Consider the following 144,179-nt stretch of genomic DNA (forward strand, 5'->3'; position numbering starts at 1 on the left):
GTACAAAGCTACCCATTGAACTTAGTGGCCAAGTAGAGCTTAGAACCAAGGTATCTTGTGCTCTAAATTACATTGGTACCAAATTTACTTCTTAAAGGACCCTCCAATTCCTTGTCCAAATGGAGCCACAGGGGCTACACCTGATTTACACACCTTACAATCAGGCACTTGATTTAGCTCTATTTCTGAAGTTACACAAGCTGTGTCTGAAGAACAACAAGATTTACACTTGCACACACAAACACACACTCCCTTTGAAGGGAGGTCATATAGAAATGTAATAAAAACAAGAGCATCCAAGATTGTGGAACTGGATACTGAAAGGGGAAGAAACGAAACAGGAAAGGAACATGGGGGAGGTTAATGCTTAATTTCTATAACAGAGGAGGAAATCCAAGCCTTTGTATTCTGAACAGCAGGACAAGCCCAAAGAGTGGCGTTAAGTGGATTAAACGGATGCTTACCTCCTGGATAATCTCCATGAAATAAAAGTGCTTTTGCCAAAAAGCGAAAAGAATGAGAACTGAAACCCATTCCTTCCCTAGGTACAGTTTCGCCTAACCCCAGAAACATGGGAGTTGGTGGTTGCTACTTGAATGTACTCTGTACATGCTAAGATGCACTCACATTATGCCTTCATGCATTCCAGCTAAATAGTTTTGTAGGCAGAAGGTCTGAAGATGCAGATTTAGCCCTTTTCTAGTTAAAGTAAGCAAAAGATAACTTGCTGCTGAGACCCATGAATCACCAAATGAAGCAGAAGTCTATCCTGTTTACTCCACTTTTAAGCTTTTCATAAAGTTATTAGTGAAAAACTTGCTAGGTTGCAAACAAGTTATCTCAAACACGCTTGTACTTAGATGGTTATGTGTTTGTACATATATCTGTGACAAATCAATACAATTAAAAATTTAAAAAAAGTTGGGGGCTGGAAGGATCACTCTAAGCAAGCAGAAGCAGTCTTGAATATTAGGATTCAGTACTGGAGCATGCAAAGTACTGTAATCAGTACAGATGTGTACTCCTTCCTCAAGGGTATTTGCAAAGAACTTTGAAGACTAAATAAAGAGCACTATCCAATGTATGCTTCGCTGGAAGCAAATCCTATTAAAGTCAATGGGTAGTTAAATTCCAGAGGGGATCCATGTGTTGCTTTAGCAGCTGTAGACAGCAGCTGCACACCCATTTACCTGGGAGCAAGACAAAATGAAATTACTGGAACTTCTGAGATGTCTATAAACATGTACATAAGGATTGCACTGTCAGTGTTTTGTGGCAACTGAAGAGGAAAAAAAACCCTACTGCATGTTTTCTCATGAATCAATCCAGTTGTTTTCAGTGGGAAATTATCCACCAGGTAATCAAGCACAGAGATAAGTTGCCTTACTGTGGCATCAGCTTTCTTAGGCTAGTGTTCATAGGATGAGAATCTGAGACTGCAAACCCTTTGCACGCACACTTGCAAGGCAGGAAGTCGCACTGAGCACAGCGGAGTTTGCCTCCGAGTAAGATTGCTTAGGATCACACTCATGTATGCCTTGAAGATGCCGATAATACATAGGGTTGCCCCGCCCCCCGCACATCATAAAATGGTACATAAAATAAACCCTGCTAAAGATTGTCCCAAATTGCCCGCTACAATTTACAAAAGCCACCCAGCCCAATTTTTTTGTAACCAAGCAGAGGAAATAAAAGAAATAAGGAAGAAAAATGGGGAAATGCCTTGAATGTAAGAGATCGCAGTACTGCAAGGGGAAACGGGAGAGAGGGAAGGGAAGGAGCCTGCTGCTGCAACTTTCCTTCAGTACAAAGGGGTGGGGGAAAGTTAGGAAGGAGAACAGCTTCTGGGCGAGGGGAGGGGAGCAAAAGCCGCTGGCTTCTCCTTACCTTTGTGGAACCTGATGAAGAAGCGATGTAGACTTTGATCACCATCCTGAAGAAGGGCGCAGGCGCTTCTTTGCAATGGCAGAACGAGCGCAGGAGGCCGGGAACAGTGGGTCAGCCAAAACCGAGCGCAGAAGGATGGGGAGAGAGAGAGAAAGCGCGCAGGGGAAGGGGCGCAGCGCCGTGCAGTGTGGAAACACGGAATGCCCCGCCTCCTACGAGCTGCAGCTGCTGCTATTGCTACGCATGGGACTCGCCCACTGATCATCCAAACCCCGGAAGAAGCTGAGAGGGAGGAGAGCGTGTTTGTATCGCAGAATCGAAAGGAAGTGGGGGAAATTGCAGTGGAGATACAATCCGAAGCAGAAATCCGAAGGCTTCTGGGCTCGCTTATTAGCCGCGCAGGATCTGCTGGGCCTGGGTCATTCATGGGGGGGCGGGGAACGCGTTGCTCCTGATTTAGGGGTAAAGCTCTCTTTTCGGGAACGGGGAAGCTATTTTGCATAGCTGTCAAGTTCTCCCCCTTCTTAAAGGGAAATTCCCTTATGCTGAATAGGCTTCCTCGCGAGAAAAGGGAAAACTTGACGGCTATGATTTTGTTCACTTTCTGCCCATAGCTGCCAAGTTTTCCCTTTTCTCGCGAGGAAGCCTATTCAGCATAAGGGAAAATCCCTTAAAAAAAGGGATAACTTGGCAGCTATGTTTCTGCCACAATCCTAAAACCCCAGAACCTTCAAAACCGCTCCGAGGCATTTGTAAAATGAAATGGTTTGCGTTCAAAAACATCACTGATCAACGTGAAACCGACTTAACGCAAGAGATGCCCCTACTTACAATAGGGAAAGTTCGCATTATTAGGTCTAAGGCAGCCTTTTTCAGTCTTGGGTTCCCATATGACGTTAGACTACAACTCCCATCATCCCTAGCTAGCAGGACCATCAGTCAGAGATGATGGGAGTTGTAGTCCAACAACATCTGGGGACCAAGATTGAGAAAGTCTGGTCTAAAGTAATAATGCCTGGCTCTTGGTTTCAAATGCTTGGTTTAAATATAGTTTTTAAATGCCTGAATAAAGGGCACACCCACAATACAGTGTCCAAGAAATGTATAACAAAATATTCCAATTTATAAAATACTGTACAGTATTAAACCTCATTTTAAAAGAGCTGTATTATTATTATTATTAAATTTGTACAGCACTTTTCATCCAAAGAGCACAGGGCAGTGCTCTACATAAAAATACAAAATGAGAACGCAAAAAAAAAGACAGACAGTCAAAAAAACAAGCATTTTCTAGTTTGTATCAAAAAAAATAAAGGCTTAAGAGCATGGCTTAACTACAATGTGGTCATGTGCATTTCCTGTGGGAAGTAATTACACAAATATGGAGCCATCACCAAGAAGGCCCTGTTCCTGGTACCTTCTTTCTTCTTCTTTGGCGATCACTCGTAGCCAAGTTACAGGTAGGTAGCCATGTTGGTCTGCCGTAGTCAAAACAAAATAAAAAAATTCCTTCCAGTAGCACCTTAGAGACCAACTAAGTTTGTCATTGGTATGAGCTTTCGTGTGCATACACACTTCTTCAGATACCTGATTCACTTCTGCGGCACAGGAAATCACGTCGACATAGACACCGGAAATCGCAGGCGCGCACTCTCACGCACGCACGCAATCCGGCCCACGGAAGGGGCTCCGCAGCAGTGAACTGGCCCAGGCAAGATAAGCCTTGCTGACCCCTGTCAGCAAGCCCAAGAGGCTCAGTGGTTTAGACCACAGCGTGACCCACGTCCCTTATTACCTTACTCCATTTAGCTCAGTATTGCTTACAGCCTTACACAGGCAGCAACTTTCCAGGATTTGAGGCAGGGGTTTCTCCCAGCCCAACCTGGAGATGCTGGGCTTTGAACCTGGGATCTGGATGTATCAGCAGTGGGTCCTCCCCAGATACTGGGGCATAGCTGCCAAGTCTCTCGGTTTTCGCGGGAAACCCCCGTATTTTAAACCGTTTCCCGCTGGCAGCCCGGATTGGAAAAAAATCCCATAAATCCCCCAGATTTCCTACCTGCCAGGGAGGCTCCATTTTGGGTGCTGGCGCTGCCCAATTTCCAGTGCCCAGACATGGGTGGCATGGCACTGGAACAGCTGGAACATGCACATTTTGGAACAGCTGGTTCTGCCTTAAGGTCACTCTGCTCCAGATTTGCTAGTAATCAGAATCTTGCTGTGCAGCTGCTCTTCTGGCCTAGCATAATTAAAATTTCTATTTGGACAACCGCCCAAACCTCCTCCATAGAGGTCTTATCACCTCCCTAATCGGGATAACTTGCAGAGAGATTAAAGGATGGGCAATCCCTGAAGTTAAACATTTGGTACTTTTGAATCTGGGATAAAGTTTGTATTGAATAATGCGAGTAAAGGAGAAAATGAAAGGAGCAGAACAGAAACAAAACAAAAGGGAAAGGGCAGAAACCTCAAGCGTAATCCAAAACCTCTGGCCAACACCTACATTATGTGCTGCAAAACCTATATCAGTTTAGGAGAACAATTGTGTAATTAAAGATTTCAGTCTCCAAACAGGACACCAAAAAGACTCAAATTCCCAAAACTTTCCTGAAGCAAGGATTAGTTGTTAGTGGGTAGAACATCGTTTCTTCATGACGACCAAAGGAAGTTTCCATGCTGTTTAGTTGACAAAGTCTTACTCAGAGTTTACACAATAAATCACCATGTGTTATGTTTATAATGCTTGACCTCAAAAGTCACATTTTTTTGCCTTGGTTCCTTTTTTTAACATGGAAAAGCACACTAATGATGTAGCTGGCAGAGAGCCATGGATTCAGTTGCAGACTTTCTTAAGCTTATATTGCATCTTCAGGGCCGGCTCGTCGTAGACCCCCGGTGGCGCAGGGCACCATGGCGCCGTCCCGCCAGGAGGGCGCCGCGAGCTGCACCCGCCCGCTGGCCGGCTGGTCCGCCGGTCCGCTGCGCAGCTGCGCGCGGCGCCCACCTGCCCACCGCGCTGGGAAACGGGGCGGGAGGGCGCCGGAGAGATCGCGCTGTGCCTGCCCGCCCGCCGCACAGCAGCGCTGCGCCCACCCGCCCCGGGAAACGGGGCGGAAGGGCGCCGGAGAGATCTGGCGCACCATGGCGACAGGGGCGCTTAAGACGGCGCTGTGCATCTTTATGTGAATATAAGTTACATTTAATGGGGGGGCACTTAACATAGCTGTCAGCCCTCCCCTTTTTGCTGTAAACACCCTTATTCCAAGCACAGCTGTCAACCTTCCCTTTTTTTGCTGGAAATTCCCTTATTCCAGTGCTGTTTCCCACTGCTATCCTGGATTGTTAGATATACCGTAGACTGTCCCCAGGACAGGTGAGGCTGCTGATCCCTTATTTTCAAATCCAAAAGTTGACAGCTATGGCACTTAATATAACTGAAATTCCAAAACCCAATTCAAATTTAAAACTTCCAATTTATGTTGCTACTATTTTTTTTTTAGATAATTCAATTTTTAAAAACTAAGCCCAGCCTTGTTGAGCACAATGCATTCATTGCCCAGTGCCAAGCATTGCTGCCATTAACCTAAATATAATAAACTTTCAGGGTATTAATAGACCTGATGATATTTAGGATAGCCCTGGCTTGTCTAGCTCAGCATCCTGCTTCCCACAATGGACCAACCAGAAGAAGACTGAAAGTACATAAACATGATGTGATGCCATCTGCTCTAATCTCATCCTGCCTCTGATCCTTGATGGTACTTCTAATCCTTGATGCAGCAAATAAATAGCCACTAATGACTAGCAGATTTTTGACAGCCTTATCCTCTGTGAATCTGTCTAAACTCCTTTTAAATTCATTTTAAGTCAGTGGCCATCACACACCTCGCAGTAACAAATGGCAGAGTTTAACTTTGTGCTGTATGAAGTACTTCCTTTTGCCTGACCTGAATCTCCCACAATTCAACTTCATTGACGCGGGGTTCTAATATTATGAGAGAGGGAGGAAAATTTATCCTTTGCCTACTTTCTCTGCACCATGCATAGTTGTATCACCTCTGTCATGCCTCCCTGCTTATCACCCCCCTAAACTAGCCCCAAATAACCCCTTTCATAGCAGTTACTCCAGCCCTTTATAATTTTGGCTGTGCCCCCTTTTCCACCTTTCCCAGTTCTACAACATCTCTACAATATTGAGATGTGGTGCCCAATAAATGTACACAGTATTTCAAGTGTAGTTGTATGATCTGTTTGCATAAAAGTGCTATGATATTGGCAGTTTAATCCTTTCCCTAATTACCCCTCACATGCAATTCATCTTTTTCATGGATGACCTATTGCTAATAATTATGGCAATGCTGTGCCTTACTTTATTATTAGCATTTGCATGCTTCTTGTGATATATTCATTATATATAAAATATTCTTAAATGGAAAGTAAAGTTACTCATTGGAATAAATAAAAAAAAAGATGGAAACCAGTAATAAATATGTTGATTATAGCAAAGACTGAAATGGCTTCCAAGTTAAGGTTACCAGATGTCCCCGTTTCCTGGGGACAGTCCCCGGATTTACAAATCAGCCCCCATACAAAATCAATTGAAGTTGAAAAGTGTCCCCGGATTCATTGAAAAAAAAAATCTGGTAACCTTATTCCAAGTGTAAAGCAGATGCCTTATCTAGAGAGAAATTTTTAAAGAGGATTGAAGGGTGCTGCCAGATAGTTGCTATTTTTGAGTGGAATTCACTTTTATACTGGCAAATTCAGGTTGTACAATTACAGTTGATTGGAAAATATTGTGGAAAATAAGTCCTCCTCCCTGAAAGATCAGAAGCTTTGCAATAAGGAAAGTGGTAGGAAAATGCACTGAAAGGTATGAGACTTGCTTTGATAGAGCACTGCCTAATATGCACACAAATAAATCAGAATAAATTAAATGGCTAATGTCTAGACTCCTGCAAACATACCAGGTTATCTCGAAGTGTCCTTGAACACTTTAATTGATGAAGCGTACAAATCTAGCAAAGAATTAAGCATGTTTCACTACAATCAAATGGAAATTTTTATCTGCTGTTGAACTTGTAGAACAAATACCGGTAGCTAATGCCCAAGATGGAAGTTATGCATTGACATTAAGAAAACCAAGTATGCCTTCCACTTCTAATAAAAAGAGTACAAAACATCAGAAATACACAATGTTGCTATGCAGAGCATTGGATATGGATTTGGCCAGTGTGCCACAGCTGCCATCACCACTGCCGCCTTTATGGATGCTGGCTTGATCAATGAAGAAGACCAGAGACTTGCCGTTGATCACAATAAAGTCAAGAGGGCCCAATAAAAAGTTATGAAATCTCTGTATCAGGAATTTGATGGTCTTTTTCAGAAGGCTGATATTGACTGCATCTTCTTTGACGGCTGTGAAGATACAGCTAAAGTTATGCTGAAAGCAGACAATTCAGATAAGCAGCTCCGCATCACCATCACAGGAAAGCATTATTCTGTGTGCAGTGAGCCTGACAGAAGATACCTCTACCACTTCACTCCAGAAAAAGGCTCAAAGAAAGACAAACCAGCCAAAGTTATTGCTAATCAACTTGCAGATTTCCTGAAGAAGGACATTGATAAAAGCCTGCAGGCCATTGAAAGTGATTCTACAAATGCTAATGCTGGCTTGGAGGGTGATACCATGCATTGGGTACAGGTCAGGCTTGGTTGTAAGCTGATGTGGTTGGTTTGTGCCCTCCACACCAAAAAGTTCTTCAACATTTTAGTGCAATTTTTATTCTATTAAACACATTTTTGTATGCAGTTATGACTATTGTACATATTTTTGCAAGCAATTTGTCCTAATTTAATGCAGTTTTGTATGTTACTTTCACCAACGTGTTTATTTTTACACAAAATTTCTCCCAATCCATGCATTTTTGCATTTTTACAGACATTGTTTGGTTGGGCATCACAGAATTCAAAAAAGTGAGAATTTTCAAGGAAGACTATATTTTAGTTCTCATGTTTTGGAAAATGAGCATATGGTAGATTCATCCTCAAATGTGCACAGAATCTAATTTTTCCTCCGTTCCTAGCAACAACTAGCAGCAGTTTTTGTTGCAAGCAATGCTAAAGCAGTGTGCAGCATGAACACCTTATATACCACCTTATATACCACCTTTCCTTCAACGAGTTCAAGGTGGTATATATACAGGTCACCACCTTTCCATTTTATCCTCACAATTACCTTGTGAGGTGGGTTAGGCGAGGAGTTCGTAACTGGTTCATCACCCAGCGAGCTTCATGGCTCAGCAGGGATTTGAACCCTGATCTTCTGGGCCTTATAAGGTCCAACACAGGGCACTGGCTCTCCCACTTCCATTGCATACAGGACATCATATGTGATTCAGGCTATTTGAGCAATCTGTCTGCTGCAAAAATGGGATAGATTTCACAAATTGTACACTCACTGGAATTTACTGCATTCTGTTTGTTGGAAAAGCAGATAGAAGCCTTGTGTGTTCCTGTACATTACTTCACTGCCTTGTATACTGTGATGAAGCACCCCTTTAGCTTGTAAAGCCATTCAGGTCCTTTGGATAGGTAAGTTTTTCAGCTGACTTTCATTGCATGAATATTTGGGTGGTTTTTGTTGGAGCAGGGCCACGGGGTATCACTGCAGCTCATGTGCATGCAGTTGTAGACAAGAATTATCCTGTGATCCTGTTGATCAATAGTGTGTTGGCTATATAGATAGCTAAAGGGCTGGAAATTATGTTGCACAAGTATTTATTTAAAAAGAAAACACAGTATCAAATATCTGAAGGGGTTGAAAGGAACACGTTGAGACTTTGCATGTGGATGAAGCATTCATTACTCTGCAACTAAACAGAGACACCTGCTGGAGCAACTACATAACTTCAGTGATGTCTGTCCAAGGAAGAGAAATTTAATGGCTAATTATTAGTTTAAAAACAGAAAACTTCGTAGCAGCTTAGCAATTGGATAGTTTTTTGAATAAGGCACATTCTCTCTTTTGTCTCCTTCATCGTTCTCGAGCAGATCTTTGTCGCAGGGACACCCAGCTTCTATCCCCGCATGCACCCTTCACCACCACCACCACCCCGTCCCCGACCGCCACTCTTTGCAGAAAAAAGGAAGGTGCCTGGGCAGCCATGTTGCTGTTCTTCTGCTAACAGCCTCGCGAGTTCGCGCGCATACAGCCAGCCCGCTTTCGTTGTAACTTTCAGGGAACTTTTAGGGGCTGTTGCGAAGCTTTACCATTGCAAGGGAATAGTTTGCGGAGGAACCACTACCGCAGTGCCTTCTCCATTACGAACAGAAAAGAAAAGAATGCTATTCAGAAAGGTTTTTAAAGGCCGCTTGCCTGCACAGACGGCGTAAAAGTGCGTGCTTCTCCCCCGCCCCTGTACACACCATTTGTTCGCGCGAGTGTCTTTCCGTTAGCTCCGCCTTTCACCCGAGCCCTACAAAAGCCGGCTTCCCCGTTGGCCAATGAACGGATCAGTCACAGCCAGGACACACCTCGCGCTTCTCATTCATTCTGTTTGGTTGAGTGTTTGGTATACCAGGCATCCCCAAACTGCGGTCCTCCAGATTTTTGGCCTACAACTCCCATGATCCCTAGCTAACAGGACCAGTGGTCGGGGAAGATGGGAATTGTAGTACAAAAATCTGAACATCTGTGTTTGCAAATTAAACGGGGGTATATAGACATAGATATACTGTATAGATATATAGATATGCATATGTATTTCTTTTTTCTGGAGGGGGGTTGTTCTGCTTCTGCTGCAATTAACTCTTGGTCTCTCACAGTTTTGAAAACAACCAAGCAAACAAAAATGTTTAAAACCCAAACCCTTTCCAAAGAAGATATGTTTGTTTTGAGCGCGGTGCTTTTTTTCTTTGGAAACATTTGTTGGGAGGGGGGGCGGCTGCATTTTTATTTTACTTTTTAAAAGAGAGAGATACACGCACATATGCCTATGTCTCTTTCCCTCTTTTTTTTTGCAATCAGCTGTTAAAGTTCAACAACTATGCCCAAACGAAAGGTAAGCAATTGTGCGGGGTGCGGGGGAAATGGAATAGAGTGGTCTGAATACGCGGGCGCACGCGGGTGTATTTTAGGATTTGTATTATTTTGCTTATTGTGTCCTAAAATGTCTGTGCACGCCATAAAGCTGAAGCTGGATGAGAAATGTGATGGGGAAGAAGGCGGGAGGGGGAAAGACAAACTAGGTAAGCCCAGGACCAAACTCAGTTGAGTTTAGGGCTGCTTGTTTGGAAAACGAAGGCACTTCAGTGTCACGCCCCAACGGAGCTCGCAAGTAAGACGCAGAAAGCCCTCTGCTTGCCTTAACCCCGCCTTTCTAAAAATAATTTAGAAGCCAAATGCCTCCGATCTAAGCTTGCAAAATTATTAGTAAGGAGATGGGGCCCGGGACCTTGGCAACGCGGCTTTGAAATATTTGGAGTCTCTTGCGTTTGCCTTTTGTTCTTTTTATTTTCTATCCCTCACCTCCAGATCCTTCCTCCAACTTCTTGTCATATTGTACCAGATGGTTGTGCAATGGTGATTGGGAGCCATTAGGCGGCGCAGTTTCTATGCAGAAAGGCGCTTTAAAACACCAGTAGCAAGTTGTTAAGCCGCTTGTACAGTATTTTGATTCATTTGTGCAATTGGTATATAGATCTGTGAGCGGGGTGGCTTATAGTTCGCAGGGGAATTGTCACTCAGGCGATGCTTTGCCTGCATTTGTAAAACATAAGCGCCCGTTTTGCAAACACGTTTGTGCCTCTCTGGAGCTTGTCTGCTGCGTCAAGCGCGAGATAATGCTAAATGTGCCCTTGCAAAAAGCTCGCCAGGACCCTGTCGCAGGTAATTTGGCAGGAATTCTCCAATTTTAAAAAAAGAATAAAAAGCTGGGACGCATTTGACGTAATGACGTGCAGAAAAAAAATCTGCTTCCTGGTGTATTGTGGGAACTGTAGTCTAGGAGTTTGAGATGATCTGAGAACAGGGAAGACCTGACCTGCATCAGAAATGCAGTTGTGAGGGAAAGCAGCAGCAGACCTGTTTTATTGATTTGGTTCGTGCAATATCTAGTAGGGACTGGAATTGTTGTTGTTGCTTCCGCTGTCCACGCTCGCAGAAGGGATAGAGAAGTCTAGTCTGCCTAACTAAATGGCAGAATAAGTGGGGTGGGTTGTATCTGTGATCAGATTTGCCACAAGTCTGATTGATTCTGGACTTGTGTCTGCTTTCTTCTATGTTTTCATACTGTGTTGCAGACTAAATTGGAGCTGGCATGGCTTGTTACTTTTGGACTAAACACTCAAATGTCTAAGAGGTCATTATAGTTTGGAGAATATGACTAGTCCCCAAGTCTTCTGCCTTTTAATAAAATGAAATGAAAGCAAGTGTAATAGCTTGCTACTGAAGATGAGGCAATGCAGGTATGCTTTTTAACACCATATTCTTATAAAAATTTCACACCCTCTTATTTTGTAACTGAGCCTCTTCTCAGGGACCTCTTCCAAAAGCTTGACATTGTGACACAGATTTTCCTTTTTTTTGTTTTGCATAGGTGATACACAGGAGTGGGATTGATGTGGGACTAAGCTCTCACACCAATTTCCCCAGCAATATTTAGCAGCCATGGAGCCTGGAGTGTGAAAACCCACTGCTGTAGTTATTTGCTGCCTTTTCTCAGCCCTTTGCACTGCCCTTCAGCAAAATAGAAATAGAAGTGGAAAATTAGGCTAGAGCAGGGGTCACCAAACTTTTTTCAGCCGGTCCACTGTCCCTCAGACCTTGTGGGGGGCCGGATTATATTTTTAAAAATATAAATATTCTGCAAGCTGGTCCCACAGCTGCCCCTGGACCTGGAAGAGGAACGCACTCTGCACGCACTCAGGAGCACATCTCGGCGGTACCCGCTCACTGGCATTGTTGATGAGCAGCAGGCGCTCCATCGGCCTGTCCCCGCAGAGCTCCCAGGTGGCATGCACCACGTGCTGTGGCCCATTGTCCAAGGCCAGGTTGGCAGGCAGGCCACACACACGCGCAGCTGCCCAGCGCACCAGCACCAGCAGCGCCAAGCCAGGTGTGGGGCCAGCAGGCGCAACAAGCTCCGACTGAAGCCCCGCAACATGCCTGTCACGATAATCATGGTGCGGCCCAGACCCGCCGCTTGCCCACCAGCCTCTCCGTCCATGACTGCGCCAGGTTTACCTCAGTGCAAGAGCAGTGAGGTTTTAGATTGGCTGCAGGAGCTTCCTGCAGCCAGTCCAAAGCAGTGCAGCTTCGTGGAAGTCAGTCCCCTCTTGGTGAGTCACCCGCGGCTTCTTTTCAGGGAAATGCCACACCAGTTTAGCTCAGCAGGGACTGACTGAATGGGTGGCAGGGTCCGCGGGCTGGATTTACGAGCTTGCTGGGCTGCATCCGGCCCCCAGATTGTAGTTTACTGACCCCTGGGCTAGAGCGACACCTACCGTGCCATTGTGCAACACATGTGTAATTCTATGGTTATTGGGATATGTTGCAGAATGTAAAGTACAGGATAATTCATTCATTCCCAAACTATAGTTTAAACAATGAGTTCAGTTGTCACAAATAATTGTGGTTAGTTTTTAATAAAAATCAGTTACTACTCACAGATGTAGGGGACAGAAGAATGTCTATATGTGTAGGCCCGAAGCTTGCTGTAGCTCATTCTTATTCTGGGAAATCACTGTTTCCCATTACTTACATCTGAACCAGGTAAATTATTTATTTCTCATATAGCAGTCTCAGTCCAGTAAACTATGTGTAATTGGACTGAGATTTAGCACTGTATCCATCTGCTCTTTCTTTCACAACTGTAACATAAAAATTATGAGGTTTGTGAAGATCCTGGTTTCATGACCTGATTTGTAGTTGGGAGATTAAACCACAGTTTTCTGATTCATGCATAATGGAAAACAGGTTTTGCATTATGGCATACAAAAAGGGGTTCTTCATCCAGCAAACCATAGTTCATTGGACTGAAATAATTATATGTGAACCAGTCCACAGTCTCAGCATGCAGTTAGTGCTATACAGTATTGCAACCTTTGCCCTCTGCACTATGGTAAAGCCCAAGCCTATGCCAGCTTTAATTTTCTATATCAGCCGTGGCCAACTCAAGTGACTGTGATCTACTTACAGAGTTAAAAACTGGCAGTGATCTACCCCCCTTTTTTGGGGGGGGGGTTCAGGTCAAAGTTGTTGAACTTTTTTTTTAGAAATGAAAGCCCTGTTTGGGGGGTTTCAGGTAAAAGAGTTGTTGAGCTCTTTTTTAGGGAGGGGAAAGCCCCATTTTGGGGGGGTGCAGGGAGAAAAACTTGAGCTTTTTTTAGCCAAGCCGAAGTGGTTGCGCTTCTATGGGGGGGGGGAGCCAGTGATCTACCACGATCTACCTGTTGGACGTGCCTGTTCTATATCATATTTCTGTGAAAGTTTCTTTTTAGCAAATTGTTTTTCTTTTCTGCAGCCACTGAGACTATCGGCTAGAATAGCGGCTGTGAGTAGCTCTCCCTTTTTCTTTTATTCCACTGCATATTTCCACAATGTTAATGTTTATATAACCAGAGAGCATCTAACTTACGTAACTAAGTAATGGCATCTACAAAGCAAAGAGCCATTCTTCGTAAGGTGTCTCATGAGAGCAAATGCAAAGTAGGGTTAAGAATATAAGCTGTGAACTTGCAATTCTTTTGCTTCAAATCTCACCTCAGCCAACTCAACAGGTGTCCCTCAGTCAGAAACGCTTCATAAAAAATACAAGGCTGATATCACTCCTTTCACAATGTTCACTTCAACCTGATGTCACTGTGCTGTGTGCTTCCTGACACCCTCTAGTGGCAGCCAGGGAGATAGAACCACAGCAGGAAAATGTACAGTAGGATTGCAGATTGCATGCACGCCAGGCTCTCCTGTCTTCCACTGCCTCCCGCAGTTCGGTCAAACTCATGTTGGTGGTGGTATAAGCAAAAATGTGCTCTTATTCCCTTATTGGGTTCTCCATCGGTCAGAGAATATAACAGAGGCCAACCAGAGAATTTTGAGAAGCAAAGCCTTTATTTTTGCTGTTGCAACAGGGTCCTTCCCCTCACGCAGGAGAGCAAGGAAGGAACCCAGAACAAAAGAGAACCTCCACTTTTATCAGTTTTCCCATCACCAAGAGACACCCCCAAAATACATCATTCCTACATCACAGCTACGTAATCAATACCTCACAAAAAGGGAGGGTTCAAGGTAGAAATCTGAGCACCTTTGACACCTCTCCTAGTCCTCTCACCCCTCCCAGGTGTGAATTCCTAAACACAAAGAGAAATTAACAGTTTCCTAAAAGTTGATCACTATCTTTTGTTCTGAGGAGTCTTCCATTGTGAAAGAGATGGCTAGCAGTCTGGCACAATTGATGGGGAAATGTCCAGTTGGCAGAGCCTCCGGCTTACAGGATTATGGCTTTCAAGTTGATAGTCATGTGGAAATGTGTGTGTGATTCTGGTCAGAGAGTCAAAATGGTGTCAGTCAGGCCTGTCTTCCTGTGCTGCTTCAGACATGTGCCTGTACTTTCATGTAAATATCTTTTTATTTCATGTACTTTCATGAAAACATCTTTTTATTTATTTATTAAATTGAAGAACTTATGTTGGGCTATGTTAATCTCTTTCATATTATGTTTCTGAAATGAAGCTCTAACAGCTGATCTTTGCATTTACAGTTTCCAAATGTATGCATATTTCCATAAACAAGCCTATAGATTAATGCAGGATGAGTAACCTTTGGTATCAACAGCATGCAAAAAGCACACACAACCTCAAATCTGCTTTACTTTGAGAAGGCAAGATCCCACCAGGTGAATGATGTACTGTTAATGGACAGGAAATTAGGTTTTGAGGAGAAAAGGTCCAAATTTCAAATAGAATTGTTGGAAGGCAGAGCGAAATTGTTGTCAAAGATGTATAATTCTTTTGTTAGAATGGTATACGAAAGATGAGTTGACAAAAGATGTGATGATAAAATGGGCAAAAGATTTTGGGTACAATATTGAATATGATGCGTGGTTGAAATTGTGGAATGAAACATTGACGTTTACTGCATGTACTGCTTTGAAAGAAAATGTAATGAAAATGATGTATAGATGGTATTTAACACCAGTTAAACTAGCTAAAATGTATAGAACGAGTAGTAAAGTTTGCTGGAAATGTAAAGATAAAGATGGTGAATTTTATCATATGTGGTGGACATGCGAAAAAGTAAAAAGATTTTGGGAAATGATATATAACGAACTGAAAAAGATTTTTAGGTACACTTCCCCAAAAAAACCTGAATCTTTTCTATTGGGATTGATAGGAGAGGAAATAGTAAAATGAGACCAGAGACTATTTATGTATGCTACAATCATGGCCAGGACTTTATTAGCCCAAAAATGGAAATCACAAGAGATACCGACGATTGAGGAGTGCCAGACGAAAACGATAGACTATGCAGAGTTAGCAAAGTTGACCTGCGGGATCCGTGATCAGGGAGAGACAAAGTACCAAAGAGAATGGAGTAAATTCATTGACTATATGGAGAAGAACTGTAGAAGTTTAAAGACAGTTGCAGGACTGAAATAAATCCTACGAACTGGTTTACAATGTGGGTAAAAAGGAACTGCGAGATAAGACTGAACAATAAAACTAAATGGCGGGAGGAAGGGAAGTCATAGCTCGGCAGAGCGAATTGAAGTGAGAGAAGGAGATAAGAGGTTTTGTATTTGTTTTGTTTATGTGTTGTTTGTCTATTTGGAAAATTGAAAAAAAAATTATTTGGAAAAAAAAGAGAGAAGGCAAGATCAGGCTTGTTCAGATCATTCCAACCATCTGTTTCTGAGCAGACAGCTGCTGCCCCTGTGAAGATAATCGACGAAAACTCCTATCATTTATTCATCCCAGCACCTTCAGAAACATCAGCACATCTGAACAAAGAGCAGTAGTGTTCAGAAGCCAAAACTTTATTAATTGTACCAGGCATCTGTATGGTTTTTGGTGCATGTGATAGTGAAATGAAAAGGAATCATTTTTCTAGAGCCTGTATCACATCTAGTGCATTTTCAGCAAGCCATCACTTGAAATGCAATGTTGTCTTTCACAATTTGTATAGTGCTTTTTGTACAACTAGGCCAGGGCTATCTAGGGCTGCATTCTCTTGGGTGGGGGGTATGGGGGATGACAAGCTGTTATAGGCCACATAACGAGGTGGTCAAAGTCAGATCAAAAAGTGTGTGGGGGGGGGGGGTCACCCACGTTTCTCTTGTGCTTGTAAGAGGTCTCCAAAGATCACTTGCAGAGGACTTTCCTCTTACTCTTCCTTCCACCACTCCATCAGTTTTGGCCTTCGCCTATTTCTCTCTCTCCTCCCCCCTTCTGCCTTTCTTTTCCTTTAGGCTTTTCCTATCTGCATGGCATTAGGCTGGGTGCACATGAATGTTATTTTATTTATATTCCTGTGTTTCTTCCAAGGAACAGCAGGGGACATAATATGACCCTGCCCTTCCACATGTTATCCTCACAACAACCCTGTGGAGGTAGATTAGGCTGAGAGATGACTGGCCCAAGTTTACTCAGTGAGTTTTATGTTGGTGGGGGGAGGGGGGGAGGGAGTTCTCGCAGGTCCTGGGTCCTAGTCTGATACTCGAACCCTTTCCTACACTTATGCTCTTTCCTTGTATTGCCAGCTTCATATTCCTACAATCACAGCATCTCTCTCACACCCCTGAAGGCTTCTTGAAGCCCAGTGGCAGCATAAGCATGAATAGGGCCATCAGTATGTTCAAAGTCACGCTCTACACAATATATCTTGTGCCCTTCACGTGGCATCAGTTTACCCAATCAGCAAAACCAAACTGAATTTTATGTTTACTATTTTTATGTGACTTCCTCTAGCTGTATTCTGCAGTGGAGGGGGAAACGTTAAATCAGAAGCTATCCTTAGGTACCAAAGATTCCCAAGAACTACAGAATCATGTGTTCTCACATATTTAAAAACAATAACCCAAGAATAGCTTGCACATCTTGAAGAAACCCAGTAAACCAGCATGTCAGGAACCCTTCCTAACATACTACTTTCCTGTGTGCAGAGGAAGGATCACAGTGGCATAAGCGAGATGTGATTGTGGAACCCAATATGTTCCAAATAAAGGAAATGCAGAGCCATGACATTAGCCTTAAGATGGGCAAACGGAACTACAGTATTAGGATAATTAATGCCAGGGATAGCCGTAAGACCGTCTATGGATTAACATGATTGTTTCTTGGTTTTTTGAAGTGATTTTGAGTTATTATACGGCACTGTATATAATAATGGTTTCATTTACTGCTGTTATATTAGTGTTACTTAATACTATTGGTCATTTTTCTGTTTAATTAAGTCCTTGTATGCCCTTGAGCCTGGTTCAGAAGTTCCAGCTGGTGCAGAATGTGGTGGCCAGACTGCTGGCAAGTGCTGGTGGTTGAGAACAATGACACAGTTGCCAAAACAGCTGCATGGGTTGCCCAGTTACTACCCAGCCAGGTTCAAGGTTCTTGTATTAATTTACAAAGCCCTGAACAACTTAGGCCCAGCAATTGCCTCAATCCTTATACCCAGCTTGATCACTGAGATCATCTGCAGGAGTGTCATTGGTCATTCCCCAGGTTATCGAGGCTTAACTGGCAACATGATTGGTCCAGTCCTGTGCAATACCAATTTTTAAACACCTGCTGAAATCTTTAATATTCTGCCAGGCCTATGCAGGCAATTAACATTACACAATGGTTAATTGATGCCTGTTTTATAAAAAAAACTTTTTATGGTTCTCATTGTACGGTTTGATGTGTAGGGGTTGTTAGGCATGGGGTGGTACCTCTGGTGGGGGACGCATTTCCTACTGAAATAGTTTGTCTACCTTTGGTCCCCAGTTTGCACTTAGCTCTCACTAGTGGCTCCTAGAAGATGTCAGTTTGAAATAGTGCTACCGTATACCCCAGGAACAGCTTTGACTGGCCGGCTAAACCAGGTGAGGGTAGCCATTGCGTCTTAAACCCTTGGTGAGTTAGGGAGATGGTTTGAGATCCACTGGCTAAGTGAGGGTAGCCAGGGGGAACCACCCAACTGGGAACCACTGTGCTAGGCTGTTGTGTTGCCTCAGTAATGGACTAAAGAAGAGCCAACAAACTGAATCCCAAACCAGATAAGATTGAGGCACTCTTAGTGGGTGGTTCCCCAGACCAGCGTTTCTCAACCGCTGTTCCGCGGCACACTAGTGTGCCGCGAGACGCTGGCTGGTGTGCCGTGACGTGCGGCGACGAGAAGGGCGATTTGCATTGTCACGTGCCTGGCGGCCGCCAATAACCAACGCTGACCCGCCGGAAAGCAATATTTCTCCTCCTCTTTCCCAAAGCTCAGTGCAAACGCCCACCGGAAAGCAATCTTTCTCCTCCTCTTTCCCAAAGCTCAGTGCAAACGAGCCTGGCGGCCGCCAATACGCATCACTAACCCAATATTTGGCAAGTGTTTCTTACAGTCATAATTATAATATAGGGCGGCACAGAGTTACATTTTTTAACTTTTTTAATGGTGGTGTGCCTCGTGATTTTTTTCACGGAACAAGTGTGCCGTGGCCCAAAAAAGGTTGAGAAACACTGCCCTAGACCAGATGGATGAGAGGTTGCCTGTTCTTGATGCACTTCATCTGAAGATGCAGATATGTAGCTTGGGGTACTTTTGCTGTGGCCTTGGTGGCACAGTGTGCCTTCCATCAGTTTGGCAGCTGGCCCAACTGTGCCCTGATCTGGACAGGGATGGCCTAGCTTCTGTTGATTATGCTCTGGTAACCTCTAGGTTAGATTACTACTACGTGTTATACATGGGGCTGCCTCTGAAGACAGCTGGGAAACTTCTGCTGGTGCAGATTTTAGCGGCCATATTGCTCACTAGGGCAAAACGGTTTGAATATGTAATGCCAATCCTGGCTCAACTGGCTGCACTGGCTGCCAATTACATTCTGGGCCCAATACAAAGTGACCTATAAGGCCTTAAACAGCTGAGGACCACAATACCTCAGGAACCTATCTTGGACCTTTGGCCATCACCTGAGGCCCTTCTTCATGTTCTGGGTGGGCCTTTTCTGTGGTGGCTCCCTGTTTATGGAAAGATCTGCCCAGGGAGGCTCACTTGGTACCTTCATTGCATATCTTTAGGCACCTGGCAAAAACATGCCTTTTCTCCCAGACCTTTTGGCTAATTAAACAATCTATGGCCTTTTAAACAGTGTGTGTGAGAGGGGGAGGGGTATTATTGTTATAGTTTGTTACTATGTTTTGTATTTTTGTGTTTTTATATTGTAAATCACCCTTTGATCCTTGGATAAAGGGATGGTATAGAAAGCAAGCAAGCAAGCAAATAAATAAATCCTAATGATTGACTAAATGAAATTAAACATTTCAAGTAAATAGAGCAGAACAAGGAACTACATTAGGTTAAATATGCAGTGAAAGGACAGGTTAAAAGCACTGTATTTGCATAAAGGTTTGGGGTGTGATGGTATTCGTACAACTGTGCATCCAATTCTCCTGCTTGAATGAATAATAGGAAAAGGCCTATCAGGTTGCACAGCTCTCTCATAACAACATTTCAGTCCCTTGATTCAACCCGTTTTATTTTAACCTGAAGATCTGCATTGCACTGTATCAAGCCTGAATTCATTTTGCCCCATCTCTTTGCACCAGAAACCTTATGAGTTTCATCAGAGTCTTGGCTTGAGCTTAGGATCTAGGGTTTTCATTCATTATTACAGCATTGGCTGACAAAGAGTCCATTACATCACCCATTTGGAACAGAAAGACTTTGCAGCTGCTTGTACGGTGAGATAGGGATTTGGGTAAGTATCATAATTATTTTTAAATAAAACATTATTATTTTTTGCTGTTTCATTCTTCCAGGGCAATTTTCTCTGTAAATTGCTGAGAACTGTATGCTAAAGAGCTTCTGGAGGAGGGCAAAGGGAAGGAACAGAATAAAGCAGTTTTATCCTTTCTCTCTTGATTTCCCATAAAAAAGACCTAAGGGGAAGAAATAGCCCCATTACCCTGCATATCTTCTAGTTACTTTAGTGAAGCATGAAAAGCAAAGCACACTGTCATAGTAATGGCAGATGGTATTAAAAAAAAGAATGACATGGGTCAGACTCAGAAATGTTTGTTCCATTTCTGACCTCAGAACAAGCATGGTCCTAATTAGCCCAAAAGAAGTGTGCAATTAAACTGATGGTAAGGGAAATGAGTGCTTTTCCTCAACTAGCTGATTTAGAGTGCCAGCAATTTATTTATTTGCAGACAAATGGGATGGAGTGCTAGTGGCTTGCATCCTGTTCCCTCTGGTTGAGTGTCTGGGGCTTTATATAATACGAATATTTCACATATTTCACATTTAGTGAAGAAGAGATTTCTGCCTTCAACCCCCAGCATGTCTGATAGTGCCAGCACCTTGAAATAACACTTCCATTTTGAGTAGTTTAATCAAAACTCTAGCATTCACAGGGGAAATGACCGACAGCTGTACATTTTACCAGCTTGGGTTTTATTTTGTGCAGAACAGAAAATAGAGGCACAAGGCTGAATTAAATGAGAAGCATGTGGAAAGGAAATGGGTTCCAGGGGGCGCCTGAATTCTAAAGTTAGGGGTTTTTAAAAAATTTTTAAAAAACACCACTGCATCTCACTGTTATAATATTTAACTTCATTAGACTTCTGCTTACTGTTAACTTTCAGCCTTTGTGGCCAAGTTCATTCCATCCACTGTCAAGTTCTGTGAGGAGGTTTGCACTTTGAATCCTTTCCTCTGCCATTTTTAATAGGAAGAGGAATGATTTAAAAGAATGGATTTGGAAGGAATGAAAGCTGAAGGTGACTGCCAGAGGAAAAAAAGAGAAAACGCACAAGGCGCATTCTCAGAAGCCAAATAGGACTGTGTAAAACAAGGGATGTGTTCTAGGCTGCCACAGTGCCAATTAAATATCATTCAGGTTGCAACCCACCCCAAAAGGGAAATAGGGGTGGAGTGGGTAGATTGAAAACACAGCCAACCAATGGACTGCCCCATCTATCCTAGTCAAGTATATGGAGAGGAGGGAAGCTCCATAGGATACCAGTAGCTTTCTGCATCCCTGAGGGAGGCTCCTATTCACATCTATTTAAAGCTTTTAGAGGGGGCTGTGTTTGCTCCTGGTAATTTAAGGTACAGTATCAGGACGATGTGCATCCCCAAAACACCCAGTCTTTTTTCCATCTGCCAAATTTATAAGCAACAATTTGGCTAATCAAGCTGAACTGCAGGAGAAAAAAGGCCCAAGGTGGCACGGTTTCAGCTGTACCACACTGGATCCTTGTCAGCTGTGAGAGCCCACTTCAGCCAGCAGTCTGCCTGTGGCATATTGCTTTTTGATCTGTTCATCTTGGGCCAAAAGCTGAATCCTCAGTGCCATCACTACAGCTGACATGAATACATGAGTGGCGTCCACTGCTAGCCCTACTCACACAGTGTGCCCACTGAAGTTAGCAGACTTGGCTAACTTAGATTCATCACCAAAAAGACTGACAAAAGACTTTCACATAAAGTTTGCATCAGCTAATGCATATGTATAGATTCCAATTAAAAAATATTCACTTATAATTTAAATAAAATGTATGCTGTGGTCTAAACCACTGAGCCTCTTGGGCTTGTCAATCAGGTTGGCGGTTTGAATCCCTGCGATGGAGTGAGCTCCTGTTGCTCTGTCCCAGTTCCTGCCTACCTAGCAGTTCGAAAGCATGCCAGTGCAAGTAGATAAATAGGTATCACTGAGGCGAGAAGGTAAATGATGTTTCCATGCACTCTGGTTTCCGTCACAGCGTTCCATTGCGCCAGAAGTGGTTTAGTCATGCTGGCCACATGACCCGGAAAGCTGTCTGTAGACAAACACCGGCTCCTTCGGCCTGAAAGCGAGATGAGCACCGCAACCCCATAGCTGCCTTTGACTGGACTTTACTGTTGAGGGGTCCTTTATCTTCTTTTACCTTTTACATCTCACCATAGTGGGGAAGACTGGGCCCAGTGACCTTGAGCACCTGACCAGCCTCCTTCTCCAGGTTGATGGGCCACTTCAAAGGCCCTTCCTGCTCTTATAGTTCTTTATCTTTCAACCGGATTTAGACTGGATAGCCTTTCAAACAGAGGTCTGCCCTCCACAAAGTAGTATGACTGTATAGTAAATATGTACTAATCACAACTAGGAAAAATTACACTTATCACTGCAGTATTGATGTGCTTCAATTTTCTATGTAAGTAAGACAAAACTGAGGATAAAATGAGAGCTCTTCACACGTAATGAGAATATGAATTTAGCAGAATACAGCAGATGGGAGAGTAGTGTGTGGGCAAGTTTCTGGTTTCTGCAGCACAGTCTACATCTGCTACTTGATGATGTTAATAGGCTGATTTATTTCAGTTGCTAAAGTAAAGAATTCTAGTAAATTAAGTCAGATGAGTAGGTTCTTTCTTTTCCAGCTAAAAGAGGCAGAATCCAGCAGCTGACCAGTGATGAAGAAGTGAATGTAAAAGGGACCTGGAAGGAGGGATGAAAAGGAGCAAGGCATAAGGTTCAAGGAGAATGGGAGAAGAAATTACAATAGATGGGTAAAAATACTTATGAGAGGCATGTGGAGGTTGGAAGGGAGAAATATAAAAGAAAAAGCCTTCTGCACTTAGAGCCTCTGGATCAGCAGATTCTGTCTACAATGCAGAGACTGAGTCATGATAGTTCCAGAGCAAACAATTATGTCGAGTTGTTCATATAAATCAACCCTGAGAGCGGTGCGTTCTGGTAATTGGTTTCATTATTGAACTTCTCTTTCCATTAAGAGACTGCTTCTGGAGTTCCACTGAAATCTACCTAACTCAAGCCCATTAGAACTAATCCTGGGGAAGCAAAGGACAAGCCATTTCCCTCTTATAATCAAGGGCCCTTCAATTATTTGATGAATGCCATCATGACCCCACTCAGTCTTCTCTTCTCCAAGCTACATGTTTGTTGCTCCTTCAACCTTTTTCTGCAGTTCATGAACTGACAGCTCAACAGATGCAGTTGCAGCATCCTAACAACATTTTCTGTGGCAAAGTTAGAGAATATGCTGTCGTGAACTCAAAACAAAGCACTGCATATGTGTGTGTGCGCGCACACACACACACACACACACTCTCTTTAAAAATTTCTTCAGATTTTTAAAAATTAAAGTAAAAAATAAAGCAACAATTAAGCAACCTAAAACAACTGGAGAAAACAACTCCAGTTGCTTAATGCCTATTGCAGTCATGCCCTCCACCGACAGCAGAACAAATTGGTGATGGTAAAGACTGGAGGAATTCTGTGGCAGGGTTGCCTTGGGCACACATACAGGCTCTCACAATGCAATGAATGCCTTGAAGGGCCATAGATTGTCCATCTTTATCACACATTAGAATGGGTGGCAAAAAGAAAGAAAGAAAGAAAGAAAGAAAGAAAGAAAGAAAGAAAGAAAGAAAGAAAGAAAGAAAGAAAAGCACAGTTTCATCAGTACAGATGTCCACACAAAATCAGTGGCAGAAAACTTACCTGGCTGCCTAATTTGGACATGGATCTCTCTCTGAACTGGTGAGGCTTTATTTTATTTATTAAATTTGTATACTGACTTTCATCAGTAGATCTCGGGGCGGTTCACAGCAAAAAAGACTAGATAAAAAACTAAAATACATAATAAAAACAAGAGCAAAATAAATCAATAATCTCCTCCCTCCCACACTATCCCACAAAGACATTTAAAAGGGTATAGGATGTTAGCCAAAGACTTGGTTGAAGAGTTCCACCACCAAAAGCAGTAAGCCACCTAGTCTCTCTTGAGAGAATAAAACACCTACTTCAAGCTTCCCTTTCATCATTCCTAAACTGTACATAAATCAGACACTGAAGCAAATCCAGGTCTTTACACCAGGAAGACAAACTGTGTAAACAAGATCACAGAGTACAGCAATTGTCATATCCTTCCCTGTGTATTAGCAGCTGCAGTCATGCTTTGAGTCTCAATACTATACAGAAATGCATTCCTGTCCCAGAAAACCATCTGAAATATAGCCAATAAGCTATCACATTAATATGAATGGTTGTATCACATCAACATAATGCATACTTCTTCCCATTCCGACTGCCTCCATAAAGATGTAAAACACCACACTGAACTTAATTTTAAGCATTACCCCCCAAACAGGATGATATTAGCACAGAGAAGTTTCTTTTTAATAGTTAAGATGTTTTATTTGAATAGCTTTAAATAGAAAACTTGTTTAAATTAAACCTGATGAAGTACTCAAAAACAGTTGACTATGTTAAAAACACCTAAGAGTAGAGATGGAGAAGAATGTTGATTTTTAAGTGAACCAACTAGCACAGAGATTTCCAAACTGTGTGTCGTGACACATTAGTGTGTCTGCTGCAGTGTGTAGGTGTGTCGTGTGAATGCTTCCCACACTCCTCCCAGGGCTGGAAAGGGGTTTGTTTAACCTAAGGTTACCAGATGTCCCCGTTTCCCGGGGACAGTCCCTGGATTTACAAATCAGTCACCATACAAAATCCATTGATGTTGAAAAGTGTCCCCGGATTCATTGAAGAAAAAAAATCTGGTAACCTTAGTTTAACCTCCCGTTTGCTAGTAAAACTGAATTACCATGTTGCAAAATGATGTATGCCTAAAAAAGTGTATCACCAACATGAAAAGTTTGGAAAGCTCTGGACTAGCAGATAGTGCAAAGCCCAGGGAGCTTGAACATCTGAGAGCCTGCAATCCTTGAGGTGTCTTGTTTTCCCGTGGCCAAGATGCAGGACAAACATGACCACTCTGAAGTTGAGAAGTTCGAAAAGAGTAAGCTGAAGAAAACCCAACAGCTCAATTCCTAATCTAAGTTGGGGGAGGGAGAGAAATACCTCTTGCAAGAGACTACATGTGGGGTGCATGGATAATAATTTTATGTATGGAAAATGCATGCTGCATGAAAGTAGGTGGGTTTGAATAACAGTTAAACCAGGGTTCAGGGCCAGATCACTGACCTGGAGAAGAAGTCTAATTTATTGCCAGCTGCATGAATATAGCTAGGAAGTGGAAGGGGCAAGCAGAATATAAAATGGAAGAATGGTATAAGGAGGTGTGGGATATAGCTATTAATGATAAATTAACATGTGTCATTAAGGAAAGAAGGGGAAAGGTAGGAGAAACGATTTTGAGGAGATATGGAGGGTGATTTGTAGAATTGTTCTGTTAAGACAGAAAGGAGTCAAGGGGTGTAGAAATTATGGGAGGTTGGTTAGTTACAATGGAACGGTCTTGGGGGTGGGGTTCTAAAACAAAAGGTAAAAAAAGTGAAGAATTCTAAAGAAAAAAGAGAAAAGACAGTATCCATTTCCACATCACTGAATCGCCATTACCTTTTACATTATTTTTCCATATTTTTCCGTACTTAGTCACATATTATATAATATGTATCATTCATAAAACACATACAATTACAGTTGATAAAGAATTGTCTGATTTATAAGAATCAAATATATTGCAGCTATAAAGTGTGTACCATCCTGTAGAACACCAGAACATAGAACGTAACAGCTGCCTAGCAGCTATAAGATTATAAATCAGTCCACAGTAGAACAGATTACGGTATACTGTGCCTTATATGAAATTGTTTCCCCACCAATCATATGAACAGCTTTTATAATTTACAGTAATAAATCTGTATTTTATGGACTCCCCAGCCTATGTTTCTGCATAAGCAGGCTGATTTGGAAACAGAACAGATACCGGTGGTACAAAGAAAAGCCTCCTTGAATAAGCAGTCCTTTGAACTCAGCCTTGTGCTGTAGTAGTAAAAGCAATTGTTGGTTATGGAGCTCCATCTAGGGGAAGTATTTGTATAAAGCAGGATGGTAATGAATTGGTATCAGATTTAAAACAAGGCAAATAGCTGTGGTGGGAAAGAGCAAACCCCAGGACAAGAATTTAGGAGATAGTAATGGCAGTTACATTACTGAGCATTGTGTAGCTCTGGGATAACGGTAGAGGAAGAATATGAAGCTAAAGGAGAAATGGCCAGAAGAAGCGGCTAAGACTCTGCTCACAATGTTGCTGGGTTAGCCATTTGTTAATCTAGTGCCCTCCAGATGTTTTGGACTACAACTCTCATGAATCCTAGCCTGCACGTGCAGATGGAAATTGTAGTCCAAAACTTCCAAAGACCACCAGTTTCACCAAGTTTCCATGTTGCCTTCTGAAACATGGAGAAGATAACACTGAATTACCTGTTTTGCACAGCTGTTTAAGGATTACAAGAGAAGGTGGTTGGTTGCCATCCATCTGTCTCAGGAGACAATGGAGGAGTGTGCCTTTGGGGGTGAGATCAAACTGCTGGAAGGTTGCCTGCTGTTGCTGTAGAGACTGATATGGGAGAGACATGTTTTGTTGCAGCTGGTGCAGATAGGCATCCAATTGTGCTGCTGCAGATGCACCACGGCATTTCTTCTTTCTGTGCTCCTCCCAGGGGTCATTCCTCCTCTGGTCACTGCTATGGATAGACATATAAAGTACTTATACAAAGCACTATATTAAGAGCTAAGGGAAGACCAGGACATCATGGAGGGAGAGCAAGTCTGTTCACTGTACCCCACCCACCCACCCACCCAATATGTGCCCATCTAGGCCAGGTAGACCTTCTTAAATGGCACTCACTTTCTACATCTGCCCCCCCCTGCTAAACAGCCAGTGTGACATGACATTTGCACACACCCCAATCACCCATTTGTTAACTCCCATCTCTCCTACTCCACATCTCCCAGCCACATTACTCCTCCCATGTCTCACTGTTATGGTAGCCTTAAGATTTTTCAAGAATACAACTAAACTATTTCTCAACAAGGCAACATTTTTGGAGTGCAACCCTCATTGAGTGCAAGGAACTCACAGGCCAAATGCTGATAAAAACAAATCAATAGTTATCTAGAATAATAAACTTCATATAGAAGATGGGAAGTCAAAGGTGAGAGATGGGGTGAGATCTGAACCAGGGAAGCTCCTGGTTCACAAGCTCGGTCTCTTTGTCAGCATGTTATATTATCTGCTTATTGCTTATTGCTATTATTACAGTAGGGCATATCCTCCACCCTTAATTGAGAGAATTTCACTCAGCATTTAGCTCTGAAAGTGCCAGTCAGCTGGCATGCGGCCACACATGATGTAGTGACTGTACATCAAACTGAATCTTGGCCAGGGATGGGGCCACATGGCAGTGATAGGCAATCCAGAGGCAAAAATGGGTGGAATGGCAAATGTGACTTACTATAATAGGTTCAATTCCAGCCACACAAAAGTCACAGGTTCCCCCCCCCCCACACCCCTCCATCCATATATGTAAGAGGCATTATCAACTAAGATAAAATGCTAAATACTGTATTGGATATAACGCTATTCCTTTATTAACGGTGTAGATTTATATCCTGCCCTTCATCCCTTTTGTGACCCTAGAGTCATACCCTCCAGCATTCTGACAATGAAAATAGGGACATTTTCATCTGAGGAATGTTGGAGGGTATGAACACATAGAGTCATTTTTAAGAGTGACAGAACTACGACACACACACCCCAAGTGCACGTGGTGGGGTTTGCCATGACTTCCCGCTTCACCCACTGAAAAAAAGAGTCAGAGAGCACAGCCATAGAGATACTCTACATCAGGCATCCCCAAACTGCGGCCCTCCAGATGTTTTGGCCTACAACTCCCATGATCCCTAGCTAACAGGACCAGTGGTCGGGGAAGATGGGAATTGTAGTCCAAAACATCTGGAGGGCCGAAGTTTGGGGATGCCTGCTCTACATCATGACATACATTGTCCTAGACTCAATGGGCCAGAGGCTGAACTCGGTATATAAGCAGCTTCATAATATTACTCCACTACTAGCATTAATTACTGAATTGTGTTTTACATGTGTTGGATGGCCTTCTGCCATGTAAGATTTAGTTTACGTTCCTGCATCACAGGAGGTTGGACTAGATGACCATCGGGATCCCTTCCAGTTCTGTAATTTACAACTATACCACAAAAATAGCTACTTTAAAAACAGTACTAAACAATACAAAAACAATATTTAAGCAATACAAAACGAACAAATGAGAAAGAAATCTATTTTCATCCAGCTGGTAAAGCTTGTTGGAAGAAGAAGAAAAAAGAAGTCCCACTGTTTCCATTAAGTACAAAGAGTGGCTGGCCACCATATCTCAACAGCAATACTGTTTTGCCACAAAACAGGGACCTCCTCCCTGAAAGCTGTGCTCCAAATTACAGTCATACCTCGGTTTAAGTATGCCTCGGTTTGAGTACTTTCAGTTTAAGTACTCTGTGGACCTGTCTGGAACGGATTAATCCACTTTCCATTACTTTCAATGGGAAAGTTCGCTTCAGGTTAAGTACGCTTCAGGTCAAGTACAGACTTCCGGAACCAATTGTGTACTTAAACCGAGGTACCACTGTACTCTGGAGCAGGCTACTGATTTTTGTGTGTGTGTGTGTGTGGTGGTTGGGGGACTTAGAATCATATACTGTACTGTAGTTGTAGAATTGGAATAGATTCTGAGGGTTATGTAGTCCAACTACTTGCAATGCAGAAATCTCAACAAAAGCATCCATGACCAATGGCCATCCAACCTCTGCTTAAAAACCTCCAAGGAAATAGAGTCCACTGTCAAGGGAACAGCTCTTGCTGCCAGAAAGTTATTCCTGATGTTTGGTGGGAATCTCCTTTCTTAATGGTGACACAAACCATTCATAATGTAAGAATATTCTTCACAACTGTGAGCAGGGCAGTGGGCTGCGATAAGTGAAGACAAGCTACAACAATTAACTATAACATTGTTCACCTCTATATGGTGAAGTCAGGTGCTGTCCTGGAGCCCAGGCACCTTCACTTGGTTGCCTGGCACCCAGCTAATGCCAAACACTAATTTGAAGATGGCTATCCTATCTCCTCTCAGACTCCTCTTTTCCAGGCTAAACATACCAAATTCCCTCAACCGTTCTTCATAAGGCTTGGTTTCCAGATCCGTGATCATCTTGGTTGCCCTCCTCTGCACACGTTCCAGCTGGTCAACATCCCTCTTAAATTGTGGTGCCCAAAATTAGACACAGTATTCCAGGTGTGGTCTGACCAGGGCAGAATAGAGTGGTGCTATTACTTCCCTTGATCTGGACACTAAACTTCTGTTGATGCAGCCTAGAACAGCGTTATCTTCTTTTTTTGCTGCTGCTGCTGCTGCTGCTGCTGCTGCTGCTGCTGCATCACATTGTTGACTCATGTTCAGCTTGTGGTCTACTAAGACCTCTAGATCAGTGGTTCCCAATTAGCTAATTACTGAGGACCCCCTATTTTTCAGAAGTCAAGCCACGGAGCCCCTACTTTTGAAAACTTTGATAACTCAATGCAAACCTCTGCAAAGCAATTTTTTGAACAAAATGTGGGGTAGCTCCTAATAACCAAAGGATTTTAGGTACGCTAAAAAAACAGACTAGGGCTGAGAGATGTCTGGTTTCCAACATCATGATATATCAGCAATTAAACATCACAATATTCCAATATGCCACAGTGTCTGAAATTGGAGATCAGGTGTGGGGATGAGGGAAGGAGCTGCAGAGATTGGATGGGTGGAGGGAGGAAAGGAAGCAGTCACCTCCACTGCATGGGTTGAGTAGGAAGGGATTGGGATAGGGGGGTATGTACCTCCACTGTGGCTGCTGCTGCTTTCCTGCTGGCTCGAGAAAAGCTGCTCCACCTCAATGCCAGGGGAAGATAGTGCTATGGTGCCTTGAAGTGAGGGTCATCAACTGCCCTGTTTATCATCGTATCAGTGGTGCCTTAATCGACTGCCCTCCCTCACATGAGGAGTGATAAAGGTAAAGGTAAAGGGACCCCTGACCATTAGGTCCAGTCGTGAACAACTCTGGGGTTGCAGTGCCCATCTTGCTTTACTTGCTGAGGGAGCCGGTGTACAGCTTCCAGGTCAGGTGGCCAGCATGACTAACCCACTTCTGGCGAACCAGAACACTGCACGGAAATGCCGTTTACCTTCCCGCCGGAGCGGTACCTATTTATCTACTTGCACTGTGACATGCTTTCGAACTGCTAGGTTGGCAGGAGCAGGGACCGAACAATGGGAGCTCACCCCGTCGCGGGGATTCGAACCACCGACCTTCGGATCGGCAAGCCCCATGAGGAGTGATATATTGCTGCATATTGCAGAGTCAAAATTGTTATCGCAGTGTGATTTCAAAACCAATTTTGGCCAGTATATTGTTGTTTTAGTGCTAAAACAGACCATAAAATTTGTGATATCACCATGCAAAAATGACAAAAAATTAGTGGGGGGAGGCAAGGGATGTGGCTATGGACCCCCTGGGTGCATTCCAAGGACCCCCAAGGGTTCCCGGACCTCTAATTGGGAACCACTGCTCTACATCCTTTTAACGTGTACTTCTGGTAAGCCAGGCTTCTCTTACCTTAACGTTTGTTTAGTTGATTCTTCCTGCCTAAGTGTAGAACCTTACATTTGTCCCTATTGGAATTCATTCTTGCGTATATGCAGTTCTGTGTGTATGAAGCTCTGCTCACTACTCCTCTATAATTTATTGTAGATATATTTCTTGTGCTTTAAAAACCACACATCTAAAAATATGTACTTTTAATATTGAGCCACACTAATATAAGTGAGATGTCAAATTATGTTTTTCTTACTTAATCTGTATATTGTTTATCCTCCAAGAAACTCAAAAGTAATGTACATGGATTCCAACCCACTGTCTCTCATATTATTTTATTTTATTAATTATGCAATATATTTCTATCCTGCCAAATTGGGATTCAAGGCGGCTTATAACATTTTAAAAATCAGTTATAAAATAAAGAACAACAAAAACAAGCTGGTTAAAAGCAATACTTAAAATACATCACAATGTATCTAAACCCAGCAATTGTAATTTGCACTGACAGCAACCCAATCATCAACATAATCTGCATCTTAATTTCCAAATGCATATACTGTATTCTACATATATTTGCCAGTTAGGCTGAAAGAGGGAAGGCGTCTCAAAGTCACCTTTCGTTTGCAGGAGCCGAAAGAGGGAGTAGGAAAGGCCAGGGCCAAAAAGATCAGCAGCCCAATTCTGTATGCTTTTATTGCAAAGACTCTTGAGATCAATGGTTTACTCTCATGTGAGCATGCAAAAGATTCGGAACGCAGTCCTGCGCATTTGCCTGGGAGCAAAACCTTAACTCCAGTTAAGGTTACGGTACTTACTTCAAAGTAAATTTGCAAATATGACTGGGGATGGGTTTCAATAGACAGGCAGACAAACAAAAAATAACTGCAAATTGTTCGCGCGCCACCCCACCCCCCAAGCAGGCACTGAATTAAAGCACCCCAAAGAATCAATTGGCAAGCATATCCACCCTTGCTCCATCCATGCATTGCTCAGGTAGCCAAATGCGGGGATTATTTTTGGAAGGCTGGATTTGCAAGAGGATTTTTGTCTCCCCCTCCCCCATCCCTTTTTACTTTCTGGAGCGAAAAACAAATAACAAGCCGCAAGCCCTCTACATTGAGTGATATGGTGGTGGAGGAGAAATAAAATAAAATAAACATCAATTTGCTTAAGCGTGTGTGTGTGTGAGAGAGAGTCAAAGAAAAAGAAAGAAGCGGCACCGTTGGAGGGGTCGTAGAGGAAAGAAGTCACTGAGGATGTCGCTTCCTGAAGGTTTCCTGTGGTAAGGGTGCCTTTCCAAGTCAGGAAGGGAAGGGATGGCAGAGATCCCGATGATCCTTCTATGGAAGCGTAAGCTGGGAGAGGATGGGCTTGCCTGGCTTCAGGCAGGTGGGCTCTGCAGGGTCTTAGAGTCCACCCGTCTTCTTCACAAAGCTTAGGAACCACTAACTCGTCTCCTTCCTAATGCAGCTGCCGCAGCCGGAGGAAAAAAAACAGAACGCCCGAACCCCGGGGCACTTGTACAAAAAGAGGGGTTGTCACACAAAACGGGGCTGTCAGGGGGGCGGGGGGCGGTCTGTAGAGTAGGTATCAATAATAATAATAAAAATGGATGCCATGCAACCTATTGAGTATAAAATGCACAACTTGTACAGCTAGAGCATCAAACCTAGCTCCTGGGGATATGGTTTATATTTTGAAATTATTGAATGTCATAGAATAAGCAGTTACAGGTAGGTAGCCGTGTTGGTCTGACGTAGTCAAAACAAAATAAAAAAAATTCCTTCCAGTAGAATAAGCAATTTGCTATTAGCGTCTTCTTCATAAACAACTGCTTCACAGCATTTCTGTATTATGGGTCCCAAGATTTAGGGCAGGGGGGGGGGGAAAGAGATTTTACATGAAACCTTAATAATCAGAACAATGTTATAAGTAAACTGGAAATATAATGAAAAACCAACATAATAACAGATACAGGCTAATTTGTTAGTGTATGAAGCATGAAAAAGGGAGAAATAATAGTCAAAACATACCCTCCAACATTTCTCTGATGAAAATAGGGACGCCCCATTCCATAATATTTCTACTATGTATACTCCACACATCTTATTGGATTGCCCCATCACTCTGGGCAGCTTCCAACACATTTAAAAACATAATAAAACATCAAACATTAAAAAACTATACAAGATTGCCTTCAGGCGGCTTGGGGGTTGGATAACTCTATACCCTCCAACATTTCTTTCATGAAAAAAGGGACATCCTACCATACCCTCCAACCTTTCTCCAATGATAATACAATACAGACATCCCAAAGAAAAGTGGGACATTTCAGGCTCAAATCAGAAACTAGGACAGCTTCTCTAAATCAGGGACGTCCCTGGAAAACAGGGACACTTGGAGGGTCTGGCATATTTAGCAATATGATCACCATGCACAGGAAGTATGTGGCAAACCAACTGAAGAAATAGTCTAGATTATGAGAAGGAATTGGGGTGTGTGTGGTTTTTTTTTAAAAAAAATATTTATGTAATCCTTTGAATGAACACTCCCTTACTTTTGTTGTGACGTGGGGTTTGTGATTTCAGCTGTCTTGACAAAACATGCTGGAGACAGTCCTCTAGTAACAGCTCTTTATTAAAGTGAACAAGACTGAAGACTGAGGAGAGGAAAGCTACATTTATAGGGACAGGGGACTAGCTAGGAAGGGATACATTTTGGAGGGAACAATATCACGCAATCACAGTGCTGCCTTTTGGAGGAAACCAATAAGACAGAGGATCCAAATACAGCAGCTTAAATGAACCAATAGTAGCTGTACCCTCTGGGACCAAAAGGCAGTTACTTTATCCTAATGCAAATACAGACAATAATAATACAGATATAAAATCCTTTGACTCAATACACAACACCCCTCCCCCCCTAGTGAGCACAGCAGACGTAATCCCTCAGGTACTGTGGGGTCCTACAACTTCTACCTGATCTCCTGACAACAGGTGTTGCAGGTTCTGGATTGGGTGTTACCTGTGGTGGAGGGGCTGCTATAGGGGTTTCATCAGGAACAGATGGAGTCCCAGACATCTCAGGGTCCCCGACCTGTACCTCGTCATCATGAGGACTAGCAGACCCTGGTTCATTTGCTGAAGCCCCTGGTGACTGTACCTCTGGACCATTTTCACTCTGGTCTTGCAGCTGTGCGTCATTAGCCAGGGATGAATTATCTGACTCCTCCCTGCTGAGCGCCCGGCGCCTCAGCTGATCTATATGTCTCTTCCAAACTTGCCCATTTTCCAAGGTCACATAATAGGACACAGGTCCACTAGCCCGGGTGATCACACCAGCCACCCACCGCGGACCTCGTGAATAGTTCCTCACCCAGACCAGATCTTCAGGGGCGAGATACCTTGTTGTGTCAGTCTCAGCCTGGGGGGTTGCTCTTGAATTACGGTTTGGCATTTTATCTGGGTGGACATAATCCAGCACCGTTACCAGTCTTCTACCTAAGAGCAGCTCGGCTGGCGACTTGCCCGTCGCAGTACACGGCGTCGCATGCTGCAAAAATAACATTCGCGCAATGCGAGCCGACCAGTTACCCTCCATTAAGCGCGCAATGGATTCTTTGGCTGTTCTTACCATGCGCTCAGCCTGCCCATTGGAGGATGGGTGAAAGGGCGCGGATGTGACCCCTCTTATGAAGTTATCAGCCAAGAATGCCCTGAATTCTTGGGATACAAAAGCTGCCCCATTATCTGATACAATGGTCTCAGGTAACCCGTGGGTAGCAAACAGCTGCCTCAACACCTTGATTACGGCAGCTGATGCCATGCTAGGGACCATCGCCACTTCTAACCATTTGGAATATGCATCAACGATAACCAAAAAGACCTTCCCTTGGAATGGCCCCGCAAAATCTATGTGCAGCCGGCTCCAGGGAGTCCTGGACTGCTCCCACCAGTGGACTGGTGCTCTGGCCACTTCTGGCCGCACCTCTTGGCATGCCTTGCATGTTCGTACCCATTGTTCTATGTTCTGGTCCATTCCAGGCCACCACACATAACATCGGGCTAGCGACTTCATCCTGACCATTCCCGGGTGTCCCATGTGAAGCGTCTCAAGAACCCTGTTTCTCAGTGGTGCTGGGATGATCACCCTATCTCCCCATAGGAGACAACCCTTATGCATGGACAATTCGTGCTGCCTTGTCGCATAAGGCCTGAATTTTTCTTCATGCGGACCACCTGGCCACCCCCTCCCCACCCAAGTGAGCACACGGGAGAGAACAGCATCTTTCCTCGTTTTCTCAGCTATATCCGTAGCTGTTACAGGAGCCCCCGGAAGTGTTTCTAGCATCATAACGTGCTCCGCCGGAGCAGGATCCTCATTGCTCCCGCCAGGAAGGGGCAAGCGACTCAGCGCATCAGCATGGCACAATTGTTTCCCCGGCACATGGGTCAAGGTGTACTGGAACCCATTCAGGAATATTGACCAACGCAACATTCTGGGGGAGAGAATTTGTGGCGTTTGTTTGTTTGGGTTGAACAACCCTAACAGTGGTTTGTGGTCCGTTTCAATGGAGAATTTGCGACCGTACAAATAATCATAGAACCTTTTGATTCCGGACACAATAGCCAGTGCCTCTTTATCAATTTGAGCATAGTTGCGCTCCGTGGGCGACAACGTACGGGAATAGAAAGAGATGGGCTTTTCCGACCCATCCGGTTCCCTATGACTCAGCACAGCCCCCAGACCGTATTGAGAGGCATCACATGCCAGGACCAGCGGCTTTGACTCATCATAATGAGCAAGGACGCTCCTGCTACTCAGCATTCCTCGCAAGGAGTCAAAAGCCTTCTGCTGCTCCCGCCCCCATCGCCACACATTCTTTTTCTGCAATAGTCTATGTAATGGTTCAGCTACCGAAGCTTTCTGGGGTAAGAACGAATGATAAAAGTTAATAAGTCCCAGGAATGACTGCAACTCCGTCTTGTTCTGTGGTCGTGGTGCCTCGATGATGGCCTTAATCTTAGCATCTGTGGGGTGGATGCCTGATGCATCAATTTTAAACCCCAAGAAATCCACCGTTGGCACCCCAAAACTGCATTTTTCCTTTTTCAGTTGCAACCCCACCTCCTTGAACTTGAGCAACACTGCACGGACACGCGCAACCAGTTCCTGTGGGTCTTTTCCAGCAATCAAAACGTCATCAAAAAATGGCAAGACCCCCGGCAGACCTCTTAACAGGCGTTCCATGAGCCCTTGAAAAATCCCTGGGGCCACACAAACTCCGAACTGTAATCTGTTAACTCTGAACGCCCCTTTATGTGTGACAATAGTCTGTGCTTCCGCTGATTGTGGGGTTACTGGCAGCTGTTGGTAAGCTTGTGCCAGGTCAATTTTGGCGAACACCTTGCCCCCAGCCAGTTTAGCCAACAGATGTGATACAACTGGAATGGGGTATGAGTTTCCCCTGAGTGCCTTATTGATAGTACATTTGTAATCTGCACATATCCTGACTTCCCCATTTGCTTTAAGGGGCGTGACGATTGGAGTCTCCCACTTAGCAGAGTCCACGGGTGAGAGAACTCCCTGCTTGACCAATTTATCCAGCTCTGCCTCGATCTTGGGTTGCAGTGCAAATGGCACTCGCCTTGGTTTGAGTCGGATTGGAGCCACCCCGGGGTCCAACTCGAAGTCAACTGGGGGCCCTTTATAACAACCCAGTTTTCCATTAAAGAGACCAGCAAATTCCTTGCATAATACCTCGCTCATCTCAGGGCAGGTTTGGATTGAATTAAGCCCTGAGATACTCAGTCCCAGGGCAGGGAACCAGTCAGTGCCCAGGAGACTGGGGCGACTGCCCTTCGCAATCACCAGTTTGAGTACAGCCTGTTTGTCCCGGAACTGTACTCTCACGGCACACATTCCCATAACATGGATGCGGCCTGCTGAGTACGACTGCAAGGTTGCCGGAAAGGGCTCCAGAGGGGGCAACTTACCCCTGGGGAAGAATGTCTTCGCAGTCTGGTCTGACACGATGGTGAATGCAGATCCGGAGTCCACCTCCATGTCGCACTGCTGACCCTCAATCTTCACCTTGACGTGTGCCTTGCCTTGCGCTGGAAACTGCACGGCCCTCCCATTGATCTCCGTTACGTAGTGGCAGTCCTTTAGAAAACAAGTTGCTGTGGGCGGTCTGCGATGCTCCAGTCTAGGTGCTCCTGTCACTCCCGACGCCGCCGATCTACAGACCCTGGCGATGTGACCCGTCTTTCCGCACGTCCGGCAGATAGCATCCCTGAAACGACAACTCTTCCTTTCATGGTTTCCGCCACAACCTGGGCAACTGCCTCGGCGATCTCTGTGCACTGTGCAGGCCTGACGCACCGACTCAACCCCACGGACTGGGCTCTGGCTTGGAGTAGCCTCTAGCTCGTCCATGGCATGCGCAACTTCTATCTGTGGTTTAGTGGCCTTGCGACTGGCATCAAGCTCCTCTCTTTCATAATTCTCCGTGGCGGTGGCCTCCTTCAAGGCTGAAGCAAGGGTAACCTCTTCTTTAGCCACGATGCGTCTTCTGGCTTTCTTGCTGCTCAGACCCCCAATAAACCGATCCAGGAGAGTCTCTTCCAGATTTTGGAAGCCGCAGTGCTGAGCGAGCTTCCGGAGTTCAGCCAGAAATGTGGATACAGACTCCCCAGCACGCTGCTGCCTCTTATGGAACTCCATCCGCCGGGCCATCTTGGTCTCAGTAGGCGCCAAGTGGCTTGTTAGGCAGGCAAGAATATCTTGGAGAGATGTCTCACTCAGCTTAGCTGGAGCAAGTAATGCCTTGGCTAGCTTGAAGGTCTCGGGCCCACAGTAGCTCAGGAATGTGGCCCTTCTTTTGCTGGCATCGGTGATCCCTTGAGCCACTGTGAAGAACTCGAAGCGTTCGACGTAGTCTTCCCAGGTGTGGGGCTCTGATGGCTGGAAGGGCTCCAATACCCTTGGACTCTCCATTGTCCTAGCGGGCAGGGTCGTCTTCTCAGCTGGCCAGTGAGTCTTGTTCTCAGCTGCAATCCGGACTCTGAGGCAGGGTTGTGTTTAACCGCTCCTCAGCATTCCGGATCCCAACCTCGTCGCCAGTTGTTGTGACGTGGGGTTTGTGATTTCAGCTGTCTTGACAAAACATGCTGGAGACAGTCCTCTAGTAACAGCTCTTTATTAAAGTGAACAAGACTGAAGACTGAGGAGAGGAAAGCTACATTTATAGGGACAGGGGACTAGCTAGGAAGGGATACATTTTGGAGGGAACAATATCACGCAATCACAGTGCTGCCTTTTGGAGGAAACCAATAAGACAGAGGATCCAAATACAGCAGCTTAAATGAACCAATAGTAGCTGTACCCTCTGGGACCAAAAGGCAGTTACTTTATCCTAATGCAAATACAGACAATAATAATACAGATATAAAATCCTTTGACTCAATACACAACAACTTTAACTTCCTTCTTTCTAAACCCACTTCCTTTCCTTTTGATATTTCTTGATACCTCATTTCCTACTATTCCACATTCACCACAAATCAGCTTTGTTGTTACTTTGCAAATGAAAAATATTCAGCTGTTAACTTGATGGGATGGTGCATCTTTTGATGTGGCACCAGGCAGAGAAGTGGTGTCTACCTTTCAACAGTGGGCAAGAAAATGGGGGTGGTGCCCTGAGGAGCAAAGTGGATGCTGCCATATTTGACCTGAATCAGAACAGCTGTCATATTTTTGCTCGAAATTTGCTGGAAGTTTTCAAATTTAAAGAAGGAAAGTGAAAAAGAAGCGAAAGAAGAAAATATTCAAAATAAAGGAATGGGTGGGGAAAATTAGAAGCAAAGAACAAATAAGAAGGTCCTGCTTTTCCCATAGCTGCAACCTTGGCTTCAAACTGACCTCAGCCATGGCTCTGACTCTCCCTCTCCAACTTGTTGTGTTTTACAGACTCCCACTTTACCTCTCGCCCCAACCCCTACTCAGCTCACATCATGCAAAAATTCCAGTCCTAATCTCAATGCTTGAAACTCTACTTCAAAACTGTCTTTTGTCTTCAGTGAATTCTGGGTTGAGGGATGGGCCCCTCCCATTTGTCTTTTTTAATGGCCCATTATCTTCCCCTTGTCTTTGTTACTGGCTGATCTCCCAGGATCAGGCCTGGCTGATCCAGGAATTAGGAGTGCCCAGGTATTCAGACGTAACACCCCATCCCATGGGCATAACCAAGAAGGGGCAGCTGCCCCACAAATCAATCAATATCAATAAAAAACAATACAAATTTGAGCTTCTGCCCCTCTAACAAAAATCCCTGCTATGCCCATGCCCCCCCCCAATTCGCAAGAGTATACTTCAATCAAGACAGCACCTCCCATCCTCATTTGCTCTTAGAATAATATATTAGCAACTACTGCACCAAAAATATATCTAGAAATGGAAAGCTAAGAAACCCCGCTTCAGAATTTTTGCCATGAAGAAACAGCCATGTTCTCTGAATATTCATAACAGACCCCTCAAAAGGCAACAAAACCACCCTTCTGCTTGAAATTAGAACATTTCTTAAGCACGGGGCCTAACTGCCTACCCAATATCATTTATTTGTGCATGAGCAGACACACATACAAACCCAATGCATACACAGGAACCAGTATTTCCCAAAATAAAGCCCACTCATATCTCAATTGTACAATGCCTATAGTATAGGGTGGGTGATATCTCTGGTGGTGGACACATTGTGTTCCTTCTGGGGTAGTTTGCCCACCTTTGGTCCCCAGTGTGTACTCACCCATGGGCATAGGCAGGGGGGGCAGTTGCCCCCCCTAGAAGCAGGGCCGCTGGCCAGCCTGCCCCGCTGCCCGGTGCGGTCTCCCTTCTCCCTGGCTGGCTGTGGGGCGGGTGGAGGGAAAGCCCCAGAGCCGCACAAAGTGTTTGGCTGGCTTTCCATCCGCCCGCCCCACAGCCAGCCAGGGAGAAGGGAGACGTCCATTCTAGCTGGCTGGCTGTGGGGCGGGTGGAGGGAAAGCCAGCCAAACGGTTTGCGAGGCTCTGGGGCTTTCCCTCCACCCGCCCCACAGCCAGCCGGCTAGAAGGGATGTCTCCCTTCTCCCTTGCTGGCTGTGGGGCGGGTGGAGGGAAAGCCAGCTTTCCCTCCACCCGCCCCGGCAATCGTGGAGGGGGAGGAGGGGATCAAAACAGCCCGATTTCGGGCTGATCTTGGCGCCCCCTTGCCCCTGCCGATCGCGAAGGGGGAGGAGGGGGTCGGAACATCCCGATTTTGGGCTGATCCTGGCGCCCCCTCGCCCCTGAACGACCATGGCTTTCCTTGCTCCACTGTGGCCCCTCCCCCATGCCTTGGCCCTGCCCCTTGCCCCGCCTAATTTTGATCCCGACTACGCCCCTGTACTCAGCTCTCACCCATGGCTCCTAAATGCTGTCAGCATGCAACAGTGACTACAGTGTGGTATAATGGTTAAGAGCGGGAGACTCGTAATCTGGGGAACCGGGTTTGGGTTCGTGTCTCCGCTCCTCCACATGCAGCTGCTGGGTGACCTTGGGCTAGTCACACTTCTCTGAAATCTCTCAGCCCCACTCACCTCACAGAGTGTTTGTTATGAGAGGAAGGAAAAGGAGAATGTTAGCCGCTTTGAGACTCCTTCGGGTAGTAATAAAGCGGGATATCAAATCCAAACTTCTCTTCTTCTACATCCCAGGAAACTGCTTTGACTGGCTGGCTAAGGCAGGTGAGGGTAGCCAATAGCTCTCAAACCCTTGGTTAGGGACTTCCCCTGCATGTGAAGACAGGCTCTGGTGGATTGAGTGGACTGTCAACAAGGTGGTTTCTGCATGTGCTGTAGTGAGCGACAGATGGGGCCTGTCAACTGGGAAGGTAGCCCATCTAGGCATGGGCATAGCCGAGGGGGAGGGGAACTGCTCCCCAAAACAATAAAAATCATTACAAATCTGAGGTTATGTCCCTCTAACAAAAATCCTGGCTACGCCCATGCATCTTGGAGAAGGAAAACTCTGATCCTAAACCTCTGCTGCCTCGTGTGACATCTTTTGGAGAAAAGGCTAAGGAGTAAGCCCTACCTACACATACGTGGAGTCCCTAAGGCTCCTGCTGCCAAACTGGTGCCAAACATACTGGTCTTTCTTTTGAACCACATCAGCGAGGCCGAGGGTGTGTCTTGTCATCTGGGCAGCCCAGGACGTCCACACACACTGCCCAGGCTTGCGCCTTGAAGAGGTTGCTTCAATGCTACTAACATTGCTACTAACAGTACAGTCATACCTTGGGTTGTGTACGCTGCAGGTTGCGTACTTTCAGGTTGCATACTCAGTGGACCCAGAAGTGTTTACTTCCCGGTTCCGCCGTGCGCACATGCACAGAAGTGCTCTATTGGCGCTTTGCGCATGCACTAAAGCGCTGCTCAGGTTAAGTACTTTTCAGGGTGTGAACGGCACCCTGGAACAGATTGGGTACTTAACCTGAGGTACCACTGTAGCACTCCCATTGTCTCTAGAGATACCGGTAGATGGATGCCAACAACATAGTGTGTTGGCGCTGTGGTCTAAACCAGTGGTCCTCAACCTTGGGCCTCTAGATGTTTTTGGCCTACAACTCCCATGATCCCTAGCTAGTAGGACCAGTGGTCAGGGATGATGGGAATTGTAGTCTCAAAACATCTGGAGGCCCAAGGTTGAGGACCACTGGTCTAAACCACTGAGCCTCTTGGGCTTGCTGATTGGAAGGTTGGTGGTTCGAATCTCCGCGACGGGGTGAGCTCCCATTCCTCTGTCCCAGCTCCTGCCACTAGCAGTTCGAAAGCATGCCAGTGCAAGTAGATAGGTACTGTTGTGCGGGAAGGTAAACAGTGTTCCCATGCACTCTGGTTTCTGTCATGGTGTTCTGTTGTGCCAGAAGCGGTTTAGGCATGCTGGCCACATGACCCAAAAAGCTGTCTGTGGACAAACACCAGCTCCCTCAGCCTGAAAGTGAGATGAGAGCCGCAACCCCATAGTCGCCTTTAACTGGGCTGAACCATCCATTTTACCTTTACACCTAGTTTTTAAACTCCCTTGCATGAAACGTCAACAGCTCTGACAAGTGATCTTCACATCGCTGACACCACCACCATACATGCCCTGCCTAGACCGAATGGGGGGGGGGGCGTCCAAGTTCAAACCCCCATTCCACCACGACGCTTACTGGGCTCTTTCTTTTACCCTAACCCAGGCATCCCCAAACTGCGGCCCTCCAGATGTTTTGGCCTACAACTCCCATGATCCCTAGCTAACAGGATCAGTGGTCGGGGAAGATGGGAATTGTAGTCCAAAAATCTAGAGGGCCGAAGTTTGGGGATGCCTGCCCTAACCTACCTCAAGAGGCTTTCAGCCTACCTACAACCTGCGTTAGGATAATTGTGGGGCAGGAGGATCGGGAGCTCGGAAACGCATCCCTGCACTCCTGAAAGCAACAACAATGGATGGGGTTTTAAATAATAATCTTTTATTTTATTTTGTATATGGAAAAAAAATCAACAAATTAAACGCAGCAAGCAAGCAGCCCACATTTCTGAATGTGCCGACGACCATGGCCACCTCTTCCCAATCTGGGGCAAAGATCAAGCCGCGGAAGCCGAGGGGCGGAATCTGGGGGCCGCCCAATGCCCTCGGGGCGCGCAGGCCTCAGGCTCCGCTAGGCCCAAGTCCCCTTTTCCGCCTTCCCTGCCTCTTCCGACCGCCGCCTCGGCCGCCTCCCACAGGCCAGCCCGTTCCACCGCCCCCACGCGGCCGGAGGCTCCCTCGGCTACGGAACAGCCTTCCTGCCTGCTTCCCTTCTCTCTCTCTCTCTCTCCCTCCCCCCGCCCCCCAACCCGTAATTACGGAGCCGCCGCTGTCTCTCCCCTCTCTCCGTCCTCCTCCATTCCCCTTCAGGCGAGCAGCCCGTCTGAGCGCCGGCACGGGCTCGGTCCCTCCTCCGCGGCGGGGGCTCCATGGAGCAGGCGAGGCGCTAATGAGGCGGCGTGCGGCAGCAGCAGCGGCAGCATATATACCCCGCCGCTGGGGCTGTTCCGGGCGGTCGTAACAGGAGCCGCTCCGCAGGCAGGCAGGCAGGCAGCTCGCCCGTCCGCCCTTTCCTGGGACAGAGACCATCCCCACCAGCGGTAGCGACGGCGGCGCCCCCGGCGCCTTTCCCTTCTCCCCCGGCGCTCCTTCCTGACGGGCCTTCTTCTGAGGAAAGAGGAGGGATGGCGGAGGCCGCCCCGACCCAGCTGGAAGCCGGTGAGTCTCGGGTGCCGCGGGGGCTGAGGCGGAGGCTGCCTCCTTGGGCTTCCCTCACCCTGCTTTAACCTGGCTTCTTCTTCTCTTCCTCCTCAGAGCTGTACTACCTGATTGCCCGCTTTCTCCAGTCCGGACCGTGCAAGCAATCTGCTCAGGTGTGAAGCGTTTGTGGGCAAAACCTAGCGTGGTTGGTGGTGGTGGTGGCCGGTATGGGGGCGGTGGCGGCGGCGGCCTTATTCTAGAATGGGGCTGGTGTTTTTGTAAGTCGGGGTTGTGGGGAAGGGACCTCTATTGCCTCCCCTCACCTCTTTGTGTGTGTATCTGTATGTCTTTTTCCTCAGGTGCTGGTGGAGGAGCTGGAAGAACACCAGGTAATGTCCCAGCATGTGGTCTGAGTGGGGTTTTTTGGGAGAGAGTGTGTGTCTGTGGGATTAATTAATTCCGAATTAATATATGCCTCCTCTTGACCCTTATCCTCACTTCAGTAGCTGTGCAAATGCCCTCTTGGTTCTTAACCCCTTCCCACAAATCTTGCTATCAATGAAGAACTTGTTGGGATAGGTATTAATTGCACACCTTTGCAACGAAGCCTCCGTCTCCACCCCCTCTTTATTTTGTTTTTAAATTATATTTATTCACGGAGCAGCTGTCTCAAATTAAAAAAGAAACCGTGCTTGCTTTTGGTGACCTTTCATTTGGCTCTTAAAAAGAAAGAAAGAAAGAAAGAAGGAAAGAGGGATTGTGATAGTAATCAATGCTGCTTTCTTACCCCCCCTCCCCTCCCAAATGTGACAACACAGGACATGCAGTTTTTATCTGCTCAGGAAAGGAGCATTATTTCCCCCTGTAGTGCTTGCTTATGGGACACCCTGGGGTGGCAAATGAGTGAGAGAGTGGGTATATTTTGGTCAAGGAGCTAGTAGTGGCTTTGTGGAAGGGCCAGATAGGCTTTCTTTTCTGAAGAACTGTTCCAGGCCAACAAAGGAGAAGCTGCATGAAATGTAAAGGGCTCTCCCACCACTAAGTAGGACAGCTTTTACATGTAAACCTATTTTCCTTTATCTTCAGAAGTTTTTTTCTTTACACCCATCTGCTGAGTGTAAGTGACATGGCATGCAGCTGTAAGAATCAGTGGGGGAGTTGTTGGGAGATAAGGGAATCATTTGTTTTCTCCATTTCGCACACGCTTTTAATTGCAAGACCTGTATTTCTTCCTTGCACCCCCTTCCCTGCCCCACTCAGTTGATCCCAAGGCGCCTGGATTGGCAAGGCAAAGAGCATCGAAGAAGTTTTGAGGATTTGGTGAGTGAAGGCTGGCTTTTAAACTTGCAGGTGGGGGTAGGGGTTGTTTCAGCTATGGAATATATGACAGAGTTATTGCCTTTCCCCTTCTTTTCTACTCCAGCTGAGGGAGAAAGGAAAAGTAATGTTAATATTAGTCACTTGGGAAGTGATTCCTGGTTTAATTTTTGTGTGAATCTGAACGGGGAGGGTTATCTGAGGGCACGTACAAAGCCCAGGCCAATGATTCTTCACCTACCAAGCTGGAGTTCCTTGTTTGCAAATGAGAGTTGCTTGCTGATTGGTTGCAGCTTTAAAGATAGGAACTGAAGAGGGGTGTTTTTTTTGCAGCATTTGAAAGAAAAATACTACTCTCACTGCATAGCCATATTATGTAGAAACAGAGCATTTGCTGATACAGATATTTATTTTATACTTTAGATCAAAATGTAGAATGTAATCAAATTATAAAGTGAGTCATTTTATGTTAAGTTTTGCTTATGAATGGTGAAGATCAGTATGGAAGTACATTGCTTTAAACATGGGAAACATTCATATTTGCTTGAGAAATAAAGGAATGGTAATTCTTGCTGACTAAAAAGGGAATGTAAAGAGGGAGATGGGCTGAAAGTTTATTGGAAGGCAATCCTTGAGCAAACCTTGGATTCATTTCATTTTAACAATTTGTGCTGGTGAGATGATAATGTGGCACATCAAGTTATGAGTTGTGAGAAGTGTATTAGTGCGAACTGATTTACAGAGTATAAAATATTACATATTTTTAGAATACACTTCTGGTTTTGATTCTAAAATGGGCTATGCAGTCAAATGCTGGAGTATGCTAGTTGCTGTGTGTGCCGATCATTATATGGGATATGATGTTAAAGTCAACATTGTATGGTTGCTTCTGCTGGTACTGTAGCACAGTTAGTGTAATTGCTCAGTACTTTTTTTGAATTATTCTCTTATGTCTGATACTCCTGTTTAATTTAGAGGCATCTGAGGAAAGGAAGACTATTGTTACACCTCTGGTCTAAACACTACTGATGTGTCTTCTGTCACCTTGATTCCATAGGTTGTTTTTTTTTTGCAGAAAATTTGTAGTTCTGAAAATTTTGCTCCTTTTGCTTTTAGCCTTGTACTAATGCACTGTGCTAGATGCTGTATGATGTTATTTTTATTGCTTTTTTGCTTCTTATAGATTGTATTCTTTTATTACAATTTACATTCCATAGAATTCATATTGCAGTACAATAAAATATAAGGAAAAAGGAAGCAATAAAATATGCATATTTAATGCGGCCATATTGTGGACTAGCGGAATGAAACTCATTGACCACTGTCTACCTATGACATTTTGAGGACCCCTGATATTGGCCACTGGGCATGTTCAACTGTTTAGTGGGTACTTCTTCACTTCAGATTGTAATATATTATAAATGATTATCTGAAGCTGCTTACTGGGGCTAATTCCATCCCTTAGTTCATGTATGGGGAACGGTCCACTTGCATGGCCAGTGATCAGGAATAATGGGAGTTTTATTCTAACAACACCTGGGGTGATACGGGTTCCTCATCCTTGCCTTAGTTCTTAACCTATACCTAACACTTTATTTTTTGGAAGCTAATAAGGATGGGCTGCTGGTCTTTAGCAACACATTTTATCTCACTGGGTAATATAAACATTTCTCCATATTTCCAGGTTGCTGAGTGTGGCTTTTGAAATTAGGTATGAGAGAAAAACTCATGTAAGCAGGCAAGATGAAACTTTAGAATATGATTTAGTTGGTTTGAATCGACCCTTCTGTCCTCGCCCAGTTTAATTTTTCCACCATTTGAGGTCAAGCTTCTTCCCCGACCCGCTGTCTTTTTAACGCCAGCAGGAAAATTAAACCAGCAGAGGCAAAACAGAAACAAGCCAGTACAATTAGAATATGAAAAACAACTGATGCAAAACCATGTAAAGAATTGTGTGGCAGGAGATTTGTAATTTCTTATAAGCAAGAAGTTGCATTTCTTCTTCTTTTGCTGATCTTATGACTGGGAATAAAGTGAATTTCAGGAGATCACAGATTAATTAATTGCTCTTAAGTCTTCTCTGTGACTTTTCAAGGTACTTAAATATTTCTAACATTCATTTCAGGAAACCTTTGATTGTGAGTGAATGATCAAGCTTTATAGGTATATTCTGGCATATAAGACGACCCCCCCAACCTTTCCAGTTAAACTATAAAGTTTGGGATATACTCGCCGTATAAGAAATACGACCCAGCGTATAAGACGACCCCTGACTTTTGAGAAGATTTTCCTGGGTTAAAAAGTAGTCTTATACACAGGAATATACAGTACTTACATAGGAGTATTGTTGTTAATAACTGGCTGGTATATTTACACAAGCAAATACTATAGTAATTGCTACCAGTACTTGTGATACCTATTTTACATGGCATGTCTTTGTGACTTACCATGCAAAGCTAGTACTGGATTCCATGCATACTGGAAGACTAGACTGACTGACTAGATATGATTCTTCTAAATCTGCAGTTCTACTTAAAAGGCATCTACCAAACTACTCATGACCTATTCTGAAGATGCAAAGGATAGTGTCAGAACTGGCCTTGAGCCTTAGGGTAAATAGTGTTATTTTGGAAAACAAGCACAGCATCAGCATAGTCATTTTCATACTTGGGATCCTAGTTAGCTGCTTTATACCCTTAGACAATTGATTCATCATGCTCTACAATGTCTACAATGGCTGTTGGTGACTCTCCAGGATTTCAGACAGGGAACATTATCAGCCCTGCCTGGAGATGCAACGATTGAACAAGAGACCTTCTGCAGGCAAGCAGATGCTTTTCACTGAGCTACTATTACTTTTTTGTAACTAAACTGGAGCAGATGCTCTTGCTTTAGATAAAGCCCCTAATACATTGCCATTTGAGAATTAAACTAGTTTCCTGCTAGTGTAGTCTGGAGTATTTATGCAAAGAAGCACAATAACAATACAATGTGCATGATCTAATAAGTCTCAACTGCTTTTCAGACTGAAGCCCCTCTCCAAGTAGTGATCTAAATTTAAAATGTGTAATAAAAGGCAATTTTGTAAATAAAATCAAAACAGCAAGATAAAATATAATTCTCACAGACCAGCAGAAGACAAACAAGGCTGAAATAATTACCGTGTTTCTCATATTATAAGACACGTCTTATATTTATTTTTTCCTCAAAAAAACACACTATGGCTTATTTTCAAGGGATGTCTTATTTTTTTCCTCCTCCTCCTCCTGCCGCGGCCAGCATTGCTGCTGTGCCTATCACTATGTCTTATTTTCGGGGTATGGCTTATATTCCTTGAATGCTTAAAAATCCTGCTATGGCTTATTTTATGGGTATGTCTTAAAATATGAGAAACAGGGTAACTTGCCCTGAAAAGAGACCAAAGGTACCTCTGGAGGAAGACCGCAGAGCAAGTGCAGATACAATCATGGATTAAATATTTTTGTAGCACATTTCCAGTGCGAAAAATGTTTTACATGCATACATTGTCTCAGTTGTTTTTTCAGGCACCAGGTAAGGGAGGTTAATATTATTTCCTTCATAATGCAGATAAAGAGTGTATGTATCTTAATAATATGTAAATTATAGCAAAAAGTCTAGATGGTCATGTTGTCATATAATTCATTAGCTACAAGTGCCAGAAAGGCCAGACAGTGGTAAAGTCCAGCTATGTGAGCCCTGCTCAGAGTAGACTTATTAAAATTAATGAACGTGACAAACCTAGGTCCTCTAATTTCAGTGGGTCTACTTTGAGTAAAACTTGAATGGTTTCAGCTTTTCCTCTAGTTCAGAAGACTAGAGGCAAAGCTGCCCCCAAGCTATTAGTGGTGATGGGGTTCTGCCATAGGAGCCAACTCCTAGCCACCTCAAAAAAAAATTAATAGGCATTGTCATTCAGATGGTGTCCATGCACTGCATCATTTGATTACCAGTATGTGGGGGCAGGGCTTACTTGGGATCCCCAATATTTTATTCAAGGTGGGACCCCTGGGTTCTGCTTATGAACTACAGAATAGCATAACAACAAATCCTGTTTAAGATGCATGGATATTGTCCCCATTCTCTTTACTGGCAGCTGTTTTTACAAAACAAAGCAGCTTCACTGTTTTGTTTCTTCCTTATCTTGACATACCCAGGACTCCAAATGTCTCTCCAATCATACCTGTTTGCTAGAATCAAGTGGCTTTTTATTTACCGATTAATTGTCCTCTGGTCTACCCTTTCAGGGTTTCATACCAAGGGTGAAAACAAATTGCACTATTTAGTTGTTCACTTTGCAAATGGTTAAGGTAACTATTGATTTGCAGCACTGCATTAAATTTACTGAGCCACCAGAATCCAGCTATCTTTTGTTCTGACCTTGGTTAATTTGGTTTTTATTCTCCTGCCTGTCCCATTCTGCAACTGGCCACCTAGGCAGTTATCTATGACAATTCCATCAGGACAAAAGAATAATAATAAAAAAGAGGGATCACTTGTATAGGTTACACTGATGTAATTAATATATGGGATTCCCTGTCATAAAATATTATTATGGCCACTATCTTAAATTATCTTTAAAAGGGCTTTGATAGCTTTTTGACAGATAGATTAATCGTTTGTAGCCAACACAGATGAAACAAACTTGGAGCTTCAGAGGCAGTATGATTCTGAATACCAGTTGATTGAATTGGGTGTGTGTATGCCATTATTTGCTTCATTCTCCAATTTGTGAGCTTCCTAGATGGATCAGGTTGATCAATGTACCAAGCAGTGTGGTGGACTTGACGGACCTTTGGCCTGATAGGAACATAAGAAGAGCTCTGATGGATCAGGCCATAGACCCATCTAGTCAAACTTCCTGTTCTTTTAGTGGACAACTAAATCCCTGTGGGGAGCTTGCAACCAGGACCTGGCACAACAACACTCTCCCTGGTGCAGCAGGGTTCATCTTAAGTCCTTATTTGTGAAGTAGGGAGCACTGAACTTTCTGAGGGGAGTAACTTGCATGCCTGGTGCATAGACATGTGACACTTAGCTAGACAAACAACCTTCTTATTGAATAGTAGAACACAGGTGTTCCTTTGGCAGTAGAAATCTACATCTCTCCTGCTTTTTAGAATGTTGGGGGTAGGATTATCTACTGCTCATCTAGCTTCACGGGTGGTCAACATGGTGACCTCCAGATGTTTTCGACTTATAATTCCCATGATGCCTAACCATCAGCCATGATGACTTGGGCTAACAGTTTTTAATCCAAAATTTCCGGAAAGTACCATGTCGGCTATCCCTGATCTAGCTTAACCTGTGTGTGTGTGTGGGGGGGGAGAGAGCATACTAGGCTTCTCATATTTCAAAAAGTATAAACCTGGACACCCCTAAAATTATTGAGCTCTTTTTAGAAAAACGCCAAAAGAGCTGCAATTGTATAGCACTCTCTCTCTCTCTTTCACACACACACACACGAGCCCACGTTTCCTCTTTTACCTGCAGGAAATGGTGGGAACCATCGGGCAGGAGTGCTCGCACCTTGTGGCTGGGCAGGCAGGCTTGGAAAAGCTTGCCTAGGAAAGGCATGCCAGGTGCTGGCACTGTGGCCGCAGCAAGAGCCTGCCGCGCTTAGGACACTGCACCGCCACCACATGCTGAAGCACCACTGCTACCTAGCATGCCACCCGTATCTCGGAGAAGCGGTTCTCCAACAGGGTGGCCATGCATGGGCAAGCGAAGCAGGCAGTGGCCAGTGGCAACAGCAGTGGCACCATGGGCAGCTGGAGCCCTCGCCATGCGCCCCACAAAAACACCCTGGGGAAAAAGCCTGGAAAAATATTCCCCCAGATGCCATTTTAGGCATCCAATTTCCATACATGTCTGGAATTTTCTGGGCGTATGGCAAGCCTAGAGCACACACACAAATGTGTACTGATAGAGCTATTTTATTCTATCCCTTTGAACGTTATATTGTTTTTCAGGCCAGGTATTGAAAAATCAAAAAAGTTATTTCTATGCCAGATAATTTTATTTGTTCAGGTATCAGTGTTATATCTGTGTAGATGGTTCTTTAAAAAGAGGATTTTTTTTGCATTTTGTGTGTGTGCAAATTATCTCTCCTTGTGAATATGTCAATTCAGATATGCCAATAAAAATCAACAAGATAAAAGAAATACCTTAGGTAAGGAATCTGTCAGCTTTAGTGCTCTGGGGAATTATTGTTGTTGTTTTTCACAACTGGAAATCATTTTTACCTGCATAAAAATCTTTCTTCGAAAACGGTGCTACTATGTAGTATTTTCCCAGCCTTTGATTTGAATGTGTTTCGCTGTGGCTGTTACTTAACAAGCAGCATTTATTTTTTTAAAAAATATTGCCATGAGTCACAAATTTACATTGTAGCTTTAAAAGTTAAAGAAATCCTTGGGAACCCACTGTTTTTAAGGAATGGGCTAGTGCTCTGATGTTTTTTATTATACAATAATGATCTTATGTGAAGTAGTACCTCTGGTGGGGAACACTTTGTGCTTCTTGCAGGGTAGTTTGTCCACATTTGGTCTCCACCCTGCACTCAGCTCTCACCTGTGGTTCCTAGAAGCTGTCAGCATGCAAAACTGGCTACACCTGGGAAACTGCTTCGACTGACTAGCTAAACCAGGTGAGGGTAGCCAATGGGTCTCTCAAACCTTTGGTGAATTAGGGACTTCGCTTGTATGCAAAGACAGGCTGTGGCAGATTGAGTGGATGGGACCAATAGTAAGTCCAATGATCAAGAAGATGGTTTCTGCACATGCTGTAGACAGAAGTGAGGGGCAGATGGGGCTTGTCAATCTGGGAAAGTAGCCCATCTAGGAGAAGGAAAATCTGAACCTAAACCTTGGGAGAAGAAAAGCAGTAAATCCTGCACACACATGCTTGGATGGTGCCTTATAACCTCCTTCTGGCAACTCCTGCAGCCAAGCTGGTACCAAACGTAGTGCTCTGCTTTCTTTTGGATCACATCAGTCAGGCCGAGAATGGGGTCTTCTCATCTGGGCACAAGAAAGGGGCTGTGAGCAGCTGTCCACTGCTTGCTATTAATCCAAGATTTGGTGTAAATGTGCCCACTGAGCCCTGGGCTTTACTGCTGTTCCTTATTTACTGTAGCTTTTTATGTAGCTTTTGGATTTTAAGGAACATGGTATAAGCTACTTTGGGCATTTGTTACGATTGGGAAGGTGGGATATAAATTGCTAGATACTTACTGAGATCTGGTTTAATGCAGTTTGTAAGTTGTGAAGTGTGTAGTTCAAATTTTACCTTAGCCGCAGGATTCACTTGGTAACCTTAGGCAAGTTGCTTTTCTAAATCTGTTATCCCTGCCCTCTCCCTTGTCTGCAAGAGAGCTGGTATGGCAAAGTTGCTAGAGAATGTCTGCCTTAGACCAGGGGTTGAGAACCTCAGGCCTTTGGGCCAAATGCAGCCCTCTAGTCCTCTTTGTCTGGCTCTTGGGGCTATCCTCAGGCCACATCCATCACGGGCCCTGCTTCACATCCTCCTCGAGTGGTTTTGCCTTGAACGATGATGACTTTTACTTGCCTGGATGGAGGATATGGAGGAGTGTGTGTAGAATTTAGCTTCTATTCATTGCTGCACCCACTTTTGCCTGTGAACCTGCCCACCACTGGCATGTGGTTCCCAGAAGGTTGCCCAGGAAGAAATGCAGCCCTCAGACTGAAAAGGGTTCTCCATTTCTGACTTGTTGTTGTTGTTTAGTCGTGTCCGACTCTTTGTGATTCCATGGACCAGAGCATGCCAGGCACTCCTGTCTTCCACTGCCTCCCACAGTTTGGTCAGACGCATGTTGGTGGCTTCGAGAACACTGTCCAACCATCTCGTCCTCTGTCGTCCCCTTCTCCTTGTGCCCTCCATCTGTATTTTAGAATTTCTGTTTTGTTGGAAGCTGCCCAGAGAGGCTGGGGGAACCCGGCCAGATGGGCGGGGTATAAATAATAAATTATTATTATTATTATTATTCCCAACATCAGGGTCTTTTCCAGGGAGTATTCTCTTCTCATGAGGTGGCCAAAGTATTGGAGCCACTCCTTCCAGTGAGCACTCAGGGCTGGTTTGCTTCAGAATGGATAGGTTTGCTGCTGTTGCAGTCCATGGGACTCTCAAGAGTCTCCTCTAGCACCATATTTCAAAAGCATCAATTCTTCGGCGATCAGACTTCTTTGTGGTCCAGCTCTCACTTCCATACATCACTAATGGGAAAACCATACTATACTAACCAAACTACTATACGGACCTTTGTCAGCAAGGTGATGTCTCTGCTTTTTAAGATGCTGTCTAGGTTTGTCACTGCTTTTCTCCCAAGAAGCAGGCGCCTTTTAATTTCGTGACTGCTTTCACCATCTGCAGTGATCATGGAACCCAAGAAAGTAAAATCTCTCACTGCCTCCTTACTTAGTTGGTTTAAATTCCTTCCTGGGCAAGCAGCACTCTCTCACCCTAAGCTCATAGGGGTGTTGTGAAGGGAAAAATGGGAGACCTACCGTATGTATGCCACCATTAGTTCTTTGGTGAATTAACAATAAATAGTAAGAAACTTCACTGCTAAATTACATAATCTTTTGAGAATTATGAGAACCCTCATTTTATATGAATTTTAAAAAGCTATAAATGTTAGATTTTGGAATAACATTAAAATGCAAAATTTGATTACGCAATGTATTTTAATTTGTGTGAAGAGAATATCCAAATGTTCCTAATACAGTTGTACCTTGGAAGTCAAACGGAAACTGTTCTGGAAGTCCGTTCGACTTCCAAAACGTTCGAAAACCAAAGCATGGCTTCTGATTGGTTGCAGGAAGCTCCTGCAGTCAAGCGGAAGCTGTTCGGCTTCCAAAAATAGTTCGCAATCTGGAACAGTCACTTCTGGGTTTGCAGTGTTCAGGAGCCCAAACTTTTGAGAACTATATTGTTCAAAAACCAAGGTACAACTGTTAATATGAGCAAGGGAGGGAAACATGATTTCAGAATGAGATAGTTGGAAACTACTTATGTTCAGAATGTTTCCTTGTGTTTGGAAGATGATCAGCTAACTTTTTTAGAATGCAGGCAACTCAGTTGCGTTGAGTCTTCAGTTTAACTACTACCATCGATTTCAAATGTGTATTTGTGTTGTGGAGAAGGTGGGCCTGCAGGATCCCCAACATCAAGAGCCAGGCAACTCAGCATCATGGGTGGAGGACATGTTTTCCTTTTCCTTTTGCAGTATTCCCCAAAATACTCCTAATAAAAATTGGCAGCCATATGTGTACGTGGGAAAAAGTACAACACTTGTATATTGCAAGGGCCTCTGGTGTCCTCTATGCATAGAGACCCTTTGCAAATTAATCTGTAAATTAGACATTGTGGTCATCCCATGTCCTGAGAAGCAAAAGAAAGCCCACAATATTGTCTTTGTAAAAAAAATTATTGAGGTTTTTTGTGTTACAAAGCAAACAGATAAACAGGGAGTGGTACATCCCTCCTCTCCCCCAACTGCAAGATGTCTATGACAATATTGTCTTTTTTTTTAATAAGAAACACTAAGTAGCGTCTTTTGTAGTATTTCTGCAATGTGCAAATGTTAACGTGGACTGAGATTACAGTAAATAAATATACAAATATTATTGTCAGCTTAGGTTTTATGTTTGTACTTAAGACCATTTTTTTAAAAATAAAAAACCCTTATTTTAAATTCTGCATATCATGGTAATATTTTCTACTGGTTTTCATGTGCTCAAAGGAGTACAGGACTACAGTGGTGCCTCGCTAGACGAAATTAATTTGTTCCATGGGTCTTTTCTTATAGCGAAAAATTCGTCTAGCGAATCCCATAGGAATGTACTGAATTTTTTTCGACTTTTTTTTTGCCCATAGGAACGCATTAATTGAATTTCAATGCATTCCTATGGGAAACCGCGATTCGCTAGACGAATTTTTCGTAAAACGCATTCGTCTAGCGAGACAAGCTCCGCTCGAAAAATCCTTTCGTTAAGCGGAAATTTCGTTAAGCAGGGCATTCGTTAAGCGAGGCACCACTGTACATGTTTTGCATGGAGCCCTGCTTGTGCTTGCAGGGCCCGTGTAAAGCGTTCTACCCCAACCCATTGCTTTCCCCGTTCCGCTCTTTTAGTGACATTTTAGGGTCACATTGGGTTTGGCACCATGCACTTGTGTGGGATCACGCAGCTATTGGCCGTGCATAAATTGGCCGTTGCCTGTACTTGAAGGAGCATCTCCATCCCCATTATTCAGCCCAGACACTGAGTTCCAGCTCCAAGGGCCTTCTGTCTGTCGGTTCAGTGTGAGAAGTGAAGCTACAGGGAAACATCAGAAGCCACTTTCAGTTGTCACACCTGCCCTGTGGAATGTCCTCAGAAGATTTCAAAGAGTTAAACAACTATATAATTTTGGGTAGACATCTGAAGGTAGCTCTGTTTTAGGAAGTTTTTAATGTTTGGTGTTCTTGCTGTTGTTGTTTTTTCTCTGGACTGGACTGGGGCAACCCAGTCAGATGGGCAGGGTATAAGAAATTTATTATTATTATTATTACATTGTTGTTGTTGTTGTTGTTAGTAGTATGTTAGTTGCATATTTGCTCTGTGACTCTTACAACAAGCCTGTTTCATTCTGCTTGTGTGATTACCCTTATTGTTGCATTTCGAGTTTCCAAAATTATGGATATTTTAGCAAAGTACATTTCCCCACATAATTCCCTGCCTGAGGAAGGATCACATAGAGGCAAAAGCAACCATTTTTATGTGAAATAGCTGTAAGTAAGAATTGACTCCCTTTTCTATTTTGTCTGCACAGAGAAGAATTATATGTGTAACTCAATGTTTAATTCACCGTTATAAAAAATCTGTTTAGTAGTAGAGATTGATTGGCTTTCTCTATGTTGTGTCTACTCAGGGTATCCTGGCAGGGAAATTGAGGGCTGTAAAGTTTATAATTATTGGCAGACACTATATATACTGTCTTTCCAAACTTCATTTACTTTACAGCTTGAACAGAAATGCTACTTATTGGTGTTAGGGATGGTAAAAAGTAAGTTTTTAAACAGGTGAAATGATATGCAGATACCACTTCTTCAAAACCTGTCTCAAGCCCTGGTTAGTATTAACAGTGACATTTAAATGCAATTTAGTTTGGTGTGTGCAGTGCAATAGGGGGAACATTTGTAATCTTTTAAATATGGTTCAGATATTCTCAACCAGCTGGTTCCTTGATATAAATTTATTTAATATCAAATTTTGTTTTGGTTTAATTATCATTTGAGCTGATACCTGAATTGTCCAATCATAGCTATGAACATTGTTCCATCTTCTGGAGTTGATCATACCATTGAATTGGGACTTCTGAGCAGATTAAAAGTGAAAGTTTGGTGACATGTACTTTGAATTTAACGAGCTTCTGGGTTCACTCTCTGTCAACTCTGGTTAAAAAGAAGCTCATGTAGCAGAGCTGGGAAAGGATTTCTGCCCAAGAAGAAGTAGTCAGTGCTAGTCAGAAACTTAGTTCACACATAATGATAAGCCATGGCCAATGGCTTTGCAGGATTGAGCAGTACTGCTTGTGCCTGCTGCCAGGGTACTCCCACTTTGCTTCTCCACTGGCACAGACAGAAGCAACAAGCCATGAAGCCTTGACTTGTAGTTACATCTGAAGCAGGATTGTAGTTTCTTTCTCCCCAAGAAACTATGATAATCAAGCCAAGAACAAACTGTGGTTTTATGATCACCAGGGGAGGAGCTCTGGCACGGTTTTTGACCTTGATAAACTATTAATCATGGCTTTTTAAGTGTGTACCAGGCCATAGGGTTAGACGGACAAATGGTCTGATCTGGTGTGAGGCAGATTTCTATGAAAGCAGATAAGCAGATGCCAAATTCCTATTCGCCTATTCATTTGGAAGCACAAGTTGCAGTTTGGTGTAATGCCTGAATCAAGACATAGACATTGTCGGAGACTTGTTGGGGGAGGAGGGTTGATGCTTTATTGGGACTTGCTGCACGTTCAGAGAATCTTGTATGGTAAGTTTTCAACTTATGTAGTTATATTCCGCAGATCGTGCCTAAAGCCAGAATTGTGTGTAGTTGAAACCCATTGGGTTCAATGGGGGCTGGGATTGCCAATGCCATTTTTCCTAGCACTCTGCCCCTTTCTGTTTCCTTTCTATTTTTATTCATTTATTTATTTATTGCCATGTGTGTAAACCTGAATGTACACCAGTTTAATGTGCATAAGTTGCAGGCTTACTGTATTAGCTCAATTACTGTGTTGTGTCCTAGGCAGTGGCACCAGCTGTGGAATTGGGTTCTTGCCCAAGTGTGGCCTTTGTGCTTGGCACAGAGTCTAGGAACAATATGCCACATACTGCCAGCACTGGTTCTAAAACTAGGAAGCAAAGTCAGGTCAATGAAAGGTTGGTTGGCAGACAAGCAGAGGGTCATTCAATTTAAGTAAGAATAGGCAAAGCAGGGATCAAAATTCAAAAGGCAACAAGCAAGTTGGGCAGTTCTGAGTGGTGGTTGGACAGGGCAGGCTTGAATGTTGCTCCAACAAGCAGAAAACCTAGACAGCCTTAAAGAGGATTGCAGCTTCCTCTGAGCAACATTCCTTGCTCCATGAACAGTCTCAACTCTTAAAAGGCATGAGGGAGGCCAAAGTTCTAGGTGGCCTCCAAATTAGATTCCTTGGAGTCTGAGGAATGCAAGCCAGAGAGGCACTGGCATCACAGGCGTCTCTGATACTGGAACTCCCAAAGAGATAGGGATATTTAAGACTGATTCTGAGAGCAAACCCTCCTTCTGTTCCAAGATGTCCTCTGTGTTTGCAGCTTCTTCACCTGAGAATGGTGGGGTTTAGAGCACTAGTTCAAAGGAGACTGCTATTCACATTAGTTTAGGAACTGAGCACAGTTCTGGGTTTGTTTTTGTTTGTTTGTGTGTGCTTTTCCTCTTAAGCTTTCTAGCTTATTTTTTTAAATGAAAATATTCCTAACAGTCTTGGGAAGTTAGGCACTTTGGAAACAAGTGCCTCCCCAATTGCAGTGAATATAAAGGCTGTACCTACATCACTGCTGGTGCAGATGTGCTGCTTCTTTTCATCTTTTACTGCATTGTATTTTGAGGTACTGTCTGTGCTAGGTGTGGGATAGAGGACATTTCCCTCCACCTTGTAGTCAGATAAACAGGAAACAGGAGCTTGGCACTCAATAAACTGAAAAATGCTGATATGTTGGGGAAATAGAAGAAAAGCTCTAACATTAATTATCTTTTTAAAAAATAATTTAGGTGGCAGCCAATGCTCACATCTCTCCAGACTATCTTCTCAAAATCTGTGAACGCATTGGACCTTTATTGGATAAGGAGATCCCACAGAGTGTGCTTGGGGTGCAGACTTTGCTGGGAGTGGGACGGCAGTCATTACTAAGGTCAGCCAAAGGTAAGATATGTGGCATTTTTCCTTCGTCATATTTTAAAACCTCTAGTACCATTTTACAAAGGCCCTGAAAGTGGCCTAACTTTCTATAAAAAAAACTTACCATACATAAAGCAAGCAATAAAAATAACATGTTATTTTGTGTTTTTTACATAAATTGCACTTCTGGTTAACATTGAAAATAAATGGGCAAATAGGCAGAAAGAAAGTAATGAAACGTTGAAACAGGCAACATTGCATCTCATGAAAGCTTTTTTCTGAAATTTCTTTCCTTTTTGAATACGTACAAGCATTTCCCAGAAATAGCTTTGCAGAGAAGGGAGGGATGAGAACAAGCTCAGAGAAGTCACGGCTTCCATAGTTCCGGCAAAACAAAGCAGGATTGGTTGTAGAGCTCAAGCATTCAACTCAAGATTTTTACCAGCTTTGAATCTTATTCACACAGACTGTAGGCACACACCTTGGAAAGTATCAGCATTTGCAGCTCTCTACAGAGGAAGGCCCCCTGAACTACCTTCAAACTATTCGAAATCACCAAATGTGGGTAAGGAATAACTTACAGTGTTTAAGTGCATGTTTATTATTTGTGGAGTGGCTTTTTGTGTTGGAAATTTTTCTTTAGCCCAAAAGTTAACTTAGGTTTATGGCATCATAGAAAGAGCATTAATATAATGGGGCAAGTAATTTTTCCCCAGCTAGAACATTATTAGTATCATCAGCAATTCCTGCCATCATACATGTAGAATGCATCAAAATATGCACTTATTTTGCCTGTAAGAAAAAATTGTTTTATAAAAAAAATGGAAAAGACAAAAATACATCTATCTAGTGCAGGCATCCCCAAACTTCGGCCCTCCAGATGTTTTGGACTACAATTCCCATCTTCCCCGACCACTGGTCCTGTTAGCTAGGGATCATGGGAGTTGTAGGCCAAAACATCTGGAGGGCCACAGTTTGGGGATGCCTGATCTAATCTATTGCTGTAAATGCAGGACTATTCATTCTGTTGTTGACATGTTTGTCTGGGGGAATTTGTTTAATTTTAAATCTACCCTGGGAAGAAATTTGTAGATGATAAAATATGGCAGTAAATGAAATCCTGATTGTGAGCAAACTGTATCCACTGAAGCACCATCTAGATGACCTCTTTTAAAGATCATATGGTGGGAGTAGATAACACTTCATGATTCTACTGAGCAAAAATAAAACCCTGAAACATTAGTAAAAATAAATAATTTTAAATTTTGTTTATAAACAGAAAAAAATCTCAAAACCCAACTTTGAGTATGTATGTGTATAACAGTGATGGAATGTGAAGCCTAGGTTTAAAAAAATGCTTATTTTAAAAAAACAGAGACTTTGAAAGGAACCGTTTTAAATGGCAGTAGCAGGAGGCTTAACAAAATAAGCAAGAGTGGAAAAAAGAGAGGCAGTGTTCAAAATAGCATTAAATATGTTTAATAAAATAGTGAAATACCCAGCATGTTTTGGTGAAATCACCTTTGAGCACAAGAATATAGAGGACCATACACAGGGCCCTGCAAACCATAAATCTGGCACTGCCAGGCCTATACTGTACTACTGATACCAACACATTGTACCAGCCCTTATACTGTGTAGGGGCTTTTCAGTGGGAGGGTGGAGCTTCTGTAGTCCCCTTGCATCCACCCTGACTGCTTCCGAGATGGCCTTACATGTTTTCAACTAATATTAGCAATAAGTAGGCCAGACCTGTTGTTACACCTGATACTGCTCTAATGGTTGCCATGCGAACCTCTGTTTTATTGGTGGATAAGTAGATTTACAGCAATTTAAGTCATAGGGATAACTGTGTTTTTCCCTTCTCCCTCGCTTTTAGTAAATATAATCTGTGCCAGGCAAACAACTGGATATGGGCGTTTCAGCCATTTGTTCCCCTCGTCCTTCTACCAGCACATCAAGATGCACAAGAGAATTCTTGGGCATCTATCCTCTGTGTATTGTGTAGCCTTTGATCGCACTGGGAGGCGAATTTTCACAGTGAGTTGAAGAAAACTGCAATATTTCAAAACATTGCTTGACTTAGTTTGTTGGTTTGTTTTGCTCTGTCATAATACTCTTTTTAGACCTAGGAACCTCCTTTAAATCAAGCACACCTGAGGCTTCATTTCTTATTTACCCCTCATATATTTTTGCATATATCTGTATAGTGGTAGGTAATGCTTCTGTTGTGATCTACCTTAGATCTGGACATGGGGAACTGGATCTGACCAGGGGGCTAGATCTTTATCTCCACACACATTTGTGGGTCAAGCTTGGCAGTTGGATGGGGCAGTCCAGTTGTAAAGCCGTAAATCACTTGTTGGCCCATTTTTGCCTATGTGGTTTGAAATAAAACTTCTGCAAAAATGCCTGTACTATGCTTCCCAAGCACCAACAGCCCTGTGCAGGGGGCTTTGCAGGCACTCTTTCATCCAAGTCCTGATGTTACCTGCCCACACCTGCTGTCATATCTATATGGTATTGGGTATTTGGCTGAAATGGGCTTGGCTGAAGTAGTCTTTAGGACAAATGATGAGACCTGACGACCCAATTAAACTGATGTCCGGAGGTTCCATACCTCTGTGGCAGTGGCTCCCAACCCACCAGTTGAAGACTATGTGATTTTTACTAAAAGAAAGAAAGAAAAGAAAGAATGCATGTATCCTTCAAAAAGAAAATGAAAAGGTTTTATATTTGGTTTATAGTCAATCATCTAGAAACCCCACTTTTTCCAAGAGGAATGTTGAGTAATGCTCTTGGTTTCGTGTTCGCTACTTTTCTTTTATAGCTCAAAAATAACTTACGGGAATGTTACACAAGCTGCTAGTCCTTCATACAACCTTAGCATTTTCTTTGCAGGACAGCACGAAGCACTCCAAGTTAGGATGGACCAGACTCAAGGTCCATCTAGCTATATGTTTTGCTTCTCACAACAGTCAAAACACGACTCTGGGGCACTCTCAAACAGGGCATGAAAGCATTCTGTTGTAGTGGTTAGAGTAATGGACTAAGTCATCAGAGAGTTCTGAGTTCTAATCCCTATAATCACTAGTGGACCTTGGGTCAATTTCATTCTCTCGGTCCAACATCACAGGGTCCTTGGCTGGTTTTTAAAAATAATTTTTATTGACTTCAAGGAAACAAAACAGAAACTTTGAGTAAACATAACAGAACCCAGTTGCAGATTGTAAAATAATTAGTATAGACTCAGACACTCAGTGTGACCTTTGACCTTCAACAGCTTCACCCTTGTCTTTTAAATTATCCCAGTGATTTTAAATGTTTTATACTGTGATACCAATAAAGGTATTTAATATTTATTTATGACTCAGAATAGATCACAGAAAATAAATAAATTACCTTAGAAGAATCATTACCAGTTTTATGTGATTATTATGCTTCAGTATAGCCCATCCACCCTCTTGAACCAGTCTTTCTTCACTGCAACACTCATCACTTGTCTGTGTTGTGTATGACATTAAGACAGGGCTATATCCCAGACATTATTGAATGCTATCTCTAAATAGTATTACTGTATACATGATTTCAATTGTTGAGCAATGACCATATGAGCCACCACCATAAGCAATACAATATAATTATGCTTAATTGTTGGATTAAGGTAATTTTCCAGCGGCAGCAGTGCTAAGAAATGGTCAAGCAACAGGGGTTGACCTGCTATTGATGAAGTTGTGTCAAATATCCAAGACCAAAACACATTCACTATTGTGCTCACAGGATTGTTGTGAGGATAAAGGGCGGGTGGGTGCAGGAAATTGTTTACGCTTTTTCACTCCTTGGAGGAAGGCCAGGGATAAACTACTACTACTAAACCTAATGGCACTCAGGCAGTTAGCAAAAAGAAGGGATACATACATCTCTAGGGTCATAGTGAAAACAGTGGCACTTCTCCATGTTATACTTTGGATGTTGTTTTTTGTGTGAAACATTAGGGTTCGGATGATTGCTTGGTGAAAATTTGGGCTACAGATAATGGACGTTTGCTCTCAACACTCCGAGGACATTCGGCTGAAATTTCTGACATGGCTGTTAGTTATGATAACACCCTCCTTGCTGCAGGCAGCTGTGACAAAGTAGTCAGAGTCTGGTGTCTTCGAACCTGTGCACCAGTTGCAGTGCTGCTTGGCCACACAGCTTCAATAACCTCTATACAGGTAAAGTGGGTGAACACTGTTGTTGTTTCCTTTGCTTTTGTTTAGCACTGAGATGCAAGACTACATTTGCTTGACCAAATGCATGTTAAATCCACCTCAAATGATTTGAAAGTTTCATCCATCAAACAATTTTGTGATGGCCTATTTTATTGATTAGCCTTTATTATTTTTTGTTTACTTTATTGTGGCCAAAAGCAGTTCAGAACAATATTTATTAAGTGAGTGTGTTTCATATGCCTGGCAAAAAAGTTGTTGTTTTTTTTTAAGCTGGAAGAATGAGGGGGAATCCTAAAACCAATTTACAGTATCTTTTTCTAAAATCTTTAGTTTTCTCCAGCAAGAAAAGGAACAACTCGATACCTCACTTCTACAGGTGCTGATGGAACTATCTGCTTCTGGCAATGGCATTCAGATACAATGAAATTTAAGTACGTATATTACATTAGATTTATTATTTTAGCTAATTTTTCTGCCTTTGGACACATCAGTATTTTCTTAGGTCAGCTTGCCACAATATGACTTAGCTTCTGCTGTGCTATAAACGTCACTATATGTACCTTGGGTCACTGTAGAGCATTGTAGGGTCTAAACCAGGGCTGTTCCAAGTTTTCTACCAAGTGGGCTGCAAGAGTAATTCAACACGGGCAGCACACTGTTGTTCCACTGGGTGGAAGTGAGCCCAAAATCTGTAACACCTCCAGCCCTTGCGTTGCTTTTCCAAAGCTGGCTAAGCTAGGTGCCAGGCTTTGGGAAGGAGGTGCAAGGCTCTGGTGGGGTCCTAGAGCCCTCCCACCCCCTTCCCAAAGCTGGAAGAGTGCTAACTAGGCTTTGGGAAGGAGGCAGGAGGACTCTAGGATCCTGTCAGAGCCCAGTGTGAGGGCCGGGGGGGGGGGCGTCAGATGTTGTGAAAGGCCACAAAAAAGGCCTCAAGGGCCACATTACTGTTGAGGCTTGATGTTTTGGATGGAGAATACAGAACTATGGCAATCCTGTATTTCCTAGAAGCTCCTTTTCATTGAGCTGAACTGTTGTTCTATTTTGTTCAACATGGTCTAAATGAGGGATGTGCAACCTCAGACCCAGGGGACAGTTGCAGCTCTCTTGGCCTTTTTGTCTGGTTCTCAAGACACTCTTGGGGTCACATCCCCCACCAGCCATGCTCTGTGGCCTCCTTGAGTGCTTTTGCTTGACAAATATGAGATTGAGCTGTGATGATGCTTCTTGAGTGCCTCAATGGAGGTGCGTGTATGTAAACCCTGTGACTTTTGCATGATGGGGATACAGTCTGCTATACCATGCTAAGAGTCACACCTGTTGCACTGCCTACTTCTGTCTTTGGACCTGCTCAATGCTGGCATGCTGTCCCTAGAAGGTTGTCCCTCAGGCAATGTGACCCTTGGGCTGGAAAAAGTTTCCGTTCCTATCCTAAACTGAGTGGAAGCTGAGGCAGAGATATTTCCCAACCTAGAGATTTATTCTATTGATTGATTTTGCCTAAATTTTTATACTACTGCAAAGCAGGACTATATAATGCCATCAGGGATAGCATCACCCCCGGAACTTTGGCATGGCTCTGTCCATGCTGTCTCTTCAGATTAAGCTCCCAGAACCTCCCCACTTTAAGAATTTTATGTAAAAGAATGGAATTCTAGGGTGCAGCTTGATATGGCCATGAAAAGAGATGAATTAAATTCTTGCTAAGTCAAATGTTTTAACAAAACTTTGTAGATTCATACCATTGTATATCCTCATTGAAATCTTCAGTCCTTTGGGAGAGCCGCTGAATCTCCCTACAAGCACAGTGAAAAGTATTCCTAACAGTGCAATTCTATACATTTCTACTAAAAAGCACTCCCAGGAAATTGCAACCTCAGTCTTCTGACTCAGCCAGGAGATTTTGTCCCACAGCTGAGACATTTGTAGTTTCAGGTGGGGGTGAAGAGGTAGACTGTAATCTGATGGGTACTGTGGGCATAATTTGCTCACTGGTCTTTTCCTAAACCAGTGGTGAGGAACCTTTTCCAGCCTGTAAGCTCCATTCTCTCCTGAGCAATCTTCTGGGGGCCCCACATGCCGGCAGCGGGCAGCACCAGAGGAAGAAATGGGTGTGGTCAAAGGCAAAGTGGGTGGAAGTACACATGTAACTCTTTATGCAGTAGGCTACATCCCAGCCACACGTCAGATGTTTCTCCCCCCTCCATATGTAAAAGAACATTAAGAATAGCTCGATAGAGAGGGCTGGCAGACATTTAGCCTGCAGTTCTGAGGTTCCCCTCCATTGAAACTTCTAGCACACCAATTTTTGTATTCAGGTGAACTGGGATTTTTAAAAATAGTTTTCTAAAAAGAGGCTTTTCTTTTTGTCGAGTGGCTCCAGTAGATGCATAGCCTTTGGGGAAAAGCAGAAGATCAACCCTTTTTAGGAAAACTATAACTGATTCTATATATCTGTATTCACAAACTTTATCCAGGTTTGGTTTAGTTTTGACAGGGCACAGACCTTACAAAACACCTTACCAATTTTTATTTTGCACTTTCTCAGCATGTTAGTAGCCATGATCATACTCTATGGACTGCTGCAGTTCTAGCAACTGCGTATTGTACAAACATAAATTGTTTTCTTAACAGGTTTATATAATAACCTTTGCACCACTTAAGGTACAGTAATTAAAGTGCTTCATATTTACATTTCAGGGATCGTCCAATCAAATTTGCTGAGAGGTCAAGGCCTGGCGTTCAGATATCTTGTTCTTCTTTCAGCTCTGGTATGTATATATATTTCAGGAACAGAAACCACGTAGGGAATGGTTTTCCGTAAAAAATTGTTGGTGCTTGTTCTTGAAAGAGCTAACTGATTCAGAAAACACAACTAAATTTTTCAGGAGAATGCAGACTTCAGGAAGATTCTAACCAGAGCCAATATTAGTTTACAAAAATATCTAGGAAATGATTGAGATCTAGGACATTGGTTGCTCTTGGAAAATATAATTGATGGAACTTTCAGCTTCAGGCACAAGCATTAACTTTTCACAGCATTATGTCATTAAATCTATATTGAGTCCTAGTACAGGTTGATTTTGTTAGCAGCTTTACTTTGTAGGCAGTTTTTCTTACTAGGATTTCCACCCTTGAGTATTTCTCTTGAAACCTGAAATAAAGTGAATTACTGTTACACATTCCTTATTGTTTAGGTTTTTTATAAAAGTATTTCAGCAAAACACTTGAGGTTCTTAATGCCATTTTTGGGGACCTTTAGCATGATCTTGTATTGTGCCAAATTGAGGGGGCAAAGCAGGGTTCAGCCTGACATTCCATGGTGCAGTAATTCTAGGGTAATGTTTTGGATAATTGTGTGCATTTTATCTGTTTAGATTGCCAAATATAGATGTCAGTGTTCTTTGAATAATAAAACACTTTCAGAATTCACAGCTCCTGACGGAAAAATTCATCACTTGGTTCACGTTTTGCTCCCTTGAAATGTTATTTTTCAAATCTGGCATTACCATTTGAACAACAATTATGATTTGTTGAATGAAATATGTAATGTTTCTTGATTTTTTCCTCTTGTCTTCTTTGTCTCCTGCTCCACTCCTGCTTTTTAGGTGGTATGTTTGTTGCAACAGGGAGCACTGACCATGTGATAAGAATATATTACTTGGGTTCTGAGTCTCCAGAGAAAACTGCTGAATTAGAATCTCATACGGTAAGACTGAAGCAGGAAATCGCACTTGCTTTTTTTATTTTTTAAAAATACCTGCTCAGAAGTTTAGGATGTGCACTTCAACACAGGCCTACCCTGATAAAAGATCTTGCCTGGAAAACATCTTCATTATCTTTTGTGGAAGAGGCTGCTTCATGGCATGTGCAAGAAAAATTGTTTCTCTTTTGAAACAAACAAGGGAGTCTTAGGGAACATGGTGCTTTCCATGAAGTTTTGTGGCTGCAACGACAGCTGTTCTGAGACTAATCTATGGTTGGGTAACAAAACTTTCATGTTAGTTGACCATGATCTTCTGCAATAAGCAGAAATGGTGTTAAGATTGATACAGTGCACTTATAATGGTGGAATTAGTTTTGGCAAAAATATTACGGCATGTAGTTTCTTTCTCTGTCAAATATATTTTGCTGTAAAGTGATATGTGTCTGTTTGGTTTTTGACAGAAGCAGCATGGCCATGGGATGCCATGACCAAAGTACATGGTGCTCTGAGCCAATGTCATGGTTATGTGGAGTGGTGGATGATCAAAGCACCAGTGTTTTGGGATAGCAAATAGGAAGGTGCCCCTCCATAGAGTGCCAATGCTTACCGGTTTTAATTTGTGCATGCATGGTATCCAAATGAAACGTGGTGGCTGGAAGTCGTATGCCAGTAACCTCAGGGTTCAATAGGTACACAAGATACATTATGATCTTCAGGGGCCGATGGGCATAGGGCTGGCCTTCTTGTTCAGTTAACACTAGCCTGTGACTTCATAGACTTCAGTACATGCTGCTGGACATACACTGGGGCAAAAGACAGGTGAGTCAGAGAAAGGGCTGATGCATGTTTCTTGACACTTGCTGCTAAGATGTTTTGGACACTCTAGAAATAGATGTGGATAGGGGAGAGCAGGGTTGTACATAAGTTGACTGGAGAGAAAAGTATTGATGAAAACAATTATTTTCTATTTTTTTAGGACAAAGTAGTTGCTGTTCAGTTCTGCAACAGTGGAGGCAGGTAAGCATTTCTTTTGTTCTTCTCCCACGATGTTATTGCTGCATTTGATTTTCCATAATTTTTTTTTTTAAAATTCTTACACCGCTTGTGAGATATAAAGAGTCATTTACAAACATATTGTAAACTGCTTTATTACAGTCAAGCAGTATATACATTTTCTAAATTAAAATAAGGGATTCATCTTAAAGTGATCAATTGCAACTTTCTATCTCTCTGGACTTCTGATTCAAAGCAAAACTGAAAACAGTAGTCTAAATTGTGCTTCCAGTTTTGGCTTGGATTGAACAGCGTACTATGGTTTGCTGCAATCAGGAAATAGTTAACTAGAGCATGTGATGGGTTGAATAGGCAAAGCTGAAAAATGGCACCAGTGGCCAAACTGTGGTTAGGCTGTGACATCTCAGCTGGGACAAGGTGTTCTGAATTGCACTGTTAAGTGTAGTGGATAGTTGTTCAGTGTTATACTTTTTAAAAAAACCTTTATATCCCACTTTAATTCACTAAGTGACTTTAATTAAAGGAAATTAATGAAAATATTACCTGTTAACTAGCCACTATATTAAAACGTCCGATAAGCAACTAGAAGCCAGTTCACTTGAGTTTTGTTCCGATGCTTACTAAATGTTTAATATCTGGTTAGTGAGCCTGTGAACTGACCACATGGTATAAAGCATTGCATTTTGAAGAGTTAGAAGAGTTCCAGGGTTAGCTTGTTCAGCCATGAAAGCTGTTTCTAGATGTTGCTGTCATCTAGAACGTGCATGTGAAGCTACCCTAAAACAAAGGCACATGCAAGCCTTGCCCCCTTGTGCTGCATTTTGTGTTAAGTGTTTTTTGTGGGTACCAGTGAAGGGTCAATCACAAGATAGTGGCCCTTAAAAAACAAACAAAGTGGAAATATTATTATGAAGGAGTTCAGGGTACCCATAGACCAAATTCTGAAAAGGGATGGGGGAAAGCAGGTTGGAGAGCAAAGCAGAGGGGCTTCAGAGCCCTACACATGTAACTTTTTTTCCTTTTCCTTTTTTACTCGGAAATACAGACTAAGATTTGTCAGTGGAAGCAGAGATGGAACAGCCAGAATCTGGCAATATCAGCAGCAAGAATGGAAGAGTATAGTGTTGGAGATGGCGACTAAGATGACTGGGTAAAAGGCAGAAAAATGTTTATAATTTAACCTCAATAGACAAAGGAATTCAAATGTTCAAAACACAGTAATATTTATTTCTGTGGTTGAAATCCAGAAATGTTTGTTTTCTTCACCTGTTTCAGCATCTCTCCCTTCTAGCAATTTTCCTGTTGTGGCTTTTGTGTAACTCAGGGTTTCTGGGGAAACCAAACCATCTTGTTACCTATGGAAGGTTTTGTCATGGTATTCATAGTAGCAATAAGCTGTACCCTTCTGGTTGCTTCCCATCATCATGTTATGTGTGGCGCATGCGGCTTGCTGTTAAAAATTTGTGGAGCTACAGTACATAATATTGGGCACATGCATTTCTCTAGAGGGGAGCACTGGCCTACTTTCTGAACTAGCTGTACCTGGTTGAGATACATTGAGTTGCACTGGAGGGAGCTCTTTTTTGCATTAGAATCTGACAGAGTTTCCACAGAAAGGAACTTTGTAGTCTGTGTTGAGCATTAAACCAAACAGGATAATTATCAGGAATATCAGAGGCAGATCTTTTCAGAGAGCATTTGGTTATTTTATAAGCTACTTATGCTACATTTCTTGTTTCCTCTCAAGATTCAGCAAAAATTGAATGTGTAATGCTCACAGAACTTGCATTTTCTACATGTATTCTCTTGCGGCTGAAAAATGTTAGGTTTAAATAAGTTAATTCCTTTATACTACTGTTTGCATGTACAGTTAAACCTCGGTTATTGAATGTAATCCATCCCGGAAGTCGGTTCGGCTTCTGAAATGTTTGACAACCGAGGCACGGCTTCAGATTGGCTGCAACAGCTTCCTGCACTCAAGCAGAAGTTGTGTTGGACCTTCAGCTTCTGAAAAATGTTCGAAAACTGAAGCATTTACTTCTGAGTTTTCTGCTTTTAGGAGCCAAAACATTCCAAAATGGAGGTGTTTGGGAGCCGAGGTGTGACTCTATTGTTTTGATCTGGCCAGCTTTTTACTGACAATGGTTTAGTGATGATAATCAGTTTCCAACATCTGGAAATTAAGGCCAAGTATGATGTATAACTGGAAGAGTTTGTTTGTTTAAAAAAAGGGGTGGGAAACAGGATCTAGCATGTGGGCCAAATCTTCAGCTCCTCACTCCCACCTGGCAGGCCACTTTGACAGGTGGGTGGGAATAGTAACCTTTTTGGAACCTGTAGTTTCTTCCTCTGGGGCAGCTGCACAAACGGTGGATGGGGAAGGGTAAGTTCCTAGTATCACAGCCACAATGTATCCCATGGCTGCTTTTAACATCTTCAAAAAACAATCTGATCAAAGATTTCCCAGTGTCACATTTAGTTTGGCTCTAAGTTGGTACTTAAAGTTTCATTTGACTAGATTCTTCTTTAACGTCTACATTTTCTCAGAAATAGCCAAGTGTCTGGGGAAGACAAGGTGTCCAAGTTGAAGGTGACTATGGTAGCTTGGGATCGTTATGATACTACTGTTATTACAGCAGTCAACAATTTCCTTTTGAAAGTGTGGAACTCTTCTACTGGGCAGCTTCTTCACAACCTAACTGTAAGTTAGACCTTCAGTTGATTAGCTTTTTAAGAGGATCTGCATTTAGTGCTCTCTCTGTTGTGTGCCACTGAACTGGGGTCTGGCACTAAGCTTTGGCATCTTTAAGAATTAAGATTGTGATCATGCTTGTGGAGAACAGCTGAGAAACTTGCAAACAACATCAGATGATTCCAGGAGTGGTGCGGACCAAGGACTGGTGGTCCTTTATCAGAAGCACGTCAAAAAAATATATAGAAAACAAAATAATAGATCAAATAAATAGCTTCATTTTCCTAATGGGAGAAGAAAGCTGTTATCATTTTTCCTGCATTCTAACTGATTGATGGTTGGTTGGTTAATCAAATAAGATTTTCCTGTTGTTTACTATCCATCTCCCTTCTAACTGATCAATTAACTAATGAAATTATAAATATATTTATTTTTTTTACCAAAACTTCAATGAAGGAACCCTTCTGAGGCACTTCTGAGAAAATGTTAGCGTGTTTACAATTGAATGAATAAAAGATACCACTTACTGTTTGTGGAGGGGATTACTTGTGTTTCATAATACAATTATAATTTTCATAATATAAGTGGGACTAACCTCCTCCCCCCAACATTAAGTTACACACACACACACACACACACACACACACACACACACACACACACACATATATATATATATATTAGAATATCCTTCCAGATAGCTGTTGTGTCCAAACATTTCCCACAGGGTTGGAAAATGCTATGACAGGCAGGTATATCACACTGTCTGATCCCAGGAAGAGCAGGGATAGCTGAATTCTTGCTTGGCCAAAAAAGTAAGCTGCTCTTGTGTTCAAGTATTCTCAGTAAGATTCTCCATTGTTAAGTTGAACAGTAGAGCAGTCTTCTTTGTTCCTGTGTGACTATTCCCAATAACAAAATCCTGACCTGGGTGAACTGGGAGCAGAGGGCAGGCAAGTGGGACAATTGTCTTCTAGGTTGTGTAGAGAAGGAACGTCCAACTCCCAAGAAACTGCGATCTACTCACAGAAACAAAATATGGGGGGATTCAGGTCAAAATTGTTGAGCTTTTTTTAGGGAGGACAGTTCCGTTTTAGGGGGTTCTGGCAAAAGTAAGGGGGAAAGGGGATTAGTCGCTGACCAAAAGATCGCTATGATAACAATCTGCCTCACAGCGAAAACTCCGTCTTCCGTTCCAGCGAAAATGGAGGACATGGCGAGGGGGCAAAGTGCTTAGGCAAAAGCAAAGGAAAAGGAGCCCATGATTGACAGTGATCGAACGGAAGCGCCCGGGGATCAACCAGTTGATCCCGATCGACCTGTTGGACATCCCTGGTGTAGAGCTATCACTTGCACTCAGGAGGCTGGTGTGCCCTTCATTCCCCAGCAGCAAATATCTGTGGAGCCTGTCCCCACTTCAAATTGGGATTGCTCCCATTTGAGCAGAGTTGCTTGCATTTCCAACTACCTACCCACTGTTTAAAACAATTGCCTTGTCTTTAAACAGGAGGTCAGTGTGGATGTGCCTCCATTCTCTCTCAATTCCAAAATATTAAAAAGTCCCTGAATATGGGCTTCTACCTGACATTGTAGTTTTCTATGTTAAAACCCTTCTGACATGCTAGTTTTGTGTCTATTAGGGGTATTCATTTTTCCATTTATATACCAGTTTTCATAAAAAAATGCAAAGTGGTTTACAAAGCACAATATAAAATACACAATAGCAAACAACTAATAAAACATCAATACTATTAGAATCCCCCAACCCAGGGATTAGTTCAGCAACAGCATAGTGGTGGACACATAGGATTCCTTAAAATTCACAAGGATCTGATGGTCTGGGTGACACACCTTTTTGGTATGAAAGAATGTTCTGTCATTGAAGCCTTCAATCTGAGGTGGTAGACCACAGAAACATGTAGACCACCTTCATAAGATTGAGGCATTGGTCACCTGTGTGTATGTAGTGAGCAGAGTGGGGGGATGTAACATGAAGCTTATATGGAACAGTAATTACTTCTTAAAATACTACTTTCTTTGCATTTGTTGCAGGGCCATGATGATGAAGTGTTTGTTTTGGAAGCTCACCCATTTGACCAAAGGATCATGCTTTCTGCAGGCCATGATGGGAATATTTTCATTTGGGACCTTGAGAAAGGAGCAAAAATGCGCAATTACTTTAACATGGTACTGTATGGCAGCCAGAATGAGTGGTCAGATCTTAGAATCATAGACTTGTAGAGTTGGAAGTACAACCCCCTGCAGTATAGAAAACCTTTTGCCCAACATGGGGGTGGAACTCATGACCCCATAATTAAGAGCCACAGATCTGAGAATTACTGTGTGTTTATTTATCTGCGGTGGTGCAGGATCTTTATAAGGCACCTCATACCAAAGCAGAGAGAACCCACCCTCGGTGTCATTGGTGAAAATACATCTTGCTGAAAGTAAAAGTAATGTCTCTTTAAGCTTAATGGTAAAGGTAAAGGACCTCTGACAGTTAAGTCCACTCGCAAATGACTCTGGGGTTGTGGCGCTCATCTCACTTTACAGGCCAAGGGAGCCAGTGTTTGTCCGCAGACAGTTTTTCTGGGTCATGTGGTCAGCATTACTAAGCCGCTTCTGGTGCAACGGAACACTGAAACCAGAGCAGCGCACAGAAATGCCGTTTACCTTCCCACTGGAGCGGTACCTACAGTGGTACCTCTACTGACGAATAACTCTATGAATGGAGCTCCGTCTGCCATCTTGGATGCGGTTTAGATAGGATTTTTTCTACTTATGAATTTTTAGTTAGGGTTGCTTCTACTTACGAATTTTTTCTCCCAATGCATTCCTGTGGGATTTGACTTACAATTTTTTTCAACTTACGAATGTGCGTTCATAACGCATTAAATTCGTAAGTAGAGGTACCACTGTATTTGTCTACTTGCACTTTTGGGTGTGCTTTCAAACTGCTAGGCTGGCAGGAGCTGGGACCGGGCAACAGGAGCTTACCCTGTCATGGGGATTTGAACCGCCGACCTTCTTATTGGAAAGCCCAAGAGGCTCAGTGGTTTAGACCACAGTGCCACCCACGTCCCTTAAACTTACAATATAACAAAACCATGCATGGTGGGAAGGGGGTGGGGGAGAGCTCTGCTGTGATTAACAGGTCTAATTTGTAATCAGTAGCAAAGGTTTTGCCAGGTGCTGGCAAAAACTAAGTGCTTTGTGGAAGGGATGTTTTAAAAGAGTTCTGGTGGCACACTCAGAGCAAAGGGGTGTTTTTTAACCTAAGTTTAACCCAGTGCCTCCCTTTCCCCACCCTTTACTTTTGAATCCTAGTTCTTTCTCTTTCCTGTTGATATAAATTTGCTCCTGATTACATTGACTCCTGTGCTTGCTTACCTGTTCCTTTCAGTCAGTGGACCCTCCCCTCCCCCTCAGTTCTGGTCTGTTTCTTTAAGTTAAGTGGTCTGTTTGTCTCAAGTGATTTTATTCATACATTGTCAGTCTTAAATTCTTAGGGTCCCTTTGTGTGTACTTTTGCATGTACTTATTGTATGTCAAGTGATTCTTATTTATTTCCAGCCAAGCCATAGTATGCCTTTAGTTGTTGTCATAGTAATTGCTAGCATCATCTTCATTATTTCTTTTTTACCCTCCCTCAAACTTTGAATGCTATCCTTGTAGGAACTGTTGTAGCTCACCTCCTGAGATTTGGCAAGAGGTGCTCTGCTTACAAATTTCATCAATTTTCTGCCAAAAATTGTGAATGAAATCTGCAAGCAATGTAATTGAATGGAAGACGACAAAGCCTTTTTTTTTTTTACCCGAAAGTGAATTTGAACCTGGGCTGAACTGGGCAGTGTCTGAAATGCTTTGAGCTGAGAATGGCTGTTTTTTTGAAGTGCTGAATCGGGGTCAGAACCAAATCTTGTTGTCGGTACAGACCCCTAAAATAAAGGAAAACTCAGCTTATAAATTTGTCCAGAAAAGTTAAGCAGATCCAAATGGGTGTTGTGTGTGTTTTACAGATTGAGGGCCAAGGCCATGGTGCAGTGTTTGACTGTAAATTCTCCCCTGATGGTCAGCACTTTGCCTGTACAGATTCCCATGGGCACCTACTATTGTTTGGATTCGGATGCAATAAGAATTATGAAAAGGTGAGTTGGTGGACTCTTAATGTCCTTCGGTGTTTAGCAGTGTTTGACATCATCCAGCCAGAATGAATCACTTTTAAAATCCTGTGAATTGCAAGGAAAATGTAAGGATATACTTAAATCTCTCTTAAAGTTAATGGGATGTTAAAAGTGCCTAGCTTTGCAAATGGAATGTGTGTACTGTTCTTCTGTGGGAGACGTTCAGACTGGAACTAATTACTCTAGAGTAATCCTACTCAGTGGGGTTTATTGTATAGCTGCTGGTTTGAGGACTGATTAACTGATAATGTCTGGAGGAACTGAGTCCTTGATTTATAAACTGCTAATAATGGTGTGAAAAGGAGACAGATTTTTTTAAAGGCTAAGAAAATGTGAGAAGTGTGTGTGCACATGATCATGCTTTGTCTTAAACCGCAGCTTCTTTGCACTCACAAGAAAGAAGGATTTCTAGAGTATATATATATTATATATAAACAGCTAGTGACTCCTAGTATGTTTACAAGCACAGTTCAGAGTGTTGGTACTGACCTTTGAAGCCCCAAACGGCTTTAGCCCAGTATACCTGAAGGAGTGTCTCCACCCCCATCGATCACTGAGGTTCCACTGCCAATGGTCTTCTGGTGGTTCCCTCACAGCGAGAAGTGAAGTACCAGGTAGAGGGCCTTCTTGGCAGTGGCATCCACCTTGTGGAACACCCTCCCATCAGATGTCAGGGAGATAATGAACTACACAACTTTTAAAAGACATCTAAAAGCAACCCCTGTATTGGGAAGTTTTTAATGTTTGACATTTTATTATGTTCTTAAATTTTGCTGGAAGTCACCCAGAGTGTCTGAGGAAACCCAGCTAGATGGGTGAGGTATAAATAATATTATTAATAATAATATTACTTAAAATGATTAAGAAATGATTAAGTTTTAGCCAAGGGTGTTCCTCTGGGGCAGTGTATTTCACAGGTTATGGGCACTATTTAAAGAAACTGCTCTGCCCACTAGGAGGTTTAACCTACCCTATTATGGCAGAATTTTTGAGCAAGACTGCCCTAATAATATTTAAGGATGTGAAAGTATGTTAGGGAGATGTGCACTCTGTAAAGGTTCTCTGAGTCAAAACCAGAACCTTGTGTTGAATTTGGAAGAAAACTGGAAAATGACACAGTTTGCAGTGAATTGGTTATAAAAAGAAGTTTGTTAAACTCCTTCTCCTGAAGAGTTGATCACTTAGGATCTCATATCTGTAGTTTCTGAAGGATACCACCCTCATGTTTCATTAAAGCTTTTCTTTGTAGTACTAAGGGTGAGAACTGTGCTTGCTTTAAAAAAATTGAAAACCTCATAGAAAAGACACTTAATTCTAAACTCTTGTGGTGCATAGAAATAGTTCACATGCAGGTTTGTTTCTCTAGTCTGAATATTCTGATGGGACCAAGGTGAAAATTACCATTTGAGAGATAATCTCTAGCCAGAAAGACAGTTAACAGAGTATGCATTGTATGAGAAGAATTAAGAAATGTTTGTGTATTTGTACTGATTTCTAAGTTTGTTTCTCATGTAGATCCCAGACCAGATGTTCTTCCACACAGATTACCGCCCTCTGATCCGTGATGCGAATAACTATGTCCTAGATGAACAAACTCAACAGGCCCCACATCTCATGCCTCCCCCGTTCTTGGTTGATGTGGATGGAAATCCTCACCCCACAAAATACCAGCGACTGGTGCCAGGGCGGGAAAATTGTAACGATGAGCAACTCATTCCTCAGCTGGGATATGTGGCAAACGGTACATGATCTTTATATAACAGGCAGCCCTGTTTAGGGAGGCCTTTAATGTTTAATAGATTATTTTATTTCATTTTTCTGTTGGAAGCCGCCCAGAGTGGCTGGGGAAACCCAGCCTGGGCGGGGTATAAATAATTTATTATTATTATTATTATTTATTTATTATTTTATTATTACTACTACAGAGTCTGAAATGAATAAAGAGGTGTTTCTTAAAATGTAGTATGCATATTATGAAGTTTCTATGTTTGGGTATGGCAGTCTTCATCATCCTGCTGGCCTTCAGGTGGTTTGGATTATCAAAATATGCTGGGTGGAGCAGATGGAAATTGCAATCCAAAACATCTTGATGGCACCAGGTTGGGGTAAGGCTGATGATATGGGTTAAGTAAAGAAATGAGGGTCCCTCTCTGTCTTGCATGGGGGAAAATAATACATTAGAAATAATCTATTAAAATCTTAGTAATAACATAGGTCTCCTGATGATGCAGACCAGCAGTCCTTCCTCTAATTTAATATTTTCAAAGGGTTTTTTTTTATTACTCAGAAGTAAAGCTGCAGTCTTAAACCCACCTACCCACGAGCCAGCCCCTTTAAATTCAGTAAGATTTACTTCTGTGTAGACATGGTTAGGCTTGCCACTGTAAATCTTTCTGAATGCAATTTTGGGCTCACTTTAAGTGAAGACGTTTTGGGGAGTAAAACCTTATTTTATCAGACATTATTTAAATAAGGTTTTTCTGATTTTATGGTTTACTTTAGCAGATTTTGTCTCTAATACATTCTTTTTGTGACCTTATTGTTCACCATTTAGAAACTATGTTAAGCAACATAAAAAATGTCAAAATAAAGTTGTAGCTGTAGCTAGCCTTTATTTTTTGAAACCTTCCAAACAATACAGATGAGGGGAATGCATTTAGACAAGCTAGCATAAAAGCTCTGCAATGTGATGGAGTTTCTAAATTAGAAAAGTAATTAAGCATTACTCCATGGTGGGGCTGCAATTCTAAGTAAGCAGGTGAACGTACAAAAGGCTGGGAGGGGTAGAGTTTTTGGATTACATGGTCTAGCAGCCTCTGCTTGATGAGTGAGATGATTTGTGAGTCACCCAATAAAAGAACGGAATCTATTGCAATCCCTGTTTGCCTGAGTTTGAGAGTAATATCAGAAAGCCATGTAGAATTATGTGTTTCTCTCAATAAAGAAGTTAGTAAACATTCCGGGTCTGTATTGAAATGAATTTTTAGCCAGTATTTGAAAGTCATAATCCAGCCCCTTGATTCTAGGAGATGCTGGCTTAACTCTGAACACATAGCCAGATAGGAGGCACATTTTGGAGCCCCTAGAATTTGTCAGAGGAAGAATGCCTCTACACCCTCGACTTTGTTGTTAAAGTCATTTATCCTTAAGGGAATCCCATAAAGGAGTTGCAAAACAGTTTTTTCTCTATATGCCTAACCGTTGCAGGCACATTCTGTTTACCATCAGGAAAATAGAATTGTTTCATTTGTCCTGCAGAGCACAAATGGTCTCCAGAGCATAAAGGGTCACCTATTTTAGATTGTAAAAGATAATCTCTAAGTATTTAAAGCTTTTAACTTGTTCAATTTCTTGATCACCAATACACAATTTAGATGGATGCCAACTCTTTGAAAATAATTACTGTAATCGATAGGTGATTTCCTTGACAGTAATGAAAGAATGCTTTTAGATACTTTGGAGCCCAACTCTGGTGCAGGAGGAGTAAAAAAAAAGAGAGAGTAAAGGACCCCTGGACAGTTAAGTCCAATCAAAGGTGTCTGTGGGGTGCTGCGCTCATCTTTTTCAGGCCGAGGGAGCTGGTGTTTGTTCACAGACAGCTTTCCGGGTAGTGTGGCCAGCATGACTAAACCGCTTCTGGCGCAATGGAACACCGTGATGGAAACCAGACCACACGGAAATGCTGTTTACCTTCCTGCCGCAGTGGTACCAATTTATGTACTTACACTGGCATGCTTTCAAACTGCTAGGTTGGCAGGAGCTGGGACAAAGCAACAGGAGCTCACTCCATCTTGAAGATTTGAACTGCCGACCTGATCGGCAAGCCCAAGAGGTTCTGTGGTTTAGACCACAGTGCCACCTGCAGGAGAGGAGGACAGTGTCATTGCATATAAATGTACAGTGGTACCTCAGGTTACGAACTTAATTCGTTCCGGAAGTCTGTTCTTAACCTGAAGCGTTCTTAACCCAAAGCGCGCATTCCCTACATAGGCCTCCTGTGGCCCCGAAAGCGGATTGCAATGTTCGCAACCCAGGACACCTACTTTGGGGTTTGTGGAGTTCTTAGTACCACTGTATAGGAACTGTCTTAGATCCTAACCTAGGAGGGTGGTCCTTCACAACGAGTAGATGTTGTTTCATATCATTCAAAAATAGATTAAATAGATGTGGGGCAAGAATACATATAAATTTATCCTTTCGGATTTCATATACTTATCCGCTAGAAAGCAAGTGAGAGACAGTGATCATTAGTTGATTTCTGTTTTTTAAAACTGATCTGTTAAAGACCAATAATTCTATTCCTTTTAATCCAATCCAATAGAGAGCGCTGTAAATGTTTAGAACACAGTTTACTTAAAGTGGACAGGAGACCAATAGGGTGATAATTACACGGCTGCTCAGGATCACCCTTTTTAAAATAAATAAATAAATTGGGATAATTACAGAAGTTAACCACAGAAGTTAACCATATAAGAGTTAAAAGGTTAGCAAGTGGTGATGCCCACCCAGCTGCATTTTTTTTTCCAGAATCTCAGCAGAAATCCCATCAGAGCCAGGGGCCTTACCAGGTTTTAGTTCTGCAATAAGTTCCATAATTTTGTCTGAGCTTACTGGGGGCAAGTTTGGTATAGTAGAGAGGACAGGCTCATCAACATTTGGAAGAAAGCAGGGTGAGATTTTGAGCATTTTAAAATAGTAGCCCACCCAGGTTTGGGAGGGAATGGTAGGTACAATTAAAAGATAGTTAGTACTCTGGTAGCCAGAGGTTATTTGCCAGAAGGTTTTATGATCGTTCACTTTTACTGATTTATTAAGTGTGTCCATTTATTATGATGATATGCTTTCTTTTTCTTAGCAATAAGTTCATCATATAACTCCCTACATGTAAAATAGGGTTTTTTTTTGTTTTATCGTCACCCTTTTTGCAAAGGTCTCTGAACGATATTCTGAGCAATCTTTTCTCTGTATAGCATTCCTGGTCAAACCAAGGGGAGGGATTAGAGAGGGTAACAGATGCAGGCTTAGCTATTGTACCACAGTTGTCTATTACTTGGGAGTAAGCTGTTATTGCTACCTTAATAGAATGTGAGTTAGTAAGGGTTGTTCTTAAGTGTAACATTTTGTCTTGAGTCCAGGAATTTGGCGATCACCCCTACAAATTGCGGGGACTATCAGAGGCCTGATCTGAGTTACCAGGCTTCAAGATCTTATTTGCTGGGTCGCATGTAGTCAGAAGTAAGGGGGAGTGGTCACTTTCCGTAAGGACTTCAATAGAAAGCAAGTTAACACCAGAGTGTAGATTTAGAGAACAGATATAATACAGATACAATTAGAATTATTTGTGATAAATCTGCATTGCATTACCCCATCCATGGTGGCCCACAACATCTAACTACCAGCTATTGAAAAGGAATAATAAATCAATCAATCTGGGAAAGTGTGTGTAGATGTATGTTTTTAAAAAAGTAATTTTGAAAAATATTCTGATCTTGTTTATCTGATAGATATGCTTGCAAAGATTACCGGTAGTAGTGGGGAAGAAAGGTCTCATGCACACTCCTTGTATTTGGGAGCAAGCCAATGCAGTGGAGCTTCTGTGAATGAATGTGCAGAGATGTTCAGGATTCAGCTGAGTATTTCCCAAAGAAAAGGCTCTCATGAGGCAGGATCCTGATCCGTTTACATCTACACTCGGGGGCATCCGCTCCTATGAAACTAATGAAGCTTAAGCTTCAGGGCCCCTAATCTTGGAGGGGCCCTAGTACTGACTTTAGCCCATATTGCTTAAAATAGACCCAATTTGAGTCACACAACTCAAGTTGATTAATTCTTTGTTATATATATTTCAATAATCCTGAAGTTTGAGTCAGTAGCTCAGATGTTATAAAGGTGGAGTGTTAAGGTAGCTTGGAAACTAAAAGGCAAAGGAATTTTTTTTTCACACCAGTGACTTTTTATATGTGAGATAATTCAGTACAGCAATTTAAATCAAAATCTGAGATGTAGTAGTTAATTTTTTTTAACCGATCAGTTGTGGAAATACCCTAGTGAGGAAGTGGTTTGTTGCTGGTTGCGAAGGGCCCCCTCAACATTTCAAGCTTCAAGGCCTCAAAAATGTAGGTCCACCACTGGCTACACTCCTGTTCCTGTGATTCAGATTAGAACAGCCTGTAGGAGCTTCGTTATACAGGGCTTAAGTGAACTCACATGGGACTGCAGTCCAATCTCCCCCCCCCCCCAAGAAGTCAAAATAATATTTTTCTTCCTCTCCCCACAACTCTTATAGGGTGATCTGATGGTGGTCTTCTCCTCTTTCTCGTTCACCCCTCTCTTGACTGGTCAGAGAATAGCTGTCACTGTCATTGTACCTGCCCAGTCAGGCAGTCAGGCCTGGAAGACTGCAAGGCCTAGTGCTCCATGAAAGACTCACCTCTGCTCAAGTTGGTGGGAAGCAGTGAAAAGGAGAAAGAGAGGTGGCAGTGGCAGCAGGATCTGCTGCTTGTTGCAGGAGACCCACACATTCAGTAAGGAGGGCAGGAAACTCATCATGGACTGGCAGCTGATGGCCCATGGACTGGCAGTAGTCCAGAGACTATCACTTGGAGTAGCACTGTCCTAGGACAAGTGTGACAATAATACCTTTAGGAACAAATTCCAGAGTGGGAGCTGTGTTAGTCTGTTTTAGAATAAAATAAAGAAAAATGAAAAACAGTGTCTAGTGGCACCTTAAAGACCTACAGACATTGTAGCGTATCTGTGGGCCAGATACCATTTCATCAGGTGCGTTACGTTTTAACCTTTATAGATAGGTTTAATCATCTAGCAGAGTGAGGCCAGAAAATTACACAATACAAGAGAGACTTGGAAAAATCAACAAATACACAACACAAATGAGATCTGGTCAAAGGTGTAAAAGATTGAATCTGTAGGTGTGATCTGCTTCCAGTTGGTGCTGATCCAGGCTGGAGCTGGAGTCATGGTTTCTAACTATGGAATGGAATGGTGATGATGACAATGATGATATGTTAACCCAGTACAGGTTCAGAGAAGACTTATAGTCACTGTTCGTTGCTCTGCTAGGTCATTGTTTGCAGCAGGATCGCCTCCCCCTCCCCCCAGTAGACCCTTCCATGTAGACTTGCAGCAATAGAACTGTGAGCCAAGTAGGTGCTCCTCTGGTCCCTTGGACTTCCTGTCAGGTCTGTTGCTGCATTTGCTCTTGAGACCTGGGGGTGGGTGGGAATCAGGAACTGAAAGAAGGGTTTGATGGATTGTGGGGGGGGGGGACAGGTGAGTTGTCCCTGAGATAGGGTTCTTCAGGTTGTTTTCAGACTACTGTGAGATTCTTCCAGTCCAGATGGAGTAAGGTTTATCTGCAGGACCACAAGCCTTGACCTCCAAAGAGATCTCTCCAGGCTCTGCGTTGGATAGGATCCTAAACCTGCAGGCAAGATGAATATTGTGCATACATAAACACCTAGCCAGGCAATCACTTTTTTGTTATGAACAAGCGGTTCCTACATTTAATTCTTACTTAAAATGGAGAATGCAGTCTTCTGGTTGCACGGGGCTCTTCTTTCACCTGTATGTCAAGGAAAAGAGTTCAGTTCAGTACTAACATGAGGGCTCACTGCTTAGCACAAGGTTCTTGATGGGCACATGGCAACCTTCTGCTTCGGGGTCTCCCATGGCACACCTTTTGGCATTCATTCTAATAAAGTATTGTTGTACATCTCGGAATGCTCACTTGATGATCTTTTTCTTGCAAAGGTGATGGTGAAGTTGTGGAGCAGGTGATTGGGCAGCAAACTAATGACCAAGAAGAGAGCATCCTTGATGGAATTATCAGGGAGCTACAACGAGAGCAAGATCAGAGAAGACTTAATGGAAGTGAAGCTACTCCAAATCTTCTGCAAAACAGATTGCAGCCTGCTAATAGTAAGAGTCATCTCCTGTTATTCTTCTAGACAAGTGTAGAAGGATTCAGTGTTCATTGGTCTTCTTTTGATACAACAAACACGGTGGGGGAAGTTGATTAGCCTTGTGGTTTGTTTTGGTAGCTTTGAGAAGTCCAAGTTTGGATATAGCTTCCCCCCCAAATGTTGGGCTCAGACGGAGTGGTCAGATTGAAGGTGTTCGGCAGATGCACCACAATGCTCCTAGAAGTCAGATGGCCACGGAGAGGGATCTCATGGCATGGAGTAGGAGAGTGGTGGTGAACGAGCTGCATCCTGGGGTTAGCAGGTAAAACAATGTTTAAAATTATTTCAGTTTTTGTCTTTATGCATGTCTGTGCTGTGATCTTCCTGGAATCATTTTAAGGAACTCACCCAGGTTACAGATCAGCAGAGTATGTATATTTGCTTGCTTTTTTGCTGTCATGACCAACTCTCTTCTTTAGCTTTTCTAAACCCAAGCCAAAGTAGGAGGTTCAGTTATAACTATGACGGACATACCAGTGGGTCATCATCTTGGAAACCCTTAGCCAATCATGGCATGGAAGAGAAACAGCCAACCAGGAGTGTGTGAGAAGAAATAATTTGAATGTTTACATGGCAGATAGGGCCTGGCTACAAAAGTAGCTAGGTTTGCTTAGGGGTCTGTCTGGCAGGATAAGCCTGTTTAATTTCCTCTGGTGGAGGAAATAGACTGAGAAAGAGGATAGAGATACTTTAGGAAGAGGGAAAGCAAATAGTAATTGTAGGAGGAGATAATTTAAATAGAAACAGTTCTGTTGTAGAGAATTATAAGTGAAGTTTAAACCTAAAACAGCATTTCAGAGAGAAAATAAGTACTGTGCCTTTAATAGTGAAACCTTCAAGCTTTATCCTTTTTGAATGTATGTTAATAGAAACACAGTTTTCGTCTCCTTCGTGCCTCAGCTTTGATTTCTGCCTAGCTTGGGGAATAGGTTTTCGCTGCACTCCCCAGTATCGAGAGGGCTTGCTGCAGGTTTATATTATACACTACCACATACAGAGAATATCTGAATTCTTGGTTATTTTAGAAAGGGAGTGACCAAGCTTTAATTATTCCATCTTCACTGAGGGAGTATGTTGCAACAGCGACTTCATAGATCAAGGCTGTTTCTTCACCAGTTCATACTTGAAATTGACAGACGTAGGCAGGAGAGAGATGTGGTTTGGTGGGTTAAGCAACACGGCCCCAGGTATAGTGTTTACATAGCTGTGTTGCTTTCTCCAGTGTTCCCTTGCTTTTGCTGGACTTGGAACATGAATATACCAGTTGCGGAAACACAGCACTCTATACACCTTTGTTCCAGTGTCCTTGTAGAATTGCAGGGGGCATGGTTTGATAAATTACCCCTTCCCAGAGACACTGCTGTAAGGATCCCTCTAATCTGGAGATGAAGAACCTCTAGCCCACAGGCCTGATTAGACCTAGTACAAGTCTCAATTTGCTCCACAAAGCCATTTTCCACGACCACACCCACTTGCCCCACACCTGACATCACTTGTGATGCAGCTGCCAGTGAACAGTTTGGAGCCTTAAAGTGCACTACTGCTTGTTCTTTCGCAAGGGAGACTTGCTGTTGCTGCAGATCAGCTGCTTGGCAGTAACAGCAAGCTGGTTGGAATCAGCCAAAAGCCAGGCTTGAACAGTGCCTTATCAGCTGATCAGTGGTGACTTCGGATTGGGTTTTTCCTTGAAGCACAACTTGAGCTCAGTTTGTGCTACAAAGGAAAAAAAATGACTGCTTGGTGTCATGCTGATGGCAGGTGATTGATAGGTGGGCAGTCCTCATCACCTGTCAAAGTGGCCTTCTGGGGTGGGGGAGCTCAGGATCCAGCTCACCATTTGGGAAAGGTTTCCCACCACTGCTCTAATCAAAGACCCTTTGATTTGCTTAAAAAGTCCCTAAAAGCATAATATTTTTCTCTTATCCCATTATATTTGCAGTTTTGAGAAATGGTAGTTTTGCGCATGGAATGTTATACATTTGTACTCAGGAATAAATTCTGCTGTGTTCAGTGTGGCCTGCCATAGGAAATTGCACAGGATTACATTTTTAGCCACCCTGCAATGACGTTGTCTGTTCTTTAAGTGCAAAATAAAGACCACACTTTCCACCAACTATCCTGGCTGAGCAAGCTCTAGCTGGCGCATCAAATTTTCTCATCCAGAACAGTTTCCCCATTCAATTAAGTGGTGGCTGTTGCGTCTTCCTTTTGCACATACAGATCTAATCCCTCTGTTGAAATGAACACATAGCAGGAGTGCATATAGAATTCTAGATTGAAGTACACTAGCTTCAATAGATGGGAAAAAATTCTGAACCCGCCCCCCCCCCCAAAGCTTGGAAGCCAGGGTGATGAAAATCTAAGAACATGTTTAAAGGTTCAAAGATTAACCCAAACTTACCATCTTCTTAAGAGTTCAAGAGGAATGCCGAGCTGCAAAAGGCGAATTAGAAATTCATCTGTATACGCTTGAAAAGAAGAGAAAGCCTTCCCATACGTTACAAAGGGTGAGAAATTTTGCTTGTTTTCAGAAACCCTGTGTATTCCATGCTAAGAGCTAGCTAGCCAAGCAGAGATATAGGATCTTAATGCTTTGGTGGGCAGTGCTATTGGGAGGAAGGGCTGAAATACCACAGGCATCCAGGATTTTTAGGGAGTATCCAACCTTGTGCAAAAGAGCAAAGTTCCACATAAATTGCAGGGGAACGAGGCTGGTGGTGCTTAATGATGAATAAGCTCAGTGTAGCTTTGAACTTGACTTCTGAGGAGAGAGCCAGGGAACAGGAGGGTATCTCAGTTGGGCCTCCTCATCTCTTAGGAAGAATGATGCAAGTGGGTTCAGGTCCTCAGACTACACAGATAAATGGATAAACTCCATGTATATTCATATACATTAATAAATTGAGAGTAAGAGATTGGGGACGCAGGTGGCGCTGTGGTCTAAACCACTGAGCCTAGGGCTTGCCGATCAGAAGGTTGGCAGTTTGAATCCCTGCGACGGGGTGAGCTCCCGTTGCTCAGTCCCAGCTCCTGCCAACCTAGCAGTTTGAAAGCATGTCAAAGTGCAATTAGATAAATAGGTACCACTCTGGCAGGAAAGTAAACGGTGTTTCCGTGCGCTCTGGTTTTGCCAGAAGTGGTTTAGTCATGCTGGCCACATGACCCAGAAAAATTGTCTGTGGACAAACGTCTGCTCCCTTGGCCAGTAAAGCGAGATGAGCGTCGCAACCCCAGAGTCGTTCGTGACTGGACTTAACTGTCAGGGGTCCTTTACCTTTTTAAGAGTAAGGGATTAGGTTGGGAGAGCAAGGAGGCTCAATTATAGTGGTTGCAGGTAGTGGGAGGTAGGGCATGAGACAGGGCAGATACAGAGGGTGTTGAATGCTTAGTTGTTGACTGCTGCATGCTGACTCCTCCTCCAACTGGGGAATCAGTGTCCTGTCAGCCCAGCCCTCAAGCCTGAAGAAACATCAGACCAGTTTTAAATATAATCTCACTCATCCACAGTTTGGGCCACCAGGGGAAGACTTGTGCTCACCCCCCCCCCAAAGAAATCTTTGCCTGTCTAAGTGTTCAGGGCAGCATCAGAACAGATTCCACCCCCCTCCCCCGTACAGTGGTACCTTGGTTCTCGAATTTAATCTGTTCCGGGAGTCCGTTTGACTCCCGAAACGGTTCGAAAACCAAGGCACGGCAAGGAGTTTCCTGCATTCAATCGGAAGCCGCGTTGGACATTCATTTTCCAAAAAACGTTCCAAAAAACGTTCACAAACCGGAACACTCACTTCCAGGTTTGCGGCGTTCAGGAGCCGATTTGTTCGGGAGCCAAGCTGTTAGACTATCAAGGTGCCACTGTATAGTCTATAACAGGGGTGGCCAACTCCCAAGAGACTGCGATCTACTCACAGAATTAAAAACTGCCAGTAATCCACCCCCCTTCTTTTGGGTTCAGGTCAAAGTTGTTGAGCTTTTTTTAGGGGAGCTTCTTTGGGGGGGGCAGTGATCTACCAGTGATCTATCCGTAGATCACGATCTACCTGTTGGACATGCCTGGTCTATAAGAATTCAGTCTCTTCCCCAAAGTTTCTTGCTCCCCACCCCACCCCCACCTCTGTACAGATCTAAAGTGTTTGTAACTTGTGTTGAACACATGAGGCAGGTTAAGGATTCTGCTGGTGTCCTGTTCACTGTGCTACTCACAGCCTCCCTGCCAATGAATAAATATCCCATTACCCCTGGCCTCTGATGGGAGTTGGAGTCTGAGATTTTTTTTGGGGGGGGGCACAGGTTCCCTACTTCTGCTTTCAGCTCAGTTGTTTAATTTGCATTGGTTGTGGGTTTATTATAGCTTATACTGCAGTATGCACCCATAACACTTAGTGGTTTGGGTTTGGGTACAGTGAGGAAAAGAGCTTCATCTACACAATGAACATTTAAGCCTGGAATAATGAAACAATCCATTTTACTGGCTAAAATAGATGTTTCAAATACTGCAAGCAAGGTTTTGAATAAAAATGCTCACCTGTTTTGGACTTAATGCTTAACCGTAGTTCAGCATTACAGGCATGAGCCAGCCCTACATTATTGCATAGATTTGGTTGATCTTGGTGTTTGATGCTGCAAACTTTCCTCTATAATCTCAATTTCTGTCTTCTGTTTTTCCCTGGTATTGTGAAAGTGTGATTATCAACCCGGCAGCGGGCGATCTTTGCGAAGAAACCAGCGCAAGCGTCAGCATGCTTACCAAACACGCTCCACCTTTGATCATCATTCACAAGGTGTAAGAAGAAGCTCACATACTCAGGAAGACTCTGAAAGCTCTTCTGAGGTCAGGTGTCTGGTTATTATATTAAATCGTGTTAGTGGGGGAAAGCATTAAAAATGAAAAGTGGACTTTAAACTTTAGAACAGAAACCATTACCAAATACGATCAAAATGCTGGTGTTAGAGTTTTGTCACAATTAGCAGAAGTAAGATTGGAAATGAGTTCAAGACAAATTCAGTTGGACAATTAGGAGCTGGCACTGATCTGTGAACAGGTTGGTTTTGTCAGTACGAAAACCCCTACCAGCTATATAGATCACCCTCAAATCGTTATGGTAGGGAATTTGTGTAGCATAGTGGCCAAGATGCTATGAAACAGGAACACCCAATTCAAATCTTGCCTTTATCATGAACTTACTGGGTGACTTTATGCAAAGCATGCTTGTCTGAGAATATGGGTGATCGTATGACCTCATAGGGTTGCTTTAAGAATTCCAGCTCTTCTCTTGCATTATCTAACTGTAATCCTTATAACACAGCTATAAAATGCTTACAGATGCTAAGTATAATTATTAATTCAGCTATCTTCCCTTATTGCTATTTGAGTCCAATCTGCAGGTCTGCAAACATTCTGGAGGGAGAAATGCTGGCTGTTTGCCCTTAGCAGGACTGCTGTTATGAGTCTGGCACTCTGCTAGTTCTGCACTTTGATGTTGAAGGAAGATGTTTTCCCTTGCAGTTTTCTGCTCACCCACTGTATGTCAAAAGCAGTAACTAAAACTTTGCTTAACGGTCAGCTTTGAATTTTACAGTTTGTGACAAAAGACGGACACAGGTGCTTTCTTTGCACTCCTTTGAGTCAGTTAGAGAAGTAGCCATCGGTCCATCTAGCTCAGTGTTGCTTACACTGACTGGCAACAGCAGCTCTCCAGGATTTCAGTCAGGAGTCTCTCTCAGCCCTACCTGAAGATGTTGAGGCCTTCTGCATGAAAAACAGATGCTTTACCACTGAGCTGCAGCCCTTCCCCGTTTAGTTATTGACCGTGTCTGTTAGACTTACACTTTACAGGAGAAGGTGTGCAATGTGAGAGGGAACTTGTCTTTCTGCTAGCAAATTGTTGACTGTAGCAAATTGATAGAGCAAATGGACAAAGCTTTCTCTTTTCTTCCCCTCTTAGGAAGATGACACAGGTGGCACAAGTGATGTGTCTGTGGACGACAATGTCGCTGCATGGCAAAGTGAAAGCAGCTCTAGGTAATTTCTCTTACTCTGTTTTAAAGGGGAATATTTCACAATGAATGTGGTGCTTGATACAAGGCCACCTAATGCGAGGATGGCACAATATGCACAGGGCTACATAGGAACATTTTGCTGCTCAACAACCAGAATTTTGTATAAGTAACAGAAATTAGTACAGATTTTTCTCTGCTAAACTGAAAGCAAATAAACTTGTGAGTGCTAACTTCTTCCTTTTAGTTTACCTGCTTCCCCTTGTTGTTAGTCTCATCCTCTGCAGAGTCTGAACCAGATAATCACAGCAGATCAACAGCCAAGCTGTAAAAAATGTAAAGGAAAAAAGTAAATAACTTATAAATTTATATAACATATTTGATGGCCCCAAGAATTAAACACACATGTATCTAGAGTGACATGTCTCTAGAGTAAAGCCTCAATTGCACATTTTAAACCATGTTTTTAATTACAATAGTTTCTCCCAATTCTCCCCACCACCACCACCACCTTGGCTCAAATGAGTCAAGTATGCTCTGTCACATTGTATGAATGTAAAGCATAGTTTGTGTGTTTCATGCAAACTAAGCAGTAAGCCAGAAATAAACCAATAATAAACCTTGGCTTATTTCTGGCTTACAACTTGTAAAGCGCAGCCCAGGTTCAAATAGGACACGGCACAGTATGCTTGTTTGAACCAGGGGGGAGAAGTTACTCAGGTACTTATGTAGGGCCGGGTGATATCTGGTTTTCAACATCATGATATATCACCAGCTAAACATTGTGATTTAGTGATATATCACAGTGTCTGAAACATGGAACTATGCAGGGTGGGTGAAGATCGGGCGAAGGCTCAGTCTTTGGAGATTGCTGCAGGTGGGGGGTGAAGATTGGGCATGCGGCTGGGCAAAAGAGCATGTAGATTGGGTGGGTGGGGAGTGTAAAGATAGGACGTGTGGTCAGTTCAGTCAGACACACACACACACACACACACACAAACTGTGATTTGCCATGTATTGCCACGTCAATTATTTTTAAAGGGTCATTGTATTGCGGTCTAGAAACCGGTATTGGACAATATTATCAATATATCTCCTAGCCCTATGCCCATGTAGCAGTGGAGAGGCATGTCCACAATTAAACCATTGTATTAGACAAGGGACATGGGTGGCACCGTGGTCCAAACCACTGAGCCTCTTGGGCTTGCCGATCAGAAGGTTGGTGGTTTGAATCCTCATGACGGGGTGAGCTCCCGTTGCTCGGTCGCAGCTCCTGCCAACCTAGCAATTCGAAAGTACTCCCAAAAGTACAAGTAGATAAATAGGTACCGCTCCAGCGGGAAATGGTGTTTCCGTGCGCTGCTCTGGTTTCAGTGTTCCGTTGCACCAGAGGTGGCTTAGTCATGCTGACCACATGACCTGGAAAAATTTGTCTGTGGAGCAGACAAATGCCAGCTCCTTTAGCTTGTAAAGTGAGATGAGTGTCGCAACCCCAGAGTTGTTCGTGACTGGACTTAACTGTCAGGGGTCCTTTACCTTTACCTTATTAGACAAGCTGGTTTGCTGTAACATGCCTAAACAATCATAGCATAAATGATAGCATAGCAGTTACAGTTTTAATATACACGCATGGAAAATTATATCCTGCCTACATGTAGCAGCAGGGAGGGTCTCTGTTGATTGGCAGGCTCACTAAGAGTCTTTTGCCATGGCTGGATCATTTCCTGGTAAGGTTTGGGCTGAATGTAGCTTTCCCACTCTGCAAAGGTTGAAGGACTCATTGAGTTGATCTGCCTTTGGATACTGATGGAATCTGATGCATTCCTAAATGCTTTTGGAGGATTTTCTGGCAAATATGGCTGGCACTCCTGTTGAGGCTCTTGTTTCACTGTGGAACAGTAAGATGCGTAGAGCAATTGATACAATTGCTCCTGAGGGTCTTCGCTGTCAAGCACATAGATCACCGTGGTATTCCAGTGATTTGTGTGGGGTGAAACAGGAGGGGTAGAGGCTAGAGTACAGTTGATGTATGAGTTGGTGCGAACCTGACTAAACATGAGTGAGGAAGCACCATTATGCCTACCAAGTATCAGTGGTGGGAGCAAACAAAGCTTACTCCTTTGCCACCATTGCGCCTTCAATTCGCTGTCTGGCAGAACTTTTCGGAATAGTGAATGGGATTTTATGATCTGGCCAATAAAGGATGCTCTGACACCTTCAGAGGTGTGCTGTAACAACTTTGCAAAGATACTTTGGAGACAAAATTGCTCAGGTTCAGACAGACTTGGATGCCAAGTACAATGGAAGTTTATAGAGCAACATCTGTTCCATCTATACTGGATTGGTTTAGATTACTGCATCCTGAGGATATGGACAAACTGCTTAAAGAGCTGCCACCATCCACTTGCCTCCTTTACACTTTCTCATATTGGCTTCTTAAAACTAGCCATAGGAGATTGACTGGGTGGATCCCTGTAGTGATTAATGCTTCATTGGAGAGTAGGGAGGTGCCACCTGCCTTGAAGGAGGCAGTGGTGCATCCCTTCCTTACGAAAACCTCCCTGCTGCTATCCTATGCAAGCTCCTACTTGGATAGGGCAGCAGCAGAGGTAGTTAGATAAATGTAGTCTTGGAAACATGTACCAGTGTCACTGTTTGGATGAGGTGCAGCAAATAAAATGCTAGTTCTGCTCAAGTTCCTTTTCCTGTTTCAAGTGCTCCCAGTCGAAATCTCATTGCCTTGGTTCAAGAAAGGGTAAAACCTTTTAGAAAAACACATTCATGGAGGTAAGTGCAATAGAATTAGTAAAACATTATAGAGATTAACAAGTAGGGTAGCGGGTTGGGCTTTTTCCATCTTGTCTCATATTATCAAGCCTGCCATTTAAAATGTCCACATTCAGAGACCGGTTTATTCCATGAGTTGATGCAGAATTTTGCACAGACCCTTCTGGATTAAGAATACTGCCTTTTCAAAACCTTAATAAGATGACGATTACAGGTCTAACTAATGCCTTTCTTAAAGCAACCATGCAGGTCCAGGGGAAGCTGGACTGAATCATTGGCATTTCACAGTTCTCCTTTAACACCTATACATGGGTATTGGGGCATGAAAACTTTAAAACATGTAGAAAAATACCATCAATTTGCCAGTAGGGGGAGCAAGAGTATAGAATATGCAATACTGTACCTATAAAAATAATAAACTACTGTACTAAGAAAAGAGGAGCTGTATCAACTTTTGGATGATATCTGTCCTAGTAGGTTTCAAATATTTTATTCTGTGAACAGCTTTGGTATCTTATGATGAAGGGCCATATCTTTTGCTCAGCAGCAATTTGGGTCTGAATTAGGTATTCACTAACATGCTCTGAAAATAACATGGTTTACAGGGAGTCACTAATTCAGAAGTGGTGACATCTTGTATTTATAAGGCACTTATTTTGGAATGCACTGGTAACATGTTATGTTTGAAGGGAGTGTCGGGGGCTGACATGGGACTGGAGTTACAGGATGAAGCATAGAATGCTAAATGGGTTAGATCACCTTTTAAAACCATGTCTGCATAATTCAAGAATCCACCTTCAGAACAATACATAGATGGCATTGGATCCCAGTTAAGTTGAATAGAATCAGTCCAAGTATCTCTCCAGAATGTTGGATGGGTTGTGGTGAGAGTGTTGTTTTGTGGATGTTTTGTGTTGTTTTTGGATCACTGTATTCAATAAAATATCTATTTATTATGAATATTATGAAACAACAGAAAACGCCTGACCCTGCTTTAGCCCTTTTTAATGATTCCACTTTCAAAAGGTCCTCATTTATTACATCCAATATTAGTAGCTCTATGACTGGCAGTGGCCAACTTAGAAATAGAGAGGCACTGGAAATCAGGAGGATTCGCCATGAAGGGTGGCTTGATAGAATATGGGATGTAGCACTTTCAGAATATCTAGTATACCACAACTGGGTGATTAGGGTCCTTTCAAAGTGGGGGGGGGGGATTTGAAATAGTTTGGTGGCCATTTATAGCATATATTCACACCAATGAACACTCGTTATATAACCCCCATCGGGTCATGTAACATTGTGGAATACTTACATTTAATAAATTTAACAAATAAATAACATTCTATACTATAAATAACATAATTTAACAAATAAAGCAACTAAATAACATTCACCACACTGTCTCAGAATAAATGTACTTACTATTAATCAACGGCACTGTTGTAATCTCCTCCCTTTTATGCTGTAATGGTAAATCTTATCTTCATTTCCAAACTGACAAACCTCTCCATTATATACTCAACATAGCTGTAAACATTATCTGTAAACATTGTGCCTTGTCAATATTATTGTTGTTGTTTTGGTTGTAGTATGAAAATACAGTAAAAAGTAAAGTGGGGGAGACCTCCCTGGACCTAGAAATGTTAAACAATTATCACCCAGTGACAAATATCCCCTTACTTGGCAAGGTGCTTCAGAAGGTGGTTGCAGTCCAGCTTTAGGCATGCTTGAAGGAAGCTGATTACTTGGATGCATTCAGACATGGTCATGGTATGGACTCGGCCATCCTTTTTGATAACATTTATATGGAGAGAGATGTGGGGAGTGCAATCCTGCTCGTTCTCTTTGCACTCTCAGCAGCATTTGATAATGTTGTTTTCCAGAATGGACTGAAGCACATTCAGTTAATAAGATGACTCCTCCTACTCGACTGGATAGGCAAGGACCTTCAAGTCTTCTGCCTCCTCTTCCTGGGGGGAGGATCCATCCTGCTCCCCAGATCTTCCCAGGTTGGGTTGGCTGAGTCCTCTGTTCTAGACAGAACTATATTACCTTTTGTTCACTCTGCAAAGTGGTTTCCCTAACTTCTCTCTTCTCTGGTTTGTCTACCTTGTTGATCTGAACAACAACAACAACAACAACAACAACAACTTTTAAAATAGTTTAAAGGAGGGGAATCTATTTAACTTTGTTTTCCCTTATGTTTTTTAATCTACAGTTTTCATTTATGGCAGCCCATTTACTTCCTCTCTGCCGCTAACACAAAGAGGACCCTACTACAGTATGTGCCAACTGGCACTCACTCTGTGGCTTTTGAATAGCTTATCACCTTTGAACCCCACTCTCCATACTATGCATGCTGTCACCTTGACTGATATAAATTGTTGCCCACAAACACCTACAGCAAAAAACTTCTGTCCCTTGGTCACCATAACAACAGAGCAAAAAACAAAAAGGAGGTGGCAATAACCAACAGATGGTGTTTATCTACCCTTTCTATCTTGATGAAGCTCAAAGGCCTCATGGACAGTAGCGCTGCTAGGTAGAGATTTGGAGGTGGATTTGCTGTCCTCCCCATTTCTCTTCTCAATGCTACGTGGCACAGATAGAGTTGAGGGTCTTCCATGGTTTGGGAAGAAGGAAGAGTGGCAGCACTCATTAAACACTACTTTTTCTCTCATTGAGAAATTGAATAGGCCTTTAATATCAGTAGATCTGCCAGGCAGACATGTGCAAATGTATTCATGATACTTAGTTCCTGATAAAACCACTTTTGATATTAGTCATGAATGAAGGATTTTATGTTTGCTTTCGTATGGAGTTCACCATTTACAAATGATTTCATATACTCTAGAGCAGGGGTGTCAAACTCAAATTCATCGGAGGCCGCATCAGCAGTTTGGTCACCCTCAAAGGGCCGGTTGTATCTGTAGGACTATGTGTCCACTCTTTATTATCATAAATTATTGTCACTGCAATCAATTATTACTGTTTTTTGTAATAATGTAAGTAATAACTAGCTCTGAAAGCAGAAACATAGTCAGAATAATGGCAAGTAGATATTCAAATGTACAATTATTGTACAATTTATTGAAAAATGATTTTTGGTAACTGCACTGGGTGGTGGAGGCTCGCTAGGGTTTCATGCAGGACCTTTGCAGAGCTACTAGTACCTGGAGATGCTGGGGTCCTTCTGCATGCAGGACAGATGTTCTGCCAGTGAGCCACCACCCTTCACCAAAGGGACTGGCTGAGGTTGACTCACTGGAGCTGCTCTCCTGGTTCCAGGGTTTAAGGGCCAGAAGTATAAAGCAGCATCCTATGTTTCTGAGGAGAGGGAGAGGGAGAGGGAGGGGAGGGGCGGGAGGAAGGGAGGAAGGAAAGAGGGGAGAGAAAGAAGAGTAGGAAATAAGGAAGAGAATAAAGAAGGAAAGAAAAAGAAAGAGGGAGAGAAGACGGAAAGGGAGAAAGAAGGAAGGAAGTAGAGGGAAAGAAAGAATAAGAATGAGGGAGAGGAAGAAAGTTGGGAAGGACGGAAGGAAGTAAGGAAGAAAGAAAGAAAGAAAAGAGGGAGCAGGAGGGAGAGAGGAAGGAAAGATGTGAGAGAAAGAAGAGTAGGAAAGAAGGAATAAAGAAGGAAAGAAAAAGAAAGAGGGAGAGAAGACAGAGATAAAGAAGGAAGGAAGGAGAGGGAAAGAAAGAATAAGAACGAGAGAGAGGAAGAAAGAAAGGGAAGGGGGGGGTCGCCGCCTTGATTCAGCGCCAGAAAAGTGTGTGAAGGGACCCAGGGGCAAAAAGCATTTCCTGTGCAGCGTGAGGCAGTGGGTGTCCGTTTTAGGAGAAGTGCGTAAAGCCTCAGAGTTGCACGTTCGTGAGGCTGAGCCGCGGCAGGAGGAGGAGGAGGTGAGGCAAGAGGAGGAGGCTTGCTGGGTCGGTGCCCGGCAGCACCGTGCGGAGAGTCCCGAGCCTCTGGGACGCAGCAGTGCTCTGTAGCACTTTGAATCCTCCTCCTCCTCCACGCGGCGCTGCTGGGTGCTTTGTTTGTGCTTCAGCAGCAGCAGCAGCAGCAGCCGTTTCCAGGCGCCGAGCCGTGGCAGGAGGAGGATTCAAAGTGCTACAGAGCACTGCTGCGTCCCAGAGGCTCGGGACTCTCCGTGCGGCGCTGCTCCGGCCGCCTTTCTACCCCCCCCCGACCCCAGCTCTTTGTCGGCGCTTTGTCGGCGCGGCACTTCAGCAGCAAGGTCCCGCTGCTGGGTCCCGCTGGCTGGGGCGCTCGGCGGGCCACATGACGAGGTCTGGCGGGCCGGATTTGGCCCCCGGGCCTTGTGTTTGACACCCGTGCTCTAGAGCTACATCAGTTTCTTCCTTTTATATTTTGGTGGTTATAAAAATAGGTATATATTAATTTGAAAGGTATTTGTGAAATATAGTATTAGTTTATATATATTCTAAACCCTAACTTGGCTGTTGTTGGGTTTTTATTTCCTTTTGTTTTTCATCCAGTATACAGTCATACCTCTGTTTAAGTACGCTTCGGTTTGAGTATTTTCAGTTTAAGTACTCCACGGACCTGTTTGGAATGGATTAATCCACTTTCCATTACTTTCAATGGGAAAGTTCACTTCAGGTTAAGTACGCTTCAGGTTAAGTACGGACTTCCAGAACCAATTACACTCATACCTCGGGTTAAGTATGCTTCAGGTTGAGTACTCCGTGGACCCGTCTGGAATAGATTAATCCACTTTCCATTACTCTCAATGGGAAAGTTCACTTCAGGTTAAGTACGCTTCAGTTTAAGTACTCCATGGACTGTCTGGAACGGATTAATCCACTTTCCATTACTTTCAATGGGCAAGTTCACTTCAGGTTAAGTACAGACTTCCGGAACCAATTGAGTTTGTAAACTGAGGTACCACTGTAATCAGTAATTCCACCTCCCCACCCCCAACCAACAAGCTCTGATCTTCCCTTTGTGGCCCTAAAAATATGTCCCACCAGGAACAAAATGGGTTTTCTAAGAATTTTGTTGTGTGAATCTTTCAGTGATTCATCCAGTGAATATTCTGACTGGACTGCAGATGCCGGAATAAACCTTCAGCCTCCGAAAAGACAAACGAGACAGGCAACTCGCAAAATGTGTAGCAGTTCTGAAGATGAAAATATGAAAAATATGAAGGGACAGGAAGAAAAACGCAAAAAACCCAAACAGACAAGGAAAAAGGTCTATAGGCTTTACTAAATAAAATTTCACTCCCCCTCCCCTTTTGGGAAAGGTAAATCAGTTACTTGTGTTTAAACTCTGTAATGTTTTTGTTTTAAGAAACCTAGTGGGCGGCTTTCGATGGATGGTGAACCCACTGAAGAATGGTTTGCTCCACATTGGATACTGGATACCATACCGCGGCGTTCCCCCTTCGTTCCACAAATGGGGGATGAGGTAGCTATTTGTTCATTTAACTGGAGTAGGGCATGTCATTTTAGGGGTTGAAACCTAATTTTTGAAAATATCTTCAGTGAGGTGTCTTAAATACAGTGGTACCTCGGTTTTCGAACGCCTCCGTAGTCGAACGTTTCGGAACTCGAATGCCGAAAACCCAGAAGTAAATGCCTTGGTTTTCCAGCGTGCCTCGGAAGTTGAACAGGAAACGCAGTTTCTGTTTTGAGTTTTCCATATTGAGGCTTCCACTTTGATGACGATGATAATGATAATAATAATAATAATAATAATAAATTATTATTTATACCCTGCCCATCTGGCTGGGTTTGTGGCTTCGGCTTTCAGCTTTCCGTTTTCAGTTTTCAAACATTTCAGAACTAGTATGCACTTCCGGAACGGATTATGTTCAAAAACCAAGGTACCACTGTATATAATTTGGGGTGTGAGGAATTAAAATCTGCTAATATTTTTTTTGTGATTGGACAACATTTAGCTGGGCGAATCTCCATTTGATTCAGTAGCACAGAAACTGCTTTTAGAAAAAAAAACTTAATTTTAATTCTGCCTTCTGAAAATGTCAGATAATGCTATAAATTTTTTAGTTTTTCTGCATAAAGCATATCCTACTAAGCGTACAACATAAAGCAATGTTAGAAAAGAATGACATCAGTTTATAAGAAACTTAAACAAGTTTCATGAGGTCTTGCTTTGCTTTGTTCTTGGACATGAGCTGCCAACTTGCTACTTGGCCTCTGATGTAGCCCTCACATCTCTCATGTATATAAACCCTGCCTGCTGCCTCTGTGACTTGTTGCACACACCTCTCCATAGACTGAGCATGACAGGGCCACAGTGGAACTTGCATGAGTTCGGCAATGAACTTCTTTATTTCAGCTGTAGTAAGTTGACGTGCAAAAGGAGCTTCATGAACCTCGTCAGACCAATCGATCAGCTCCCAACAAGGACAAAGCACTGGGGCTGACGGAAGGTGTCTTCCTCATACTTCTCTGCTTAGATTCAGCCAGCCACCTTGTCTTGTCTCATCTCCTTGCCACTTCACTTTTTAACTTTTCTGTTACGCTCAGGCCTATATAAGATAACAGCAAGTACTTGGCTATTGTTTTATGCAATTTATTTCATTTTATTATATATCTTTTAAAATAATTATATTAGTTTCCCTGCTGACAAATTCACTTTCAATATAATAATTTCTTACATTTTGACTTCCCATCAGTCTGTCCATACAGTACAGTACCTGCTGTATGCCTTTAGCTGCTGCTATTTATTTTCTATTGTATTATAACTTATATTGCAGTCATTTATTTATTCTCCTTCCCTTGCCTATTATTCAAATCCTGCTTGTGATTTCAGTTGGCTATGGTTTATTCTCAGATAGCCTGAAAAGAACCTCCACAGTTTGACAAAAGTTCTCATCTTTTTGATCTCTTATATTTGCTGTCAACTTCACCATCTCTACATAGCCCCTTACTTTAAAGCCCAGTCTTCTTTCATTGGGACTTCTTCTTTCCATTTCTGCACATACAAGATTTTGGCTGCGGTAGGAGCATACATAAACAACATACGGTAACTATTTCCTTTGGAACCTCTGCCCCTATAATCCCCAGAAGAAATGCTTCAGACCTCTTGGGAATAATTATTTTAAAAAATCTTTAAAAATTCATTTTAATACAGTTTTATACACATTGTTTTAATAAGACAAGTTTAAAATTACTGGAATTTCCACATCAGGTTGGCAAAGTCTGCTCTGTCAGGTAGCACAGAAGATTGTTTTTGCAATCCCCGAAGAGTCAGAAGTCCTGTTTCTTGAAATACGTACATTGAACCTTAATACATTGATCTTTCTGCATCTTTGAGGGCTCTTCTGTTCCATTGTGTCTCCCGGCATGTACAAATGATGCATGTTTGGGATCAACCAAGCAGATCATTATTTATTTACTTTGGGATATTTATTTCCAAATTAAGGATAAGTTCTGAAAGCTGAGGCTTGGTGTATGTGAATCAGAGTGTCATTTAATTTTCTTCCTTTCAGGTAATCTATTTTAGGCAAGGGCATGAAGCTTATGTGCGTGCAGTTCGAAAGGCAAAGATCTACAGTGTAAACATGCAGAAACAACCATGGAATAAAATGGAACTCAGGGTAAGGGGAGCTTCAGAGTTATATTGTTGTCTTTTATCACTGGGTTGAATAAACCCAGTGAACCCCAGTGAACCTGCCTAATACCAAATTAGAGCATTGACTAATTAAAATTAGAGCATTGATTTGCCTTACACAAATCAACAGTAGCTCTCCAAGGTTTGGGGAAGGAATCAACCTTACCTGGAGATGCCAGAGATTGAACCTGGGATCTCCCATGTGCACATCATATACTCTACCTGTCTGAGTCACAGACTCTGCCAACAACAGAGACTTGAGGAGACTTGATGCAAAATAATCCTGTGCAGAAGCATCTATCTGATTAAATCACCTGGTGTAGATTACGCTGTGTCACAAGCAGAGAGCAGATATCCAGGAGTTTGGGGCTTGGCTTGGAGTTCACATTCAACTTCACATTGTGTAGAGGGCATTATCAGAAACCGCACACCTGCATTTGTGAACTTGAATTTCTCCCCGCCGTCATATTCTTGAGCTTCTCCCCTCCATCCCACCAACACACATGCAAAGTAGTAACAGGGAGTATGGATGTGTGGAGGCGATAGGTTATAAACATATAGTGGTACCTCGATGTTTCGAGTTACGAACGGAGCTTTGTCTGCCATTTTGGATGCCGTGCGAATAGGATTTTTTCCACTTACGATTCCCCCCCATAGGCTTCTACTTAGGATTTTTTCGACTTACGAAGGTCCGTTCAGAACAGATTAAATTCGTAAGTCGAGGTACCACTGTACATGTGAGAATGTGGACATGAATGTATGGGTTAATGCAGAATAAAAAACGGGTCAATATAAAATGAAAAGTGGCGACATTGGGGGGGGGCTTGTTTTTTGTGCTCAATTTGGGAATTCACACTTGTTTAAAACAACCCCCTTTTGTCTATGTGCTTCAAATAAAATGTACACGCACAACTAAGCTTTGACCTCTAGTGCTGTTTTGACAAACAGGAACAAGAATTCGTGAAGATTGTGGGAATTAAGTATGAAGTTGGACCACCTACACTTTGCTGCTTGAAGCTTGCCTTTCTTTATCCAACCTCAGGCAAAATGACTGGTGAATCATTTTCCATTAAGTAAGTGGCTGGTTAAATGGGCGCTTGTCCATCACCAACTCACATTCCCCACCCCACCCCCCCAAAAGCTTGTCTCCCTAATAATGTTTAGGAAAAGAAGCATGCTCATCACTTTGAGCATTTTCCTGTGCCATCAAGATGTGGACAATGTATTTGATCACATGGCAGGGAAGCACAGAACATGATTTAAATCAGGGGTCCCCAGACTTACCGGCGTTTGGGCCGGTTCCCACCGCGCCGATCGCGCGGTGGGCCGGAGGGCGGGGGAGCGCGCGCCTGTGCGGGCCGGCGGGCGGGGGAGTGCGCACGGGCGCTTACTGGCGTGGCGGCGCGCTTCCAGGGTGGGAAAAGCGCCGAAAATCCGTTGTGCGCATGCGCGTGGGCCTCCCCCGACCCGGAAGTGCACCAGAAATGACTTCTTCCGGGTCGGGAGAGGCCCATACGCATGCGCACAAAGGATTTTCGGCGCTTTTTTCCCAACCCGGAAGAGCGCTGCCGCGCTGCGCGCCATAAGAGCGGGCGGCGGGTGGCGGGGATCGTCGCGGGCCGGATTGGCAGGCTAATTGGGCCGCATCTGGCCCCCGGGGCCGTAGTCTGGGGACCCTGATTTAAATGTTATCAAAAAGGTGGAAAATGTGCACCATCACCCTGCGATATTTAGCCTGGCTTCTTTGATTGATGGATGGATGGATTATTTAATTTCTGTACTGCTTAATATATTAAAAATATCTCTAAGCTATGTACAAAAAACTGAAGCAGCAACAGACAACTTAAACAAAATGCTGCCAAAATACTGTTTCATATAAAAATGTTACATTAATACAAAGTTGCTAGTACACATATGAATCAGTATCATAATTACCTTCAAGCTGTGTTTGTGGTTGTACTACCTCCTTCTGAAGAGCTATTCCACTTCTGTTTCACAGGTACCATGATATGCCAGATGTTATTGATTTCCTTGTGCTGCATCAGTTTTACAATGAAGCCAAAGAAAGGAACTGGCAGATTGGTGAGTGCTAGCTCCATTTTAACATATGAAATGTTTTCTGATTTTAGTTTTTGTTTGTTATTTGATGTAATCTTTTACATTTTGTAAATCACTATATTTTAATTGCAGTGTATATATTTTAATGAGAAAAATTGAAAAAAGAAACAACACTCTTAAAAATGCACACCACTATAAGCATTTTTGTGCTTTTCTGCATATGTCACTTGGCTCATTCCAACTTTTTTCTGTTGCAGGAGATAGATTCCGCAGCATAATAGATGATGCATGGTGGTTTGGAACGGTAGAGAGTCAACAACCATTCCAGTCCGATTATCCTGATAGTTCCTTCCAGTGCTACAGTGTTCAGTAAGAATGACTATTTGGGCTGTACAGTTCCCTTTGGGCTGTGTGTACTTTGATGCATTTTTTAAAAGTCTGCTGCAAGAAAAGCTGAGTTCTGTAACCTGTATTTCTAAGTGAATTAAGCAAACATGCTCATTGATTGATATCATGATGTACATACAGTATCTGTACCTGTCTCTTGAACCATAAGGATCCACAAGGCAGCTAGCAACATAAAATCATAATACACACTTAACAGCAACAAAACAAGACAAAACATTATATCTCAACAGCAAAGAGCCAGCAGCATTATACCGCTTAGCAACTACTTAGCAGTCAGCTACAGTGCTTACAAAAAAGCAATAGGTTGTGTCCAGTTTACACAGGGTGGGGCACCTAGTTTTTCCTCATCTCTTCTACCTCCTACAGCCTTCCATATCACCAAAAACCTGCTCTTAAGGGTTGGGAGACCTCCTGGGGAAGTGTGGGATATGGCACAGGAGGTATTGAGATGGGTTGACAAAAATTGGGTTCCATTAACTGCATGAGCAAAAATAGTTTCCATTAGTGCAAAGAGCCACCTTGGGATAAACAGCCCAAAGCTTTTGCTTGTTATATATGGCAGTGAGGCAGAGGCTGCCTGCCTCTCCTCCTTCCCTGGTGCCTAACCACTCTTCCCTTCAATAGCCATGGGTTGCTCTAGGTGGGATGATTTGGGCCAATCTGGGGCTGTCTGGCCCAGGTATAAGGCAACCTCTTACATCATTATGCTATAACTATAGGGTGGTGGTAATTTGTAGCTTCTGGACTTCTCCCCTCTTAGCATGCAATTTCCTTTGGAAGCTTTTCTCCAAGTGGCTTCTACTTTGTCAATCACAGATGGGGCCTTTTTAGTGGTGGTTCCATTAACCTTAGGCTTTGGAGGCACCAATGTAATCCACTTTTGGACTTCTTTATTTTGCAAGACATTTAAAGACATTTATGCTTCTGCTGTTTTGTGTGTGTACCGTATATTCCGGCGTAGAAGACGACTGGGCATATAAGACGACTCCCAACTTTTCCAGTTAAAATATAGAGTTTGGGATACACTCGCTGTATAAGAAATACGACCCGGCATATAAAACGACCCCCAAATTTTGAGATGATTTTCCTGGGTTAAAAAGTAGTCTTATACGCAGGAATATACAGGGACCCGGTTGGCGCCGTGGTGTAAACCACTGAGCCTTGAGCTTGCTGATCAGAAGGTCAGCGGTTCAAATCCCCGTGACAGGGTGATCTCCCGTTGTTCGGTCCCAGCTCCTGCCCACCTAGCAGTTCAGAAGCACGTCAAAGTGCAGGTAGATAAATAGGTACCGCTCCGGCTGGAAGGTAAACGGCATTTCCGTGCAGTGCTCTGGTTTCGCCAGAAGCGGCTTAGTCATGCTGGCCGCATGACCCGGAAAAACTGTCTGTGGACAGACAAACGTCAGCTCCCTCAGCCAGTAAAGCGAGATGAGTGCGCAACCCCAGAGTCATTCGCGACTAGACTTAACTGTCAGGGGTCCTTTACCTTTTATATACATTGGTACCTCTGGTTGCGAACAGGATGCGTTCCAGAGCCCCATTTGCAACATGAGCAGTACGCAAACCGCACCTGTGCTTCTGCACACGCACGGGTCGCAATTCGGTGCTTCTGCACATGCACAAGTCGTCATTTGACGCTTTTTTGCGCATCTGTGAACCGCCAAACCCGGAAGTAACCCATTCTGTTACTTCTGGGTTTGGCGCGTTCGTAACCCCTGTTGCACGCAACCCACAGCATTCGTACCTAGAGGTATGACTGTACAGTACTTAAAAAGAACTTTTTATTGATGTAGTCTGTATATGTGTGAATTTAAAACTTAATGTTTTTTGTTGTTTCACTTGGATTAGTATTCAGTTGCTTGTTTTTGATAAAACTACTTGGAGACTTCTCAAGCAAAAAATAGCAATGCTTTAAAATAAAAATGTAGACTATATCTTGTCGCAACACTTGATAACACACCATTGTGTGATTGGTTTAGAATTAATTCTCTTTATGGCTGAATGCTGCGTGCAACACGTGGTTGGATGCAGCTTTCAGTCACTTCACAAGTAGTCACAGTATGATAAAATGTTGAAATAAATGCCTTATCAGCTTCATACTAGTTACTTGAATGATTGCTTCCATTCCACCCATATGAATATTTCTGGGCACTGAAATTGGTCATGGAGGCCCTGCTGTCTGGCCACTGCTACTGTTCTTCACTAGATCTGTGTATGTTTCATGTCTTTAAATACAATTTTTGTTCTAACAGCTGGGACAATAATGAAAGAGAAAAGATGAGCCCCTGGGACATGGAGCCAATTCCAGAAGGAAGTAAATATGTTCCCCCATCCCCTTCATTGGGTATCAATAATTTGTGAATAAGCACAATGGCAGAGGCTCTAATGGGTATGTCTTTCTGTGTCTGTCTCCCTCCCCCCGACCCTGGTTTTTTGTAGCTGCTTATCCGGAGGAGGTTGGGGCTGGCGTTCCCGTGACAACAGAGGAGCTGGCATCTTTGCTGTACAAACCACAGGAAGGTGAATGGGGATCCCATTCGCGAGATGAAGAATGTGTGCGGGTTCTTCGTGGTATTGATCAACTTCTATCCTTAGGTATGTGGGCCTCGAAAGAAGACTTGGAGATGATGCCAGGGACCAACAAACACAGATGGCAACACCCTTAGCATATCTGTTTACTTATTTTAAGGCATTCTTATCTCACTCTTCAGTTAAAGAATGCTCCTGGAGTGGCTTGCAGATGTCAATGATAAGACAGTTCTTGCCCTCACGCTTTCAAACTAAAAGACATAACACAAGAGGACAAGGTATTGGGAGCAGGGACTATTCTTAGTTTCAGAACTCTTGCAATCACCAGCTGGAGTGGAAAAATTATGTTGATAACAGTGATTCCTGGCATGTCGCTGATATGAAACCAGGATTTGCGTAAACAAAAATCCAGAAGGAAGTATGTAAACATTTACAGTGGTGCCTCACTAGACGAATGCCGTTAGACGAATTTTTCGCTATACGAATAGGTTTTGCGATCGGAGGTTGCCTCGCAAGACGACGACATTTTCTATGGCACCCCCCCCCGCCTGTCCGATCCCCGCTGTGTGACAGGCAGGGTGGGGGGAGAGCAGGCAAGGCGGCGGCGGGGAGAAGCGCTTCTCCCCCCTCCGCCGCCTCGCCACGCACAGTCGGAATGGGACGCGGCTTCGGAAACATCCGAAGCCGTGTCCCATGCCGGGGAAGGCAGGCGGGAGGTGGCGGCGGCAGGGAGAAGAGCTTCTCCCCCCGCCGCCTCGCCGCGCACAACCGGCATTGGACGCAGCTTCGGAGACCTCCGAAGCCGCGTTCCATGCCGGGGAAGGCAGGCGAGGCGGCGGCGGGGAGAAGCACTTCTCCCCGCCGCCGCCTCGCACACAGCCGGCATCGGACGGGGCTTCGGAGACCTTCTCTGAAGCCCCGTCCCATGCCGCCACCAGTCCCCCGGAGCCCTTAGGAACGCATTGTTTAAGTTTCAGTGCATTCCTATGGGAAACCGCGACTCGCTAGACAAATTTTTCGTAGGACATATTGAGTCCTAGAACGAATTAAATTTGTCTAGTGAGGCACCACTGTATTTGGTATTAAGGACCTTACAACAGACGCACACTAGTTTGACTGCTTTGCATACAGCTTTTAAGTGCAGCAGCAGATATACTAGCAAACTGAACTTGTGTCTGAAGATCTCTATTACCTGTTTAGTTCAAATTCATGTCCCCATCGCAACCCCATGCACTTTGGCACCACTGCTTCTTTGTTTCCCAGGGCTCTCTTTGGGCAACTGCAATACTGTTTTTCAGGGCGTTCTCTGTGGTGGCCCCTTTGCTGTATAAGAAGCCAGAGAAGTCTCGGGCTTCTTCACTGTACAGCTTTCAGTAAATGCTGAAGACACCACTCCCCTAGCCTTTGACACCTAAGATAATGTGTTTTCAGAGCCCACCCTACTCTTGTGACTAATTAGTTTTAGCTATTTTAATAGTGGATTTTAAATTGTTGTGACCCACTGTGGGGCCTTCTGGTGAAGGGCAGGTGGCGGTAAACAATTATTAATAATAATTTATTTAATGCTCCATGCAGAGTTTTTCTTCTCTGCCCCCGCCAACATCCATTTTTGCTTCTTTGGTCTCTCTTTACCTTAGGCCTCTGCCCCATCCACCATGCTTCCCCGAGGTCCCTGCTTTTCATTTCACTGCCCTAGCCGATTCTTTCTGTCCAACATGCACGTCTCTGTCTTTTTCCATGCTCGCTCCCTACCTAACCATGGACGCTTCTTCCTGATTATATACAGTTGTACCTCGGTTTATGAACTTAATCCGTTCCAGAAGTCTGTTCTTAAACCAAAACTGTTCTTAAACTGAGGCACACTTTCCCTAATGAGGCCTCCCACTGCTGGTGCCCTTCCACCGTTCGGATTCCATTCTTAGACCGAGGTAAAGTTTGCAAATCGAGACACTACTTCTGGTTTTGCGGAGTTTGTAAACTGAATCGTTCATAAACAGGACTGTTCTTAAACCAAGGTACCACTGTATCATTCTAATCAGGCATCCATTACAGGTTTCATCTCGTGCTCTTGCACACATTCTGTTGCTGTCAGTTTGTAAGGTTGTGAACTTTCCATGACATCACTGCTGTTCAAGTGATACTGTGGTTAGGACGACAATAATTTTAAGTACTATGCTGATCATCTTATTACCTTATTGGGCAGGTGTTGTTGTTGTTGTTGTTTTTAAAAAAGCACACACACACACATATATGAATGACATCTTTCCGCAGGGCCTGCAAGACGGAGCTGTTCCGCCTGGCCTTTGGGCTGGACTCAGTCTGACCACTATGTTTTTCCTCCCTTATGTTTTGATTTGGGCCATTTTAAAATGAGGCTGCATTAAAAAAAAATTTTAAATCTAAATTGCATTTTAATCCGCATTTTAATCAATTGTTTTTTTTCTCTCTTACGTTTTATTGTAATTTTATTGATGTCAGCCTCTCTGAGCCTGGCTTTGACTGGGGAGGGCGGGGTATAAATAAGATTATTATTATTATATATGCCTGTCATTTTAAAATTAAGCTTCTAAGTTTCACCATTTGACTTCCGGCAGAGCTTGTAGACTTTAATCAGCTTTCTTTGCTACCTTTTTTTAAAAGATATATCCAACCCTTTTGCTGTCCCAGTGGACCTTAGTGCCTATCCTCTATATTGCACTGTTGTTGCTTACCCAACTGACCTCACCACAATAAGGAGAAGACTTGAAAACAGATTTTACAGGTCAGATTGATTATTTCTGTCCACTGTCTATTGTTTAGTATCTCTTGTCTAAAAAAAAAAAAGTTGCTAACTTTTGCTAAAATGTATCTGCTGTAGCATTAGTGACCCCCCCCCCGCTCCGCTTAATCAGGAAAATGCTGCAGGAGAGTTGTACCTTACATGCAGCATCTAAGATTCTCCCGTTAACTATTTTTCTGATGTAGGCCAGGATGTGTGAGTTTTGCCCTGTTTCCCAATCACTCATGATTTTATTTCCTGGCTCTTAAGAATTGTTGATGTTTTCCCTGCTTCTTGTATTTTGTTCTTCTGCCAGATTGGTACTTCAGAGAGTTGCAGCCATAACAGAGGTTCAACAGTCTCATGCTGGGTTCATCTCAATGTGTCAACATTTATAGTAGTAAAATAGTGAACAGTTGCTCCTCTAATTGCCTTGGATTGACTCAGCAATTGGTAACAAGCACAAGAGTCCCTGCCTCCTGCCAACCCCCAGTTCTGATTTCATAGATATTTATTTTTCTTCTTCCCTTTAATGACAGTTATACTCATTGTTTATGAAAAGCACATGCAGGCTTTGTAAAAATGGTTTTAGGTTACAGGATGAGCATGGCACATATTTCTTTTTTTATTAATTTGTTTTTATTAATTTTATTAATTTGTTCTCTTCCTTTTTCAGGAGAATATCAGCACTAATGTGGGAGGTACGATATATTGAACATAACGCTAGGACTTTCAATGAGCCCGATAGTCCTATAGTTAAAGCAGCCAAAATAGTAACAGATGTCTTACTTCACTACATTGGGTGAGCTGTCACTTTTCTTGCCAACTACCATTTCCACAGTTTCCAAATACTTTCCCTAAAACTTCTCTGATCAGCAAGGTGTTTCCTGAACTGTTGCAGTTGCATTGTGTGCATCTGTGTTGCACATCCCTTTCTTTATGCTACCAAATAATTTCTTTTGTCATCACCTCTTCCTTCACTTTTGTCCTGCCGACCATGGAGACAGACTCCATGGGAATTTTTCATGAAGAAGCCCTGCTTCCCACATGATTTGACCATCTGCTATAAACTCAAAGTGGTGTTGCATAGTATCTGGCATGCTGGTTCAGCGAGCATGGTATGCCAATTACACACAAATCAGCCCTTAATTTTTAATCCGTCTGGGCAAGGATGATGTTGCTTTTACAGTCCCAGAAGTCCATAGCTCTCTGTTGGCCCCAGTGCTGATAATCATATTACCCTTTAGGGATCAGAGTTGCACAGATATTCTGGAGATGTATAACAAAGTGAAAGCCGAAGACCTGAGTAGTGCAAATGAAGAAGAGGTGACAGAAACGTATGCTGATTCAGATGGTCCAGGAACCTCATCTGGGAAAAGAACTGTGAGTGCTGCTTAGTTACCTGTCAGGGACTGGCTGGCTGATGAGGAGTAGTGGAGAACCTCCAAGGGGAAGGAAGGATCAGAGCCAGGGAACTAGTGGAGGGATACCGAGGGGAGGTCAGAGGAAGAGGAAGGGTTGAATGCTGAAGGGGCAACAGAGTGAGCAGGAAGAGCCGGTGACGGAGCAGTTCAGACTCGGAGGCTGAAGCGGGGTGGGGTCAAGGGTCTGCTGAAAACATCCAAGGACTCTCCCTCACCTGCTGTGACCAGCTCCCCTTCCCCTGGTCTGCAAGAATGTGCAGAATGAGGAGGGCAGAACAGATACCAGAAGTGTGCAGGCGTAGTTTGAGACTGCTTGGGAAACATCTGGGCGAGGAGGAGCTATAGAAAGGGTGGAAGGCAGGGACCTTTAGTCCTGGCAACTGTTCCATAGGGGCAAGACCTGCTGGGAAATGTTGCTGAGACCACTAGGCTGAGTGGCATGTTCGTTTCCTTAAATGAAGAGTTAATTTCACTGACAATGGAGCCTTGTGTCTTTCCTACTGACCTGCATCTGACAGCACCCTTCTTCAGCCAGTTTGTAAAGAGCCAGTTATATGTAGAGTTTAAAACTATATATCTGTCAATACAGAATGAATCACTAATGAGTTACCTTTCACCTGCCTCTGTCAAACTGGAACTGAATCGGTATAAATTAAACAAGATGGAGGGAGAATTTTGTCATAAAACATACGTTACTGTTGTTCCCCTTTTAAAAGGTTCAGATAAAGCAGCAGATAAAAAAGCAGCCTTCCAAGCCACGTGCTGATGCCTGGAAAGATAAGTGCAAACAGCTATTAAGCCTCATCTACGAACGTGAAGATTCTGAGCCATTCCGACAACCTGTTGATCTCTTTTCTTACCCTGTAAGTTGCTTTCATTTCTTTTGTTCAGAAAGGGGGAGTAAAGAATTGTGTGAAGTGCTGGAACCCTGCCCTCCATATGTTCTTGGTATTCACAGTTTTCTTAGGCGTTACTCACATATGTCCAGCTCTGTGATTGCTTGCTTTTAAAAAAACAAAAAAGAAAAGAACCTGAGGTTCTTAGTATCTGAATCCTGTATTTCTTCTGGAAGCTGTGCTTGTACAGCTTGCACAGTAAAATAAACAGTCCTGCCCCTTACTTAATTTGAAGTATGACTATGTACTACAGAGCTTTCCAAACTGTGTGTCGTGACACGTTAGTGTGTTGGCTGCAGTGTGTAGGTGTAACGTGAGCACTCCCTGCAGTCCTCCCGTTTAACCTCTGGTTTGCTAGTAAAACTGAATTACTGTGTCACAAAATGATGCATGTCTAAAAAGCATGTCACCAACATGAAAAGTTTGGAAAGCTCTGATGTACTTGTGTTTGCTATTTCAATTTTGCCAGTTTTAGCACTAAAATCTCTAGGTGTTTTTTTTATAAAAAAAATCAGTTCCTGTAATATCCCATAAGGACATTCCACATAGTAAAAATATTTCCTTTCCCCTCCCCCATGCAATATTTCTCTTTTCTCCTTTCCTGCTTGTAGAGCACTGTGAAATTTGGCAGATGGACTAGCGGCAAATGCATTCACTCCATGATTATTTCTTTGTAGTATCTTCAGAATAGTTCCACCTCAGAAATCATCACAGTGAGAATGCATGCCTTGAAGCAATCTGCCTTTTGAATGTGCATCCATCCCTTAAGTTTTATTGTCTGTAGAATGTTAAAAGTTTTATAGCTGGTTTTTGTGAAATACCGTAACTTTGAAAGCAGCCATTCTTCAATAAGTGCAATATCTAACCATATCACTGTAATGTGGCAATATTACTCACTTAACACATGTAAAATGTTGCTTGTAGGATTATCGTGATATAGTGGACACTCCAATGGACTTCAGCACTGTGAAAGAAACTTTGGAAGTAGGAAATTACATGAACCCCCTTGAGTTCTACAAAGATGTTCGTCTGATATTCTGCAACTCCAAAGCATACACTCCTAATAAGAAATCAAGGGTAAGATGTAGAAGTGGTGGTGGTGCCTATGACTGCAAGCCTCCAGCCTGACACATGCAAATAAAGTATAATAGTCCCAAAATACAAGCCTTTACTAAAGACTGTTGCCCTGATGGGCTTCTAATGCAGGTCACATGATAGTATGCACATGGTGAGAGTCCAAGCCTTTGGAGAAGGAGAAAACAGGCTTCCATGTTACAATCTTTGAGATATCTGAAGATGACCATCATATCCTCTCAGTTTCCTCTTACCCAGGCTAAACAGACCCAACTCCCTCAACCGGTATAGGAAACAATCATCTAGTTTGACAAACAAGCTGACTTGGGTACCAGGCAAATTCCTTGGTCTTTCTTCTCTGGTGGCTTGTGCATAATTTTGGGGCCATCGGTAACCCCAGTAGTCCTCGGACAGCAGCCTGAGTAGACCCAGGGATGGTTTGGTTCATAATTCAGTGGTTGAGCACATGCTTAGTATGCAGTCTGTTCCAGGTTTAGTCTCCAACACACTTTGACGCAATGAGGATATTGGATAGCAGGGCTGGGAAATACTTCTCTGCCTGGGCCTAGGGAAGAGGGAATTGCCAGTTAGATGAACCAATAGCCTGATATGCTACAAGGTAGCTTCCTATGTTTTTTCGCACGATAGGCGAATAAAAGGTTTATGCATAGTTAAAATAGTTGCTTTGTTTCTCTTTGCTTTGTCAGTTCATTTAGCTGTAACAGCATAATTTAACAAGGTGCATTGCCACTCTTCTTCATTTTATGTTTGATCTGTTCTTTGTTGTTTTGCACAAAGCATTCTTACCATAATAACCACATGCAATATGAATTTCTTATGCTTAGTTTTAAGTATATCCGCTGCTGGATTGCTGCTTTTTTGAGGGTCATCAGTTTTATAGGTTTTACATTGTATTTGCTATGTTGTATTTTAATGAAACATTGTGTACCTTGCTGAAACTTCAGATTAAAGGGCAGATTATTATTAATAATAATATTTTAATACAGTATATGTAAGGAAGATTACTAGAGACTCTAGATTCAAGCTGTGTGTGTAATCGTGTGAATGTGTTTCATAGTAACTGTCCAATAAGCAGCTGCCTCCGAGCATGTATGGTATCAGTGGAAAAGATGTTCCTACTTGTCCCCTGCACTGCCAACAGATAGACTTGGCTGACTCTGCCAACTATCTTATAAATGCGCCATCGTGCCATATCCAATACACATTCATCTCCTTGGTTGGGAATCCCAAGGTTTATGCTGCAGAGTATGAAAGTTCTGAGCTTCTCCAACTATCCTGAAACTCTGAGAGCAGGGACTGGCTGGACAAGCGGCAGTGCTATTGGTACCCCTCACTTTTAGCAGCTGCACAGCCTGCCTCTCCAAACATCACTCTTCATCTCATGTTGAATGTTGAAGAATTGCTGACCCTCTATGTTAAAGAATTGCTCCTCTATGTTAAATTCACAGGGGTTTTGCTTAACTTTGTAAAATAGATGGCCATCTCTACAAAGCAACTGATTTTTTTAATCATTTCCACCCTCCAAGGAGGCTGGGGGTGCTTTGTGACTCCCGTTTTGACAGGTAGTGACTGGCCCAGAGACCCAGCAAGCTTTGTTACTGAGCAGGGATTTGAATCCAGGTCTCCTCAGCCTAAATCATGCTAGTCTTCTGCACAGACATTCACCCTCAGGTGTGATCATTCTGCCCCTCTTTTCCTCCCCTACCAGATCTACAGTATGACACTCCGACTATCTGCCTTATTTGAAAATCATATTAAAACTATAATTTCTGAATACAAGTCAGCAGTGCAATATCAGAAGAGGCGAAAGCCACGGCTACGGTACCAGAAACAACTGCGGAGCAGCAGCAGTTCTTCCTCTAGCAGCAGGTCACCCAGGTAACAATTCTGATACTTGCTAAATGTATGATCACACATTGATGTGCATTTAATGAGAGTTTACTGGACTGTGTGTGGACTACTAGGCATACAGCTTTCTGAGTAGTAGCCCCATACTTTTGGAACCTCCTCCCCAGGGAGATACATAAAGCCCCATCACCTTGGCCTTTAAAATAAATAAACCCTCTGACGACACATTTATTCATGTCTGCATTTGGACAAGCCATGCTGCACTCTGTAACATTTTTAACCGCTGTTCATGCCTTGTAATTATATTTTCATGCATTTCAAAAGTTGTGTAAACTTCCCTGGGAGGGCGGTGGGATTTAGGTTACAAGAAAGGAATTTTGACTAAACATCAGGAAGAACTTTCTTGACAGTAAGAGCTGTTCGACAGTGGAACATAACTCTCTGACTGTCCTTCCTTGGAGGGTTTTAAGCGGGGGTTGGATGGCCATCTGTCCTGTATGATCTAGTTGAGATTCCTGCATTGCAGAGGGTTGGACTAGATGACCCTCATGGTCCTTTCCAACTCTACAATTCTATAAAAAAATGTTTTAAATAAATAAAAATTTGGTAGTACATTTGTTTTATGCCACTGCCGTCCACCCTGCCTCAACATCCAGCCTGTGCAGCAATTTATGTACCACAACAAAATGGGTGAAAGCAGATTTTCGTGGGGGAAATGCAATATAATTATAAGCATGCTGAGTTGCAATGAAAGACACAACGTAGACATAACTGACCTTTCAGACTTCACAGAGGTCATTGTTAAGAATAATGCATAGCTGTTTTTTGTCATGCTTATAGCCCCAAAGGAAAACAAAAGCAACCGATGCAGCCTAAAACAAACCTGAATACCTCACTGCCTTCAACTAGGACTAATTCTTCAGTTTCATCTCATGGTAAGTGAACTTCGAAGCAATAACCTTCCATTGCCTTTTCCGCTTCTGCACTCCACTTTTCCACCTTGCTTTCACCATAAGGACCCTTTGCTTTTGCCTGTACCAGTTGAGCCCCAGGGGCCTAGGCAGACAGAGAGGATACACCATCCTGCCCATACGCTATAATTGATCTTTAAATCACTGAGGAAAGCATTCTGCCCTTTATGTTCCTTTGATGCTGATACACCCCCCCCCAAATTATACTGCATACTTTGCCCTTTGCCACAGAGTGCTAGATCTCTTCTCCAGTCTGTTCTGCCCTCAGCATCCTCAAGAATGTTCATAGTTTTCCTACAGGTGAAACTCGGAAAATTAGAATATCGTCGAAAAGTGCATTTATTTCAGTAATGCAACTTATTATTTTTTATTTTAATTTTTACAAATGTTTTCTTTTGGAAATTCCACAGTAATAAACAAATAGTTACAATAATACAAAAATAAACATCGCTACTACATTTCATTCCATTCCATTTATAATTTACCCGCCTAATGACAAATAATTACAATTACAACAAATAAAGGCTTGACATATCTTGCTTTGCATATCATGCATCTATCTCATATATTGGTTTCACCTTTTAAGTTGCGTTACTGAAATAAATGCACTTTTCGACGATACTCTAATTTTCCAAGTTTCACCTGTACATGCAAAAATATGTAGATGAAACAGCACGTACCAAGTCACAATATCTGTTACTGCCCATTTCTGTCCAACTGCCATCTTTGCTTCTTTCATTCCAAATGTATGTGATTCTCTCCCTCCTCCCCCCCCCCACTAAGGGATTTGGAAAGTGTATATTTACCGTATGTTTGTAAATTCATGCATATGACCATTGGGCCTTGCTGCCTAGGGGTGATGAGAGTGAAACAAATTCTGAAGAGTCACGAGTTTCCCACCCCTACATTAGAGAAATGTGTTAGTGTGCCAGAAGCCTCTCCTAAGTCAGTAATCGACTCCTATCAGTAAAAGCCTGGTGTCTTAAGGAATCAATCTTCTGTGACCTCCAGTGAACTTTGCACTAAGCAGTGCGATCATAACTCAAAGAAATTTCACTGAATGCACTCTGTCATCAAGGATTTGAGGCCTACACACTCACATGCCACTAAAGCAAATGAATGCAATGCTTCTACTTTCAATTTCATTAATGTTTTCCATCCATTGAGAAACTTGTGACATCATGTTTAAATTTTCAGATACTACTGAGGAACCAGCTGGCTCTGCTGTTGCTACTGAAGAGATGGACACTCATCCTTCTTCATCTGGCTCGAACACCCAAAATCATAGTGGAAATGATGCTGAACCAGGGAAAAATAGGCTAGTTAGAAATAAATCCACACCAGTTACACAAGGTGGGAAGTTGGAGGAATAAAGATTCTCTCTCTATATACATATCCCTCTCCCTCTCCCTCTCCCTTGCTTTTGGGTGTGTGTGTCTAGGTCAGAGGTTTTCAACCTTTTTGGGTCCACAGCTCCCTTGACCAGCTACATTATTTCTGTGGGGCCCAGTTATGTCACCCCTTGCCTGCAGAGCTGGCAGCCCCTCACCCCTCGCTTGTGGAGGGTTCCCTCAGCCTCTTTCTTCTCCCCTCTCCTTGGAACTCTTATGGGCAGCCATAGCTGCTGCCCCCTCTAGTCTCTGAGCTTCCCACTCCCAAGAGAGGTACCTCCTCCCACTGCTTCACAGGGGCCTGGGAAGGACCCCCTGGCCAGCCCCAGAGGCACCATTCACCTGGGGAACTTGTAGTCAGGGCTGCTGAGACAAACAGCTGTGCAAGCCTTTGGGAAGCAGAGATGTGAGAGGGCATCAGAAGAGGAAGGGAAGGAAAGAGGGGCAGAGGCCAGTGTTGCCTGTGGCACCTCTGACAATTATTTAAGGCATCCCAGGATGCCATGGCACACTGTTTGAAAACCACTGGTCTAGGGTTTTATTTGGTTACAGGGTGATTCTGATTCTTGTGTTTTGTGAAGCAAATGTACTGTTAGATTGTGTGCCTATTCACCCTGTGCCTCTCCCTTTTCTAGTCACAGGGCAACAATGTGGCAGAGTTCTCTCTGGGAGGGAGCACATTCCTAATGGGCTAGCTCCCAAAGTGTGGTATTTTTAACATCAATACAGTGGTGGTTGTGCTTAATGGGACTGCTGGCAGGGAGGCCAGCAGTAGGTGGAGCCAGAGCCAATAACAAGTGGACTCAGTTAATTATAGTTGTCCCCATCCTTCTTCTCTCTGCTGAGTTCTACAAGACAATGCTGAGATAAAGGAGAAGGGGCTGACAGCCAGGGCCACCATTGTCTGATGGTTGTAAAGTAGGCAGGCAGGCAGGTGGGGGCTAGTTCAGGGTAGTGGATTGGTTCCGTGCTTACTCTAATAAACCATTAGAAAGGTTTGTGGTCTGTAACAGCTGTGCAATTTTGAGCTTTTTTATTTTAATCCTCTCTTTGCAGAGATGTCATTTTCCTGGTTTCCACAAACTGATTAGCTAGCACACATGTTTAGGGTGTGGTGAAGGGTGGGAAGGCGAATAGAAGCTTCTCACACCCCCTTCATTGCCCAACTGCAACACAATAGCCCTGCAGTGCTACTAGTAACTGCTGCCACCACCCGCCCACTTACTTCAACAGTCCAGATGGGAGGGGATCTGGGATGCACTAGAGCAATTACTTTGCAAACTTTCCTTCTGAGTGGCTCTGAGTCTAAAGGCAGCCCTCATACTCTCTGACCTCAGAAGAGTAGGCTGGTTACTAACAACTCCAGTCCTAAACATCAAGTGGCATGAATTTCAAGAATCTAGGCACATGGGGATCCTGAAACCCTGAGGTTTGGCAATCACACACACTTTGGGGGTCAAATTATAAAACTTTGTTATGAAGAAATGATAGAGGAAAAGCGAGCAGAAGGTTAAACAGAATACAAGATAGGCCAGAGTACCGTGGATTTCAAACTAAACTAATCCTAGACTAGCCACTACAATACAATGGTTCTAATTTACTTAAAAATCCATCTTCATAGCAAGTCTAGCCAAATCCCTGACAGTGGAGGGAACAAGCTGCAAGTGAAACTCAACCTTATAAAGTCTCTCTCCCCTCTCCTGGGCAAGTGACCCCTGACTCCTTCTGACCAATAAGCGTCAGTTGTCAGGTATCTCACATGTCTCTCAAGTAGCCCTTTTACATCTGAAGAGGACTGGTAGGAGATACCTGACAGACTGGCTTAGGAAAATGGTGGGCAGTTCCAAGGTCCATTGGATAGGTGTCATGTAGCAAACGTACGTTTAGTTATTGGTTACAAAATGAAGGCCTTCGGGGGATGTAGGCCAGGCATAATCAAGGATAAAAAGGAGGAGAAGCAGGAGGTTGTTCTTTGTAACTCACTTTGAGTCCCTGTCAGGGAAAAAGATGGGGTATAAATAAATTGGTTGTTGTTGTTGCGACTGTGGCTCAGAGGCATCCCTAGCATTGCATTATCCTTGTGATCTGCTGGGTGGTGGGCTCAGCCTTGCAGAGGCCCAGTACCAATCTCATGGGCATCTCATGGGTAGGTGTCTGCCTCTTGATTCAGCAATGCACTTAATCATGTATTTGTTTAAAAACCAACTCTTTGCTTCAGTTTAAAATTGCTTGCTTTTGAGCAGGTGTAATGAACAATCCACTTTCAGCTTGGTAGGCAGGGAAATTTTGAAACAAGACTGCTTGTTCTATGAGTAAAAATATTTTGTTTTCTCCAGGAAACTGAGATCTAGCTCTGTAGCAGCATCATTGACAAATACATTTGTTTGAATTTCTGTAGATCAGCCTTCTGATAAGCCCCTGACAAATGGTGATGGGAGAGAGCCCCGAGCAACAGTCAAGCGGAAGCTCTCAAGTGCATCAGAAGAGGATGAACCCATTGGTGAAAAGAAGAAGAGAGAAGAAAAAGAAAAGCCAGGTTTATCCTCCTCAGAAAGTGGAGATTCACGATCAAGCTCAAGTTCTGAAAGCGGATGTGGCTCTGATTCTGACTCTGAATCAAGCTCTAGAACAGATCAGGACTACATAGATGGAGACCATGATTACAGCAAATCTGTGCAAGTGAAACCGAAAAGAAAAATCCGAAGGAACATCTCCAGTGGGCAGAGAAATTGGCAGGGTAGAGGGACAGGAAAGAGAGGGAGATGGGGCCGATGGGGTAGGTGGAGCAGAGGGGGGCGAGGCAGCCGGAGGGGAAGAGGCTGTGGCAGAGGAAGAAGAGGAGGCAGGGGAGGAAGAAGAGGGAGAGGGAGAGGAGCCTCCAGAGGAGCCTCCAGAGCCAAGCGCCCACGAATTGCCGATGATGAATTTGAGAATCTTTTGGGGGGACGCTTCAGCGAGAACACATTTGGTGGGCGGTTCAGCAGGCCACCTCGGATTAAAACTAGGAATGAGGGCAGGCGAACCGTTTTATATAATGACGATTCAGACAATGACACTTTTGTGCACACTGAGGATCCCCTGAACCTTGGTACTTCCAGGTCAGGCAGGGTGCGGAAAATGACAGAAAAGGCCAGGGTCAGCCATCTCATGGGATGGAATTATTGACAAATGGGAAACTGGAAGTGAACAATGGTGTTTGACGATCTAAGGCCTTCTACTGCAGGGATTTTTGCCAGAAAATCTACAACGCAAATTGTGTGGGGACTCTGCTCACATTTTTCTGTGGTGCTTTTTCCATTTTGCCCATATGTATGTTCAAAGACTTCTGATTGCCACATGTTCTTGGCCAAAAGAAGCCTTGCCCATTCATTCTATATCTGCAGAAATACTTTCCCACACTACACTTTGAGTTTGTCACAGGAGGACTGTGGCAATGGAATCATGATTTTGATGTCTCCCCTTGTTTTTCTTTTTTTGGTTTTGTGTGTTTTGTGCATTATAGAAACAGCACCTTCTTACAGAGATTTTGAATTGTCTGCCATGAATTCCTTACATTCAGTAATAACTTTTGCACAATTCACCGATCTTAAAGGCAGCTATAAAATGTTTACAGTTTCTCTATTGTGCATATAATATGAATAATTTCAATCTTTCCAAGCCAAACTTTCATGAAGTATGTTCATACTTTGGTATCTCGGTATGCTTTTCTTGTTGGTTCTTAATTCATGTTTTAAAAATGAGAGGGAGAAAGGGGTGGGTGGGGCTTGGTGCCTTGTAAATACGTAGCAAACGTTTGACATGCATTAACAGATGCATGCATTAATAATAATATACAATGAGATACTTGAGAACTATGAATAGACACACAGGTGCCAAATACAAAAGTTAACTTGCTTCTATATTCATTCTGATGCCCTCATATTGTTATAGCATTAATTGAGACTGCCAATAAGGTGTTAACATCAGCATTGATATTTTCTCTCCTTCGCAGCCACTGTTTTTCTAGTAGCTTAGCTGCCTCCAGACTTGCAAATAATAGAAACATTACAGAGAGAATTCATTTCCTTTTCTTCATTTATGGGGTTGCTGTAGGTCGCGTGGCATTAGCACAGTCCGTCATTAAATGACAAAATAGCCATTTGTCAGGTTTCAACCTGACAATCATACTCACGATGCTTTACATGTTTTAATTTGATTCCTGCAACTATAACATAACTTATTTATGCTTTAGTAACTTTGCCGACTTAGTATGGACAACCTTCTGAATCTTCCCAGGGTGGGGAATCATACACCCTTGATTAAGAGATTGCTAATTGGCAAAGGAGTTCCAAGCCACTGAGCTCCTTCCCTCTCCCCCCCCCCCCCTGGGCGTCCCTATTCACTTTGGTGGAAGGGCATGATAGACTCACTTTTTTGTGTGCATGCTAATCAGCTCCTTCTGTTGAAGTGGACACAGCCCCACAAATGCAGAACATCTGCGTGTGAATTTTGGCATGTATGGATTTCTCATTGGGTGTGATGCCATCTGGTTTGATACTGAGAAATAATTTGCACAGGGCTCTGCTTGTAACAGTGTTGAACAGTGCATCAGTGTAAGGGAAATTTAGGCTTGGGGAACCATGTTTGTCCCACATCACTGTAGCAAGTGAATTTCAGAAATGTGCTCCCCCCCCCTTGAATAAGAGTTTCATATTTCTATTTTGTGTAATTCACCATCTCAGAGATAAAATAGAAGGGTTGACAGAGCATATGAAAGAGAAACAGGAAGCCAAATAAAATAATGAGTGAAATTTCATAACTTTATTTCTATCTAGCCTGCAAGCAATTCTTTCGCTAGGCACACTTGGTCAGTAACATTGCAGGATCTCCACAGAATTACTGTATAATTATTTATATATAACGTGTAATAAAATACATATATACACATGCATACAAAAGTGGCTGTGGATCATCTAGCATAAAAAATAGATTTTAAAAACAGTAAAATGGGAAGGCATTTGCCAATTAGGGCAAAAATAGAAGAATTATGTTATTGAGTTATGTGATATAGAAACCAAGCGTTTATTTATATACACACAGGTTACAAATCCAGGAGTCAGACACACAGTTGTCCTGATTCAGATCCTTTCTGCCCTTGAAAGCCTGGAAGTGTTCCTGGAGCATCCTTTTCTCAAAACTGCTTTGATCCTGTGTGTCTGCTCCCTTCAGTGAAATTAGTGGGACAATCCTTTAATACAAGTTTGCTTCTGAGAGTGTGCAGGCTGTGCCTCAGTATGTGCAAGTATAGAATCTTTTGGTTCAGTGTAGTATTTCAGATCTACGAGACAGGTGTGTGCTTAAAAGCATACCTTCTGCTATACTATATAGACCAGCTATACTGTCACCATGGTTGCTTGTAACCACAATGGGGACAAATAGTGTTATTTTAAAGAACTGAAATCCTGTCCCCAGAGAAGGTATTCACTGGTTTACAAGTATTTACTGTGGGGACTTATGCCCTAAGGAGCGCTGTGTGCTTTGAAACAACCATTACAATTTGGGAGAAATGCCTTCAGTGTTCTCTTTTATTTAGGACTAATTATGTACTGTGAAGATGATAGCAAAGCAAGAATACTTTTCTAGGATGAAAATATTTTTAGGATATGTGTTCATTACTGACAAGAAACTAGGTTACAATGGTGCTGCAACAACAGAACATCTATTCTAAAGGATATGGAGGTTTCTTATGCACGTGAGAAATAACCTGGTGTTGTTTTATTTAGTTTGGTGGTTGGGATAGTTATCAAGTGAGGATTCCTTATTGTACCCATTTATCTGTTGTTTGAGCATATCAGGTGATGTGGGCCACCCTGAAACGCAATTAATTTGGACAGGGTTTACTTTCCAAAGTTAAAATTGTATAGGACTCTGTAGCAATATTGGCTTGGAAATAACAAAATTGGACCCATTCCTCAGTAGACCACTCTCAGGACCTCTCTGATTTGGACTGCCAAGGCTCTACTTCATTCTACCCCATTCTTATCTTCCTTGCACCTTTTCCTGCTCCTTTCAGGTGCTGCTGGTTCCTTTGTACCATTTGCCTTGTGGATCCTCCACATGTTCAATTTCTGGACATCAACCCACTAGGCTGTTGGCAGCCTCAGTGAGGATCAGATGCACGCAATTGAAGGCAGCTCCTTGGAGATGCGGAAGTTTGGGCTTCCCTTCAATTTGTGTAACGCCACAAAAGAACTTTCACTGTAAAGGCTTGGGATTTGAAAAATCCAGAGAATGCCATACTAAATCAGTATAATGGTCCATCTACAATTCTGTTTCAGGATCAAAATTGTAGAAATTTAGTGAACAAACCACCAAATCGCCCCTTCTTAATTTTGTTTGTTTCTTACTGTGCAAGCCTTAGGATCTTGTCCTGTGAACTCATTATGTGTTTTGGTATTGCTCTCAGTTATTCTAACTGGCAATAACTGAATATCTTCATTGTATTTATGCCAAATTATGCTCACCAATGAACCTCCCAAAGGGACAGTATTTAGAAAGGAAATGGTGCTGGATTCTACTGAATAGCTGAGCAAAATTGCTTTAAGGGATTCTGCAAGGAGGCCAAAGCTGTATTCTCTAAATTGGCCATTCAAATTCAAAACTAGATTATGTTTCACTGCAGAAAACTTTGTTGCAGTGAAACACAATTGTTCCATTTTATCTGAATTGCCCATCGTGCCTGGCTGTAGGCTGTTCAGTGTTTGCCTGAGGCTGCCTTCACAATTTGCCACATGCATTTTGGAAGTGGTATTCTAAACAGAACAGTAACCAATGATCTTTAGCAATAACCAGTGTGGTATATGTGGAAATGCAGGACACCTATTTTCACAGATTTCGGGTTCACCCTCCCTCCTTTAAGATGAGGTAGAACTTTGGATTTTTACATATGATATATGAAACCTTTCTGTTCCAGTCAAGAGCAATACTGAAATGTTTATCTGAAATGCATTTAATGCTTTGCTGAACTTTTGAAGTTTGGGCAACATCTTAAATGGTCATATCAACTGAATTTTAAGTCAATTCTCTCTCTCTCTCTCTCTCTCTCTCTCTCTCTCTCTCTCTCTCTCTCTCTCTCTCTCTCTCTCTCTCTCTCAAACACTTCCATCTACCATCAAGAAGCAAAGGGTTTCTGAAGTTGGGGGGTTTTTTTTGCATTCTATCATATCACAAATTTTCTGGTTTCCATTTGTTAATAATAGGAACAAAAGGTTCTAGCCTTCAAAGACCCACAAACCACCTTGACTTCTTGTTCAAATAAACCTATTCCTTCTCATTGCACATGTAATCTTTAAATTCTAAAATAGCAATACCCCCCTTCCCCGGATCAAAGGCTAAGGTGTTATTGCATTTTGTGGAGGGAACTTAATTCTCTACCATATGTTGCTTCTGTTGTTTGGCAGCCTTGGAAACCCTTGGTTGCAGAATATTTCTTAGCATTAAGCCAAACCATACAAAGCTGTTGGTCATGGCTAAGGTTAAGCTGAGTAATTTATCTTCACCTAACACAGCTGATCATGTATTGGCACAAAGCAGGATAAACTAGATTTAGTCTAAGAACATTTCACCAACCTTAACTTACACACCAAATGCAAGCAGTTCTCTGTATTGCAAAGTTAGCGCATACTGGTTTCATAATACAGTATATGCTACAAAATAGAATAACTTTTCTATTTGTAACTACAATTAAATATTTATGGGCAGAATGCACTGTTCAACACCTAAGGGTGCTCTATTAGAAATCTCTTGGGTGTTTTCATTATGTTCTTTAAAATGATGTATTCTAAATGGCTACATTTACAAGGAATCTCCCCCCCCCTTTAATATTACTCTAGATGTTTACATTTTTAAAAGAATTTCACAATGGTGATTATCAATCTGCGTTTCTAGAATTTTTTAAGACCCTTCAAACACAGAATAACACTTTGACATGTATAGCTCAGTATATCAGAGGTTGGCCCACATCAAAATACATGTGTTACAGATCCCTGCATGTTTATCAGCCCTTGTGCAAGCCCATTAAAATGAACAGGAAGTGCTCATAAGGTTTGCCTTGCACACCCTCTTTATTTTAAATGAACAAGCGTAGGAAAGTTCTCTGCTGGATTGTGCTCTTATTTTCCAGCAGAATCGCTGTCACAGCCTTAACCTATAGTATTATATCAGATGGTGCTTTATGAATACATGTATATGCATGGATGTGGGTATGTAATTAGCAGACTTTGTTTTTAAACAAAATGGGTACTTTATAATAATCCTGCTGCATACCCACCATACCATTTTGGCATTCTCCACCCAAATATTTAAAGTATACACTAAGAATAGTAGGCCTCGGTCTTTATAAGATTGTACTTCATGCCCTCCTTATTTCCCCTCCCTCCTTCCCCAAGGCAAGAGAGTAGGAGTGCTTGAAATGTGGCTGTCAGTATTTGATTATAGTATATGTTTGTTCCTCCCCCCAAACGCACACACACACACACTTGTAGTCTTAAGCTTTGCCAGGCTGATCGGCAAGCTCATGCCAAGACTTCTTTTTCTTTTTTAACAATTAAGTGGTATTCAGAAAGCATGTTTCCATTTCCAAGGTAGATATGTGTGTGTGTGTGTGTGTGTGTGTGTGTGTGTGTTTCTGGCCTATTTTGCCTTTTTGTTAAAACATCACAGCAAATTTTGTTGAGGATTATTAGTTTTAAAAACTGAGCTTCAGACACATGGAATCTTAGTGTCATCTAAAAGCTCTTAATGCCTGTATATTGTGTCCTTGACAGTGTGAAGTATTTCACAGTTAACACCCCCCGCAGAGAAAAGGTGCACACAAATTGGTTTAAACTAATACTGTTTTGCTTTCATCTTGTTTTCAGAGGGTGCTCTGTGTTCATATCTTTACATCTGCTATCTCAGGTCCCTTTAAAATGAAATGCTTCAGGGATTTTTGATGCCACTTGACGTTGGCAGACCAAATGTAATATTTATATGCAACAAGCTATTAGTTTTTTGTATTGTAAAAAAATGTAAATTTGTAAAGATTTTTTTTCTTAGGGTTTTTTTTGGGGGGAGCAGGGAGGGGAAAGGAAGTCACTTAATGTAATTTAGGATGTTTCATTTTTTCCAGCTGTGGGATATCTCAATAAAAAACCCCACTCATTCTATGATTTTTTTTTATTATTTTTTGGTGTTTTATTGTATATACAGAATAAATGTATTGATGGGAAATTATATCAAGTTCTTTAAAACAACAACCACCCTAAACTAGAAGCTTGCAACTGTTAGCCTAATCAGCTGCTTTCAACCTCCTTGGTGAGCAAGAGAAGGAGGTTTGGATATAATGGTGAAACAATGCAAAGAGGATGCACAAGTTCAAGAGGTGCTGCTGCTAGGTACTGCATCTTGCAAAGTGTGAATAGCTGTTCTCTTGTGGCTGTTTGAAGGTGTCACTTCCCCTGGACAGCAGGCTGCCTTTTGAGAATGACCCTCTCCAGTAGATCTCCCCTGCATGCCCAGCTCAGCTCACTGTTTCTCTACAGTGCAGAAGGTCTCTCCTGCTGGCTACACGATTGCATAACCTTAGCCTCCCATGCAATGTGGAAAGTGCTATAGCTGGAGATCCATCAGGGGAGCAACTGCTACACCTCCCTTCTGGGGAAATCTCACTCTGCCCCATGAGTGGGAGGCCCTGGCTGCTAGGCTATTGATACCCTCCAGATGTGGACTAAAACTCTCATCACCCTGTCTAGTGACCATACTTGCTTGGACTGATGGTAGCTGTAGTCCAACAACATCTGGGGGGCACCATATTGGATGCTTTCTCTTTAGCAGATGTGGAGTTCGATAGGCATGTGCTGTAGGGAGGGTTTACCAGTTGGATCTGCATCCACTGAAGGCCCACCCCGGGGTGTTACTGCTTTTTCACATTCCAAAGTTCTGGAACATTCTGCAGTGGCCACAGGAGAAACAGGTTTCTCCCACTGAATTCCTGTTGTCAGTGTCTCCTGCAGGGTATTCCACCCACACTTTGGTTTTCAGTGAATAATGATCCTTTTCCCATGCTTCTGGCTCGCCACACATTGTAGGTGGGTGGGTGATACATAGGGACTCCTGGATCAGTTTCTCCCTGTCCCATAGTTTTCAGTCATTTCTACCTAAAGCTTTGGGGAAGTTACTGTACCTTTCTTTAATTGCCTCTGTTCTACCTATTGGGAAAAGTGCTTATTGCACTGGGGTAACACCCACATTCAAAGCACATGGCTTCTCAAAGAATCATGGCGAGTGTAGCCTACCCTACACAAAGCTACAAATCCCAGAATATTTAGCTACAGTTCCCAGGGTTCTTATAGGAAGCAATGTGCTTTAAATGTATGGTGTGAAGGTGACCTAGGTTTTTCCTTCACAGAGGTTTCTGCTTGCATGAAGTTTGGGGGTAAAGGGGTTGCTCTTCCAGTCCTGTCTAGGAGGAGGGCAGCCCCTGCCTCTAGAGAGGAACTTATTTGAGAGGCCCTGTTTACTTTCCAAAGGGAAAGTCTAGAATGTCACCCAGAAGACAATGAGAGCAGAAATTCACAGAAGTTTCCCTTTTTGCATGCTAGGTGGAACCGTGGGCATAAAATGTGCAAATTAAGTGCATATCCTCTTGACGTCTGCAATGTCTAAAAGTAGTCATCTTGTCATCACAACACTATCCCAATTTTGCAGACAGCATTACGAGAGCAGCAAGTGGTTTCTGGGTCAGGGGAGAATGATACTTGCAGCTGGATATATATCCTGATTTCCCTGTCCCCTTTGGCCACCAAGTTGGGTTCATTTGCCACCTTGTACACAATTTATGCTTTTGAATTATGGTGCTGGAGGAGACTCTTGAGAGTCCCATGGACTGCAAGAAGATCAAACCTATCCATTCTTAATGAAATCAGCCCTGAGTGCTCACTGGAAGGACAGATTGTGAAGCTGAGGCTCCAATACTTTGGCCACCTCATGAGAAGAGAAGAATCCTTGGAAAAGACCCTGATGTTGGGAAAGATTGAGGGCACTAGGAGAAGGGGATGACAGAGGACGAGATGGTTGGACAGTGTTCTCGAAGCTACGAACATGAGTTTGACCAAACTGCGGGAGGCAGTGGAAGACAGGAGTGCCTGGCGTGTTATGGTCCATGGGGTCACGAAGAGTCGGACACGACTAAACAACTAAACAACAACAACACAATCTAAAGGATTGGCACATGATTAAATATCACTTTTCAAGCTTAATCCTGCATATGACCCACTTAGCTACAGTTTGGGAGCTGGCCTCAGAATCTCCATGTTCAGAAGCAGCAGACCTCTATATAGCAGTTGCTGGGTGGGAGTCAGTAGTGGACAAAGGCTCTTGCTTTCCCTACTGAAAGCTTATACAGTACTGGGGTTACTAAGAGAGAAAAGTGTTGAACCTGTTGGACCATCAGCCTGGTCTAGCATGGAAGCTGTTAACATTTTGTGACTATAGGATGCCCAGTACTAGGTCACATAAAAGAAGCCCTTAATCCACCTTGTTCAGTCTCAATAATAGCCCACATATGAAAGGCTTAATTTCTTTGTAGTTTTTGTTATTGACTGAAGTATTGTGATCAGAGGCAATGGCCTTGTGCTTTTTACAAATGAAGGGCTTTCCATGTGGTTTAATTAGCGAGTCATCACTGCTTGGCCAAAGTAATTGCTGGATGTCTTTATGAATGATTCCAGGATGCACCAAAATAATTGTGTGAATTGCAGGAGTCTTTCACACAGCACATCATGATAAATAAATTGGCGTACTCACTTCTAAAGGGTACCTTGTGTACTTCTGCTTCAAATATAATATTGTTTTCTACCTCTTAGTTTGCTTCCCTCTTGCCAAATATCACAGATAGCGCTATTGAAATAAGGATTTCCTCCTACGCAGCCAAGGGTTGCCACCTCTACAGGACTTGATTGTGCTATCACAAATTCAGCACAAGGACTCCCCTCACAGGATAATTTCCCTGGTAATATGTTGTGAACCCAAATACAGGATTGTGGAAAAGAAGGATTATGATTATGATTGTTACTTTATTTTTGTAAGCTTCACAGTGGCAGATTTTATAGCTATCTATTCCCTCTTAGCAAGAAGAGCTGAGAGTTTACATGCTAGCCACATGACCTGGAAGCTGTACACCGGCTCCCTCGACCAGTAAAGCGAGATGAGCGCTGCAACCCCAGAGTCGGTCATGACTGGACCTAATGGTCAGGGGTCCCTTTATTCTGCATACCATATCCAAAGTGGTCAGTAAAACAAGTTAAAAAACTAAATTCAATGCAAGCTTAAAACCACTTCTTAAAAATCACAATAAAACATTGAAAAGGAAGACAAATAACAGTGGTGGCTGGTGCCCATTGTGCCTGTTTTGGCAGAAAGCAGGGATGCCAAAAGTAGGTGTAGCCAGAGTCAATGACAGGCAGAGCCACCCATTCTCCCTACTAAGTTCTACAAAAGTAACACTGAGACCAGGGAGTATAGGGTAACCAGCATGCGTGGTTTCTAACCTTTTTTGGCCATGTCCCACCTAAGCATCTCTAGAATCCTGATGCCCCCTCCCCCCATGAACTATAATTGTTATTATTCATAAAGTGAACTATTCACGTGGAGGAAGCCTAAAAGGCCATTAACTGTTAATAACTCATTCTCGAATTGCCCCCCTGTGGTGCATGTGCCCCACATTGGAAACTATGGGTCTAAAGCATGAAGGGGATAATGCCATAGAGTAAGCTCTCCTGTCACTTCCCCTCAGCTTGGGAGGAAATGGGCAAGCAAACCTTTTGTTGTACTCAGTCTACATTTGAATGTGTTGTGTGAGGAGCTCTGAGCTGCTCCCTCTAGAAACATGGCTTTAATCAGCCTCTGGCTAGCACAAAAGAATGTGCTAGACAAGAATGGAGTCTGAAAACCTAAACCAATAATTTAGGAACTTTTAGAATTTTGTAACCAAGAAATGTGTTATTGCCTGTGCAACTTGGTAGGAAAAAGCACATGAAGCTTTGAAGTGTTTTCCAAGTAACCTATTTTATAACTTACCACACGTGTGGTCTGTGCGCTAGGGAAGTGGAATACAGTGGTACATCGGTTTTCAAATGTTATTATTCTGGAACACTGTTTGACTTCTGAAACATTTGTAAACCAAGGTGGAAAGGGCGGTCTGCAAATTTACAGAGAAAATTAAGAAAAATACAGTGGTACCTCAGTGGAAGCTGTTCAAAAACCGAGCTGCATTCGAAAATGGAAGCATTTACTTCCGGGTTTTCAGCGTTCGAAAACCAAAACGTTTTCCGTACTTCTGAGATGCTCAAAAACCAAGGTACCACTGTACTTTGGAATTCACTGGAAAGGCACATTTTCAAGGTTTTGCTAGCTTACATTTCCACACTTTTCTTTCCTACCTGTTTTGCCATGCTAAATCTCTGCTGGGGTTTTCTCACCAAAGAGTACTTGCCCCAAATTTGGGTCTTGGCTTTCAACAGGGAGCAGGAAGTTGACATTGGTGCAACTTCCTGGACTGGTTGTAAGAAAAGGAGGCAGGTAGGACGGGGCTGGCTGAGGGCCAGCTGAGGTTGGTGGGGCAGTGCCCTGATTGTCCTAATAGACCCGACTCCCCTGTGTACCACAGCCACCAAAGCTTAAAGCCTGTTGGAGCACAGCCCTACTAATTTGCTGCTTAAGTGGAAGCTCAGAAGTGGCCAAGCAGATATTCCTAGAGAGGGCCTTCCACAATCTCAGCACCACAGAGAAGTGTGTCTCTCTCTGCTACACTTCTGATGATAAGGCACATAGAATGGATGCTCTCCCTGTGCGTAAGAGAGAGTGAAAGAGAAATTTGAAAGGGTTAAGTATCCCTCCACCATTCTGCCACTTTCAGGATCACCCTTTCCAGTGCCCAACCCCTACAACTGCTTTTATGCTTTCTTAGCCAACCACTGGTTTGGGAACAAGCCTTTGCTGAGATAACAGGTAGTTCCACCCTACGACTCTGGCTACACAAACCGAATGGGAGTGGAATGAAAAGGTATAGGAGGGAGATTAATTTCTTTAGAATGAAGAGATGGGGTGTTCTTTTGCTTTTTGTTTTTAAATGGCATTTTGAAGACCCCAATGTTCCTTTCCCCTGTCCATTTTAAGAACACAAGAAGAGCCCTCCTGTATCAGGCCCAAGGCCCACCTGGAACAGTATCCCACTCCAGCAATGGCCAACCAGATGCCTATGATAAGTGTGCAAGGAGGACCTGATTGCAACAGCACTTTTCTCACCTGCAGTTCCCAGAAACTGGTATTCAAAGGCATAGTTCAGAGGTCACCAAACTTTTTCAGCAGGGGGCCGTTCCACTGTCCCTCAGACCTCTGCCCCACAAATAACCCAAAGATGCATTTTAAATAAAAGGACACATTCTACTCATGTAAAACGCACTGATTCCCGGACCGTCTGCGGGCCGGATTTAGAAGGTGGTGGGCCAGATCTAGCCTCCGGGCCTTAGTTTGCCTACCCATGGGATAGTTTCTTTTATTGGCGTGAAAGGGGGGGGGAGGAGGAGAATTCCAAATTTGGGGCAAATAATCTTTGGTGAGAGAACCCCAGCAGAGATTTAAATCACAAAATATTCAGCAAAGTAAAAGGTGGAAATATAAGCTGTTAGATCTTTAAAATATGTGCCCCTCCAAAATATCCCTTTTAAAAGTTTCTTTCCAAAGTTTCCCTCTTCCCACAGCATAGGAAAATGACCACATTTGGTAAGTTTAAAAAATGGTTTACTTACATACTCTTCAAAAGTCAGGTTCATGTTTCAGAAAAGTTGCACAGGCAGGTAAAACTCAGCTAGTTGCAAAGTGATAAAAGTTCTTAAATTATTGGTATAGAACTCAATAGAGGCTTGTGAGAGCCATGTGGCTGAGTACACTAGGTACAACAACAGGCTTGATTACCTATTTCCTCCCAAGGTGAAGGGAAGTGGACATAGCTAAGCCTGGTTTCATCCCTTCAGGGGAAGAGCTACCTGCCCCAAGCACCTGGAGCAGCGGGGGCGGGGCTAGCCGGCCCGTGGGGGCAGGGCTACCCCCCTGCACGGCGAGCATCCCCAGCCACCCGCCACCCACATGGTGAGCATTGGGGGGGGAGAGTGCTGCTAGCCGCCTGCGGCAGCATAGTCCCTAATGCCCCACTGCCTACGTAGTGAGCGGGGGGTGGGGGAGGCATGGCGATGCCACCCGCCCTCACGGCTGACACCCAGTGCGCACCGCACCCCCCGCACCCGCCTTCCTCCGCGAGTGCATCCCTTCTTGCATTAAATAGACTTAAGCATGTTGGTTATATGAGGCTGGTAATATTACCCACACCTCTGACCAAAGGCACTGGCTCCTGGGGGCAGAGGCTCTTTGGGCCCCCTGATCTTCTTTTTCTTTTCTTTTTTGAGAGGGCCTCCCATTGTTGAGGCTGAACGAAGAGATGGACACAGAGTGATGTCAGGACGTTGTGCGATGTCAGCACATCGCGTCGGGTCTCCTCAATGTTCTTTGGGAGATGGTGCCTTTGCCTTTGCCTCTGCCTCTGCCATAGCTACTGTATTGTGCTTGGTAACCTTGAATTTGTCTAACCTTTTAAAGCTATCTGAGTTAGCAGCCTTTTTTTGGAAGGTCGTTTTAATTATCCTCTTCTCTGCCTGTGACTGTTGTTTATGAAATGGCACTAGAACGGTGTAAGCATGTGTGAGTGTTTGGTCTGGGCGGTTCCCTGGATGGTTCTTAAATCTAATATTTTTGTGAGTGGGTTTGGTGACCTGCAGCAATATATCGCTAAAAATTCAGACAAAATATTTTGGATAGCCATTGACTTTCAGCTGATTTGAAAGTCAATGGAAACCAACATGACCCAGGAAGGCCCAAGTGATGAGCAGCAATGATTCATCCTTATTCCCCCAATTAGCCATTGAAAGGGAACAAATATGGTACTAATGTTAGAGAGAACAGAGCAAGCAGCCAGTGGCTGTTTTTGATTGATTGAAAAGAGAGACAAATTGGGCTCTGTAAAAGGATTATTTTAGAGAGAACTTTGAGACATCCATTGCAGTTCTAATGCTGTTCATTTCCACTTCTGCTCAACCTGCATAACTGTATAAAATAAAATGTATGTACTGTATTTGAATCTCTGGATTTCTGATTCATTTGCTTTTATGCATTTTTATATTGCTGTTTTACTGGGTTTTAGGTTGTGTTTTTGGGTGGCATCCAATGCTATTCCAATTCAGAGTAGACCCATTGAAGTTAATGTGAATGACTAATGTAGTTCCATTGGTTTCAGTAGGTTTACTCTAGTTGGTTACAACCCTTTGTTTTAATGGTATTTTGCTTTTTGACTGTACGCCACTTGCAGATTTATGAAACATTAAGCAGAATTTAGATGTTTTTAGATAAATGAATAGAAATATTGCTCAATGCCATTCATTCTCCAGTAACCTCATTCTCAGAAAACTAAATCCCAGAGTAAAACGCCCAGGGAAATACATACATAGATACATAAATTTTTTTTGTATGCTGCTTTTCCACAGTTCAAACCATGCTCAAGGTGGCTTAAACAAAAATACAGCACATAACTACAACACAACAAAAGTAGTCATAAACAATAATTAAACAATTAAAAAATACAAACCAAACAGAACAATTTCCACATATATTGCAACAAGATCTAAAATAAAGACACAAAAACCCAGCAGCAGCAACCCCCTCTCCACAAGACCCCACAAACGACACCTCAGCCCAAAAGTCTTCAGCCTTGTGTTTGCTCCTCCCAGCCCTTGGGTAGCCAGAAGCCACTGCCCAGAGGTGTGAGCTGGAAGAGAGCTAAAGTGCTCTTGACAGGGGGTCTCTCAGCCAGTGGATCAGCCCGAACAATCCCTTTTGGTCCTAAACTGTGAAGAGCAGAATCCTCCTCCAGAAACAAGATGAAGAGCAGCTGTAATGTACTTCTGAGATGTGTTTTCATCAGCAAGCCCCAGCTTGAGGCGCTCCTAGAGATGCTTTGGTGGTCTCCGATTGAGACATTCGGTAGCAACATCTTGCTGGCAACAACAGAGGTGCCACAGGTGGGTTCCTAAGGAAGGATAAGGGAGCAATTTTGGTGCAGGAGGTGGTGTTTAATTGGCTGCCACTGCATAGAAATTGACAGACTGGATTTGACTCATCATATGCAGGTGTTTCAGGATGGAGACATAGGTTGGGCATGCTGCATGGAGAAGTTGTTTTCAATGGAGCCCAGTGACGGAAGCGTGTAGCTATATTGAGGCAGCACCAGGTATTGTAATTTTGCACCCCCCAACAACTTTGCGCTGGGCACAGGTGTTTTAAAACCACTGTCATGTGTTGGTGTCAACCTGTTCTAATCACCCGTCTAGCCACACCATTATTAGATGAATCCCAGACCCAAGAGTAGCTCCCTCTATTATCACAAGAATTTCAATGCCTTTGGCCCTTCTACTATCTCTGCTTAAGACACTAGCCTGTTGAATGACCTGTGTGGAAAAAGTGGCAGACAAAGATGCTTCGGAGGGGGCAGACAAACCAACCTTATGTAAGGCTTGCTTGCAGATTTCCCAGGGGTCCTTCTTTAAAACAAGCTAGGGCTTATCCACCTCTCTCCATCAAAATACTCACCAGGCAGTAATCTTGGATCAAAATAGCTTCCAACTCATCATGTCACAGGAAGCATTTTTTTTAAAAGAGCTTTTGATCTTGAAGGTGGGGTAGAAAAGAGATGGCTATGACAGGACCTACTATTTGCACTTTTCGGGAACAATTGAAGACATATTTGCTCTGAAAGACTTTGTCAGCTGAATAAGTGGGCCCTTTACTGTGAATGTCTACTTTGTATGGTTTTATTCTTGTTTTGGATGTGTTTGTTTTTAGCTGCTTTTGATTTATTTCCGGTGCAAATTGCCTTCAGATGCTTGTTTTGAAGGCAATTGAAACAGCAATAACAATAGCAACAGCAATGAAATTACCATTTAATTTCATTTGTTGCCATAAGTATGAAATGCAAAGGCATCCACTATTGGGGGGGGTGGGGAGCCTCAGAGGAAAGCCCCCATCCACAAAAATGCCTGTTATAGCACAGATGTTTATGACAACTAGGGACACTTCAAAGTAGCCTCTGGGCACAAACTGTTGAACATGTTAGATTTCATTACTGTTAGCAATAATAAAGTCAAGTGAGTACTGATGGGGATCCTGTGGCCTAAGAGAACGAATTGTTGCACTTTTATGCACACTTTTACCCTAGTATATGCATTATGCACACTACTTGGCTGGACAACTGCATTGCAAAAATCAGAGAATTGTGAATTCCCAAAGATGATTCACTTATTGTGTCAGAAAGAACAAATTAGGTAGGCTCACATGCAAACTGAACAAAACTTCTCCCCCGTCCCTAATACTGGCCTTGGTTTTTTAATATGTTTTGCTGCCCCTATAGAATAGTGTGTGAAGTTTGGTTTCTGGCTTCCTGGTGGGTAGAGCCACAGTCAATTCTCCCTGCCTATGGAGGGTGGACGCTTCTGAGGTCCACAGCTGTGCTGTCTAGCTGCTTGACTCTGGAAAAGTTTGGCCTAAGTGCTCGTAGGCGTTGCTGATTTTATTAATTATCCATATTTCTCCCTAGCTGTTTTCTGTTGCACTTGACTATGTCATCAGCAGTAGTAATGGAGCATTCCCTGTCTCCTTGGTTTCAGCCCACGCAACTGGTTGAATAGAGCGGCTCTGGGTAGCTCATTGTGTACCCAAAGGGCAGCAAAGCAATCTCACCTTTAAAACAAAATCTCATAAATGTGTCTGGAAATAGACAATGTACGTCATGTTTACTACTGTTCTGCAATGCATTTTCTGTTGGATTATACCTGGTCAACTTGATGGAGGCTGTTTGACCAAGTCTCTCCCCCCCCCCTGTTTACTGACTTTAATGCTTGTATACCATTAGATGAACTTGGGTCATGTGATAGCCTTTCAAAATATTGCCTGGTGCTGTTATTATTGTACTTAGCATTTCATTAATGTTTTAGCACAAGGACAGGGAAACCTGTGACCTTCCAAGGTTTTACTGCAACTCAACTCTCATCATCCCTCACCACTGGCCATGTTGCTGGGACTCATGGAAGCTGGAGTCCCAACAACATCCATTCATGATTTAGAGCATTCAAATGTGCTAGAAATGTAGGTTTTCCCCAACAATTAAAGCTGAACATTAAGAGGAAAGGGGGAAACTGGGTTATACTCGAAGGGGCTGTGGTTTTCACAGGTCCCCGTAGCTAAAGCTCCGAGCTCAGCAGCTCCAGATCTGGTGCACACTGGGACTGGTAGGGAGGAAGGCATGGAGGCTAGAGCTAGAGCCAAGGACAGGCAAATCCAGCTAATTATTGGTTTGTTCCTATTCTCTTTACAAAGGGAAACACTGAGACTAAGGAGTAGATAGAATACTGCCAAAAATACCACCCACTGTGCAAATAAGGTTTAGAGTATCCCTTTTTTGTAGGGGGGGGGGCTAAGATGAAGTTGGTGGGGCAGTGCCCAGTTCTCCCAAAAGCAGCAGCCCCCACTGCCTCTGTGCACATCTTAATCAACAGAGACTTCAGTCCCATTTCTGTTCTTTCAGGGTTTCTGATGCTTTGAGATTATGCATACCCACGATACCACAGAAGTGTCTTGCGTACTTGGAGCCATTATAGCCATCCTTAGTCACCAACCGGTAAGTCCAATTTCCTGCAGAGTGCAGATTAACCTCAGTGATAATTGGAATATTGATTTGTTTTTCTGAAGGATTGGCCTCAGCCAGAGCGACAAAGCCTGTGGCTCTTATGACTTTTTTTTTGAAAAACAAACAGACAAAAATTATAACAACCTGATAATTGAAGGATTTTGGGTGCATGGGGTGTTTACAGGACAGGTAGTGTTATGTATTGTAGTTTTCCCTCAGGCCCTTAGCAGTTGTTTTAGGAGGGAACTTTAGGAGGGAACTTTGAATTATGTTTGATAAATTGTTTGAGCCAGCCTTCTATAAAAGCAGGCTGGCTCAGCAGTTCAGTTCAGTTCTGTTCCAGCTTCCAAATAAAGAGCTGCTTTTGAAGAATCGCTGTGTCGTCTACCCACTATTTTACAGGTAGTACCTCTGATGGGAGACATGTTGTGCTAAGCCAGGTGAGGGTAGCTGGTGGGTCTCAATCCCTTAGTGAGTTAGGGACTTCCCCTGCATGTGGCAGTCCCAGGTAATATTGTGGAGTTCCAGGTAAGCCGCGCCCTGCATAATCAATCACATGACGCAGTGCACACACACACACCATTTGAATGGGAATGCCCATCAATTTTGTGGGGGCCCAGCCACCTCAAATATTTTATTGTGGGGGCCAAAGCCCCCATGGCCCCTAGGAGTTGGCTCCTATGGCATGTGGAGACAGGCTCTGGCTGATGGAGCGAATGAGATCAATAGTGGGTACAGCGCTCAAGAAAGCAAGTTCTGCACGTGTTGTAGAGGGAAGTGAGGAGCAGATGGGGCTTGTCAGCCTGGGAAGGTGGCCCATCTAGGAGAAGGAAAACTATGCTCCTAAACCTCTGCTACCTTTCGTGGCGTTGCCATATGTCTGGGAAATCCTGGACATGTCCTCTTTTGGGAGGGCCTACTGGGAAATTTTTAAATTTAGAAGTGAATGTCAGGGTTTGGGGGTTATGGGGTGTTTTTTTGTGTGTATTTGTGCGTTGGTGGTTCGGGTTCAGGCTTGGGCTCAGGCAGCTCTGGCTTTGGCTTGGGTACACGTGGCTCAGCATGCGCAAGCAGGAAAGACAGGGCAGCTAGCAGAGCTGACGGTCAGGGAAGCTTCTTCCCTGAGCATGCAAGCAGGAGAGACAGGGCTTTTGGAGAGCTGGTGTGCAAAGAGGCTTCTTCTCTGCACATCTGCTCTGCCTGTTCATGCCACTGCCCTGTCCCTTCCGCAAGCAGGAGGGACAGGGCAGCTTGCAGAGCATGATAGACAGGGAAATTACCATTGGGGGGGGAATTTTAAAAAATGGCAAAATGTCTGGATTTTTACTTCTTGAAATATGGTAACCCTAACCTTGCGGGCATATCTTTAGGAGAAGAAAAGGCTAAGGAGTAAACCTACACAAATCCAGAGTGGAGTCCCGATTCTGTTGATGCAGCCTAGAATAGCATTAGCTCTTTTTTTGCTGCTGCTGTTTACTCATGTTAAGTTTGTGGTCCACCAAGCCCCTCGATCCTCTTCACATGTACTGCTAGTCAGCCAGGTTTTCCCCATCCTATATTTGTGCATCTGGTTCTTCCTGCCCAAGTGCAAGAACTTTACATTTGTCTATATTGAAATTCATTTTGTTAGCTTGGGCCCCGTTCTCCAATCTGTTAAGGTCATTTTGATTCTGATTCTGTCTTCTACAACATTAGCCACCCCTCCCAGTTTGGTGTCATCTGCAAATTTGATGAGCGTCCCCTCAACTCCTTTGTTCAAGTCATTTATAAAGACATTGAATAACAACAGGTTCAGGATAGAAGTAGACAATACAGTATGGATCGAGGCTTTAATTTGGAATAAGATTACTTTTTCCTCCTGCTCTTCTTGGTCTATAATGGTTGCAGGGAATGCCCTGCAACATTTTGTGGCAGGTGTCACTTATACCACTATTCTGCAAGACAGGGATGGGAAAGCTCAGGTCTGGGAACCAAATGCAATCATTCACACCTCTGTATCTGGCCCTCAAGATGCTCCCCAGGTCACATGCCCTCACCAGCCCTGCTTTCACCCTCCCTAAATTTTGCCTGCCTAGAATGTGTCCTCAAATGCTACTAATGCTTATCGTTTGCCTGCAGTGCTTTTTCTTTTCTTTTCTGGGGTCCTTAGGGGTACGCAGTACTGGCACTTTTATGGGGGGGGGAAGCACTGGTTAAAAGTGGCACTTACTGTAACAACTTCATGGTGAGTACCAGCACTTTTTATTTACTCTATCTGTGTGCCTTTTTATTCACTTTTGTCTGTGTACTGACTCCAGGGACTCAGCATTTTCACTTTAGCTTGTTTAAATGTTTTGTCTATACAGTGGACGCTCGGGTTGCGAACATGATCCGTGCAAGATGCACATTTGCAACCAGCAGCGTTCGCAAACCATGCCTGCGCACGCACGGGTCGCAATTCCGTGCTTCTGCGCATGCACAAAGTGCAATTTAGCGCTTCTGTGCATGCATGCATGCACGCACGCACGCACGCACGCACGCCGAAAGCTGGAAGTAACCCATTCTGGTACTTTTGGGTTTTGCGGAGCACAACCCGAAAAGACACAACGTGAAGCAGCTGTAACCCAAGGTATTACTGTATTGGATATTTTTTTCCCCTGAAGCTGTCTTTGAATATGATTCATGATTCATCTCAAGGCCTTGCTCTAGAGTTTGAGCCCTCCTGAACCATATGGCACAAACAGGATGGATATTTTCAGGTATATCCTACATTCTGTATCTTACATCTGGCCCTGACTTTATCTTTGAGGCAAAGTGTTAGTTTCCACAAACACTCAAGATGATTGCTTTGTAACGAAGACAATTTTGCTTTTCATGTTGGCTGGAGGAAAGGAGGACCTATGGTATCTGGCATTCTTGGACAGCTACTATGTGGAATCCCAGGGTACATAGTAGGCTTACCAGACTTCCAGGGCTGACCTGAAGTCTCCAGCTTTACTTTGCCCCCTTCACATGGTATAAGGCTTGAATCTGTAAGGGGGGGGAGAGAGAGAGAGAGAGAGAGAGAGAGAGAGAGAGAGAGAGAGAGAGAGAGAGAGAGAGAGAGAGAGAGAGAGAGAGAAGGCTATTTAGTTTGCATTTAGTCTGACAGGAGCCAGCAGGAAATTACTACTTAGACTCTTAGAGACAGGGTGAAGGTCAAACCTCCCATGCTCCCTCATCTCCTCTTCCAAATAACCTCTGCCTCCAGGGCCCAATGGTGGGAGGGAGTGCAGAGGATGAATCACATGGTGCTGCCCCTAGGTCTCGAGTTTGGCCCCTGAAATCTTAGGGTCTGGAATGCTTCTGACCTGGCAACCCTGGTACATAGTGTCATATATGCAATCCCAACTACACTTCACATAGGAAGCTGCCTTATGCGGACTCAGACTCTTGGTCTATCTAGTGTAGTCTATACATACTGGCAGCAGCGCTCCAGGGTTTCAGACCAAGGAGTCTTTCCCAGCCCTTCCTACACTGTTTTGTTTTGTTAGAAAAACACTGGAGCCTAATTCGAACAGTAGAATGTCTGGCATCTGGTGGGGCTTTTGTGTTGTGCTCCAGAATCGGTCCTTCCCTTCAGGTGTTTAGTTCAGTTCAGTTAGAGAGACCAACTGTCATTCTTGCTCCTTGCCTCATGATGATGTTTTACTTTCTCTCCAATAGTATGATATTCTGCTACAATTTTCTTTATTATTAAAGCTTTGTTGTTTGGCATAGACGTGAGCCGCTTACTTTGCTGAAAGTCTGTCTTTGTTTTTGTTTTTATGTGACTTTAAATGTCTACTGAATTGAATTTCTGCCCCGTCTATACTGGTTAGTTTCTGTATGTAGAATGGGAGGAGTGGCTGGGGTGATTTTGTTGTCTCAAAAATACCTTAATAAAAAATCATGCAAAGAAAGAAAGAAGGAAGGAAGGAAGGAAGGAAGGAAGGAAGGAAGGAAGGAAGGAAGGAAGGAAGGAAGGAAAAGAAGGAAGCATCTAATAAGTGCAATTAATAATACTGTACCGGTAATTTTGGCTTGGGCTCAAGTAGCAAATGATCTTGGGCTACTAGTGTTTCTAAGAAGGTCAGCCCCATTTCCATTACACAGGAACATAGGAAGCTTCTTTAAAGCTGTCCTGGCTGAGTGTTGTCTGTTCTGATTGACAACTCTCCATGCCCTCAGGCAGAGGTTTTTCAAATCACCTGCTCCCTGGTCCTTTTAAATACCGTAAGAGATGCTGGGGATTGAACTTGGAACTTTCTGTAAGTTGAGTATGCACTCCACTGCTGAGTTGTGGTTCTTCAAACAACTATCAATTAGTATATGAAACCACTGGGGGAAATTGTGTAGATATGTAGCACACTGTTGATGGTACCCATTAATCTTTTGTCATCTGAATTTGGCAGAACATAGGAAGCTGCCGTGTACCATTGAATCATCTAGCTCAGTACTGTGTACACTAACTGGCAGCAACTGTCCAGGAGTTTTTCCAATCTCTGCTTGGAGATGCTGGGGATGGAACCTAAGACCTTATACATGCAAGCCAGATGCGTTACCACTGAGTGATAGCCCTTCCCTTACTGCCGTTATGATCTGGAAGTCTTGGTATTCTCAAAATGTCTGGCCACAGTTGGGAACCGCATGTGGGCGATCCAAACAAGGTCATGGCAGGAAAAAATGCCATTAGAACCATTGCCCATTCCTAGTCCATGAAAAAAGGCAGGCTGTAAGTCTAATTAAGTAAATAAATTGGTAGATCAGGGGTCCCCAAACTAAGGCCCGGGGGCCGGATGCGGCCCAATCGCCTTCTAAATCTGGCCTGCGGATGGTCCAGGAATCAGCGTGTTTTTACATGAGTAGAATGTGTCCTTTTATTTAAAATGCATCTCTGGGTTATTTGTGGTCCCTGCCTAGTATTTTTACATGAGTAGAATGTGTCCTTTTATTTAAAATGCATCTCTGGGTTATTTGTGGGGCATAGGAATTCGTTCATATATTTTTTTCAAAATATAGTCTGGCCCCCCACAAGGTCTGAGGGACAGTGGACCGGCCCCCTGCTGAAAAAGTTTGCTGGCCCCTGTGGTAGATGGATATTATGACCATTTGGTTTCAGCAAATTCAGTAAATGAGTCTTAAAGATTATTACACATAGTCTTGGTAGCTATGAACTGCTCTGTTTAATTAACCACTGAAGAAATGATTGCTTTCTGAATATTTATAAATCCTTCTGTGTGCCCTTATGAGGAATTCATGAATTAGGAAGTAGAGTGGAGTCTCAGGAAGATTTGGCAGAGTTTCTTAAAGGAGCACAATTTGAGATGGCAGTTGTGTAAGTACAGTGTAGTTATTTTTATGCTGTTGCATATGCAGCAGTTAACTGTTTGCAATAACATAGGATGCAAAGTTAGGTCATTTGGTCCATCTAATTCAGTATTGTTTTTACAGTGAGTGGCGGCACCTCTACAGAGTGCCTGGGGAAACCCATCCAGATAGGCAGGGTATAAATAATAAAATTATTCTTCTTACTACATCTAGAAGACTTTCCCAGATCTACCTGGAGATGGCTGTGATTTAATCCACTACATATGCCTAAACCTTGTGATTCTATGCACAGTTTCTCACAGTTGAGTCTCCAGCTGTTGTTGGACTACAACTCTCATCATCCCTGACCACTGGTCTTACAACCTAGGGATGATGGGAGTTGTAGTCCAACAACAACTGCCGACCCAAGTTTGAGAAACACTGTTATAGTCATAAGATTGAGCTTTGAAGAAGACTGTTAAAATGACCATACCAACTTTTTATGTTAATAGTCATGAACAGGTCTGTTATCCCCTTTGTAATGTAAACTTAGGGCAATATGTTACCACAGAAATGAGCAGCTGGAGACACCTTCTATAATGTGAGAGTGAGTATACTAAAAAAAGGGCATGCTCACCTTCAAAAGCTTGAGGTGATTACGAGGGTCGTTCATTATTCCCCCTGACTCACTTCTGGTTATCATAGGTAAAATTGCTTTTGTAGCTCTGAACTCCTAACACTTTCTCTCCTACAGGTGCTAACGTGAAGTAACGTCTGATAATGGAACCAGTTGAATGCAGAGCAGTCATCAGGTTCCTGCACTTGAAATGGTGTAGTCCATGGGAGACGTTTGATGAGATGAAAGGGACTTATGGGGAGGATGCCCCATCGTATGATGTAGTCAAGCGCTGGCATCGTCGGTTGATTATCTCCGGCGGGCTAGGGACAAAGGTGAGAGCTGTTTCCTAGTTCTGCTGGATCTCTCAGTGGCTTTTGACACCATCGACCATAACACCCTTCTGGACCGTCTAGAGGGGTTGGGAGCTGGGGGCACTGTCATACAGTGGTTCCACTCCTTCCTCCTGGGCCGTGTTCAGAAAATGGTGGTGGGGGATGAGTGTTCGGACCCCATGGCTCTCACTTGTGGGGTGCCTCAGGGTTTTGTCCTCTCCCCCATGCTTTTTAACATCTACATGCAGCCGCTGGGAGGGATCATCAGGGGGTTTGGGCTGGGTGCTCATCAGTATGCGGATGATACCCAGCTCTACCTCTCTTTCAAATCAGAACCAGTGAAGGCGGTGAAGGTCCTGTGTGAGTGTTTGGAGGCGGTTGGAGGATGGATGGCGGCTAACAGATTGAGGTTGAATCCTGACAAGACAGAAGTACTGTTTGTGGGGGACAGGAGGCGGGCAGGTGTGGAGGACTCCCTGGTCCTGAATGGGGTAACTGTGCCCCTGAAGGACCAGGTGTGCAGCCTGGGAGTCATTCTGGACTCACAGCTGACCATGGAAGCGCAGGTCAATTCTGTGTCCAGGGCAGCTGTCTATCAGCTCCATCTGGTACGCAGGCTAGGCTGACACCCTGCCTGCCTGCAGTCTGTCTCGCTAGAGTGGTGCATGCTCTAGTTATCTCCCGCTTGGACTACTGCAATGCGCTCTACGTGGGGCTACCTCTGAAGGTGACCCAGAAACTACAACTAATCCAGAATGCGGCAGCTAGACTGGTGACTGGGAGCGGCCGCCCAGACCACATAACACCAGTCGTTAAAGGTCTACATTGGCTCCCAGTACGTTTCCGAGCACAGTTCAAAGTGTTGGTGCTGACCTTTAAAGCACTAAATGGCCTCGGTCCAGTATACCTGAAGGAGCATCTCCACCCCCATCATTCTGCCTGGACACTGAGGTCCAGTACTGAGGGCCTTCTGGCGGTTCCCTCGTTGTGAGAAGCCAAGTTGCAGGGAACCAGGCACAGGGCCTTCTCGGTAGTGGCACCCGCCCTGTGGAATGCCCTCGCATCAGATGTCAAAGAGAAAAACAGCTACCAGATTTTTAGAAGACATCTGAAGGCAGCCCTGTTTAGGGAGGCTTTTAATGTTTAATAGATTATTTTATTTCATTTTTCTGTTGGAAGCCGCCCAGAGTGGCTGGGGAAGCCCAGCCAGATGGGCGGGGTATAAATAATAAATTATTATTATTATTATTATTATTGAAGGGCAAGCTTTTTTCCGGATGATAAAATGCTGATTTCTGAGGTCAAGTCGTGGCTTCTGACGCAACCTGCCGACATCTACAGACGAGGTGTCCACAGCTTCATAAAGCAATGGGAGAAGTGTTTGGCTCTTGCTGGTAGCTATGTAAAAAAGGACTAATAACTGTGCCCAGTTTCGTTTGTTTCAGTCCACGGGATGTACGTCAGGGGAAATCTTTAATGAACGCCCCTCGTACATCCAGGGAACCTTTGTGAGAAAGAGAACCAGAGACTGGCATGTTTGGAATCACACTTAACTGTGAGGACATGTGCTTGTTTTTAGATTGGGTTAAACCACTGAGCCTAGGGCTTGCTGATCAAAAGGTCGGCGGTTCGAATCCCTGTGAGCTCCCGTTGCTTGGTCCCAGCTCCTGCCAACCTAGCAGTTCGAAAGCACGTCAAAATGCAAGTAGATAAATAGGAACCGCTACAGCGGGAAGGTAAATGGCGTTTCCATGTGCTGCTCTGGTTTGCCAGAAGCGGCTTTGTCATGCTGGCCACATGACCTGGAAGCTATACGCCGGCTCCCTCGGCCAATAATGCGAGATGAGCGCGCAACCCCAGAGTCGGTCACGACTGGACCTAACGGTCAGGGTCCTTTAATGTTTTTACTTATTATTTTATTTTTAATCATTTTGTCATGCTGCTTTGCTGTATGATGTCCTAGGCTCCTTTGATGGATGGATTGCATTCATATCCCACTTTTTTCTTCAAGGAGCTCAAGGTGGTGAATTTGATTCTCCCTCTCTTTGTTTTATATCCTCATAACAGCCCTGTGAGATAAGTTATGTTGAGAGACAGTGGGTGGCACAAGGTCACCCAGAGAACTGGGGGATTTGAACCCTGGTCTCCTAGTATGACACTCTTAACTGGTATGCCACACTGGCTGTCTTCAAGAGGGAGGGTGGGATAGAAAACTTAAATAATAAGTAATAGTAAAAAAAAAGGTAGTAATCCACAATAATATATTAAAAATAACAAGAACTGCCTCTTTTTAAGAGGAACAAGATCAGGCACATAAGGGTGCGTGTTGTGCATTTAACACACTGTGCAGTTAACATTCAAAATGCCCAAGAAAATATTTATACATCCATCAAATGCTAGCAGCTTGGTGGTGGAAGACACAGTGCCAACTCCATGACAGGTGGGTCACTAGTGCCTACCAGTAGGGAGTGGTGAAGGGACATAGAGACAGCTTGGGGTCCTAATCTGCTGATGTGCCTGCACCACACCATCTTCTCCACTGCCTTGCCTTCTACCTCTCCCCCTTGGTAGGCAACAGTGACCCACCTGCCAGGAAGCAGGTGTCCTCATCCAGGAGAACTGTTCTAGCAATACCCAGGCAGGCAAGGAACCCCTCCCTCTCCCCAGGTACAGCCATTCAGGAGAAATGACCAGTCTAATTTTAACAGCATTCCAATCTTTTACTTTGGCTTAATCACAGGTTATTTTAAGTGAAATGAATTTTACGTTTACTGCTACCACCCTCTGCCACACCCAGCAAACTGCTTCTGGTGGTTACCTACCATGGCTGGTAAATAATAATCTAATTATACCGCCAGAGACATTCTGGCCATGCATTGGGTACCTAGGCTGAAAGTAATATATATGCCTTTTGGAAACAATAAAAATTAGAACGTACAGTCCACGTGCGTGAACTCTGAGTTAATGAAGGGACTTTACTGTTCAATGAATGAGTGCCTTGGTGTTCACATTCCTTTTAACATGTTCCAGAAGAGGTGGGAATGATTCCTTCAGTTCCGGATCAATGGGTTCCCCAGTGATGTCAATGCGTGGCTGGCAAAGCCTCTCTGTGGTACCTGTCAATGATTTACCTGTACCTCCCAGGGCACAGGTGACTCAATTCCATTTTAATTGCTTTCAGATCTTACAGGGCACAAATGAGGATCAAGAGAAAAGTCCAATGAAAGGTTGCAGTGAAAGCTTGTGAGAAGGAAATGGCCATAGCAAAACCAAAGTATAAAATATCCCACAGAAGAGTGAGATCAGCTGTCCTGGCTCTCACTCCAGATGTAGAACTTGAATAGCTAGCTTTGCTTCCTCCCAAAGGCTTGAATGCATGAATCAGATTGGTACACAGGCAAGGCACGAAAAGATATAACTAATGTAAGTGAAGTTAGGATTGCTGCTTTCTTTGGTGAATGGACATTTGCTTTTAACAGTTATGTAGCAGACAGAAATTGCAGCTGGCCCTAACATTAGGCAGAGTGAGGCGGCTGCATCAGGTGGCAGATGCTGGGTGGTGGCAGTGAGGTGTTGGGGGACAGAGCCATGTATCCTACTTTGCAGAAGATGGTCCTCTACTGGAAAGTATCCTGGCTCCCACTCAAAACACTCAGACAGAAGCTCTTACATTTGAGTAACAAAGAGATCTTTATTGAGGGAAGTGTACACTCCCATATGCCAGGCATGTCCAACAGGTAGATCATGATCTACCGGTAGATCACTGAACGTCTGTGGTAGATCACTGATAGATCATTGGCTCCCTCCAAAGAAGCTGAACAACTGTGGCTCCCCTAAAAAAAGCTCAAAAATTTACCTCCTCCCTGAAAAAACTCAACAACTTTGACCTGAAGCCCCCCAAAATGGGCCTTCCTCCTTCCTAAAAAAGCTCAACTTTGACCTGCCTGAACCCCCCAAAAAGGGAGTAGATCACTGCCAGTTTTTAACTATGAGTAGATCACAGTCTCCTGGGAGTTGGCCACCCCTACCATACGCCAAATACAGTGGTACCTCTACTTGCGAATTTAATGCGTTACAAATGCACATTCGTAAGTCGAAAAAAATTGTAAGTCGAATCCCATAGGAATGCATTGGGAGCAAAAATTCGTAAGTAGAAGCAACCCTATCTAAAAATTCGTAAGTAGAAAAAATCCTATCTAAACCGCATCCAAGATGGCGGACGGAGCACACATTCTACTCATGTAAAAACACGCTGATTCGTGGACTGGATTGAGAAGGCGATTGGGCCGCATCTGGCCCACGGGTACCTACCCATTTTAAGCAGTGCTTTTTTCTGCGGGAGGGGGGGCAGGGGGACGCATAGCCCTAAACATTTTGTGAATCTAAGTTTGGCCTCATTGAGGGGCAGTGTTTCAATATGAGTAGGAAAATGAGAGTACCCCCTAAACATTTTTTTAGAAAAAAAGTGCTGGTTTTAAGCAAACAATTCTGCCCACTCCTGATCCCCACCCCTAAAATGACATAGTAATTTCATCCCCTGTCACTCCTGAGTGATCACCTGGTTACTGAGAGCTGTTTTTCCAAGACGCATTAGCAGCTCTGAGAAGAGTATTTCAATGGAGGAGGTAGCATTATAAAAGGATCTTGGCTGTACTCATTACAGTTTCATCTGAAGCACTCAGACTCTTCCTTTGTATAAATTCATCATCTTTCACTGTTAAAAAAACTTCCAGCTATCATTAGAACCATTTAAATAATCATATCAATAATTTAGCATCAATAGGTTTTTATTTTAAATTACAGTTTTGCTGCTAAAATCCGATTACAAAAGTAGTGGGAGTTCTGCTGCTTCTTATCCAGAATTTTAAAAACAGTCGTCCCCCCCCCCCCAAATAACACTTGGTTTTATCCAACTAAGTCCTATGAAGCATTGACCCACTGAAATCAATGGCTGCAACTAT

General features: G+C 43.3%; 2 protein-coding genes and 1 long non-coding RNA gene across 3 annotated transcripts in view; 1 reads left to right on the forward strand and 2 right to left on the reverse strand.

The window, feature by feature from the left end:
- The window catches only part of SH3BGRL (SH3 domain binding glutamate rich protein like), a 37,857-nt gene extending 35,763 nt beyond the window's left edge, over window positions 1-2,094 (reverse strand). The window contains exon 1 of the mRNA XM_035133101.3: window positions 1,888-2,094. Within this exon, the coding sequence (XP_034988992.1) occupies window positions 1,888-1,932 (45 nt within the window). The 5' untranslated portion in view covers window positions 1,933-2,094. The remainder of the gene's footprint in view (window positions 1-1,887) is intronic.
- Window positions 2,095-42,396: 40,302 nt separating this feature from the next.
- BRWD3 (bromodomain and WD repeat domain containing 3) lies at window positions 42,397-116,819 on the forward strand. The gene is made up of 39 exons (XM_035132474.3): window positions 42,397-42,833; window positions 42,930-42,988; window positions 43,175-43,204; window positions 44,076-44,135; window positions 57,470-57,620; window positions 58,063-58,161; window positions 59,476-59,636; window positions 61,592-61,813; window positions 62,141-62,241; window positions 64,508-64,578; window positions 65,416-65,516; window positions 66,490-66,530; window positions 67,573-67,677; window positions 69,075-69,228; window positions 71,272-71,406; window positions 73,239-73,367; window positions 74,919-75,144; window positions 81,174-81,341; window positions 81,464-81,647; window positions 83,799-83,892; window positions 86,064-86,213; window positions 87,328-87,404; window positions 95,213-95,390; window positions 95,490-95,606; window positions 97,657-97,764; window positions 98,727-98,851; window positions 99,778-99,860; window positions 100,094-100,205; window positions 102,497-102,558; window positions 102,684-102,839; window positions 105,414-105,534; window positions 106,208-106,333; window positions 106,779-106,914; window positions 107,672-107,818; window positions 108,776-108,928; window positions 110,655-110,824; window positions 111,635-111,729; window positions 112,963-113,118; window positions 115,555-116,819. Exons 1-39 carry the CDS (start codon window positions 42,800-42,802, stop codon window positions 116,319-116,321), a joined length of 5,364 nt encoding a protein of 1,787 aa, XP_034988365.1. The 5' UTR covers window positions 42,397-42,799; the 3' UTR covers window positions 116,322-116,819.
- Window positions 116,820-129,519: 12,700 nt separating this feature from the next.
- On the reverse strand, window positions 129,520-129,855 carry LOC148686583 (uncharacterized). The gene is made up of 2 exons (XR_015948664.1): window positions 129,735-129,855; window positions 129,520-129,674 (listed from the first exon to the last, which is right to left on the reverse strand). It is a non-coding gene; the product is annotated as an uncharacterized LOC148686583 (long non-coding RNA).
- Window positions 129,856-144,179: the final 14,324 nt, after the last annotated feature.

Source organism: Zootoca vivipara, chromosome Z2, assembly GCF_965207765.1.
Source record: "Zootoca vivipara chromosome Z2, rZooViv2.hap1.1, whole genome shotgun sequence".
Lineage (NCBI taxonomy): Eukaryota > Metazoa > Chordata > Lepidosauria > Squamata > Lacertidae > Zootoca > Zootoca vivipara.

Coding starts and splice junctions, on each gene's coding strand:
- BRWD3 (XM_035132474.3), top strand. CDS start 42,800: ATGGCGGAGGCCGCCCCGACCCAGCTGGAAGCCG. Junction 59,637..61,591: donor CTGGGAGGCGAATTTTCACA/GTGAGTTGAAGA, acceptor GTGAAACATTAG/GGTTCGGATGATTGCTTGGT. Junction 95,607..97,656: donor TTCCACAAATGGGGGATGAG/GTAGCTATTTGT, acceptor TCTTCCTTTCAG/GTAATCTATTTTAGGCAAGG.